The following is a 144,165-nucleotide window of genomic DNA, read 5'->3' as shown; positions in this document are numbered from 1 at the left end:
ATTATTGCTGTTTACAGTTGATCTCTATCTATAATAATATTCAAGATAATAACCAAAAACAGCAAAATTTCCTTAAAATTACCAATTCAGGGGCAGCAACCCAACAAAGGGTTGCCTAATTCGTATGGAAATTTCAGGGCAGATAGATCTTGATCTGATAAACAATTGTACCCCATGTCAAATTAGCTCTAAATGCTTTGATTTTTGAGTTATAAGCCAAAAATTGTATTTTACCCCTATGTTCTATTTTTGGCTGTGGCGGCCATTCTGGTTGGTGGACCGGGTCATCGGACACATTTTTAAAACTAGATACCCCAATAACAATTGTGGCCAAGTTTGATTGAATTTGGCCCAGTAGTTTCAGAGGAGAAGATTTTTGTAAAAGATTACTTTAATTTAAGAAAAATGGTTAAAAATTGACTATAAAGGACAATAACTCCTTAAGGGGTCAACTGACCATTTCGGTCATGATGACTTATTTGTAAATCTAACTTTGCTGAACATTATTGCTGTTTACAGTTTATCTCTATCTATAATAATATTCAAGATAATAACCAAAAACTGCAAAATTTCCACAAAATTACCAATTCAGGGGCAGCAACCCAACAACAGGTTGACCGATTCATCTGAAAATTTCAGGGCAGATAGATCTTGACCTGATAAACATTTTTACCCCATGTCAGATTTACTCTAAATGCTTTGGTTTTTGAGTTATAAGCCAAAAACTGCATTTTACCCCTATGTTCTATTTTTAGCCCTGGCGGCCATCTTGGTTAGTTGACCGGGTCACGCCACACATTTTTTAAACTAGATACCCCAATGATGATTGTGGCCAAGTTTGGTTCAATTTGGCCAAGTAGTTTCAGAGGAGAAGATTTTTGTAAAAGTTAACAACGACGACGGACGACGGACGACAGACGACGGACGACGACGGACGCCGGACGCAAAGTGATGGGAAAAGCTCACTTGGCCCTTTGGGCCAGGTGAGCTAAAAACTGGCCGCCTAAATTCCAATTATTCCTCATGTTCACTCCAAATGATTAATATGTTTGTATCTCCATCAAATAAATCTGAATTAAACTGTTTTGGCTGCTTCAGGTGCTTTGTATGGTCACGAATAATAACATTAAGGAAGAAAGCTTGCTATTGATATATAGTTTTTATTATTCTGCTTGTATTCGGTATTGAGTATTTTACTTCGCAAACTGTGCATCCTCCTTTGTTCTAAGTTTTACACATTAAGGTGGTATGACCGGGAGTCTAAAATAAAAATGATAGAATTTGTTCATACTTTGCCAAAATGTAGTATCTATTGATACATGTTCAAAAATATTATAAAAATGATAGGTCACCGCGCATTTTCTCAAGCCACAGGTTGTGACAAAATGACAAATTTTGTATGGATTATACAGGAAAAAAACAGCATTTTGTGAATAGAAACTCAACAAAATGATAGAATTGTAAAATAAATTAGGAAAAGATTGCTTTCAGACAATTCTTTTAGAATATCAAAAGAAAAGATAGGGTCACCGTACGTTTTTTCCGGCTAAAAGACAAAATAGGAAAATTTCATGTAGAGTCTTTCAGAAAATGAACTGTTTTAGAGTTACCTCCCCTTAAAATGCCAATTCGAAAATATTCAAAAACAACCAAAAATAATCTACACTTGTAAAAATATTAAAATTTCTAAGTTATATTCTTATAAATTGGTTCTTTTAAATGAAAATTCACATTAAATATCTGCACTCCTGCATCAAATTTTGCTAGTCCTATAACATATGACCTCGGGGGCTTTATTCACTATTTCCATTTGCTGTTCTAATAAATTTTTGTTACTATCAATGTGCCACCAAATAAAAAATGAAAATTTCAGAATGAAAACGTTAAATAGTGAATATATTATGCGAATGCATATATTATAGGACTACAAATTTTGATAACTTGATAGAAAGTATTGACCTTAGATTCTATGTTTTTTACAATCCAAGATGGCGTAAGACTTTGAGCGTAAGACACCCATACTACCTTAAATGAAATTCTGTACGCTACTTCATTAACTATAGTGATTATGTATTGGCATGGCCAAAACACTTTTTTTTATATCCTAACTATAAGAACCACCATTTGGTCGCCGTCAGGCAGTCAGTTCCCGATAGGACCGTTATTCCAAGTCAGTGATCAGATTCGTATCTCCTTGCGTTCATGAATATAAATTACAAATTATATCTATTTCAGAAATGAAGATCTCTATTAGTGTATATTTTCTGATGACTGTGACAGTGTGGACGATAAGCAGTAAAACAATTTTTGAGAAGATCAAACGAAGACAGCAGTTTTCTAAGAATATGGCATTTTTGAAATCTAATACTCATAAGAACAATTTATTAAAAAGTGGACCGGGCTCGGTTATTTTATCGAAGTCGTTAGCTCTCAAGAAAGAAGTGTGTAGGACTAAGAAATTCAAACAGATTATACGATACCCGGGATGTTTTAACATTGAATTGACAAATAAACTATGTTATGGTCGCTGCTACTCTTTTTACATTCCAGGCGGAACTGGATTTAGCACATGTGGACAATGTCGCCCAGATAAATTCAAATTTGTGCGAGTTAAATTATTTTGTCCGGGAAAGTCATATAAAGTAATAAGGAAAAAGGTACTGATAGTCAAATCATGTCACTGTGTGTCTCACTCCGTCTAAACCGAAAAAGCCATGCATTAACGAATTGTTTCCGGTATTTTGAAACGTATATCTGTGATAGAATATTCAAAAAGGAGTCTTTCGATTTCATATTAAACATTGGAATATTGAAGGAAATATGGACAGTTGTTACCCGTGTTCGATTTAAATGCTGCTGTTATCGTATTTCATTCATTTCATCATTAAGTGAGGGTAAATTATAATCAAATATACATTGATACAATATTGACTTGTGTTAAAACATGTTACATGATCAGAGACAGTCTTTAGCAGAAAACGTAAATTAAGTAAAATAAATCATGATTTGCCAAATAGTAATGCGGCAAAAGTGCTAAAACGATAGCTTGTTTTCACTCTATGTATGGAATATTTTGTCATGTAACACTTATCTGTACATTTTCTCTACTTACGAAGAGGAATAACCTGCATATAAGTAGCAGAAGAACGAAGTTCCCGTTTTTCGTTCATAGTCCGGAGTCTTACGGCAGAAACTATCGTTGATTAGGTTGCTTTACCGCGGAGACGATATTAAGAATTGAACGATAGACAGTCTGCGGACAGAATTCTTCTTACTATCTATACACTAGCAGTCCGATTACATTACGAGAATGAAAACGAGACAACTATCCACCACAGTTCAAATGAAATTGATTTATAAGCAAATATAATGTTACCGTATGGCCTTCAAAAATTAGCAAAACTAATACCGTTTAGTCGGTAATAAAAGGCCCGACATGACAAAATATGATGAAGAAAAAAGCGGCCAGATTTATCACATAAAACAACAAAAAACAAATATGACAGACAGCAACAAAAGACAACCACTGAATACTACCCCTAACTGTATAGGACGCGGTTAAACATGTGTGTTTGTTCTTCCAACATCTGTTGTGAGCCGATCAACCCACCCATATCTGATTAAAATTCGGATATATTGTATCTCGCTTACTCTTGTGAGGATAACGAAATCAGAAGTCAATATTTTACTAAGTTTTACTCTTCCCCAACTTCAACTATATTTGTTGCAAGTTTTTTTTAGCGAGGAGACAGCTTGACTGGGCACGCACCTTCCACATGGCGAAGGATTTTACATCCTCGTAAATTCTCGGAATGTCCATGTTTTATTAGTCTACACATGGATGACGGACATTTTTTTATAGACACACGTATATTTAGATAAAGGAAGATGTGGTGTGAGTGCCAATGAGACAACTCTCCATCAAAATAACAATTTAAAAAAGTAAACCATTACAGGTCAATGTACGGCCTACTTTACTATAGTTTTTACTTTCCTACTATAAGTTTTTATGGCCATTTTTTGTCCTATTGAAGCAAGCAATGCATATCTTTTTCTTCATATTTATGTCCTTTTTTATATTCTAACCCAGTCTGAATATTTAAAATCATTGATTATTCATTTAATCAATTTGTCTTTTATATAAGGATACATCCGTTTAATGGACAAAATGAATCTGACTTTAATTAAAAGATCATGATCAGTTACATGGAGAACACAAAAAAAAAACAAAAAACAAAATCGATGTACGTATACCAAGACGAAAATTTACTGCAAGCAAATATTTTTTTGGCATGCATCTTGGTTTGATTTCCAATTTCAGGCAATACAGGGGATGTGTACTGACGAATAAGTACAGATTAACACATGGTCCTTGTTTAAAACACTTTGAAGGTTGTTGCTCGGACTCCTGCGGTTAACCGTATCTTTGGTGGACTTTCGATTTGAACTATAATCTTATATTACTTTAAATGCAAGGTTAAACATAGTACTTAACTTTGGTTATCATTGAAATATCCACTGATCGGATTAATACTATTTTGGCCTTTAATAGTAAACAGAGAAGTTACCCATATCATAGTCGGAAGTACTAAATTGTCAATATACTAGTGCATGTAGTACTATGTTTATAAATAAACAATAAAACCAGAGACATATATACTATGTCTGATAAAACTGACAAAAAAACTTACAATATTTACTTAAAATATAGATTTTTACATTCACGAAAAACAATCATGTGATTGAAAAAAAAACCACATATCAAACCGACTGCACACAAAGAAGACGTTCATAGAACAAAAAACGACAATGTTCTTTTAAATTCGTCAAAAGAAGTTTGAGAGTGATCCATTCCATAGAAATCTATCTAGTGATTTCGTTTTTTGTATAATTTGTTGTTATGATAACACTTTACACAACTTCCATGCCAAAAAAGACAAAAACAAAAAAACAGGAGGAGAACAAGTCGCAAGGTGTTGAAAAGGGCATCATAAAGGCCAATAGTGTTATGAAATGATAAAAAATAAACGTTAACCAGTTGTGATATCTTAGACTAGAAACCCTCCTTAAATGTAGTCATAAAAAAACAAAGAAAAAATTTGCAGGTGAGCCATAAACTTTTAGAAACATTTAAAACAAGGTTTAACAGTAGTAACATATACTCAAGTGTGAGAAATTAACAAACTTGATTTATTTTCAATTTTCAAAATACAAAGTTTGCAGTGAATAAACAATAAACAGCAACCAAAAAAATTTATTAACTAATAATATGTTTACATAATTAATGCTATTATATTAAAATTAAGTTTCATCTTTTGCATTTTTAGTAAGGCGTAGAACACGTTTTTAGAATCTAGTATAAGGGGGGAGGTTGTGAGGAATAGGGGGTAAACAAGTAAGATCTAGGAAAAAGGGGTGGAGAGTTGGGAAAATGATTAAAAATCAGGACTTGGGAAATGAGTGCCCTGTGTCCCCTTCCCCTTTACTAAGTTTCAGCTTTATAGGTACTGACTTGATTACATTCATATGTTATTGTGTTGAATTGTGTGTTAGTCTTCGTCTTTATTGAAATATATTTAGTGTTCTATAGATTTATGTTAGTATAAGTTTTCCTCAACAAAGTTGCTCCAGTCTAAAACTCCATTAAGTCTGGTAGATTTTATTTCACTTTGATGCCAGGTTGTACTGTTGAAGAGTGTATTTTTGTCTTCTTTTTTGTTGTCTTGAAAAAGTTAGCTGATAAATTTTTGACAGCTCATTTTTTCAGTTTTTATAGTTGCTTCAGTACTCTTTTTATAAAACTAACAGTGGTTTATGATGAAAGATGTATATTCATTTGGATTTCTAGAGAATTAAAGGAGATGTGTGGTATACATCATTGATATACAGGGTCGGATCCAGCCATTTTAAAAAGAGGGGGGTTCCCAACCCAGTACAAAAGGGGGCGGGGGCTGGGTTCAAACTATATGTCCCCATTCAAATGCATTGATCAGCCGAAAAAAAGGGGGGTTCAACCCCCGAACCCCCCTGGATCCGCCAATGATATAGCAACACAAAGACATCCCAGTAAATGATCATTCATTTAGAAATAAATCGAATGAATAGAGCTGAATCACATGAAGCCAGGTGTAGATTCCGGATTCATGATTTGAGGTTAGAAGAGGCTTTGTCCTAAGAATGTTGCTGTAAAAAAAAAATTAAAAAAAATTTCGTTGATATTAATCTCTCCTATATAATGGGGTTTCACATACAGTGTGTTCCCCCTAGATCTGCCCATGGAAACTCAAATCAGAGTGAGACCTGGTCCCTCCTACATATGGTAAGAAATGACAATGATGTTCTTGGTAAAGACGTTTTTATATTGCAACTACCTGTGTTTTTTTCCTTAATATAGTAACATAGCTTTATTTTGTATAATGTCAATTACATCATGGAACACTTTTTCCACAGCCAGGGGTTCATTAAGGGATGAAAATAAGTTTGAAATTTGTGTTACAATTTAAATATTTATCAATTTATTTATCTTAGTTGAAGTACAAAACAATATTAGGTCAATTTCAGAAAAATATCAACTTTTTTGTACTCAGCGCAAAACTGGGGAAGGGCTCGGTAGAACCTCGCCCTCCCCAGTTTCTCAGCCTCGTACAAAAAAGTTGATATTTTTCTGAAATTGACCTTATATTGTATATATAACAGATAAGTTGCTAAGTGAGTACATCTCTGTTGAATCCCCACAACAAGAACATATCTAGGCTATTTGGAATTAAATGAGAAAGGAAATTCCTATAATGATGCTGTTAAACACTAGGTCTAAGTATGTATGGAAAAGATGTCACAGCAAATTATTATACTATATCATATGAAGAGATAAAGTAGACAGTTTGCAGCCTTACAACTTTGTTATAAAGGGTCTATACCAAGTCAGAAAAAAAAGCTACTGTGTGATGATATGTTGGTATATTATAATATTTTTTGAAGTTGCCTAGGATTGATGTTTTTGTTAATAACCAGTGGCCAATATTACATACATAATCTGGATATAAAATGAACAAATAATCTAAAAGGTTGATTGCCATTGTAAAATCAGCTTGTTGGGAGAAACCAGTTTTTATTACTGGAACAGGTCATCTATGGCTCTCTCAGCGAGCTGTTTGCAAGAGATATATAAACATGTTCATTCCCTGCACTCTTCTTGATGGATTTAATGTCCTATTCAGAACTAGGTAAATTACCTTGGAGTATAGCAATCCCATCATTTACAATGTTAGATAATTTATGTGTTTAAAATAAACAATAAAAAAGAAGAAAACACACAACTATAATGAAATGCTTTATTGCCTTTAGTAAAAAGTATCAATGCTTACTCTATAAAAAATATTTAAAAAATAACAAATCTCATTGAGAAACTGGTATATGGAATGATAATGTAAATTCAAATAACTTTCTGTATTAAAGGTTCTTGCATTCTAATCCAAAATTATCAAAGTATGCAGTGAAATCTTTAGAGATAAATAAATTGCTGGGCTGCAGGATATTGTTCACAAATATTCCTGTCATAAGTTCTTTGTAGTTTTATGATGTCAGAAAAATCTTAGATCTCATAAGACATGATGTCCTGTACTGATATAATGTGTTTAAAAATACCATTGAAAATTCATGAAACACATTACAGATTATGTTCTTTTTTCAATGCATACTAACAATCAAGATCAGCTGAGTTTCTTTGTAAATAATTTGCTGGCAGATGTATGAATAAGCTTGATTTCTTGGAACACAGATACCTATTCAATCACAATATGTTATATGACTGAAAACTCAATCTACGTGAACTGAACTCAATAGTTTCAAAGGTATTTTCAGATGCTGTTTAGAAGGACACACCTAACTAAACAAGCAATCAATAAATAAAAGATATAAATGCAATATACATGTACAAGTGTGTTCTTTAACAAGGTGTAACATATCAGCTAACAAATAATAACTCTACAAATTCAGGAAATAGTATTATAAAGTCTAGAACTACTTATTCTTTAAATCAAATTTTTTACTTGTGTGCCATTTTCACAATATGTACAACTGTTAAATTATCTTTAAGAACCAGCTTTATTTCATCTAAAAAATAAACCCTGAATGTATTAAACTGTAATAATCTTTGATACTGATCAAAATTCATTGACGAAAAAAAAAATCCTCTTCAAATTTTTATTTATTAGACAATAGTTTAATCATGTTCTACTAAAAACAGTAGTATTGCAGAATTCCCACCATTAACTCTGTATTTCTTTTTAATGATTGATTGGTGTTTAATGCTAATTTCAGCAGTAAAAGCTATTTCATGGCAGCCCTTTTTTGTTTATTTAGGAAGTCAGAGTGCCTTGGAAAATCAACGGACCAGTTGCAGAAAAACTTATACTAGTTGATAAGATTAGAGTCAAGAGCACCTGCCACATGGGGGAGGGTTTGAACTCATAACCTCATAACCTTTTGGCAACCCAAGTCACTCCTTCTTAATGATGATGATACATACATATTATAATATCAAGAATTCAAGATGTTAATCAGTTATCTCTATAGAAATTGCTGGGCTTTTTGACCCTGTCTGTTTAGAATGAACCCATAGCCTGTAAATTTAATAAAAAAAGCAAGAAAATGATAAAATATCAATCAGTTACCACTAATATACAAATATGAGGTGAAGATTAATTGTTATTCTGTCTCTCAAATCAAAAAAAGACAATCTAGCATATCTTCCGTAAATTACTAATGTGATATTTTTTAACGAAAAGGATGTATTATAACAAAAATGTAAAAATTAATGATTTCTATGCAGAGTTTACCATGTATCAACTACATTATTAATTAACATCATAAATCAATTTCTCTGTTTCCTCTAAAATAGGAATACTTAAAATTTATGCATAGTGTGAACATAGTTGAGAATAGAGAAAATTCTTAAGGGTTCCGCGGAACCCAGTGTCTCGCCTACTTATGCTGTTAATTGCAGGCTCAACAAAAGAGGAATAAAATCAATAAAAATATTCCTCTTGATACTATCTTATGATTCTAAGAAGCTTCTGTCCAAGTTTGGTAAAAATACAGTATGTTTTTAAAACTTTTTTAAAAAGTCCATTTATAAGTAAAATACAGATACTAGCTTTTGATCATAAACAAGCTTCTGTCCAAGTTTGGAACAGGTCCAAAATAGTATAAGAAAATTATTAAAATTTTAAAAACTTTAACCACAGAGTGAATGCGTTGTTTTCTGGCAGAAAATCTAAGTCCATTTAAAAGTAAAATGCACAAAAAATGGATTTATTTGTTAACAAAATTTACTTCTGGATACTATGTTATGATCATAAACAAGCTTCTGTCCAAGTTTGGTACAAACCCAGGATAGTTTAAGAAAGTTATTAAAATTTCAAATACTTTAACCACAGAGTGAATGTAATGTTTCCTGGCAGAAAAACTAAGTCTATTTTTAAGTAAAATATGGAAAAAATGGAATTTTATTTTTCCAAAATTTCCTTCTGGATACTATCTTATGATCATAAACAAGCTTCTGTATAAGTTTGGTATAAATACAGTATAGTTTAAGAAAGTTATTAAAATTTCAAAAACTTTAACCACAGAGTGAATGTAATGTTATGGCAGAAAAACTAAGTCCATTTATAAGTAAAATACGGAAAAAATAGAATTTTATTTTTACAAAATTTACTTCTGCATACTATCTTATGAACATAAACAAGCTACTGTCCAAGTTTGGTAGAAATCCAGTTTAGTTTAAGAAAGTTATTAAAATTTCAAAAACTTTAACCACAGAGTGAATATTTGTTGACGCCGCCGACGACGCTGATGCCGACGGAATGTAGGATCGCTATGTCTCGCTTTTTCGACTAAAGTCGAAGGCTCGACAAAAATGGAATGCATGACTTCAAGCCGGATGAAAAAATGGAATTTGATATTTTTAGCAATTGATTTCTTTGAAACCATGAAGCGAAAAATTCCATTTATAAATAACAGCGATATTTATTAGTCAACAAGGCACCTAATTGTTATGACTAGAACTAAACAATTCATATTAACATCTGGATTTCAAAAATAAACATATCACAAAATAAGCACACAACCTTTTAAGCAGTCCAAAATAAAACATGGAATGCAATGATTTAATATTATAACACACCAAAATGGCAACTGATGGAATAATTCTTAAAGAAAACATGGAATGCAATGATTAAATGTTGCAACACACCAAAAAAAACAGCAACAAAATGGAATGTAATAAACTGCTCAATAATGATCATCAATGAAAATTATTCACTTCTGTTTATTCAAAAATAATAAAGGGGTACTTATAAAGTGTTAAACATTGACTGATTATAGAATGTTTTATTCAATTCTCAATTTTCATTTCTAGATACAAAACAAATAAATGAGAATGAATAAATATAAAAAATATTGAGGGTTTTGTAATAACTTTATAAAAATCTTCTAAAATGATATTCATGATTGTAAATTAAACTTGACTGTGTAAATGATTGTTTAGAGATGAGGGGTCGAGAGGGTCAATAAATAAATGGGAAAACAATGTTCTTTTTAGGATGAAAATCTATATAAAATTACTGTGAAGTATTAAAACTGATGAAATGGAAAAAAAAAAGATTGCAAAGTTCTATAAAGGTAAAAATATCAAAATTGAGATTGCAAAAACTAGATAGGAACACATATATATCTAAGAGAAAATTAGAATTGACAAAAATACAGAGATTCTAATGATGGCAAGGTTTTAAATGATAAAAGTGGTTAACTTTCAGATTGTGTATGTAAGGTTGATGTCAATATGGGGAAAACAAAAATTTGTTTAAAAGGGAGATAAATCCAAGTTAAGGGACGTAACTCTTTTAAATTTTTAGTACATTTGTGTCAAACATTTTCATGTAGATAATATGAGTAACACTCTGTTTCACATGAATGCTTATAAGGCATTGATGAAACTGTCCATCACAAATACCGCATCAACTAATTAAGTCATCTACAACCCCCCTTTTTCTGTAAATATATTTGGAGTAAATTTGGTGTACTGATGATATTGAATGTAAAACACAATATGCCCAATATTTTGCAAAGATTGCCATTACTGTCATTTTTACATGACTACAAATCATCATGTAAGTCATGCATGATGATGTTTCAGATTGTAATATTGCAAGTAGCTTATAAAAACTTATTTCATAAACAATGATATAAAATGTGTTTGTATGGGTACAAAAATGTTTCTGAAATTAGTCATAGTATTGTAATGATGAAAATTACCCAGCATATAAAACATTTCGAAGAAATCCTATGTCCTGCATAGGAACCCTGTAGTTGTAAAAAAAAACCTCAATCATACCTCAATGGGGTTCAGGGATATTAACCTACATGTAAAACTAAAAAAAAAAATATTCAAGTGTAAATTGTAGGTCAAAGTGATGAGAATGTAACAGACCTATTTCTAATATTTGATTTATAGCATACTAAAACGTATATCCAACTTACAAATAGTCCAAAAGAAACAATTAACATTTGCATGAACCTGTTATAATGTATCAGCATATCATAAGTAATTTAACTTTAACTTCACCTAATTACCCAATACCGGTTACCAAAAAAAATCCACAAAGAATGCTAATAGTCATATAATCTGTTAATGCAATTTTTCTAGGTCTGTTTAGATTCATGATTTAGATCAAATATATATGTAAATCATCATAAACCAAAAAATTAATTTGTTGTTCTTAAACCTGATTTCTTTGAAACTTTACCTCTATATAGATAAATCACTAACCAGTAAGAGTCTGATCAAAGATGAAAAAGGTTCTTTCATATAAAAATGTCATGACAGTCAACAAAAAGAGTGTAACAAGAGAGAAGCAAAACTTCAATAAATATCACAATATTTTACATCACAAAACAATTAAAAAAAACAACAGCAAAAAACAATGCTATAAAAATAAATGCATAAAGTCACAACTATTTTAACAATCTTCTGTTTACATTTCAATAGATAATCTATCTATCGTAAAATTTAAAAATGTACACAACCTAATTAAAAGCAGTATTTAGATTTGTCTATAAACTAAACTTAATATCTTTATAAGAAATATAAGTAAGTCCTTCAGATTGATCTTATGGAGTTCTAGTGGAAAATATGAACCTCTTTAATTCTTCATATGTTATTTCATTGTATTAAGGTTTCTGTGAGCAAGATTGGTTGTCTTGGAAAGTACTTCCACCAATATCCCAACTTTTCAGCTTGAAGCTTGACAGAAAAGTTTGATTCTATCATTGATAAATTTTAACTATTTTTAGAATGGGGAACCTCCTATGTTTAAAGTCACATACTTGGGAAGTATGCCATTGTAGTTTTAAGGATTTAGACTGTACCATAACTACAAAACAGTTCTTTGACTACAACCCTTTATAGTGGTATAAAGTCTGGCAAGTTAGCTGCAGCAAAATAACAACTGTACCCTCCATTGTACAAGCAGTATCATTCAAATGGAATATGAGACAGAGTTGTGTCCCTTCCTGTGTTCTATCTTCACAACATATTCTTTCTGGCCAATTTGTCTTTCTGTAAAATAAAAAAGCCTCAGTCAAAATACAAGCTTTTAAATCATATAGGAAATTTAATCTCAAATACAAAAAAATTTTGCTGCATGTTTTTATTTTAAATTTATTGAAAATGCAGATGTATGTTTTTTTATTTGACAGTCCTCTTAAGTTTTCTCATCTCTTTGTAAAAATGTTGCACTTTCTCATCTGTCTTTTATTGTCATGAATAAGGACAAGTAAAAGAAGATTTTGAGTATATACAAATGAAACAGATACCCAACAATACAAATAAGGAAAACACATTTGCAGGGACGAAAATAGTGTTTAACAATAAACACGTGTCAATATAATATGCCAAGTTCAAGATCCCTCCAAATCGAAAAAATAATTGTGAAAAAATAAAAATAACAATATTATAAAAGATATGCCAGCAATACCTAATTCTTTAAATAACAACCATCGAAGACAGCCTTCATTTTTACCAGCATTCTGCTTCTATCTAAATTTAATATTATTCTGAACAATTTCTAACTTACCAAACTACCAGCTTTTCTTGTTCTTGTATTCAATAAGGCAGCCTTCTTGCCCTCCTGTAACTGCTTAAATCTTTTCTCTGCTTCTTGTATTCTGGTAAATTAAACAATCAATATATAAAGAATATGCAGTACTATACATAAATTTTAAATAGTGTAAACATTCAAACAAATGTATGTATTTAAATTTTCTTTTATTAAGTTCCAATCTATATAATTCCCAATGTAATTCTACTTTCATTTTACTGTCATTAGGGCAGAGGGATGTATTTTTCTCTCCTCTTTTCTTTTCTTATACCTAGAGATGAAAATTTCATCCCATTATAAACTGGTAATAACATCTAAAACCGATCCCATTGTAGATAATTCAAATTTCACAGATTATTCTTAGATTGACAGCAATGATATCATGAAAGCTTTAACATCTAACTATTAGACCAATCAATCATCTAGCAAGCAAATAGGGGCCTTGGTTGCTGTGTGGTCTAGGTAGTTACTACTGCAATCACTAGCCAGTTAACACTGAGGTTGTGAGTTCAAACCCTGTTTGTGCAGGTGCACTGGACTCCAATCTTAATTGACTAGGATTATCAGTTTTCCTATAAAGGTCGGTGGTTTTCTCCGGGGAACTCCACCTTCCTCCACCAATTAAAACTTGCCGCCACAAAATAGCCTAAATGCAGTGCTTAAAATGGTGTTGAAACGCCAAAAATCAAAATCAAATCTAGAAAGCAGAGTATGACTGAAAGGCAAGCTTACTTTATTTTGAGGACTTTTTGCTGTTCTTTCTTCCACATCTGTTTAAAGTCTCCACAGAACGATGACCATGATGAAAAGAAATAATCTGGAGTAACAAACTTATCTCCTGACTTTGGTTTTACACAAAAGTAGATCACAATTTCATCAAACCTGTAAATTAAAACATAGAAATGGATATTTTTTTCATCAAACACACAAAATTACTAGACATTTATATAAGATATAAGGCATCTATACCAAACTGTAAAAGAATTTCATTGGATTATTTTTTTTTATTTTTTAGGATATTTAATTTCTTTGTTTTGTTCAATTCCATATAAGCCTATAGAAATTTTTTACTTTGTTTTGTATGTCTTTTTTTCGACTTTTTTTGTAATTTCCACTTGTTATTTTCTTATTTTTCAGAACATTGTTGTTGGTTGCTTTACGCCGCATTAGCACAAAAAGGCTATATCGCGGCGAGGTTTTTTTCAGAACATATTTTATGCCAGAAGTTAATAAATTTTATTTCAGAAAAAAACACAATTTCAATTCACTTGAAACATGAACATATACATGAGAAATAACCAAAAGACTTTTTACTTACATCATTTTAGCTTCTTTGATAGAATCATCTTGTTCTTGTAAGTCATTTTTACCTGGAAAGGAAAGTTAAACATCTCATATTTGTGCATGTATAAAAAAAAATATGTGATTTTAAATTATACAAGAAGCAAATGTATGCAGATTTTTTTTTATCAATACTTTAAAATGATAGATACTGCATAATTATATTTGTATAATTATACACATACATTATGTATCATCTATTAGCATATGGTCAGTAAAACTGATAGTTACATACCCTTTTCAAAGAAATCCTCCATGACAGCTTTAAAAGGTTGAAGATCATCTTCATGAGCATGTTTAATTACTTTATTTGATCTTTTGAGAGCAGCTGAAAGATAAGGAAATACAAACTTTTCAATACAGTGAAACCAGATCTAATCTAACCATGAGTGAGCATCTCTTTTCTGTATTCTAAGGAAATTTTTCACATATTTTTTTTTCACTTTATGCTTCAATTATTGGCCATTTGTTATAGTTTAGCACCCATTGGCATACATTATTACTATTTTGTAAACCCCTTCCAGACCTTTTTGAGATTGATAATTTTTTTGTACCTGTAAATTTCAGCTTATACAATAAATATCATATTGGAATTTAACAAATTGACAAGTCTTACAAAAATAACACTTTCAGTATTGATGGGTAGGGTTTGTTCGTTGAATATACAACGAACAAACAGATCATGCTAAATAAGGCTACATACAATATAAGGCAATATTTTCATTTAAAAATTTTGTTAAATTAATCTGATTAAAAAATGCTATATCAAAATTTGAATTTACCATCAAATTCTTTCTTTATTTTCTTTAACTCTTTATCGATGTCATCAAAGTTAACCTGCATGCCTTGTGAGATGTCACTAGAATCTGGAAGTGGTAAAATGGCTTTCTCTGTCCCAGCGTTGTCATAATCAAACTTCTTTATATAAGTCATTACAACAAACTGTAGTAAACTGGATCTATTATCCTGGAAAATATCACAATCAAACTTTTTGATATAAGTCATTACAACAAACTGTAGTAAACTAGATGTATCGGTATTATCCTGGAAACAACAAAATATCTTTCATAGAATATTGTAATGAGGTTTATATGTCTATAGATTCTGCTTCTATTGTCAGTTTGGAAGGATATTCTCTACTGCAAGAGTTCAATTTTAGATTTTCAGAATATGTGCCTCAGGGAGTATGTTAAAATCCAAAATTCAAATACTAGTGTAAGCAGGAATAGTAATTATGTATATCATTACCACTTGTAGATTCTGTTACATAAATATTTTTCAGTCCTTCATTTATAACATCCAAATCATATTGTGAGCATCAAAAGACTGGAGGGTGAAAATGCAAAAAGGTACAGAATTTCTTTGAAAGATTCATTAAAATATATTCACTGGTTTAGGATCTGTCAATATATAATATAAAAAAGATATGGATAGAAAAACAGATGGATGCAGTGAAACAACCTTGACCTACCTTTGTTTTAACATCTTTTAATCTTGGCAGTATACTTATATCAAATCCATCAGCTTGACCTCTACTTCTATTTCCTAAAATTCAATTAACATAGATATTATACACAAGAAATATAGATTGAATATTAAAGATTTGTTTTTGGGGAAATGTAAAATTCTGTATATAGAGTTGTTTCTACTTTTCTAAGGAAATAATAAATTTTAAGAGCACCTATTAGCAAATTATTAGTGAACACAGAATATGGAAGAAAGTAAGCCATGTCAAAAGCCTTTCAAAACAAAAATTAAAAAAAATATTTAAATCTTAAATCTCACCATACAATTATGTTGACTAAATTTCTTAAAAGGTGGGTAATATAAAAAAAACAATTGTCGAGAGCATTTTTTCAACTGAATATATTTCATAACAAAACATAGAAAAATACAATTTAGATTGGCAAAAATGACGTAGGAATTGTCACAATAAAAAGATAAGTTGGTGAATCTATAAAGGTATAAGATAAAAGTCAGTGTTTTTAAATCTTTGCAGACATGTGTAAATTCATTTTACAATTACTAACCTCCATTCATATAATTTCCTACAGCTAATACTAATCCTAAAACATCTTTCACTCCCTTCCCATTCATCAATGTCTAAAATAACAAATATGTATAGTATCAAACACATGTGATATCATTTACATTTGCAATAAAAGGAATCATTTTAATTGAGACAAAACTCTTGTTGTTACAGTAGATATGCCTGAACTGATTAGAATTGAAACTTTTTACTTGTTGGTACCTCCTCACTAGCCTATACCATATGCTTTCTTACAAAAACAGATAAATTCTTATTTTCTAGGCCACTCATTTTTTTAGTCATCTAATATTCATATTATACATATCCATACTAACTAAATAACATTAACAAACTGAGCTGATTTACCATAATGCTATATATGCAAATCATTTTTTCTCTAAGTATGAACAAACATAAATAATAATATCTTACATCAGAAGTCATTTTTAAATTGTTGAGTTTATTCTCTATCACAGAAATGCTTTCTTGGAAATTTTCTTGAAACAAAAAACAAAACATCCTCTCTGCAAAATCTGGTATCACAGTCAAATCATACAGAAACCTGAAGAAGAAAATACATCATTACATTTCAAGCATCTACACTTAGTGTGTGCAAAATTATGGAAATTTAAAAATTAAAGATCAATGCTTTTCTTGCAGTTTAAAATATATGGCCAATGAATTGCATTATAGCAGACTTGTTCATATTAATCTTACCGTATTTACACATCTAGTTATTGTACATAACAATAACAAGAGTGCACACACTGAAATGCCTTCTTTACTAATCATTGTATTATGATGATAGTCAGATAGTCCTAAGTATAAAGCTTTATTACAACTGTCACATAAACTTAACATTAAACAAGATAGCTAAACAAAGACTAATGAACCATGAAAATGAGGTCAAGGTCAGATGAACCATGCCAAGCAGACATGTACAACTAACAATGCTTCCATACATAAAATATAGTTGACCTATAACTTATAGTTTAAGAAAAATAGACCGCCGCCGGATCACTATCCCCATGTCAACTTTCTGCAACAAAAGTTGCAGGCTCGACAATAACACAAAAAATGAGTAACAAGAATGTGTCCAAAGTACACGGATGCCCCACTGGCACTATCATTTTCCATGTTCCATGGACCGTGCAATTGGGGTCAAAAGTCTAATTTGGCTTTAAAATTAGAAATATCATATCATAAGCACCAAGTGTACTAAGTTTCAAGTTGATTGGACTTCAGCTTCATCAAAAACTACCTTGACCAAAAACTTTAACCTGAAAATCCCACTTTCATTTTATATGTTCGGTTGACCGTGAAATTGGAGTCAAAAGTCTAATTTGGCATTAAAATTAAAAATATCATATCATAAGCAACAAGTGTACTTAGTTTCAAGTTGATTGGACTTCATCTTCATCAAAAACTACCTTGACAAAAATCTTTAACCTGCGGACCAACGAACAGACGGACGAACAGACGAACGAACGAACGAACGGAGCCACAGACCAGAAAACTTAATGCCCCTCTACTATCATAGGTGGGGCATAAAAATAAGAGCTTTTATATAAGAACTAGCATCCATATATGTACAATACATATTTTGAATAAAAATATTTTTTGTCTAAGTATATATATGATAAACAAGAATGTGTGCCTAGTACACAGATGTCCCATCTGCACTTTCATTTTTTATGTTCAATGGACCTTGAAAATGGGGAAAAATTTCTAATTTGGCATTAAAATTAGAAAGAACATATCATAAGGAACATGTGTACTAAGTTTCAAGTTGATTGGACTTCCAATTCATCAACCAGATGCTCCGCAGGGCGCAGCTTTATACGACCGCAGAGGTTGAACCCTGAACGGTTGGGGCAAGTATGGACACAACATTCAAGCTGGATTCAGCTCTAAATTTGGATTGTGATTAAATAGTTGACACAGCATAGGTTTCTGACACAGAATGAATGTGGTCTAATGAACTTAAAATTTTTGTTTTGCCTTTGAGCAATTCACTATGCTGTTGAATATTAATCCTCTCAAAAAAATGTTTGAAGAAATTTTCTAATTGAGTTTGCAACAATAATTACTCATTTAAATACTTCATAAAATATTAAAATGTTAAAAAGTGCTTGTTATCACTGAATGGTAAAGATTGTTTTAATTTATCAGTTGGTAGTAAAAGTGAATATACATTGTATATTGAATAAAACAATGATTTAAGTTTATTCAACTACCTATTCTGGACAAAGAAAGATAACTCCAATTGAAAATATTGCTATTGCACAATATAGTGAAATTAGATATTTCTTGATATTGTGCAATACTGTGCATTTAAAAATACTTGCTATTGCACAATACTGTGTACTTGAAAATTTCTTGCTATTGCGCAATACTATGCAATTGAAAATCTCTTGCTATTGCACAATACTGTGCAATTGAAGATTTCTTGTTATTGCTAAGTACTGTGCAATTGAAAATTTCTTGCTATTGCACAATACTTAATATAATAATTTTAGATCCTGATTTGGACCAACTTGAAGACTGGGCCAATAATCAAAAATCTAAGTACATGTTTGGATTCAACATATCAAAGAACCCCAAGAATTCAATTTTTGTTAAAATCAAACAAAGTTTAATTTTGGACCCTTTGGACTTTAATGTAGACCAATTTGAAAACAGGACCAAAAATTAAGAATCTACATACAGTTAGATTTGGCATATCAAAGAACCCCTTTTATTCAATTTTTGATGAAATCAAACAAAGTTTAATTTTGGACCCCGATTTGGACCAACTTGAAAACTGGGCCAATAATAAAAAAATCTGAGTACATTTTTAGATTCAGCATATCAAAGAACCCCAAAGTTTAAATTTTTGTCAAAATCAAACTAGGTTTAATTTTGGACCCTTTGGACCTTAATGTAGACCAATTTGAAAACGGGACAAAAAATTAAGAATCTAAGTACACAGTTAGACTCGGCATATCAAAGAACCCCAATAATTCAATTTTTGATGAAATCAAACAAAGTTTAATTTTGGACCCTTTGGGCCCCTTATTCCAAAACTGTTGTTGGGACCAAACCTCCCAGAATCAATACCAACCTTCCTTTTGAGGTCATAAACCTTGTGTTTAAATTTCATAGATTTCTATTTACTTTTACTAAAGTTATGGTGCGAAAACCAAGAAAAAAGCTTATTTGAACCCCTTTTTGGCCCCTAATTCCTAGACTGTTAGAACCAAAACTCCCAAAATCAATCCCAACCTTCCTTTTGAGGTCATTAACCTTGTGTCAAAATTTCATAGATTTCTATTTACTTAAACTAAAGTTACAGTGCGAAAAACAAGAAAATGCTAATTTGGGCCCTTTTTGGCCCCTAATTCCTAAAATGTAGGAATTAAAACTCCCAAAATCAATCCCAGCCTTCCTTTTGTGGTCATAAACCTTGTGTTAAAATTTCATAGATTTCTATTCACTTTTACTAAAGTTAGAGTGCGAAAACTAAAAGTATTCGGACTACGACAACGAGGACAACGACGACGACGACACCAACGTGATAGCAATATACGACGAAAAAATTTTCAAATTTTGCGGTCGTGTAAAAACTACCTTGACCAATAACTTTAACCTGAAGTGGGACGTACAAACGGACAGATGAAGAACGGACCCACAGACAAGAAAACATAATGCCCATAATGGAGCATAAAAATTTCATGTCTATAGTTATCTAGTAAAGCAATTATGCGAGTTCTTATTATTGTGACAATCACTAAGTCACATTATTTGCATTCATAAAAACCACACAATAAATTCTGAATTTACAGTGTTCTGCACCCAAATTGTTGTTTACTTATATACAATATATCATACTTACTGATCAGGTTTATCAAGAGGCACATTGGGGTTTTGATCTATATGCTTCTTTATTTTTTTTATCTCTTCATCATCTGCCCTCTGAAATTATAAAATTGTATGAAAAAATAAAGAATATTGTTATCTTGCATGAATGAAAATATTTATATACAAGTAAATTTCATATCGATTAACATATAAAGCAAGAGAATAAAATTTCAAGCTGAACAGAGGACAGATCCTACCCTACTATGAACCAAAAACTTTGGCACAACTGCTTTTCCCCATGCAATCATACTTAAGTTTTTATCACAAGTGGCTGTTTCTGTTCTACACTGCAGTACAGGTACATGTTTTTCATTAAACAAATCTTAGTCAGAAAATTGTTGGTCAGGAAAAACATGCAAGATAAAGAACATAAAATTTTCAAAAAAATTGTTCTTATGCAAAACCTTATATAGTGGTATTAAATCAAAGCTTCAGGACTGGGGATCACTGAAAAATTCTTGTTTATATTTAATTTGAATAGTTAAAACATTCATTATATGAAATTGTAAAAGATCATATCTTGTCTGTTTCGAAACTTCTAAACTGTAATAAACCAGTGTGCTCTAAATGAAATTAAAGGTATGTTGATTTTTACAGCATCAGACATGATAAGGTTTTGTTTTGACAATAAATATTTATCATTTTTATATTCAAAATTAGGAGAAAATAGCTATGTATACTTTATATTCTGAGTTCAAAAACCTTAAGTTTGAGACAAAATGTTTTTTAAAATCTCAGGTATGTGCAAATACCTGTAAAATAGAAGCTTTCTAGCTTAAAGGCTGTAAAACACGCAATGTGATGGAAAATCAAAAGGCAAAATTTCACCAAAAATTTACTATGTTAAATATTAACTTTACTTTATTATTTTTTTGATTCATTAGAATTAAAATTCTGAGTAATATGAAATATGAATACCTTTGGTATATGTCATGTATGTATAATTCACTAAAATGAAAAGTTTTAGCTTAAAAATTGTCAGGAGAATAAGGTGGACAAAGCAGGTGCCAAACATGCAAAAATTTCAAAAAAGTTCAAGAACCAGTAATTTTGTGAATTTGAGACTAGAATCAAAATCCTCAAAAATGCATACCTTTGATATATGAACAGATATTCTGGAAAACAAAAAATGTTTAGCTTGATAACTGTAGATAGACAAATGATAGAGGTTTGCAGACAAACCATGTACATAAATGATTTATCATATGCCATGACAAGGCAACAATAATGTATTTTTAACATCAAAGACACAAAATTTTGTGTTCCAAACACCAGTAATATTTACCATATTTTTTTTATGATTTTTTTTAAATCACCAATATCAGTTCCATTGAAGTATCCAATAAACAAGTAGCTATTAATCGTTAATTGTACAATTTTTTTGTAATTTAAAAATACTAATACATAGATGTCCAAATTATCAATGTAGGTAACTGAAAAACATGACCCTGAGATGGCTTGGCTTCTTTATCATTGTTCATTTCATGTCATAAAGTTACTAGTACTTTAATTACCCCCCCCCCCCCCCCCCCCCCAAAAAAAAAAAAGACAAATCTTACAAATGATTGTGTATAACCTAAGTGAACATACGATTTAAATAATGCCTTATAAAACTAATTTGTAGTGTGGATATAATTCATTATATTAGTTTTCATTATTTCTCAATTGAAAAATGTTCTTACATTGTCATAAATAGCTTTCAACTTCTCCATTTCTAGTTGTGAGGTATCTAAATGCATTATGGCTGAAAAGAATAAAAGTTCAAATATTAATCCAATATCATGTAAAGTTTTTTTTTTTAAATTGGAATCAATACATACACAAACAGACTGTAATTTATACATACTGCCTTTTTAGAACTTATATCTTTGTGTTAAAAAAAGCAGACATGTTTCTGCATCCATCCTGATATCAAAAATAATTACAGCATGTACCCCTGATATGCTTATCTATAGGGATTAATTTTAATCACAAATGTAACAGAACATTTTTACAGAATTTTTGCTGAAGAAACTGAGCTTAATAACATTCCAGTGAAACAGTTGTATTTATCAACCTGAGTTTTGCCAAAGCAATATTTTTTTCAATAACTTCTTAAATTGACAACCAACAAGAATCTAGCTTCAACAACTTAGATATAATTTTGATTTTATCTGGATTTTGTGCTGTAAAGCTTATCTTTTTCCCATTGGTTGTCAGTGTTTTTTTTAACTTATTTTACCCTCGTTCTGTTAAGAACATATTCACACTCCTTTTAATCAACTTAAGTATAAAAATCATACATACCATTTTCAATAACAAAAAACTCTAACCGCAAACTCGATAGCAAAATACCAATTGCTTGGGAGCGTTTAGGTTCTATCACTTTGGCAAACTGAAAAAGATGATTAAATATTTATTAGCCACTTACTCTTGAAGGGAGTTATTTTTACTTACAGAATCTAGTCTGTCAGTATTTACACAGAAATCATACTTTGATTTCACACATTTAACTTCAGTTTTAGAAAAGTTGTCAATTAATAAAAATATTAAATAATTGGAGAATATCTCCATGAGGCACAGATGATACCCCAGAATGTATATAATGTTATAAGGGGACATAACTCAGGAATGGTAAAAGTGAAGCAACCAAAATTTAAACTTGTTCTGAGTTTTGTTTTAATAAGCATTGTGTATAAGTTTCATAGCAATTAAAGTTAGAGATTGGAAAACATGTATCAATGATTTTATGAGTGAGAAACTGTCCAAAACTCCTTATACAAAGACCTGCCTATGCAATAATTTGTTCTCTATATAAATAACAAAGAATACAGGCTTTATTTATTTTCTGCTTTTCACATTTGGTGATGTTAAAAAGTATAATTTTAATAAATCTTCTAAAGTACATTACAAACCTGTTTTGGCGGTGATTTACTTTTGGTGAGACGAGACTTTCTGGTATTATCTATTGGCACTTTAGAGAACAGTTCATCCACTTCATCAAAATTGATTCTAGCTTCATCTATTTCTTCCCATACAAGTCTGGCATTGGCATACCTGTAACATAGTTGTTTTTTCAATTGTTTACATTCAAACACAAAAAAAAAAAAAATATTGTGGAGACACTGTTTGGCAGCCTCCTGCACCTGGTACCTCCCCAAATCAATATCTGTTTTTTTATTTTAAAAAATACGGTTAAAAAGGGTTGATTCTGTGATGACATCTTTAATTTGTGTGCAAGGACGGATCCAGTTTTATAGGTTAGGAGGTTGCAAACTTAAATTGTTACTGAGGGGAGAGAGGCAACATTTTTTTTAGGTAAAATATTCGAAATAAAAATAATTCAAGCTGAGGACAACCCATGCTTTGTTAGAGGGCACACGCCCCGACTGAATCAGCCGCTGGTGTGTATAGTTATTTCGCCTTAGAGTTTGTGATGTAAATTTTACTTACTCTTTATGTTTGGGTGACTTTATTTCATTAACAACAATTCTGTTCCAGAACAGAGGTTTCATTGGAGACTTGGTACTGATCAAAGGCTTTAAAGAACCTGTAAAACAACATTGTTATATTTATAAGAATGATTATAAACAGTCCTAAAACAGTTCTAACAGATTTGGTTGCAGAAAAAAAATCCTGATACAAAAGTCTATGGTTGCTTCATAATCAACAGTTAAAATTGAGTACCTATGACTGGTAAACAGTCTTTGAAGAAACATATACCCAGCAAAAGATTAAATGAAAAATTTTCAAACAAAATTTGAACACTCTTAATACCATTATTTTAAAACTTTTTAAAAGGGTGTCTATAGAAAGTTATCATTCAACTTAATGTTTTACCCCAAAATTACTTCATTTCAGGTGGTACCCAACACTTTCACTAAAATTAATTTGGCTTGTTTAATTTTCATTTAATTTTGACAAAGTATTCACTTTGACCCTTTAATAAATATATAAAAATTTCACAAATTTTGAACCGACCATTTTATCCAAAAAATTACACTGGTTATAAAGCAATTTGACAAACACCAGTTTTGATCAATGAGAAGCTGAATTTTCCCTTTGCAACACAACGTAATTAAACGTTAAGCTGATTTAACCGAGTTATCTCCCTGCAGTGTTAGGTACCACCTTAATCTTGAAAATTTGTTTTTGTAATGTAATGCTCCTGTTTTCAAACTTATAAGTTTACTAGTAAAACATTCACATTTGTCATACATGTAATTCAATATGTTAGCTTACACAATACAATGTTAATGTACACTTCTAAAAATATTCCCTTGATAGGGAAGTGGGTTAAACATGTGAAATTCAGTGACAATAAATTTATATGAACAAAAAATAGTGTTGTTGAAATATATCATGTATATACACTAAAAACTTTGCAACACTGAGAAACATATAACTTGTCAAAGTGAATAAGAATTTGAACTTTTTCAAAAACTTTTTTTTCAGTAAAACTAGATTTGAGTAAATGTGCACGAGTGACTACTTTCTATTAACATTTTGTGTAGCAAATTTATTTACTACAAGTTGGAAATATCCATTTGCAGTTGGCAACTGTAGGGAGTAATAAAGGTTTCCTTAAGATGCCAATTATCCCTTCTTCCATCTCTCTATCTGTTACTGGGTTACATTCTAGAAACATATATGTATATTGAGGCATTCTTATAATTAAAAGTAGGGTACTCTTTAATTGATATATTGATTTGTATTACTTTCAGGCAACAAAAAGCTTTCAAGGCAGTAAACATGAAAGAATAGAGGATGTGAAAAGGGCTTTAAAATGCCACAGGAAAAACATGGAGAAATCTGTAGACTGGAAACATTTTAAGCCTAGTGCAATGAACCAAAAATGTAATCAATTAGGTTGGATAGATATATTGTGGCACAAAAATAGTAAAAAAAATCCCTGTCCTGAACAATTTTAATTTCAAATGAAAGAAGATCAATGAAATTTAATGATGCAAGTACTGCCTAATCCTCAAATTTAACATATCTTTATGTGAATGTACAAAAAAAAAACCACAACATTTTGGAATAAAACAAAACCCTATAAATTTAACTAAATATGTCTAAAAAATAATTTACATCAATTACAACAGTAAAATTATCTAAACTACCTCTTCTCTGAAGCATTCCTGGTGCTGGTGGAGCTCCAGGGGGTCCAGGTGGTGGTGGAGGTGCTCCTGGTATTGGTGGAGCTGGACACGGAGGAGGTGGAGGAGGAGGTATTCCTGGAGGTGGAGGTGGTGGTGGCACTGGTATTGTTGGTACTCCTATATGTTCAGGAGAGAATTTTAATTTCTCAACAGGCATATCCCCCTCCTCCCCATTTTCCTCATGTATTGTAGGCACTAATCCATAAATACATTCTGGTGTAACAGCAGCCAAAGTATGCTGCAAATGTGGTGTTCCTGTCACTGCTACACATAATTGTCCTTGGCTGTCATAGTAACCATTTGTCACATGACCCGCCTCTTTTTCAGCAGCATTTGCATCAGATAAAGCAGATTGTGAATGTTCCTCTATGCCTGCGAGTTTTTTATACCGTGCAACTTCCTGTTCAAGAAGGGCTATTTTTTCCACACAGTTTTGAAGTCTACTTTGATATTCATTCCTACAGTGGTCTAATACATTTTGGTGTCCTACCTGTAAAGTTTTATAAAATAATTAATTGATCCATTATATAAAAATTCTTAGTTAACAGCATAGATTTCATAAATTCTTGTGTCTATCTTGGTTTTTTTCTATGTGTCGACTATGCATTATGGGCTTTGTTAAATGTGACCTATAGTTGTTAATTTGTTCTCTTGTGAATAGTTGTCTCAATGGCAATCTCACTACACATTCTTAAATGTATATAGTATCCAAAAATCTCAGTTTAAAGTATAAAATAACACAAAGACAATGCAGATGGTTTCCCCCTTTTTTTTTAAGTGGAAAACAACAAAAACAAAACTAGATAATATGTGACAAGTTTCAATTCATACAAAGTTTATGTTTTCGGCTGATATTTCAGATATAAAATAAAATGCTTGAACTAAGTACTTGTAAACACGCCTCTGAATACAGAAGATTTCATACTTCATAATAAACAGTCATTAAAAAGTGGCAATGCTGTCATTTTTTTCATGCAATTGCAATAATAATCTCGCCTCTACCCATATCTTTTTTTTACTTAAATGGCTCTCCATTCTTTTAAAGATAAGCTGTTTAATACAAACCTCAACTTTATCCAGCTCTGTTTTATATTCATTTCTCACATGTACTAACATAGCTTGTTGGTCTATAAAATAAAGTAAAAGAGATAGCAGGTAAACCACTAAATTCAATGTTCAACACATGACAACTTTTCTATAGGCTTGTATGCAGACTGCAAAATCCATGCACATATAGGTTTACCTCAATCGATGAAAATTGGTACCAACGAAAATAAATGAATCCATGGTACTTTTACACCAGCATATCAGTGCTATTTGAAAACTCAAAACTTGATTTAATTTATTGAAACAGATGAAAATATAAAATCATGTTTGATAAAAAAAAAATGAAATAAAATGTTTCTATAAAAACTTTTTTTCTTCACTTTTTAGCCAAAGGAGCTCAAGAACAAAACCAGAGGACATTGCATTTTTCCTAAATCCTATAAAAGTCCACAAAACTTCGAACATCACACTGCATTAAATGATTTTTTAAAAGAATGATTGATAGATTGATGTTTTCTTTACACAGCATCAGAGCAAATAGTTATCAAGGTTACCAGATTATAATTTTGTACGCCAGACACATGTTTTGTCTACATAAGACTCATCAGTGACGCTCATATCAAAATAGTTAAAAAGCCAAATAAATACAAAGTTAAAGAGCATTGAGAATTCCAAATTCCAAAAAGTTGTGCCAAATACGGCTAAGGCAATCTATGCCTGGGATAAGAAAATCCTTAGTTTATCGAAAAATTCAAAGCCTTGCAAACAGGAAATTTATAAAAAATTACCTAATAATTGATATTCATGTCAACAACGAAGTTCTGACTACTGGATTCCCTCTAAGTCTAAAAAAAGTCTATATTGCTGAGATTTTTATAAAGAAGATTAACATAGAATTACTAAAGTAAATCTACTAACCTGCCTCTGTAAATTTTCGTCCTGCCTTTAGATCTTCTTCACTCAGATATTGTGGTGGGGGCCACGAGGGTGTAAGTTTACCAATCTCGACATTTTGTTGTTTTGTTACAGGTACTTCTGTATGGGTCCAGTAGTACATACAATCACCCTGAAATATACAAAAATTATAAACATAAATAAATTTTAATTCTATGTAAAAGAGCAAAATATATTATTCTCTAATCTTTATTTTAGTGCAACCCAATATTCTCGATTCTTTTAATATTTCATCACCCTTTGTTTTTATTCTTTTGGCCTAGATTTCTCTCTATTTTTAATATTGTTAACCCTTCTTCTGCTCAAAGATTTATATAGAATAGGGAAAAATGGCTTAAAAATTTAAAGAATACAGAATAGAAAGTACCGTACCCCTATATCAAGACCCTCCTATAGTCAACTAGTAATCTGATAGCCTTAGTATCAATACATTTACAAAAAATTTGAGTCTTTGACCAACTTATTTTTGTTTATACATGTAGTTTGTTACACCCCCTTGAGATGCATTCTATCAAAATGTTTACATAATAATAGGCCACTTATTGTATCATAGAGATAAATTTTGACATAAATTTTGTCTGGTACAATCGAGTCACTGTTTACTGTCACCAAATTCCATATTCATATCAAGAAGTGCTGAATAAAGAAACATGAAGTTAAGATGGGGTTCACAAATATGAACTTTTTTCTATAAAATAAAGAGGCGCTTGATACAGAATGTTATGAATTAACTAATTATAATGCAAGGTAGTACTTCCTTATGCATTGAATATGCTAACAGGAGTTATTGTTTGGATGAATGTAAAAAACATCTTAACCTGTCAATCAACTTGCTAATGACTTACTTTCACTTAACCTGGTCAAAACTGTCATGGAAGTATTATGGCTGTAATTTCTAACCTTTAACAAGTAAGATAAACGATTCCATGCCATACAAATGACATTAAAATTTTATCAAAATTCAATAACAGTCAGTGGAGAAAATGATACAAATGAAGCATGTTATGTAGATCACAGATTACTTTCACCTTGATTGGCTTGAAGCTGTTTAACTTAGAGTGAGCTACATTTGTCAATGGTAGTCTTTTGTCATATCTTATTTAGTCTAGCTGTTAATTCTATTCATCTACCAAGTATTGACAACTTTAACATCTCAAATGATATCTTGATGTACAAACACATTTCTATTTAACCTTAACCTCTAAATGTGTTCTGATTATTGAGGTTGCTGTCTTATATACCTAATATCTTTATTTTCTATACTGATATGTATCATAATCTTTATGTGGGTGTATGAAAATGAACTAAATTAAAGCTTTATCTAAATTTATGTTTAATATGGATATCAAAATGGCCGAACTTAAAAATGGAACAATACCTAATACATTTTAGATGCCATAACGTTTTGGGTTCAAGTACCAAAGATATATTCATATAAAAGAAGCATGAAATACAAGTTCTAGTTCAAGTTCGAATTATTGGATGTGATAATCTTAAATAAAGATTGTGAACAGATGATAACCTGGCATGGGCCAATACATTTTTTTAAATGGCTGTTAAAGGATGTTCCAGAAAAGGGCAGGATAAAGCTTAGTCACATAATTAACAAGAATGTGTCCCCGGTACACAGATGCCCCACTTGCACTATCATTTTCTATATTCAGTGGACCCTGAAATTGGGGTCAAAACTCTAATTTGGCCTTTAAAATTAGAAAGATCATATCATAAGGAACATATAAACTAAGTTTCAGGTTGATTGGACTTCAACTTCATTAAAAACTATCTCAACCAAAAACTTTAACCTAAAACTGGACAGACGAACGAATGAACTGACAGATGAACGGACATATAGACCAGAAAACATAATGCCCCTCTACTATTGTAGGTGGGGCATAAAAAGAAATCCAAAGAAAAGAGGGTTCTTAATCTAACACAAGCTTTCTATCTTTCAAATCTTAATCCATCAATGCTAACAAGCATTATTACTTGAAGCCTTGATCCTTATATGTATGACTTTTACTTCTTATCATAAAATATCTTTGGAAAGACTACCATTTACATGAAGTTTACTGAGTCTATAAATTAACCACTGATTTTATAGTCCTTTTAACATATTACAAGGTGTACTATATCAAAGGTGTTATTTACATCTAATGAGGTCAAAATGACTAAATATACATCGCTATCTTAATAATATGGATTCTAATTTCCTCCTAAGTCAAATCACATATCAAATTAACATAAAATATTCGGTAAATTAAAGCGACAAGGTCTATTAATCAAACTAACTACAACAAAGTGTGAAAAATAATACCTTATTAGTCAAATAAGACAGATTTCACTAGGAAAGGAATTTGACATTTTTATGAATGAAAATCTTAAAGTATGTGAAACCCTTAGATCAATGTAAACATAGTCTGAACGTTGTTTATTTTTTCCTTGGAGATAAATAAAGATAAATGCTATCTCCTTTCATCAACTACAAACTAAACACAGAATGACAGGTCATATTAAAACTCATTCAAGCTTGATAATTTTGTAATAGTTCAATAGCTGTATCAATTCATCTCAATATGCATCTGACAGATAAACAATAAATCAAGATGAATTTGATTATCAAATCAGTTATCTCTATATGTATAAGCAGCTCAAGGCCAATGTCGCCCTTTCCAAAGAATGTCATTCAAAATAAAATTTGATCTTTTTTCTAAGAAACCCCAGGCTCTGAATCTTTTGGTCACTAGAGAGAAGGATAAGACAGACTAATCTCTTGACTTTTGTTTAATTGAGTTTATGACCTTATAATGTCAATTTTTGTCATATAATTCTGGGTCTTTATAAATAATCATCAAGTAATTTATAGTATTGAGGTGTCTTCAACCTATGCCAACATTTGATAAAAATATATTCAACCTATGCCTACAAACAAAATACAATAGGTATTGATAACTAAATAAACATCTCTCATAGAAAATCAGACAAATTGAGTGTCATAAGTTCTTCCATTAACATTATAATGGTTATATATTCAAGTTACTTGGAAAAAGCTTTCAGATTTTCAGGCAATCATATACAAAGGTTGAAAACAATGATTTTGAAATTACGAAACAACAACAACAAACTTTCTAAGAATAGATACGTCTTTGCCACAAATCCCCTATGAGGACTAATTTGTTACTGAATTGGTTTTCTGGCCAGTCTGTCTCATAGGAAGAAATCATTAATATTGAATTTTATCATGTGAAGGGGTACAATAAAAAGAAGAGTATACAGCACTATTTTTCTCATTATTGAAGGCTGTATGGTGTCAGACCTGTAGTTGACACATCCTTTTCATTCGATGGAAATTTATAGGTGAAATCAATGTTTTCAAAATTTAGAAACAGACAACAAAATGTAATCTAATAGTTTTAAGTCTTTAACTTTGCCAAAGATCTTTTACAAAGACCTTGTTTCAGGATTTGTTTTGCTCCAGGTCGCTCATGATCATTTATCTGGGTTTTGACAGGAAAATCAACAGTGTTTGTAGATCAGTTATGATAAATGTGGATACAAGTGGGGGTAAACTGTGTAACAGTCATCTATATATATGTACATCTGTTAGACTGACCCAAATATAAATATATAAATAATTTTATCATGCTGTTGTGTACAAAGGGAATGCAACATGTCATATCAAAATCTGTATTTTATGACCATTTCTTTAGAATCAGAAATAAATCTTCTAACTTTAGGACCTGTAAATCATTCATAATTTGCATTTAAAACAAATTCTCTTAACAATGCGCATTGTATACAACAATTTGAACTTCTTGTGTAAGAATTATATTTATTTCTCAATGATAATTCTCAATACTGTTATGAAAATGTCATTCATAAAACAATACCCGCTACATGTACATACAATTTTTTATGCCCCCTCAAAAAAAAATATTGGATAAACAATTGGTCCTACTAAAACATTTACCAATTATGTTTAGATGAATCACGTAACAATCAATGCCCATCCTAATAAGTTACATTAAATATAATTGATTGATTAAATCATTTGAAAAATTTAAAATAACTTTAAAATTCAATCATCTATCTTCATAATCGCATATTTAAAATGACATTAACTTTGAATGATCATATGGAAAATATCTTAGGTATGTTGAAAGAAAACCTTGGTTTTTCCAGATCACCGACTTGATCTTTATCGGTAAAAAAAATATTTTCCTATCTTTATTATCAGTGTTTAAACAATTAAGGTATTGCCATCTTCCTGTGTATTGTGTCATTTCATAAATATTAAATTTAATAAAGAAACACACCTTTTAACTTTAAATCTTTGGTATGATTTTCATGATAAGCATAACATTTTCTTAATGAAAATAAAGGTACAAAGTTAGAAATGTTACAATTAAGTTTTAGCCTTCTTTTAATGTTATTAGTTCTAAAATGATATATTGCTTTTTGAAATTTAATATATTTAGCAGAAATCATGCATAATTCAATGTATCATTGTTTTCCAACACTGGAATAACAATGAACTTAGAATTTGTTTTAGATTTAAACTCTCTCTTTTTTGTAATAACACTTTCCGAGAGCTTGTTTATACCAAGTTATCAAAATAATATATTCAAAGATAGATTTATTGACTGAAATTAAACAAAATACAAAATACATACATATATATGTATGTATCTGTAAAATCCAGATTTAAAAAGGTGAACCTCATAAGTACAACATGAACAATTGTCAAGTCTTGAAATAGAAAATGCCAATACAGTACAAAATAAATCCTTACAATAAAAATGTAGAATATGCATACCTTTTCTCTGATAGTCTCCTTCATTAGAATATCATTCTAATAAAAAATCTGGTTTATGAGAATACACTATCGTTTTATTTCTTTCAATAAAAATATTTCCATTTACATAAATCTCTGTCCACTTTATATATATATTTTATGAATAATAATTCCTGATTTTTTTTCATGAGTATTATTTGAGGTTATATATCCAGCATCACACCTAATAGGAGAAAACCGTGATGACACACATTTCACATCATCATCAATGGATGACAATTGGATTACCTCCCCTTTAATGAACGTTTAGTTAAATGTCAATATACATCCACGATAGACAGATAATAATGTTTAATTTGATACCATAATAAAGTTAATACACAAAGTGTATTGTGGTCAGCCTAACGGAACATATTTTTATTGGTGACAATTCATCAATAGCCACAGGTCATGTGATAGTGGTCATTATCCACGACTAAAAGTCAAATTAAGAGGTACTAAAGGTTATTTAGGGTAATGATTTACTAGACTTTGTCAAATTATGTTATTTAGATTGAGGTAAATTAGGGACCAAAATTTACAAGAAAGGTTACTTCACAGAATTCTACCTTTTTAATATCATACACATGTTAAACAGAGATGGACGAATATAATGTATCATGTTTATTAAGGTGGGTTTAATTATCTTTTTTTAAAACTAAAAATATCCGTCTTTTTAAATATTGAATGCACTTATTTTACATCATAATTGTTGTTCAGTTATTTATTTCAAAACTGCACAATTAGGACAATAAAAAAAAATTTGCTTTACATTTTGACTTTTAATATTAAATACTGAAAACAATTTTTTTATTACATATTGAATAGACAGCTGCACCATGAGCATGATGAGCACATGATAAGCCCATCACATTTTTCACTGAATAAAGTTCAATAATTTCTCAATGTTTATATCAGAAAGGAGTAGGTCCGGTAAGACCCCTTTTTGGCCCCAAAATATGGCAGTTTTACAAAATTGTTAAAATGTATACTTTTAGTTATTTAATGGACAGTAGAATGCTTCTGCTACATAAATATGGGCTGTTTTTGACAATACGATGTACATATATCGAGTACTAGCACCATTAAGTCATGCTAAATTACTGAAATCTTCACAATTCTATCATTTTGGTTAAATTTTGGATGGTTTCCGTGTAAAACGAAAGTGGCCACATTCGTGTTCATCCAAAATATTTAAATGTAAGTTGTATTTGATGATAATACATAACATATATAAAGGTTGAGGATGAACACGGATGCGGCCACTTTCATTTTTGACAAAATCCATCTTAAAAGTGACATTTTTCAGCATATTTGGTAGATTTTTCAAATTTGAGCTTGAATCGGAGCGTTTTTAATGACTAAATTAGTTAAAATCTTTCACATATATTAATTGAATCAAATAAAATAGACATTTAAGTGTTTAAAAAGTGGTCAACATCTTTCGTCAGATGAATCTGAAATTTGAGGCCAAAATCGGTCCTTATCGGACCTACTCCTTTTATAGAAAAAATTAATGGGAGGTTATCTTAATAGGTATAATATAGTTTAATGAAAACTGCTCAAAGCACTTTAAGGATATCGACCAAAACTTGAAAATCCCCCCCTTTTTTCGAATAAAATCAGAACTCAGAAACATTAAATCTAAAATACATAAAAATTAAAAGAGAGATTACAACAATAGCTATAAACAATTAACTAAAGTTTCATGAAAACCGTTTTTTAGTTATTTTTCAAAAACTGATATATTCCCCCTTTTTATGAATAAAACACCCATAATTTGAAAACATATAATCCAAAATTTATAAGAATCAAAATGGAGCTCATGTCAATAGATTTAAACACTTCACCAAAGTTTCATTCAAATTGGTTAAAACCCAGCCGCCAGTTTTACTTATTGGTGGCTGAAGCAAGAGTAACTGGAGAGAAAAAATTGGGAGGAGAAAACCCTTATAAAATCTTAGTCATATAAGATCAAAATCACTGTGCCATGATTGGGTTCCTCCTCTCAACCTTAGTTTCGACAATTTTACTGGCACATACCACTTTTTAGGCAGGCCTCCATGATACTTTTGTTAGTATATTTGTTAGTCATGCAGCTTTCAGTAACTGTGACAAAGTGAGTACCCTTCTTTCATTGAGTGTGACTATTGTTTTTATGTTACTCCACTGTCACAGTAGGGACAAGGGTTTCCACTTTGCACCATTATTTATGTGCCTGTCCAAAGTCAGGAGCCTGTAGTCCAGTGGATGTGATTAGTTCATGTCTATCAAACTTGTTTCTCATAAATTATATTGTTATGAATTAGATCATTAGTTGTCTTGTTTGAATTGTTTCACATTTTTCATACCAAGGCCTGTTCTGGGTATTTCTAATTATTAATGAAGGTCATACATATGCCTATAATTGATAACATCAACTTCATTTGAACCCTTGTTGATAGTATTTTTTCTACATCACCTTATTTAAAAAAAAAAAATTATGTTTAGTATCTGAATATAAATATAAATAAAGGGGCATAACTCCAGAACGGTAAAAGGGAAGCCACCTAATGCTTCATCAGAGTTTTGTGGTAATAAGCATTATGTATAAGTTTCATTTGATTTTGGTAAATCTAAAAGTTGGAGAACGGAAACCTATTTCAAGGTGTATGTATAGACAGACATGGATAAACCATAATGCCCATTTGCTATGATCACTAGGCCATAAAAAGCTATATAACTCATGATAGCAAGGGGCCACTTTGAACAAATTAAGGATCAGGTAAAGAGACTGATGGATACATTAATTTCGACACCAGCAATTAAATTAGGATATGCTCTCTTTAATATATATAAATTTTGATGGGCATTTCATTAAATGATTAGGAACAAATTATATGACAGATAAAATCATTTCTTATAGCAAATAATATCTTTTTCAAATAAATCCTAGCAATTCATTTGGTTTTATTTTTTTTGGCACCCCAACTGTCATGACTGTAGCAGAACACATAAGACTTTTTTTGAGGAAATGAGATCACTTTGCTGTAAAGAAATTCAGTTATGGAAATATTAAATATGAGCTTAACCCTCAGTTTGTTACATTTGTGATTTAATGCCAAGATTTGCATTCATTCTAACCTTAACAAACAAAATAATTTGAAACTTTAATATTCAAATGCACAACAAACAGGTCAACTGTCAAAGACTTTGCCCACATAATATTTTTAGTGAGTGTCTATTGGTGTCTAACCGCGATACATTGAAACAAGAATGTGGCCCTAGTACATGGATGCCCCACTCACATTTTCATTTTCCATGGGGTTAAGTTTTTAATTGAGCATTAATATTCGAAAGATCATATCATAAGGAACATGTGTACTAAGTTTCAAGTTGATTCGACTTCAACTTCATCAAAAACTACCTTGACCAAAAACTTTAACCTGAAACAGCACAGACGGACCAACAAACGGACGAATGGACGCACAGACCAGAAAACAGAATGCCCGTCTACTATCGAAGGTATAAAAATATCATTTCATGACTTATCTAGGCTATTAGCACTGAGCTTTCAAGAAAATTCTACTGAATATTAAGCATATAACAATGGATCAAGATAATTTTGACCAGAATCTAAAGATGAGTCATGTACGGAGCTTAAGGTGTGACACAATCTATCATATATTGTAGGTGGGGCATAATAAAAAATTAAATTGATTTCATTTCTCACCTTAAACAGCCATTGTGAGTCCTTCCTGTTCACCTCTTTGATAACTCCAGCAGCAATCAGACAGGTACAATACTGTGAGCCTATAACTTGTAGGTCATGTCGGGTCAACATTAATCTGAGGTAATGGTTATCATCAATAGATGAAGACAGCCATGAAAGTAACATCTTCCCTAAAAAATATAAATAAACATTAGCTATGTATATCTGTATATATTAGTTTGAACCAGAATTGGGTTTATTTAAATTCTCTTATTATCATTTTTCAAAAATGCATTTTCATTTTAAATGCATTTTACTACAACATGTTCAATTAAAGTTTAAATTGCCTATACAATAATTAAAATGGTCAAATTGTGTTTTATGCTAAAAATGTGCTTTTTTAAACAATTTCAAAAATGTTAGTACTGTCTTTTAAAATGATATAGACAAAATTTTTTGAAACATTTAATAGCCCAATTACCTTCAAAAACTTCCATGCGACTGAAATCAAGAGTTCCAGGAACTGAAGCTGGCCATTTGACAGCGTCATCAAGGTTTTGATATGGACTGTATTCTTTAGCATTGGGTTTTACATCCTCATCTTCCTTGTTGATACTTTCGGTTATTAACTGTGCCACGGCACTGGTCACAGGTTTATATTCTGCCATAGGTAAGAATGGTTTAGGACTATTTAAAGCTTTCGTTTGATCTGTTAGTGGTTTCACACTACTAAAAGTCTTTGGCTGCTCACCAAATGGTTTTGGACTACTTGGTGATTTTATCTGATTTGTAAATGCCTTAGGACTGTCTATTGGCCTTATTTGTTCAGCAAACACTTTTGGACTTGACGGTGATGATAAACTATTATTTCGTAAACTTCCATCAACTGTTCTATTGAATCGACTATTTTGAATAGGAACATGATCTAAATCGGTTTCCATTACAGCCTCACTTTGGCATACAACTTTTGATGAATTATCTTCCTGTTTTTGTACATCATTTATTCCTGCTTCAGTATTTTTAAACAATTTTCGTAACTTTTCTTCATCTCTTTGTTTCATTGCTTGATCTAAATCAGTGACTGGCGTTCGTCTTAATGATGAGTTATTGAGAGCCAAGTCAGGTATGTCTAATGATTTACTTCCCTTTGGAGTCATTACTTGCTTGATTTCAGACGATTCACTTAAGGTCCTGCCTCCAGATGAATGTCTACTTCTCTGAGGAATTTTATCAGTGTTTGATATGTTTTGATCAGTTCTTGTTCCAGATGAATGTCTACTTCTTTGCGGAGATTCATCAAATAAGCTCTGCTCGGTTTTTGACTCAAATAAAAGTTTTTGTGGAGATTTGTCTGATATGTTTTGATCTGATACAGTTTGTGATATGTCATGGTGTGGATAAATGGAGGGATCAAGTTTGGATGATTTGTTTTCTGGCTGATGTATATCTGGATTTGTGGGTTTGTCCATAGTTTCATTAGATTTAAATATAAGAGTTGGATCTTTAGTCTCTATGTCATGTATGGGAGTTGTTCCATCTTGATTTTCTAATTTATTATTAATATTCTGAGATTCTATCTTATTAGGGTTCTGACCATTTGTAGGTACTCTCTCAGCTACAGGTTTTGAGGAAGACAATACATTTGGCACTGGCTCTGTTTGTTGCATATTTGTATTTCCATTTTTTGGCGAGGACTGAATTTCAGGACTATTTTGCACAGAATTACTTGATTCTTCACTTTTCGATGGAGTATCTGATCTTGTTCTCCGTGTTCTTAAAAGTTTATAAGTCGATTCAAGTTTGGCAATTAATGGATTACCAATAACAGGTGTTTGAGTGACTTGAGTTGTTGGTAGACTTAATTGTTTATCATCGCAACTTTTATTAATATTTGACAGGAAAGATGGCCTTTTCCCCCTTTCCAAACTCTGCACTCGTCTTAAACGTATACATTCAGCAGCACTTCTCCTAGACGTTGCTGGTTTTTCTGTGGTTTCAGTGTTTTCACCTGAAGCTTGGTTGTCAACAGAATTATTTGTTTGAGATGTCAAGTTAAGTGATTTAGAAGCATCCTGATTTGAATTTAACAGCCCAGATGATCTTACCCTAACAGTACGTTCAACAGACTTTGCTCGGATACCAGAATAGGCACTTTCGTTTAGTACACTTCTTCTCTGTCCAGTTCTCGTTCCTGGTTCTGCTGAATCAGAGGTCTGACTTGATTCAGGAGAACCTTTTGAGTCCTCATTTTGATTTAGTAGTCTTGTCCTACTCCTTGTTCTTACACGGGTAGTACTGGTTTCAGGAGACTCTGGTCCTGTTCTCTGAGTAAGATCAGAGGTCTGACTTGATTCAGGAGAACCTTTGGAGTCCTCATTTTGATTGAGTAATCTTGTCCTACTCCTTGTTCTTACACGGGTAGTACTGGTTTCAGGTGACTCTGACCCAGCTTTCTGAGCAAGCTCAGGACTCAAAGGTGTGGTTGATTCTTCTGGTTCCTTTTCTCTGGTGATAAACCTCCTCCGTCTTCTCTCTGGTGGTTTATCTGGAGAGGTGTTTGGTTGAGAAGTATTTGATACTGGAGGTTGTGTTTCTGCAGCATCTGATGACTGAACATTAGGATTAACTTCTGCAATCGGTAATGTTTCCTTACTTGCTTCTGAAATAGGTTGTGAAGAAGATTCTGTTAAAGAGTTTGTGTTATTTTGTGAATTGTCAGTCGTTGACCTGACAGCATTTGATGGATCACTTTTAGGGACAACATCAGGGACATGAGAATTTTGATTTTTACCAACATTTGAATTTTCAGATTTCTGATTTAATTTCCTTTGAATCCTTTGCTTTAAACTTCTAGATTTCCTTTCATTTGATGACTGACTGTCATCTGAGGAGTATTCTGATGATATAATATTAGCTGAGGCAGACGGTTCCGATGACTGAAATCTGTGTTGTGTTCTCTGGAATACATTTTGTCTGCTAGAATTAATTATGTTTGTGTCAGCTGTAGGACTGTCACCGATATGAAATGACTGTAGTGTAGACACAACATCGTCAACAAGATTTTCCTTATCTGCCTCTTCAGCCATTTTGTTTTTTTATCTATCAATGCACCAAATCTGCCATTCACTCAATTTGAAGATCAACTGCAGCATCTAAAATTACAATAATTTTTTTTTTATCAATAAGCGAATAAATTGAATGGACTAGTTTTCAACAAAAATAAAGAAATAGATGTATGTCCTTTAACTAATCTATTAATTATATGCTGAATTATCAAATTTTCTGCCTTTGATTACATATATGTTGAACAAACATTTGTACATGTAATGTATCTGTAAAAACTAGAGGGTGTAAAGAGCACATGTTGCACATGTATGCATCTTCAAAAATAACATCAATGATTGCTTTTTTTGTTAAAAATCAAGTTTATAGGGCCATAACTCAATTATGAGTCAGTATATTGACAATCTCAGTCAGGTTGACATATTTGTTAATCATGTCTTGCTGACCATTTGTGGATTTAAAGTGTCTACCGTTCATAGTTTTCATGATAATATGTAGTAAATTAAGTTATAAAGGAGCATAACTAGGATCTTTAAAAGTGAGGCTACGCAAATTTGAATTTGTTTTGTGGTAATATCAGTGTATACATGTAGGTTTCATAACATTTGGTTGAGGAAAACTTAAGTTGGTGAACAGAAACGAATTCAGCAATATTTCTATTTGTAAAGGGGCATAACTCTAAAATGGTTAAAATGACACTATATAAAAATCATCATTTAAAGGGCAATAATTCTTGTAAGGAGTTGACTGACCATTCTGACCATTTAGGCTATGTTGACTTATCTGTAGATTTTGTCTTGTTAAAGACAAAAAATAGATGTAATTCAAACAATAGTTAGTGATTCACCTGAGACAATAAGTAATATTCAAAGGAATTTGTCTTAGAAAAAAAACCTATATACCTTAAAATAACACAAGTTACATGTATTTGACTTGTATTTTTGAAAACTATCACCTGATTGCAAACTTCTGTTATATTAATATTTCCCAGTTTTCAACCCTACTAAAACTTGATAGGCTGTAATAATCTAAATAGATTTATCTACACAATGGTGTATAACATGTTGCACGCCTACCTTTGTTCTTTGAACCATTTGCAGCAGGGGCCAACAAGTATGTCTGATATTTCCTATCAGTTACATGTAGTTTAAGCATATTTATTTATAGTGGATTGGGAAACAAATTTAATATTGCAACTTATGTAAATCCCTTTTCACTTTGCGGATGGGAGTGCTGCCTTGTAGCAGCATTAGCCTGCTCTGTTTGGAAATCTACAAGGGTGTCTTTTAAGTGCAAGAGATATGAATTTGTCTTAAAATAGATCAGCCATTTATCATCCTCTTCCGACAGACTATCATCATTTCTCTTGGAAATCTACAAGGGTGTCTTTTAAGTGCAGTGAGATATGGCCCTCTCTTAAAACAGATCAGCAATTTATCATCCCCTTCCGACAAACTATCATTGTTTCTCAAGTCAAGACTCACAAATGATGTTAAGGGAAAGCCGAAAGTTCAGTTCCTGAAATTTTCTCCCCAGAGCAGGGATCAAACTTAAAGATAAATTTTTGTTCATATATAATTTTAATCATATACTCCCACAGCTCCAGATAAGAATTCACAAATTGGTGTTTTAAGCCACCATTTTTTTTATTTAATTGAATGAAATAGTTTTTCAATTAGATTATTGATTCCAATTCACCCCTCAAGCAAATAGCAAATTTGTGTCCGGTTTCAACACCAAGTTTTGAATTTTCCATAACTTATATTTACTTGTGGTAATAGGACAGTACCTCATTACCTTTCTAGAGCACATACAGTATGATCACCATTCAGTTTATTTGAGGGTAGGTGAGGTCATGGACTTCTAAGTATAGAAAAGTCCTGGTGTGGTTAATAATTTTTTTGATTTTGATGTAATATTTGTGAACATTAAGTGCTGCAAGATGGTGTTGTCAGTCCCTATCACCTGTTTCTGGAATCCGGGTCTGTTCGCGCCCATTCACGTTCACACCCGATTACGTTCGCCCCCATTCACTTTCGCACCCTACACGTTCGCGCCCAATTTTTATTGCTTTTGTGTTTAATAACTTTGTAATTAAGTTTTGGCAAGTGTATTCATATAAGTATATTTGTTGTCATTGTCTGAAATTAAAGTGAGACAACGTTGTTTTTTTGTGTTGAATATATATTATTCTTGTTTTGGTTTGTGTATTGCTAACTTTTATTTCATTGTTTCAAAATAAAGTAAGACTCTAACAATGTATTTTTTGTGATGAATAAATTTTAAGCATATTTTGGTTAGTGTATTGCTATAACTTTATGTTTCATTGTTTCAGATCAAAATGGCCAAGCTGTTAAAATCTTTTGTGTTTTTCATTTAAAATCTTCAATGTTTTACTCATACCAAGCTAAATACATGCAGTATTTACATCAAATCAATTACAAACAACAATCGTGATTTTCTCATAATAAATTATTCAACTGGAATTTGATTTTAAATTGGGTGCGAATGTGCGAGGTGCGAACGGGTAGGGTGCGAAAATGTATTAGGCGTGAACGGACCTGATACCCTGTTTGTCATACATTTATGTACCTACAAACAATGTACTTAAAAAAAAATAAGTAGCTCTCAGATTTAAGATATATACCTCTGTTGAAAACCTTAACCAGGTTTATAGGGTGGTTTAATGAATGAGTTTTGACAAATCATTGGGTTTTCCTTGGCATGAATTGAGTTTTAGAACGCTGCAATGGGTACTTGCATTGGGTTTTCATTTATTACGCAAATAAGCAACTTATCTGGAGCTTTGTATGCTGTGCATGCAACAGTTCATAATCTTCAATATAAATGAAGCTGTAACTGTATACCAGAAGGAGAAACTAGGAACCTCTATGTTAGTAGTCTGATGGATTAACCATAGTCCGAGATTACTCTGACATTCGACGGCTGTTTAGCCAGACCAGCTGGGGCCGTGGGACGTCAGAGCTTGTCCCATATCAAAAAGTGGATATTTGCCCACCCAAAATAGATGCGCTGCTTTCTCGCTTTTGGAGCAGACTGAGAGCCTTGAAATTATATAAATTGGGCATCGAGACTCAAATATGCAAATATTTATATTTTGTTACCTCCTTTATAGGAGATCGATGTTTAACATTCAGAAGCAACCACGTTTTTTTACCTCCTTTACAGGAGATTGTTAACTAGCATTAACCATTTAGTTCCGACCACGATAACAATCAGCAGCTCTCGGACATTAGGTAACTTGCAGCGTAAATGAACGAGGTGTTAGATTATGGTCATCTGCACTGTTTTCTCGTGGTCACGTGATAATCTTTGAAAATGAAAAGCAAAATGGAGAAATCATGGGTCTCTGTGAAAAATGTTAAAATTTAGGAAAATAAAGGTTTGGCAGGTAGGTGAAACTTACATAAATGAAGAGATAAATGAAAACTGAAGAGATTGATGCCCAATTTATATAATTTCAAGGCTCTCAGTCGGCTTCAGAAGCGAGGAAGCAGCACATCTATTTTGGGTGGGCAAATATCCACTTTTCGATATGGAACGAGCTCTGACGTCCCAAGGCCCCAGCTTGTCTGGCTAAACAGCCATCGGACGTCAGAGTAATCTTGAACTAGGTTAACCACTACACCACAGCTCTCGTATCAGTTGCACAGAGAAGAAAATCGTCGAGGAAAACGCACCAGAGAGGAAAACCGCACATTGGGACAATTCGTGCCAACAGGCCTTAAGATTGAGATTGTAGGTAAATGGTTGTCATACCTTGGGAGGCCTGCTATGAATGAAGGTAGACATGTTATACACCATTGTGTAGATAAATAAATTATGATTTGCAATGTAGCAAGTTAATAAGTGGTTGACATCCGTGAAATCGAAATATAATGGAAGTAAAATAACCGAATCTTGCAAAAAAAATCAAAACGACTCTCAGAATAATGCTTTCACATAATCAAAAACACCGATTTATAACCAATTTGATTGAAGTGAATTATTAAATACAATGAATATAAATGCTTTCATCCAGGGGACATACTATTTGTGTGTGTTACTCTAAATTATAACCTTTGTTTGTTTCACATTTTTCCCAAAATTGTCACGCAGCTGACTAAAGTTCTCGTCAATTTATTTCCCTGGGAAACAATTTCCCCGGGAAACAATGTAATTTTTAAAAAACCATACGCACAAAATAGTGCATCGTACTTCTATTATAGTAGACACTGTATAGCTGATTACATTACGTATTTTTTTTCTTTTCTTTATAAATACAATAACACAAATCACAGATAATTTATTAATAATATTTGAATTTAATCTTTTTTCTTTATAAATACAATAACACAGATCACAGATAATGTATTAATAATGTTTAAATTTAAAGAAAAGGGTCATATTCATGTTTCATAGATTGATTAATTATTATCTTAATGATTCTAGTAAACAAGTTTGCATTTTGTCCGACTATTCACTAGTGGTCACTAGTTTGTCAGACTGTCCGTCAGAACAATTTTTCAAACATTTTATTCTTATGTTGGAATATATTTATTAGATATTTGGTATATATACTATGGACATTTGATAATATTACCAGGGGGTCATTTTTTTGTGTTTCCAGGGGAAACATTTTTTGTTGGTGTTTCCAGGGGAAACTTTATTTTGTGTTTCCAGGGGAAACATTTTATTTTGTGTTTCCAGGGGAAACATTTTATTTTGTGTTTCCAGGGGAAACTTTTTTTTTTGTGTTTCCAGGGGAAACATTTTTTTTATGTTTCCAGGGGAAACTTTTTGTTTTGTTTCCAAGGGAAACATTTTATTTGTATCCAGCGTTGTTTAGTCATTATTTTTTAACAACATGTTAATTTAAAAAATCGTAGTAAAATTATGTTGATATTACTTTTATTATTATCAAAAAATCTTAGAAATTGCTAAAATACACAAGACAAAAGACAACCAAATAATTATTGACAACCGAAGTGCTATCCAAAAAGCAAACCAATCAACGGATAAAACACAAATGAGCTTCGGTTTAGTGTCGTTAGTTTAAAAATTCCCCTTGAAACTTTAAAATATGCTTCCCCTGCAAGCGAAACCAATACTTGGCGACAGAATTATAAATTAGCATGTAGTTGAACAATAATTGCTAAACAACGCTGGAGACAAATAAAATATTTCCCTTGGAAACACAAAAATAAGTTTCCCCTGGAAACAACAAAATAAAATGTTTCCCTTGGAAACACTAAAAATGCTTCTCCTGGAAGCACAAATAATAACAATTGAATGTGTCCCTTGGAAACATGAAATTAAATCTTTGCTAAGTAGTTAAAAAATTATTGCTGGACAAAAATGGAAACATAAAAAAATGTTTCCCCTGGAAACACAAAAAAAAGTTTTCCCTGGAAACACCAACAAAAAATGTTTCCCCTGGAAACACAAAAAAAATGTTTTCCCTGGAAACACAAAATAAAGTTTCCTCTAGAAACACCAACAAAAAATGTTTCTCCTGGAAACACAAAAAAGTAGTTTAAAAATAATTACTAGACAAAAATGGAAACATAAAAAAATGTTTCTCCTGGAAACACAAAAAAGTAGTTTAAAAATTATTACTAGACAAAAATGGAAACATAAAAAAATGTTTCCCCTGGAAACACATAAAAAAAGTTTCCCCTGGAAACACAAAATAAAGTTTCCCCTGGAAACACCAACAAAAAATGTTTCCCCTGGAAACACAAAATAAAGTTTCCCCTGGAAACACCAACAAAAAATGTTTCCCCTGGAAACACAAAAAAAAGTTTCCCCTGGAATAACAAAATAATGTTTCCCCTGGAAACACCAACAAAAAATGTTTCCCCTGGAAACACAAAAAAAATTACCTCCCCCCTGGTAATATTATCAAATTTTCATAGTATATATACCAAATATCTAAAAATATATTCAAACACAAGGATAAAATGTTTGGAAAATTGTTCTGACGGACAGTAAACCTAGTGACCACTAGTGAATGGTCGGACAAAATGCAAACTTGTTTGATATAAACAATGTTTCCTCTGCTATTTACTAGAATCATTAAGATAATAATTAATCAATCTATGGAAAATGAATATGACCCTTTTCTTAAAATTTAAACATTATTAATAAATCATCTGTGATCTGTGTTATTGTATTTATAAAGAAAAAAGACTACGTAATGTAATCAGTATACAGTGTCTGCTATAATAGAAGTAAGGGTGCACTATTTTGTGCGTATGTTTTTTTTTAAATTACATTGTTTCCCGGGGAAATTGTTTCCCAGGGAAATAAATTGACGAGAACTTTAGTCAGCTGCAATTGTCACCGGAAGTAAATATTTTCTGGGTGCCCCTAAAGTGTTAATATTCCGAGCTAGGTCCAGATCGATAGAAAAACGATGAATTCTTTTGTATTTCTCAATGAATTGATTTAATATTTCAAACATAGTAAGGCTTAATTAATTTTCAAATAATTATTTGAACAGAAATTGAAAAATTCATTTTCGAAGTTTAGAAAACTTGGCCTGACCAATACAGAGCTCTCTAATTGGGAGGTGTATTTGCTTAGTAAGCAGAAATCTTACAGACAGTTTAGAGTATCCTAACTGACAAGCTCAGCAGACAAGTTAGTCCTTATTTGACAAAATATCGTTGGTATGAATGGTTTGTAAAGCTGTCATTGCATCATTCAAAGTGTTGACATATCATCGTGTCATGGGTTTTCGTACTAATAACAATTTTCACTGCTTACGGTTTTCACTGTTGAGTTTTTATTCAGGTGTTTTACTCAAATTTAAAAAGCATGTCCTGTAGGTTGATTTTAGGTATCAAGTTTTTTTGTCAAGACTTACTACGATTTTTTACTGTTTCTGATTACTTTGCGATTTTTGTATGTCAAAAAAACGGCGTCATATGTTTTCGTATGAAATAAAAATTGGATCAGCACACAGACAGGACATGACTATAAAATCCGAAAATTAATATTTTTTAAACTCGTGGTTCTGGTGATAGTTTGTATCATAAAAAAAGTTGTTTAAAACTTTTCAGTACTAAAAATTACTAGAAAATAGTTTTAAGTTGGTGTTTCATGTGCTGAAATTGTTAGATTTTGATTAATTTCAGATTGGCACCGGGTTTGTACAAAATACATTATTTTTTCATAAAATATAATGCAGTTTTAAAAATTTAGGATTAAATATAAAAAGTTAAGACTGTTTTCATCTTCATATATCACGGATGTATAAAAAGAATTGTCAATAAAATATTGAATAATTAGATTTTGAACAACCATTTTATATAAGAACCCTGTTAATTTTAACTCGCTGGTTTGTAATTAAAACGGCCAAACAAACACATGACAGTCACATGTCTTGAAGATCCGGTGTCTGACAGGCAAAAAACATATCTGGACTTTATTTTAACCCTTCAGGATTTTTTTCCACACCTATTCTAGTGATGCATATTTTTGACATTAAATAAAAATGGCTAAATAGGTCAGTTTTATCAAATTTGTTCTAACCTCTTTAAAAAGCGATGTTGAATATGTTTTAAATATGTCAAGTTGTAGTGGTGTTGTTGTTCTAAATATAGAAACCAAAAAACATGCCACAATGTACGCGTCTGCAGACGAAACCGACGAAATGTGGTTGATACGAAAACATATGACATACGAAAACATATGACACGACGATATATCATTTATAAATGAAAACAATAAATTTCCATCATATGATATCATAATGAAAACTTATCAAAGATATTTGAGCAAGATTTCCAACTGCATCACAGAACAGGTTTATTACTTTAGTCTCAGATAATAATGAATAATAAATTCCCTTTATTAATTTTCTCCTTAGAACATGCAGAGACATGTCTCTGGAACATGATACCTCTTCTGTGTACCAAAACTGCACGCCAACATTCTAGGATTAGATGGGCTGAAGTGATAAAGCATAATCCCCATAAAGCATAAAAGATTTATTAAAGCCAGTTAACATTACAACATAAGCTCTGAAGATCTTTTATTGGTCGAGTATATATGCATGACCTCCTTATAAATATGCGTGGGTCTTGAAGTTAACCAATTTTGATCACTTATCCACTTGTAGGAGTCAATATTTGCAACTTTTTGATTCTGGTCAATTATTTCTTGTTTAACAATATTGGACTTATTCAAGTCGTATTTTGTCTTACATTAAAGGGAGACAAATCCTAAAACTTACAAATTTAGACCTCTATGAGTCAAAAGCAGATTCAGACTTATTTATGTCTGAGCTCTGACTGATAAACTAACTTTCATATAAAGCACAAAAAGTAATTCTAGCATTTAAAACCAATAAAAAGTTATGCATCAAAATATAAAAACCAGAGTAAACAAGCTCACTGATGCTGTACTGATGAGCTCCTGTCAATATTAAAAATTGGTGTGCATGGTTTATATACAAGTTACATGTATATTTTCTTCTTTTGGTACAGAAAACCATCAACATACTGATGTTTACTTTCCAGCATTTTGATTGTCTCAACCAATATATTATGCCATCATACTCTGAAACTATCAAATATGCGAAATATGCAGGAAATTCATATGCTTCTCTGGTATGTCTATGATCAGATACAAATATTCAGGAAATGGAATATATGGTTTGGGGAAAAATAAAAAAAGTGATTAAAGCTGATATTTATTTGGGTATATGTTCTGGTGGATAAATCATACTTTCTTGTCTATTTCATATCTTCCATACTCCAGTGTGTTTATTCTGATGAAAAGGTTCATCTATAGGGAAAAGTTGTCATGTAATTTTAAGACTTTTAAACTATTTCCAAAAGGACAGAATACAGTACACTGACAAGAAAGATTCATACTTTCAATATCAGGTTCAGATATATTGCTACACTTCCCCAACCACATTGGTAAAATTAATTCACAATTGCTTTATCTCTGACCTTGAAACTTACTAGTACAAAACATTTATTGTGTGACTTTTTTTCTTCTTTGCATTCATATGATATACATGTATAGACATTGATAGAATAAGATGTTTATTTTTTTATGAAAATGGACCTTTAAACATTGTACATCACATTATTTTACCCCAAAAAATGTATTACCTGTACATACATCTTTGATTTTTATAACAAGCTAGCATGTCCGAGTTTAACTTTGTACAAATATATAGAAGATATTTCAATTTACTTATTACATGTAATTGTCTTTTTTTGTCTGAGCAGGAGTCAATATTTTTAAAAATATTTTCTTGCAAAACGCAAACTTTTTTTTATATAGTCATATTTAGGACCACCCCTTGAACTTATATGGTTGTTCCTTTCTGCATGAGGTTTAAATTATAAAGATGAGGTATACATATTTTATCCCCTTGAATACAAATTCAGTTTTAACAGTGAGGTGACGACTTTTCATATTACAATATCAATTGCCTAATTCTTTCTGACTGCAACAGTTGAAAAATTTCAGTTCAGTATAATATTAAGGTTTAGTTAATTTAATTAAGACAATTTGATACAGATGCAGTGTGTTAAATTTATTCTCTGTGTAATTATTCAATTGATTTTTTTTGTCTTAAGAAAAACTGGGAGGATCTAGTGTAAATACTTTTAATAAATGATCAGATTAACAAAATTTAAAGAAAATTAATTGAAATGAACTTAATTACAGAAATCACTCAAATTTTACAACAGTTTAGTTTAAGTACAGCTTAATTTGAAATAATAATAAAAACTAAAGGTCACCATGCAATGAGTTAAAAAAGATATTTCAATTCTTATGCCAAAAAATGGCATTTTCGTACCAAAATTGGATAGTTTGGAGCGTTTTCAATGATATCTACATTTTAAAATTCATCTGGGACCAACATGATGAATTTTTGTAAGAAATTGTAAAAAATGCATACAATAATTTCTGAATTTACAATATCTAATTTCATACTTGGGCTAATCAGTTCTAACTTCATAGATATCAGATGTTGATGTATATATGTTACAGTGAATTTGTATAATCAGGGATTATGTAGAATCCCTGATTTTTCAGGGAATATGTAGAATCACTAAACTCATTAGTTATTATATATAATCCCTGAAAATGACCAGTGATTTTACATAATCACTGAACATTGTAATAATTATTCTACAAATTCCCTAATATGATTTCAGGGATTATGAATAATTTAATGGTCCTTTGTTTGATAAACAAAATTAATATAGACAAATGATATTTTTAGTTTCTTTCATTTTCCTTGCCAGATGAAATAATTTGCTTTTAAACACAGAGGATGATCTAAAACTTAAAACCAACACAAGGTTTCGAGATACAGTTGAAGACTTCAAAATTATTAAAATCAACATTCCCTTTTTATACGACTGCAAATTTTGAAAAAAATTTCGTCGTATATTGCTATCACGTTGGCGTCGTCGTTGTCGTCGTCGTCATCGTCGTCGTCCGAATACTTTTAGTTTTCGCACTCTACCTTAAGTAAAAGTGAATAGAAATCTATGAAATTTTAACACAAGGTTTATGACCATAAAAGGAAGATTGGTATTGATTTTGGGAGTTTTGGTCCCAACATTTTAGGAATTAGGGTCAAAAAGGGCCCAAATAAGCATTTTCTTGGTTTTCGCACTATAACTTTAGTTTAAGTTAATAGAAATCTATGAAATTTTGACACAAGGTTTATGACCACAAAAGAAAGGTTGGGATTGATTTTGGGAGTTTTGGTTTCAACAGTTTAGGAATTAGGGGCCAAAAAAGGGCCCAAATAAGCATTATTCTTGGTTTTCGCACAATAACTTTAGTTTAAGTGAATAGAAATCAATGAAATTTAAACACAATGTTTATGACCACATAAGGAAGATTGGTATTGAATTTGGGAGTTAAGGTCCAAACAGTTTAGGAATTAGGGGCCAAAAAGGGACCCCAATAAGCATTATTCTTGGTTTTCGCACAATAACTTTAGTTTAAGTAAATAGAAATCTATGAAATTTAAACACAAGGTTTATGACCATAAAAGGAAGGTTGGTATTGATTTTGGGAGTTTTGGTCCCAACAGTTTAGGAAAAAGGGGCCCAAAGGGTCCAAAATTAAACTTTGTTTGATTTCATCAAAATTGAATAATTGGGGTTCTTTGATATGCCGAATCTAACTGTGTTTGTAGATTCTTAACTTTCGGTCATGTTTTCAAATTGGTCTACATTAAGGTCCAAAGGGTCCCAAATTAAACTGAGTTTGATTTTGACAAAAAATGAATCGGTTGGGTTCTTTGATATGTTGAATCTAAAAATGTACTTAGATTCTTGATTATTGGCCCAGTTTTCAAGTTGGTCCAAATCTGGGTCCAAAATTAAACTTTATTTGATTTCATCAAAAATTGAATAAATGGGGTTCTTTGATATGCCAAATCTAACTGTGTATGTAGATTCTTCATTTTTGGTCCCGTTTTCAAATTGGCCTTCATTAAGGTCCAAAGGGTCCAAAATTAAACTAAGTTTGATTTTAACAAAAATTAAATTCTTGGGCCTCTTTGATATGCTGAATCTTAACATGTACTTAGATTTTTGATTATGGGCCCAGTTTTCAAGTTGGTCCAAATCAGGATCTAAAATTATTATATTAAGTATTGTGCAATAGCAAGTCTTTTCAATTGCACAGTATTGTGCAATGGCAAGAAATATTTAATTTCACAATATTGTGAAATAGCAAATTTTTTTTTAATTAGAGTTATCTTTCTTTGTCCAGAATAGTAAGCAAGAAATATCTTATTGCAAGTTTTTTTATGATTGGAGTTATATATCTTTCTTTGTCCAGAATCAACTTAAATCTTTGTTATATACAATATACAATGTATATTCACTTTTTACTTCCAACTGATAAATTTAAATAATCTTTACCATTCAGTGATAACAAGTAGTTTTTTTTACATCTTAATATTTTATGATGTATTTAAATGAGTAGTTATTGTTGCAAACTCCATTAGAATATTTTTAATTGAGATTAGTTTTGGAATAAGGGAAATGGGGATGTGATTAAAAAATTGGGTTCATTTTTTCTCATTTGAAATTTCATAAATAAAAAGAAAATTTCTTCAAACATTTTTTTGAGAGGATTAATATTCAACAGTATCCTCTCAAAAAAATGTTTGAAGAAATTTTCTTTTTATTTATGAAATTTCAAATGAGAAAAATTGAACCCAATTTTTTAATCACATCCCCATTTCCCTTATTCCAAAACTAATCTCAATTAAAATAGTGAATTGCTCTAAGAGGAAACAAAAATTTTAAGTTCATTAGAACACATTCATTCTGTGTCAGAAACCTATGCTGTGTCAACTATTTAATCACAATCCAAATTTAGAGCTGAATCCAGCTTGAATGTTGTGTCCATACTTGCCCCAACCGTTCAGGGTTCAACATCTGCGGTCGTATAAAGCTACGCCCTGCGGAGCATCTGGTTAACGATAGCTTTACATGTATTGTTTGTTTATTAAAAGCCAGCGTCAAATGGATATTCATGCTCTATTTGTAAATCCACAAGCATGTTATTTGTGATAAATGTAAAGCAAAGGGTGAAGTAGATTATGGAACAACTGTTTTGTGTGGGTTTTTTTGTTCAAAGAACAATTTGCAAGAAATTTAAACTGTGAGAACTTAGGCATCTAAATGTATAGAAAAACAGGCATATTACTTGGGATTGACAAATATACTGAGCCAAAAAAGTTTAGCAACACTTTTTTTTTATAAATTTTTTTTTGTTGTTTTTGGAAAAAAAAATGTAAACATCAATGATATTATCCTTAGTTTTACCTGTAATTTAAAACAGTTGTACTTTTTTCCTGCTGATTGATTTCGCGCCTTTTCAGCTTTACACGTGTAAATGATGTTTTACCTTCTGTACCTGTACTTTTAAAACGATATTAAAAATTTCTTTTTCACTAACGTTCAGAAACACACCATTGGTAAGAAAAACACAAACACCTTTGAAAAAATTGCATGGGGCGTCAACCAGGCCTTCCCGAAAATGACAGTCAGAAAGGTCTTGAAATGGTTGATGCCAGAATGAGGGTTGCTGACATCATGGATCGACTTAATGTGCAAAAGGCAACAGTTTAGAGACTAACAAACAGATATCGACAAATTACAACTGCACAGGATAGGTCGATATCTTGTAGACACAAAAAAACTATCGTCAAGGGAGGAGCGCTTCCTTCGCTTTAAATCAACACGTGACAAGTTTTTTCCGGCTAAAAAGTAGTGCATTGACTAAGGGAAGCTGTTGATGTGCCTGCCAATCCTTCCTTGGGGCACTTAGGGCATGGCGGAGAAATTGATTTTGAGAAACACTATACTCATTTACGCATTTTGACCCTTCCGTGCTCCATACAAAGAAAATCCTAATGAATGTGAGTGATTAACATTCATGTTACTTCTGACATATCATAATTCCATTTTTTTATTATTAAAATTATATGTTGTTATGATTTTGTAATAAAATAAAATTTCACATTTTTGTTGCTAAACTTTTTTGGCTCAGTATATAACAAACTTTGAGAGGAAGCTTGCATATTCTCATAGCAATTCAACAGGATAAAAAAGAAAAGGGAAACCCCATAAAACATAATGGCAATTGCTACAAAAAAAGTCTGAAGAAAGATATTTCCTGACCACAAATTAATGGTATTTTTTTGCTCGAACCAGTTCAAGGTTACAAATTCCCATATATATATTTTATTTTTTTTTTTGGGGGGGGAAGGATTTTTAAAATGCAGATTTTGTGGTAAAAACAGATGTGAAGCATATAATTTTAATATATTGTGTTTAACATTTTAATATAGTGTGCCTAACTACTTTAAAAAAAAATGGGTTTATCATTTTGATATATTGGGCTTAACATTTTACATTTTTTTTTTACTTTATTATGATGTTTATGTGATTTTATAGAATAAATTATTTTACTTTTATTCATTTTCTTTATAAATAAAAATATTTCTTCATTTCAGTAATTATGTAGAATCCCTGACGTTTTTTCTAGTGATTATACATAATCCCTGAAAATTTCAGGGATTCTACATTATCACTAAACTAGCCAGTGTTTCTACATAATCTCTGAAAATTTCAGAGATTCTACATAATCACTGATTATACAAATTCACTGTAACATATATCCGACATCTTCTTTTATTTATATTTTAAAATAGCAACAGCTGAAACCCTTTTTAGCTCACCTGGCCTAAAAGGCCATGTGAGCTTTTCTTATCACTTGGCGTCCGTCGTCGTCGTCATCTGTCGTCGTTAACAATTTTTCAAACATCTTCTCCTCTGAAACTACTGAATGGATTTGGATGAAACTTAATATGATTGTTCCTTAGAGTATCCTGCACAAAGTGTGTGCTTCGATTTTTGATCCGTCAAAAAACATGGCCGCCGTTACTTAAAATAGAACATAGGGGTCAAATGCAGTTTTTGGCTTATATCTCAAAAACCAAAGCATTTAGAGCAAATCTGACATGGGGTAAAATTGTTCATTAGCTCAAGAGCTATCAGCCCTGAAATTTTCAGATGAATCAAACAAACCATTGTTGGGTTGCTGCCACTTAATTGGTAATTTTAAGGAAATTTTGCAGTTTTTGGTCATTATCTTGAATATTATTATAGATAAAGATAAACTGTAAACAGCAAAAATGATCAGCAAAGTAAGATCTACAAATAAATTAATATGACCAAAATTGTCAACTGACCCCTTAAGGGGTTATTGTCCTTTAATGACAATTTTCACAATTTGTTCATCATATTTGCTAAATTTAAAAAATCTTCTCCTCTGAAACTACTGAATGGATTTGGATGAAACTTAGCATGATTGTTCCTTAAATTATCCTGCACAAAGTGTGTGCTTCAATTTTTGATCCATCAAAAAACATGGCCGCCTTTACTTAAAATAGAACATAGGGGTCAAATGCAGTTTTTGGCTTATATCTCAAAAATGAAAGCATTTAGAGCAAATCTGACATGGATAAAAATGTTCATTAGGTCAATATCTATCAGCCCTGAAATTTTCAGATGAATCAAACAACCAATTGTTAGGTTGCTGCCACTTAATTGGTAATTTTAAGGACATTTTGCAGTTTTTGGTCATTATCTTGAATATTATTATAGATACAGATAAACTGTTTATAGCAAAAATGTTAAGCAAAGTAAGATCTACAAATAAGTCAATTTGACCAAAATTGTCAATTGACCTCTTAAGGAGTTATTGCCCTTTAAAGACTTTTTTCACAATTTGTTCATCATGTTGACTTACTTTAAAAAATCTTCTCCTTTGAAACTGCTGTATCAATTTCAGCCAAACTTAGGCTAAATGACTTTCAGAGTTTCAGAGTATCTTGTATAAATTTTATATTTCATTTCCTTGTATGTCAAGAAACATAGCTCCTATGGCTAAAATAGAACATAGGAGAAAATGATTTTTTTTTGCTTTTGAAGAAAATAGGACAATTCAAAGAACATTTAAATAAATTGAAAAGCCAAAATAATCATTGATTAGAGATTAAACCAAAAAAAATCAGGTGAGCGATTCAGGCTCTTGAGAGCCTCTTGTTTTAAAATGCAATTCCAAATTTTAGATAGTGGTTGAGATTTTTAGCTGGAGGACTCAGAAGGTCTTCAAATCTAGAACCATCTTCCTCAGAAAGGAGTTTTACCTGCTTTTGTCTTATATTTCATATACATCTAACATTGAATGTTCCCTAATTTTAATTCATTAAAAATGTTGTTTTTAACAGAACTTTTAGACACAGAATTTCAAGTTCCCAATTTGGCAAATTAATTTGCATTGTGTGTTTGCTCTGAATTGTAGAGTCTTTGAAAATGGAAAGAACAGAAGATGGGCTTTTAAAGCGCAAGCAGAGACGATTATCTGACAATGGTTTTACAAGTAGTCATGAAATGTTAGAGGATGTAGAATCATTAGAAGGTACAGAAGAGTACGATGCAGATAATCTTTTCAGTCAGGAAACTCAGGCATATTCACAAGATGTTGGAGGTTTAGATGAAGTCCAAGCATACAATGAAACTGATGGAGACAAGCCTGTACCAAAAATGACTAAATTAAAATCTGTAATGATAGATGCCAACTTTATTGCTGACATTCTGAGTGATGTGGATGTATCTGAAATATATGATAAATTAAAAGATATAAGATCAAATGAACAAAGAATTGAAGTTGTGACTAATCAACTTTTAGAAAGACAATCAAAAACAAAAGCTCCGGCTAAACCATCAATGACAGGAGCAAACCTCATGAAGGATTTTGTGAAAATAATTGATTCAGCAACAATAAATATGCCTGCATTACCTGTGTCAGCAGAGGATATTGAGGAACTGTTGGTTGCGTCTCAGAACAGAAAGGACCGTGTGGACCATGTATTCTCTCAGATTCTTAATTTGTATTTTCTGAAACGTAAAGGTCAGGGTGATGTTATTAAAGACATGAAAACAATTATTGTCCAGTGTCCTGGCATTCCTTTTGATGAAATTTCAAAAATGATGTTAGAAAAGAAAACACAAACAAACAGAACACAGCAAGTTTTAGACTATTTTGTACCAAAGAGAACTGATTTACAGAAGTCTGATTCAGTTGTTAGTGTTTCTGCATTGGCGAATGACTTGTTATACAAAGATACACGTATCATTGCTAAAGTAATGCCAGACATTGATAGAAACGAGATATATGCTTATTTAGAAGCACATCATGATGAAAAGAACCGAATTCAAGTAGTCATTGAAGAATTGATGAAAATGAAACCAGGTGGAGAAAGTCTACCGTCCTTCGATGTTACAACTGATGGTACAATGACTTCTCCAAAACCAAGTAAAGGAATATTCAATATCCAAGATGAAGTAGATGAGCTCAGACAAATATTCCCTGATTGCGATCCTAATTATTTGTATGACGAGTTAGAAAAAAAAGCTGAAGACAAAGAAAGAATGAAAACTGTTGCCATGGCAATGTTTGAAGATAAAAATTATCCAAAACTAAAGGAAAGAGAAGAACAGGAAAATAAAATATCAACTCGTAACAGAATTAAAAATTTGAAATTTGACATGGAGGAATTCATGCAGAAATTTCCAGAGCCAGTTAAATTCTTTGAAGATGATAATAGGAAAATGAATGAGAATTATTCAAAACATGTAGATATTCAAATAAGAAATGACTTTCCTCAACTGAAAGGGAAATATATAAATAAAATACTGGATAAACATAATCATCATTACACAACAACAAGGAAGGATATACAAGCTGATGTAGCAGACGCACAGTGTATGTATTATTGTGGGACTTGACTAAAGTTGATTTGGCTCATTTAATTTTCATACAATTTTCACAAAATATATATACTTGTTCCATTGACAAAAAGTATCAAAAATTCAAAAACTTGGATATATATATAAACTGTTCAACAAATTCCTTAACAATAGAATGTGACATTTAGCCGATTGGACAGAGTTATCTCACTGTAGTGTTATGAACCACCTTTTTAAAATGGAAAAGAAGGTATATGGTATTAATTCATGACACATTATCTTTTCGCACTCTACACAACAACCAAAGGAATAATTGCTATTCTTCATCTGAAAGTCACAGGAAATTTTTAAACATATATATAGCAATTTTTAAACAATTTTTTAAAAAGTAAAAAAATCATCTTTAGATTTATCGTCACATATCAGTATCTAGGGTGATCAGTAGATTGATAAGGGTACATCACATTTTTTACAGGTTGACAGACAGGAACGTCAACTAGTCATTTTTGTAATGTTTGAATTTAACATGAACCGTCATGACAGTGATGAACAATGTTAATAGAAACACATTTTGACAAATTATATTACCTTATATTAATTGTAGCTATAAAAAAGGAATCAAAGTTTGTTGTGTAATACTATGATATTAAACTTATTTGCACCATCAGTTAATTGATTGCTTGTCTATATTTAGTGAGAAACCAAAGAAAGAAAATGAAATCCAAACCTAGAACTAAGACAGTTAACCTTCCAGAAGACCCAGATGAGTTCTTCTATTATGAAATTTTGTACTGTGAACATGAACCTCTAATCAAAGGTAAGATTAAGGAATAAGTTGTCAAGAACTGAATTTAATAAAAGAGTGAATATTACTGTAACCCAATTATAATTATTTAACCTAGATGCTCACTGTCCATACATAGATAAGATAAGATAAGATTTATTTTATTAAAGTGTCACCATCCATTACAATATCAATATATATATATATACACATAAAGTCATAAGAACCTAACATTTAAGTAAAAGGATGCCAGCCGAAAACGACTTATGAGACACTATCATTAAAACAAACATTAAAACATACAAGAAGACAGCATTTCATGTGTATTTTACACTGGAAGCTCTCGACTGATTAATCATTTAAAATTTGTTTCACTTTTTAATGTTGACATTCATTTCTTTTTAATAACTGTGCATACTTTATGTACTTAGCTCATGCAATAACAATCTCCAGCTAAGGGAAAAACTGAAGATCACATGAATATAGTTTCAAATGAGAAATTGACTTACAAGCCTAAAATACATAAGCAATGTTTTAAAGCCTATTTTAACAAATATTATTTCACATTTCATCTTTTGTAGATATTTGAAACAAACTAAAATAGTATGTTAATTTTTAAAGGCAGTGCTTTAAGGCCTGACTTTTAAGTCATGAGGTTCATCTTTTCATACGCAATCCATGCTGGGGGTCTTTTGGCCAGAAATAGATCCGGAAATGTTCGAATTTCTCCTCTTCTTTTTATGGTATGATATGGTTTTTGTTTCTTTCATTTACATTGGGGACTAAAGAAACGATCAGTGTGTATTGTTCGTTTTATAGAACTTGTTATAAGTGTGTATTTTGCATTATAAGCAGTCAACCTGACTACAAACTATCAATAGTTGTATATTCCGTGTGGAAAGAGGTCGGGTCAATTTCAAGTGTTATCTGACATCTAAAGATTCTTTAATTAGTTCAGACGTTGATATAACAATGAAAAGTCGACTGAACATGATTAATATTGCATCTTCTACAATTCAAAGCGGAATTCGGTTTATGAACGAGAAACCGTAAAGCGTTTTCAATTTCGATATTAGTTATGTATGTTATCTACATATTATCCTGGTTCCCGGTACTACGTTCCGGGTATTAGCTATTTGATATATTTGATGTGTAACATTACAATCGGGTACCAGCCAATCTACGTGTGTATGTGTACATGATTTACCGCCAAAATGACCGACTTAAAAAATAGTCCATAAACGTTCCGTATAATAATATGCAAATTCATAATTAATCGTAACTTTTTTTATCTTTGTATCATTAATATAACAAAATGGATTCCACAAAATTGAAAATAGCATTATTTTACGAGGATTTCTCATATTTTTTTCACTTCCGGGCGCGCGCAGTAATACGTATGTTTTGAAGAAGCTCGAAGAATTTGACAAAGTGAATTGAGAAGGAAACGGATAGATATACGTTCTTGCTATCAGGTAAAACAATTTAAATGTACAGAACAAACACATTTACTTCACACAAATAGTACAGGCTTAAGCTTTTTATTGTCTAGCTTATACACGACTGTAGTCAAGTGTTTAAACGACGGCGGCGACCTACAAGGTACGGGTCATACTGGGTCAAGTCTAAATATGTAAACACATATCCACGTGCTATTAGGTAGAACGCATCGTAATGCAATATCTACAATTTTTCCTCCTTTATACATCGTTAACCAGATATATTTCTCCTTTTTACATCGTTTAACCATATTTATTTCTCTTTCAAATACACTTAAACACGGGTTGTATGTACGTATCTTTTCTAGTGTTTTTCTTGTTGTTATTAAAGTTCATTTGTTGATGTTTAGAAATTTTTGAACGACTGAACACAGGAGTGAATGAATGCAACAATTATATATACTGAAGACTTGGGCTGTACAATGATATTGTACGTATATCATACTGATAATCATTCTAGCAGTAATTATGTTAATTTAGGATGTAATGTCTAATGACAGGAATTCATGAGCTATGCCTCAGGCTTTCTGAAAAAATATCAATGACAATGTAAACAAGAACAAAACATTGACACGAATGATGCTCTCTTCTATGTTATATAGTTATTTAGGTATATTTGTTGCACAAGTTTCAATTAAACTTAAGTTATAAAACTTTTTTTCAGGGCACAAACCCACTTTAAAGAGACTTGTCTACTGCCATACCCATCCTATTTTCATGCACCATTTGCAAGCAAGAGACTGAATGGTTTGCAAAATTAAAAATCAGGACGGTGTCCAATTAAAACAAAAGAACTAAACTGGATGAATATTGTAGGAGAAATCTAGACATGCTAGAGGAAAGTTTTGATTTGTGAAATTGGTTTTCCTGAAAAGTCATTCATTCTAGCCTGCAGAAAGGAACTATAACTGTCCACCACCAACTGACGAGCTAATGTTGAGCTTCACATATGGAATTACTCAAATACCATCAATGTCTATGTTTTCAGCACAAATTTATGACACAGCTGTGCTTTTTTTTATACCGTTAAAGATTTGTATACCAAATTTTATTTTTCTATCAATAAATATATATTATATTAATTGTGTCATCTAAGAACAAAGTCTTGTATTTTGCCAAAAGATGCATACTAGTGAATGAAAGTGGTGCAGTTCATTTTGCTTTGGTATATAGAATTGAATTACAATTGTTCATGTTATTGGAATGCATATAAAAATAAGGAGATGTGGTACAATGTATATGATATTTAGTGAGTTTATCAAGCAAAAGTGAATAAGAAATAGGTATAAGCAGTTACAGGTACTACTGTACAATCTCAAACAAGGAGAAAAACTCATACCGTAAAGAGAATTTCATATTTACAAGTAAGTTTAGTTTTTGCGTTGAATAATTTTCTTCTATTGTTTTAATTGCAAATATGGGAAGTGGTTAAAATGCTAATGAGACAGCTGTTATGGCCACAGAGCCTTAATTGAAAACTTCTTTTTCATTCATACCGGTAGATTTTGCCTGGAGTAAGAAACATATCTGCCAACTTTTCAAAATGCACATGGGGGTTTTACGTGAAAGATGGTTCATATAGTCATACAAAACCTTCAAGGGGGCCTTCAAATGGAAGCAGGAAAAGTCGCCCCACTGGCTAATCGGCCCACTTTTTAAAAAAACACCACAAACTGATTTATCAAATCACCCCACATGTGAAATTGGTTAAATCATGTTTAATATTACTCCTGCCAACTCGCCCCACATGTGAAATTGGTTAAATCATTTCAAATCAGGGTTCTCACTAAGGATTTTTGAAGGCGAGTCCAGGGACTCGTCATTTTTGGCCACGGTGAGTCATGGTAACTGTGTTCAGTTTATACAAAATATTTCAATATTGATGTATTTGTGGACTCACCAGTTTTGAAAATGGTGAGTCCAGACAGATTTTGTTGAGTCATGGACTCGCCTAAGCGAGAACCCTGTTTAATATTACTCCTGCCAACTCGCCCTACTTATAAAAAAACGGTAATTTTTAGATTAATATATATATATATATATAATTAAATATAAAAACTCGCACCACTTTAATAAAAACTAATCTACACAGAATACAAACAAACCGAAAATTAATTTAATTACTATTATTGATATATACTGAAGAATAAATGTAAGTTTTGAAGCTTAGTTATTTGCATAACAATTGAAAAGAAACCTGTTAATTGTATCATAATGCAATATAAGGAATTAAACTTATATTCAATGGGATAACATCTTTTTCCATACGTGGGGCGAGTTGGCATTACTAAATTCATCCTGGTTAATAATATATTTATCTAGATTTCACCGATTTCCATTAGGTGGGACCAGTTGGCAAGAGTTATATTAACAGAATTTAACTTATATACAATGGGATAACATCTTTTTACATAAGTGGGGCGAGTTGGCATTACTAAATTCTTCCTGGTTAATAATATATTTATCTAGATATTATCGTTTTCTATTAGGTGGGGCGAGTTGGCAGGAGTAATATTAACGCGATTTGGTAATCCAGGTTGGGGCAGGTTTTTTTTTAAAGTGGGGCGAGTTAGTGAAAAAGTGGGGCTATTTGCTAATGTGGCGATTGTCATGGATTCCCTTCAAATATATTCTAATGTGGTTTTTGGCTTCTTCTTGCATTAACAAGCTTATAGCCATTGTTGAATTAATTGTTTTCTTTAAATAGTCGACAAAATTGCTCTTACAAAATTTCCATTTGGGAGCCTCGAGCTCGATGGGGGAAATACTCTGCAAATACTGACAATTGGCAGGTATGGTCATCAAAAAAGTTGACATGTTACTATGTACATTTACCATTATGTTACTTGATGTTCTTGCTATACACACAGTACAGAGACTAGTCAATCTTTGTGAACTATTTTTTTATGGGAGTCATAGAATATGCGTATACAATCAATAATTAAAAATAGTCTATTTATATTGAAAAGGAAAAGTTCTTATATGTCTAAAGAAGAGGGACGAAAGACACTAAAGGGACAGTCAAACTCATAAATTTAAAGCAAACTGACAAGGTTATGGCTAAAAATGCATTTCATGGCGAGGCACAGAAAATATACTGTAAACAGTAGACCATAGATACATGTTTAGGTGAACTAAGGTACAAAAGAACTCTAAATCTTAAATTCTACAAACCACCTCTGTTCTATGGAAGATAATGATATAACTGGACTAGAAATACACACAACCTGTAATTAACTGCCTTTACAGCGCTTTCGCGCTTTGATTTGTCTAAGTTGTAGCTAATGCCCCTTTCATCAAGCCATACAGTGTGACAGTAATGCATTCAAAAATCTGCCTAAAAGGGGGAAAACTGACAAGAAATTTTTTAGAATTGATTTCTATGTGCATGAAATAAAAATTACAAAATCCAATATACAAACTACCGTATATTTTCGAATTTAAAGCGCATCGTTTTATAAGCCGCACGGCCGTTTTTAGGGGGGAAGATTGTTTTTGTCCTTACATAAAACGCACATTTAAATTTATGATTTGTAATCAAATATCTTCTATGTTTTTAGCTTATTGAGAATCCCCAAACAAACAAAAGAAATAGTGGTAAAAATAATCATGAATTAAATATAACATGAAAGAAGATATCTATAAACAATACTATCATTAAAATTTGATATTTGTTGATACTTTATATGCATGTTATTATATAAAAAAGAAGATGAGGTATGATTGTCAATGAGACAACACTCCACAAGAGACCAAATGACACAGAAATTAACAACTATAGGTCACCGTACAGCCTTCATCAATGAGCAAAGCCCATACTGCATATTCAGCTATATATAAAAGGCCCTGAAATGACAAATGTAAAACAATTCAAATGAGAAAAAACAAACTGCCTAAATTATGTACAAAAACTGAACGAAAAAAAAATAAAAAACACATCAACAAACGACAACCCCTGAATTACAGGCTCCTTACTTGTTTTCTCCTCAATGTATGAATCAATCAAAATGGATTTATTTTTGCTATTAGATAAATTGTTAATTGCACATTTAAACCTTGACATTGTAGATCACTTGGAAGAAAAGGAAAGATATTTACAGCTACAGAGGAAACAAGCCAAAGAAAATGGAGAACTATTTGAATGTGGATGTTGTTTTGATGATGAATGTATGTTTGAAGAAATGTCAGTCTGTGCTGATGGTCATTTATTCTGTAAAGAATGCATTCAAAGGTCATCTGAAGTGATCATAGGAGATGGTAAAACAAAGTTTCCATGTCTTCTGGACTCTTGTAAGGAGGAATTTCCTGTGTCAGTCCTGCAGCAAATATTACCTACAAATATGTTTTCTCTATTATTAAGGCGACTACAAGAGGAAGAGATAAAACAAGCTGGCATTCCTGACCTTGTTAGTTGTCCATTTTGTAGTTTTGCTACCATTATGTCTGATGAAGATAAGGTTTTCAAGTGTATGAATCCAGAATGTTTAAAAGAATCCTGCAGGTAAGACTTGGATGTGATGATCATGAACACAGTAAAGTTTGTGGGTATGTATGTGTATGTGGGTAGAAATGCCCTTTATCGTCAGGCGTCAAACGGATATTTTCTGCTGCCGTTAGCATCAAATTTGTTAAAATTACGGTGATTAGTCAAAAGATCATTATTGGGATTTGTCAGAGTTCTCAAATAATAATTGTTACTGATTTCATTGGAAAAAAATTAACTTGAATCGTCAAAATCGTCATGCACTCAAAATTACTGTTAACTATATATAACAAGAATTTTTACTGTTATTCGTCATTAAGGTAACCCCATTTCAATCCTCGTGTATAGTTCTTTCTTTTCACTAAAAGTTGGATTGTAGAGAAATGAACTTTGTTGAGTTTATGACAAAATTAATATTCGGTTGTATATATCATATTAAGTTATCTGTTATAAAGGAAACTACTCTTTTATTAAGCTCTTCTTCTGGCAACTGGTCAATTCAAATATTTTGGTATTGAAATGAATATTAATTCAGTAAAGCAGCTTGCATGTGATTACTTTACCTTATGTCGATCTAATTTTAAATAGAGCTCTTTCATCAAATTGTACAAACAGTTAAGTTTGTATAGATGTTGTTTTTGCTTAACATTTTGTGTTACTTATTTAAATATTTGTGTTGTGTCTGTCACTAATGCACCTGTTTATCCTGTGTCCAATATACAGTACTTGTGTTTATATATATGTACCTCTTTTGGGGGTTAGACAAGAGAACTTTACCCGTCTGTTATCATATAAGATTCTTCCATTTGAACTAGTTCATGTATTACACCAACATTTTTCCACAAATGACCTCATTTTTGGCAAGATTGACCTAATGGGATTTGAAAAATAAACAAATGCTAATGGTCTACGAAGTAAATAATTTTCTGTTAAAAGGAAAAATGTAAGATAACTTGTGATTATATGTAAGTATGATTTAAGGAAACTTAATTATTTGAAAATCATTCAATTTCAAGATAATGATCATTTTTTTTTAAGATTATGTAAGGAACCTAATCATGTTCCCTACCATTGTGATGAAGTTGAGAAGCAAGGTGAAACAAGTATGAGGACTTTTATCGAGAACAAGCTCACGGAAGCCATGTTACGAACATGTCATAAATGTGGCAAAAGATTCATGAAAGAAGTTGGGTGTAACATGATGACATGTGTTTGTGGTGCACATATGTGTTATGTGTGTAGGGAGCCAGGCATTGGATATGATCATTTTAGCGGTAATAAGTGAGTAAACGTCTACGTTCTTGTCTCAGCTGAGATTAATGCCACAGAATGCACATTGTTTTCTATTTCTTCTCACCAATTTTCTGCACTACATCCAACCAGTATTTATACCATGCAGTATACTTCTATATTAGTGGAATATTAATACTCAATGTAAATTGAATTTCGATACACGCTCTTGAAGTGTTTTCCAGAAAGTACTATAGTCATAACTTCATCAAAGCTTCAGCCTGTGTCAAAACAATGGATTATTGATGTTAACTTGTGTTTTTCTTGCTAAATTGGAATGAAACTTAAACACTTTTGCAAATTGAAGATACACTGTAGGTGCAGGACCCTTTTGGTTTTGGAGTCATTTGGTCAAAGTTGAAGGTCACTGTTACTAAGAAAAAAATGAAGTTCAAGGTTACAGCTGCTAAAAACAATCATATGTGTTTCTTTTTTAGTTGTAATGAAGACAGTATGAAGAAATTACATTTAAAGGAAATGAAAGAGGCAGCCTTAGCTGCTAAAGAGAAATATCTACAAGATCATCCTGAATGTGCAGAAATTGACCTTAAGTTTGATCCTATTAAACTTGTGGAAGAATGTGAGTATGAAAATGATTGAGGAATCTTATTTTAGTAGTCACTTGTGGCATTGGTCTGTAAAGCTTACAAAGTTCTATGCAAATATTTTCAAGCAGAAAAAAGTCTGTTCTTTGTTAGTTTACATATCACATTGTACTTTAAATATGTATTTATAAGCAAATTTCTGTAACAATTTTGCATGCTAAAAATGTATTTAATTATTTATCATTATCTAGATTTAACCTGTGAAAACTTTGGAGATTTTAGCCCACAATATAATTGGCTACAAAGTTTGTTTGATGAAAACATTGTTTTCTCTTTTCACTTTAAATAAGTCATGGCATGTTTCTCTACATAAATGCCAATAGTCCAGTCAAATTGCATAAATTTGATCCTAACCTTGAAGTTATTGCATCAAAAGATTTTAAAGTTTTAATCCTTAGCATTATACCCAAAATATACACTGAAAAAAGTCCTGTAAAATCTAACTTTTGGAAAACTAAAAAATCACGATTTTAAAATTCCTTATACTGCAGTCTCACTAGGCCACGATCACACTACGATCTGTGAAAAAACACAAATTTTGACAATAAGAGTGTGATCTACATGTAGTGCAATCATGTAGATCGTAGTAAGGTTTATCATGGTTGTGGTGAGGTCTTTAAGATCATGATGAACATGTTCAAAACAATAGTGGTGCAGTCATGGAGTAATTAGTTCGTAGTAGAAGCGTAGTGAGAGTGCACAAAGGTCGCTGTAACATTGTAGCGAACGCTCTTCTTACGACCTGACTATGTTCATACTAAGACCATCATTCTCCTTGTCATTTTCACATAAAATATATTAAATATCTCCAGGTTTTGTTTGTCTGTATAAAATTAGGACTTCTAATCCATTTTCTCTAACGGCTCAACCATGCTTGACACATCTGTGTCATCTCTGCTATCGTTCACTAAAATATCATCATTTGAGTTTGATGCACCAACAATAGGTTGTAATTTAGGTTGGATTGGTTGGTCTTACATCCCTCCTGGATCAGGATTTGTTACTATCAGAGCTCCCTCTGCCTCTACCTCTACCCCTACCACCAAATCCAAGTGTTTTGGTAGATTTTGGTGGCATGACTGTGTTGTTTCCGAGATATCTATGATGTATTAATTAGAAATAGAAGGAATGGAACCGTATAGAAATGGACCATGATGTTGACGTTATTGCTGAGAACGTAGTAAAATCCCAGTATGAGTGTAGTATAATCCTGGTAAAAACGTGCTATGATTGCAGTAGAAGGGTGGTAAGATCGTGTTGCAATCAGATAACTCATGGTATAGTTGTAGGGAGAACCTGATGAGTGTAGTAAGATCATGATAATCGTAGATAAAGCGTGGTGAGAACATGGTATAATCGGAGCGGGATTGTTGTAGAAGCGTAATGAGGACGTAGCATCTTGAAAGCAACGAAAATTAACATATTCATGCCGCTCATATGGGACCTCACCACAATCTGAATTAGTTTTAGATCATGATGAGCGTGGTGCAATTGTGGTCTAGTGGGACTGGGGCTTAAGGAGATTTGCATTGATATGGGAGATAACTCTGCAAAAAAGGCAGAAATATCAATAAAAATTGATACAAAATTATAACTGTACCGCTTCACATCAACAGAATGTATTGGTTCTTGATGTAATAGCCGTCTTAAGAGTATAACAAACAACTCTGAAAGTGTTTTATCTTTTTTCAAGCTACAACCTAGATTTCATAATACATTAGTTGACCATTTATTTAATTTTTTTGGCATGTCAAGGTAAATAATCTCAAATTGAATAAATCTGATAAAGCTTTTATTCTTCTTTTTGTGATTTAAAGTGTCTTTAAACAAGGTAGATGCTGAAAAAAAAGAATTTACAGACAATAACAAATATTCTCATTGTTTTTTTCAAAATAGTCACAAAGCCATAAATTTGCAATTTCTTTAATGAAAAATGTGCAAAAAAAATAAAAAAATACCCATAACAGTTTGGTTTTATAAATTTCATGAGCAGAAGAAGATAATATAATAGAGTCAAATATGAACTTATAAACTCATCAAAGTATCACACTTTACATGAAATTTAAGAAAAATCAACCGAAAACTAACAATAAAAAGACTCACTTTTGCAGAGTTATCCCCCTTTCCAATGTTAATTTCCATAAGAAATTAAAAATGCTGATTTTGTGTCTTCTTCAAGTTAGATTTTATGGGACTTTTTTCTGTGTAAATTTGGGGCTCAATGCTATAGAACTAAAACATTTTCTGTAGTAATTAGTTTGAGTTTCAAACTTAGTTTGACTGGACTACAACTGCTGGTACTGTGTACCTATATATATTCTGGAACTGTGGTCTTTTTATTCCCAATTTATGGGCATTATATTTTTATACGACCGCAAAATTTGAAAAAAATTTCATCGTATATTGCTATCACGTTGGCGTCGTCGTCAGCGTCGTCATCGTCGTCGTCCGAATACTTTTAGTTTTCGCACTCTAACTTTAGTAAAAGTGAATAGAAATCTATGAAATTTTAACACAAGGTTTATGACCACAAAAGAAAGGTTGGTATTGATTTTGGGAGTTTTGGTCCCAACATTTTAGGAATTAGGGGCCAAAAAGGGCCCAAATAAGCATTTTCTTGGTTTTCGCACTATAACTGTAATTTAAGTTAATAGAAATCTATGAAATTTTGACACAAGGTTTATGACAACAAAAGAAAGGTTGGGATCGATTTTGGGAGTTTTGGTTTCAATATTTTCGGAATTAGGGGCCAAAAAAGGGCCCAAATAAGCATTATTCTTGGTTTTCGCACAATAACTTTAGTTTAAGTTAATAGAAATCAATGAAATTAAAACACAATGTTTATGACCACAAAAGGAAGGTTGGTATTGATTTTGGGAGTGTAGGTCCCAACAGTTTAAGAATTAGGGGCCAAAAAGGGACCCAAAAAAGCATTTTTCTTGGTTTTCGCACCATTACGTTGATATAAGTAAATAGAAATCTATGAAATTTAAACACAAGGTTTAGGACAATAAAAGGAAGGTTGGTATTGATTTTCGGAGTTTTGGTCCCAACAGTTTAGGAATAAGGGGCCCAAAGGGTCCAAAATTAAACTTTGTTTGATTTCATCAAAATTGAATAATTGTGGTTCTTTGATATGCCGAATCTAACTGTATGTAGATTCTTAACTTTTGGTCCCGTTTTCAAATTGGTCTACATTAAGGTCCAAAGGGTCCAAAATTAAACTTAGTTTGATTTTGACAAAAAATGAATCAGTTGGGTTCTTTGATATGCTGAATCTAAAAATGTACTTAGATTCTTGATTATTGGCCCAGTTTTCAAGTTGGTCCAAATTGGGGTCCAAAATTAAACTTTGTTTGATTTCATCAAAAATTGAATAAATGGGGTTCTTTGATATGCCAAATCTAACTGTGTATGTAGATTCTTCATTTTTGGTCTTATTTTCAAATTGGTCTACATTAAAGTCCAAAGGGTCCAAAATAAAACTTAGTTTGATTTTAACAAAAATTGAAATCTTGGGGTTCTTTGATATGCTGAATCCAAACATGTACTTAGATTTTTGATTATGGGCCCAGTTTTCAAGTTGGTCCAAATCAGGATCTAAAATTATTATATTAAGTATTGTGCAATAGCAAGTCTTTTCAATTGCACAGTATTGCGCAATGGCAAGAAATATCTAATTACACACTATTGTGAAATAGCAAATTTTTTTAAATTAGAGTTATCTTTCTTTGTCCAGAATAGTAAGCAAGAAATATCTAAGTGCCCAATATTTTGCAATTGCAAGAATTTTTTTAATTGGAGTAATCTTTCTTTGTCCAAAATCAACTTAAATCTTTGTTATATACAATATACAATGTATATTCACTTTTTACTACCAACTGATAAATTAAAATAATCTTTACCATTCAGTGATAACAAGCAGTTTTCTAACATCTTAATATTTTATGATGTATTTAAATGAGTAGTTATTGTTGCAAACTCCATTAGAAATTTTAATTGAGATTAGTTTTGGAATAAGGGAAAGGGGGTTGTGATTAAAAAAATTGGGTTCAATTTTCTCATTTGAAATTTCATAAATAAAAAGAAAATTTCTTCAAACATTTTTTTGAGAGGATTAATATTCAACAGCATAGTGAATTGCTGTAAGAGAAAAAAAAAAAAAATTAAGTTCATTAGAACACATTCATTCTGTGTCAGAAACCTATGCTGTGTCAACTATTTAATCACAATCCAAATTTAGAGCTGAATCCAGCTTGAATGTTGTGTCCATACTTGCCCCAACCGTTCAGGGTTCAACCTCTACGGTCGTATAAAGCTACGCCCTGCGGAGCATCTGGTTCAATCTGTGTGCACGTTCATCCTTCTGCAGTCCGTCTGATCCCACATGTCAGCAATATGTGTCTTCCCCAAACATAAAAGGGTTACATAGTAACATTTTTTTAATAATAATTGTATCACCATTAGATTGATTGAGGTAAAATTTTAGCTCACATGGTCAAACTTTTCTTTAAATTCAAAAATTATTTTAAAAATCAAATTTTGTCTTTGTAAACATCTTCTTAATGATCACAACACCATTAAGGATTAGGATCAAATCAAAAGCTTAAAAAAAAAATGGCAGGACAAAGTAACACACTCTGTATCTTCTGACCTATAAAAACAAATGAATAGATAATAGGTGGGGGTATTCTAGAGAGTATTTTTTTTTAATTTATTGTAATCTGAAAAGTTCTTATTCCTTATTTATAGATCTTTTTTTAAATACTTGAGGGTCTGGGTCTTTATTTCTGTTTTTAGGACATTTTCTCTATTCCTGTTATGCCCCACCTACAATAGTAGAAGGGCATTATGTTTTCTGGTCTGTGCCTCCATTCGTCTGTCTGTGTGTCCATTTGTCCCTCTGTGCGTCCGTTCGCTTCCGGTTAAAGTTTTTGGTCAAGGTAGTTTTTGAAGAAGTTGAAGTCTAATCAACTTGAAACTTAGTACACATGTTCCCTATGATATGATCTTTCTAATTTTAAATCCAAATTAAAGTTTTGATCCCAATTTCACGGTCCACTGAACATAGAAAATGATAGTGCGAGTGGGGCATCCGTGTACTTGGGACACATTCTTTTTATCCTCTGTATTTAGTACCTCTTTATTCTCTATTCTGTGAACCTGACCCTTATTATAGTTTATACAGACTTAATTTTTTTTGCTATTGTAGTTGCTGCTGCTCAAGAGGAAGATGAGGATGAAGAATATAACGAAGATGATGATGAGGATGATGAAGATGATTATGAAAGATAGATATCAGAAATAATATAATTGAGTTTTTATTTCAATAATATATGTTTTATACTTTGAGTCCCCTCACTCAGCTTTTCTCATCACTAGGCTTCTGTCCTCTGTTGTCTGTCGTTAACGTTTACAAAAATCTTCTCCTCTGAAACTACTGGGACATATTTAACCTAACTTGACCACAGTCATCATTGAGGTATCTTGTTTAAAAAATGTGTTTGATGACCTAGCCAAACAACCAAGATGGCTGTCATGGCTAAAAATATAGGGATAAAATGCAGATGTTGGCTTATATCTCTGAAACCTAAGCATTTACAGCAAATCTGACATGGGGTAATTGGTTTATCAGGTCAAGATCTATCTGCCCTCAAATTTTCAGACAAATGGGACAATATATTTTTGGGTTGCTGCCCCTGAATTGGTTATTTTAAGGAAATTTTGCTGTATTTGGTTATTATGTGGAATATTATTATAGAAAGAGATAAACTGTAAACAGCAATAATGTTCAACAAAGTACGATCTACTTATAAGTCAACATGACCAAATTGGTCTATTGACCCCATAAGCAGTTATTGCCCTTTAAAGTCATTTTTTTTTTACAATTGTTTCGTAAATTTTTGTTATCTTTTACAAAAGTCTTCTCCTCCTAAACAACTGAGACAAATTCAACCAAACTTGGCCACAATCATCATAAGGGTATTTAGTTTAAAAATGTGTCCAATGACCTTGCCTGCCAACCAACATAGCAGACATGGCTTAAAGTAGAACATAGGGGTGAAATGCAGTTTTTGACTTATATCTCTTAAACTAAAGCAAAAGTATAATGTTTGCATTATTTCATGCATCAATTGTAAATAAAAGTATCAGGTGAGCGACACTGGCTCCTCTTCCAAATCTACCAATATTGCCCCCTCCCCCTTCCTTTTTCCAATGAGGAACATCAGAACTAAAAATGCTTATTACTGAAATATAATCCTATGTCAACTTTTTGCTTATAAGGATCTGTCTATAAAGATACATTCTACTTTCTGTTTTAAAGACTTTTGAGATCCTCTGGGTTTTCCCTTCATTATACTCACCTTTAAAAATTAGATGACAATTTCATTGACTGATATAACAGAACAGAAAGTAGAATGTTGTCACTTTCTTGTCAGCAAAATTTGAACACATGGTTTATAATTTTATCAATAAAATTGAGAATGGAAATGGGGAATGTGTCAAATAAGCAACAAATTGACCAAAGAGCAGATAACAGCCAAAAGCCACTAATGGGTCTTCAATACAGCAAGAAAATTCCACACCCAGGGGTGTGCTTCAGCTGGCCCCTAAAAAAAAAATGTGTACTAGTTCAGTGATAATAGACGTCATACTTAACTCCAAAATATATAATTTAACTAAAATTAAAAATCAAACAAGATTATCAAACTTGTTTTCAACATAATGCCTTATAAAAAGATGGTGTTAGTTAGATATCCTTCTGAAAAACAAGCAAAGTTCAAAGGTCAAAACTTTTTTTACAAAACAAGCTGTTTGTATTTAATAATAATCAAATTTATAATTTATGTGCTGTTAAAAGTGTGCCATGACCTTTACTAGTATAAATATTTAAAAATAATATACATGATATGATTGGAATAGATATTCTTAAAACAAAAAAAAGTAATGTGCTTTATAAAAAACCTTTATGTTGTTTTTGATGACATTGTTAGAGAGAAAGATTTGTTTTTATACAAATTGTGATATTAATATGGCAGCTATTTTTTTTCATATTATGTTTTTTGATGATTTTTGATTCATATATTAGAATATTGGAAATGTATTTTCTTTACTTTGATGTTAGATTTTTTATATAAATAATAGTATAAGTACTGGTTAGTTTATTAGAAAATGAAATCCTTATTTTAGTTTTATCCATCTTTTGACTTCAAGTTCAAGTATATATTTGCAGATGGTTGTTAAAAATTGTGTGTTCACTCGTCAATAAAGGATGTCCACAGATTTATTATTGCGATTTCAGGAAATAATATAACCATTATATATCCCAATTGCAACTCTCCCATTTATATGGGGTTACATTTATAGAATAAAAACTAATAATGAGGGTAATGTTTATAAATAAAGAGCTTATTATTATGAAACTATATCTACATGCATAAACTAACAGCTAATTTTGAGGCTATATTTGTCAATTAATGGCTAATTATGAGGTTATAATAATTATGGTTAACTTTGAGGTTATATTTATGCAATACAGGTTAATTATGAGGTATATGTATGGAATAAATAACAGTTATCAGTTTATATATAATATCTGGAAAAAATACTTATTATGAGGTTATATTTTAATTTATTTTATTGAATAATGGCTGTTTTGTTTATAACTCTTCTGTGACTGTGATATTGGAATAAGTTTAAATGAGTAAAAATTAACCTATGTATTTGGTAAGACTTGCAAATTTGTGTGATGGAAAGTATAGTAATAGTTTATTCAATTAAGTTTTTTATTGTAATTGAAGACTAGCAAATTTCTGTGGTAGAAAGTACAGCAATTATTTATTAAATACATTATCTGATGTATTTGTAAGAGTTGTTTCTTTAATAGGAAGTTTTGAAAAAATACTTACTTACTGCCCTGCATGGCATTTGTGTAGAGCAGTAACAATATATTTTACTTTTGTTGATTGTTGGCAGTTTCCTTAATGTGCTCTGTGTCTGTTGATGTTGACTAGCCTCTACCTTTACATGTCGCCTTCATGTCATTCTAGGTTTTTGGTTGCCGATTTAGCAGACATAGATAGTTGGATTGATTGTTTTTTATTTAGTAAAACTGGCCCTTTGTTGTTTACATTTAGTGTAATGATTTCAGTATTCCGGATGATAATTTTCAGCCCCAATTTATCCTGAATATTTTTGTCGATTTGTGGTCTTGTCTTCAATAAATTCGTATATAAGACATTAATGTTTGGTCTTCAGCAACATCTGGGTCTTCCAAAAAAGTGAAGGTTCCCCATTTTATGCATCTTGGGGTTCCAGCATTTGTTATTATCCAGTCTATTGCTGTGATGAAAAGTGTCGATGACATGACATATCATTGTCTTATTCCTATTTTAACTTGGAAGTATATATCACTGTACAAAACCTTGCACCGGAAACTGTTGTATGATGCTTTTATGAGTGTTTTAAGATGGAGTAGAATGCATACCTCCCAAAGACTATCCCCATGGATGCTGTCAGACGCTTTCTCAAAACCAACAAAATTTAAATACAGTTTCCATAGAAATTTTGCAAATAATTTTTGTATATTTTAATGTAAATATTTAGTCAATGCAAGCAATCGAATGGACTAAAACTAGATAGTTTTTAACGTCGGAAGTCATCAATTGAGTCTGCAATTCGTTTGATAAGTGCATGCTCTAAATTAGAATTGAAAGAAGTGTGTTGGTGTGCCAGTTGTTACAATCATTTAGTGCTCCTCTGTTTGTATTTTTATCCGATAAAGCAATTACGTCAGTTTTTTGTTATCTGAACTTTCTTCCAGATGTATTAAAGATGTTTTAGGGCTGTGTGTTTGATAAGTTATTGTTTATTTTAAAGAGTTCTGCGTTCAGATTGTCATTTCCAGGTGATTTTCCATTTTTAAACCTACAAATTTCAGCTATTAACTCATGCTTTCAGGCTAGTTTATTGGGATTCTCTGTTAAATTAGATGGAGTTGAATACATTTCTCATAAAGAATATTCACATGGATGCTGTCAAACATTTTCTCAAAGTCGAAAAAATTTAAACACAGTTTCCGTAATATTGTTCGATTTGTTTTTATATTTTGTTTATGTAAAGATTAAGATGGGCGAACACTAGCCAGTTATTAACGTCGGAATTTATCAATTGAGTCTGCAATTCGTCTGATAATTGTACGCTCTAATTAAGAATTGAAAAAGTGTGTTGCTGCGCGCCAGTTGTTACTATCATTTAGTGCTCCCCTTTTGGTATTTTTATCATAAAGTCATTACTTCAGTTTTATGTTATCTGCTCTTTCTTCCAGATATTTTACAGATGATATAGAGCTGTGTGTTTTACAAATCTGTGTTTATTTTATAGAGTTCGGCGTTTGTCATTTGTCATTTCCAGGTCATTTTCCATTTTTAAACCTACAAATTTCAGCTATTAACTCATGCTTTTCAGGCTCGTTTATTGGGATTCTCTGTTAAAAAGGGGACGTTCTGTAGGAGATGGGCAGTTGAAAAGCTAGATGGAGTGGAATACATTTTTTCCAAAGAATATTCACGTGGATGCTGGCAAACACTTTCTCAAAGTCAACAAAATTCAAAAACAGTTTCCGAAGCAATTCTGCGATAAGTTCTTAATTTTTTTTTAACGATTTGGCCAATGCAACCTCTCGAATGGACAAAAGCTAGCTATTTCTTAACTTCGGAATTCATCAATTGAGTCTGCAATTCGTCTGATAAGTGCAAGCAGCTTGATCCATCTCAGAATTGAAAGAAGTGTGTTGCTGCGCCAGTTGTTACACTCATTTATTGCTCCCCTTTTGGTATAATTATCGCTAAGTAAGTGTTTCAGTTGTATGTTATCTGTTCTTTCTTCCAAATGTTTTAAAGATGTTATAGAGCTGTGTGATTAATAAATTCGGCGTTCAAATTGTCATTTCAAGTTCATTTTTTTATTTTTAAAACTTTTAATTTTAGCTATTTACTCATGTTTTCCAGGTGATTCTTTGCTTAAAGAGGAATTTCTGTAAGAGTTTGGCTATCTAGTAGCTAAATGAAATGTTAGGTCTATCTCGTTAACCCTTTCGATGTTAAAAAGTTCCCTAGCTTGGCTATTAAAGGAAAATGTGATGATGATGCCACAGAAAATTTTATTGATTTTACAGAGATTGCCTTGTTCACCTTTGCTAGCTGCTTCTTCTCAAGCAACACTACCAATGTATGCATTTTTTTTGTCGTTACGTACCATTCTATTGATATGTCTGTGTAGTTGGTTGTATTCGTGTTTTTATTTTTGTTTCAAACTGTGTTTTTGCCTCATTAATTTCTACTTTGTTATTTTTCTAATAGTAATATCTCACATTCAAGGTGAGATTCAATCTTTTTTTTTAATGTTTTGGATTAAATCCAATAATTTCTTCTAAACTTTGAGTGAATACTTCATCCGAGATCTCCCCAATTTATCATCAAACCTACAGTTATTCAGTGTCTTTTCATCGTATAGATTTCCAAAATCAAAGCTATTTCAAGGTTGTATGATAATCCTTTTGAACTTTCCTTTGTCAAACTGTTTCAAAGTTCTTTCATTAGACCCGAGTTTGAGTTAAAATCATCTGTTACCAAGTGATATCATGATCACTTCCAACATCAGCTCCTCTCTTGATTTTAACAACCAACTAGCGTTCATATCTTCCGTGATAATTTCGATGTCATGTTTTGGTGTTTTGTCTATTGACTGTAAGAGATTTTATAAAATGCATCTTTGGTCTCCTCGCTGGAATCGTTTGATGACACGTTGCATTGTAGTACAGTCATGTTGACTTGTGTCCATTTTAGCCTTGCCATAGTAAGCCAGTCATTTACTGGATTTCATTCCAATCGATTACCTGTCCCTTCGTGTTGTTGCCTATCGTCTATTCAAAGTACTAGTAGATCATTGTAGTTTCTCTAGTTTATGGTTATTATTTTTCTGGAGTCCGTACATCTGCTTTCGCAACTTAAAACATATGAATAGAAATGATCTGCTGGAATTACTATTTGATGCGCAATGTGGTGTGTTGTGGTATCTAAGCTTGTCACAATACTTTGAATGTCTTCATGTTGGTATTTGTCTCATTTATCCATCAGATAATCTATTTTTCATCAAATTTGAGCTGAGTACCGTGATTTATTTTTTAATGCCACTTTCATCGACCTAGGTTATGGCGGACAATTTAAGTTGATAGAGGAACCGAAACACCCAATGGCAAACCTTTGAAAGGAAATCTGACAACCTGAGTCGAACGCACCACATACAAGTTGACACTCAAGTGATAATTGTACATGCCTTATTAAGACCACTCAGCCTCCGAGTCCCTCAAACAGAATGTAATTTGGCTGTGCAAAACATACAGCATGTCATACCGACAAATGTTTATTGTTCTTTATTTATATTGTACACTTATTTGATCTTCTTTTTTCTTTGCATTTGAGGTTATATGTCTTTTCAACTTTTCTTATCTTTTCCAGTAAATGCAAATACATTTTAAAGATACCTTAGATTGGTGCAATCCTATTCTATTGTTATAACTATAGTCATTAAAACTCCTATATTTTCTCTCTCATCAAACTTGCAAATTATACCAAACAAGTAAATTGAATTTAGCATTGACAATATTGCATTCATATGAATAATTTCAAATAATAAATGAAAACAAACATTCTTAAATTTATCGCGTTTGAAGAGGGGCGAATCATACCAGAGGGACATTCAAAATTATCAATAGAAAATAAACTGGCAAAGCCATGTCTAAAATATATAAGGACAAACAGACAAAGAAAAGTACACAAAACACAACATAGAAAAATAAAGATTAAGCAACACCAATCCCACAAAAAACAGGTCGTGATGCTCATGTTAGTACAAACCCGCTAATAAGTCGAGTTTGGTAGGTCACATTTGTGAAAAAGAGAACGGGATTGTATTTTCGTCATAAGGAACATATCCGATATCATCTGTGAAACGGATAATTCATAGCGATCAACTAACACGCAATGGCGTCCGTAAAATTTACGAAGGGATAATTTCAACTTCACCATTTGGAACTTTCCCTACTGAGCCAGTTAGAAACATTGTTTCGAAATTATGCAACGTGGAATTTTAGAAAGCGAACGCATGTTTCATATCAGGAAGAAATACATTCTACGCAAATCTTTAAAGACCCAAATGTTGCAAAACACCTATCCGACCTCCATGACAAATATGTTGTTGTCCCCGCAGATAAAGCCCCAAATAACATCGTTTTTGTGTGTAAAAGTCATTACATTAATTGCTTGATAAAAACGAATTAGGTATTGACAATTCACTTGGAAACTCAACATATACCCTCACGACACTTACCAAAGAGGAAATCCTGGATAATCATAGGTCTGTTCTATGTTCCTTTGGAATTTCAACCAAAGATGAAGAACTGGATCTTCCACCACTGTATTGGATACCTAAACTACATGAGTGTCCTTACAAACAACGGTATATTGCTGGGTCTTCCAAGTGCTCCACGAAATCTCTTTCTAAATTATTAACATCTATTTTATCAGCAATCAAAGACGGGCTTCAAAGTTATTGTGAAACTGCCTATTCTAGAGGTGGCGTTAATCAGATGTGGATACTTTAAAATTCAAAAGATCTTTTAGAGTACATACAATCTAACTCTCTTTCATCTTGTAACAGTATTTAAACATTTGCCTTTACCACTCTTTACACAAGTATTCCACATTCCAAACTAAAAGACAAATTGAAAGAGTTGGTATTGCTTTGCTTCATAAAAAAGAATGGCCAACGTAGCTACAAGTATCTTGTCTTAAGGAGGGATAAATCCTACTTTGTAAAGGATCACTCTGATTCAAACAAAAAATTCTCTGAAACTGATATTACCAAGATGCTTGATTTCTTGATTGACAACATATTTGTTACGTTCGGAGGACGTGTTTTTCAACAGACTGTCGGCATTCCAATGGGAACAAATTGTGCACCTCTACTTGCCGACTTGTTTCTTTATTATTATGAGACTGACTTCATGCAGGAACTTCTTAGGAAGAAAGATAAGAAGTTAGCAATATCCTTTAACTCTACTTTCTGCCATATAGATGATGTTCTTTCACTAAATAATTCAAAATTTGGTGACTATGTGGAACGCATCTATCCCATCGAACTAGAGATAAAGGATACTACAGATACAGTTAAGTCGGCTTCATATCTTGACTTACATCTAGAAATTGATAATGATGGTCGGTTAAAAACAAAACTTTACGACAAAAGAGATGATTTCATCTTTCCAATTGTGAAATTTCCATTTCTAAGTAGCAATATTCCAGCAGCACCTGCATACAGGGTATATATCTCCCAATTGATACAATATTCCCGTGCTTGCATTTCCTATCATGACTTTCTTGATAGACGGTTGCTGCTCACAAGGAAGCTATTAAAACAAGAGTTCCACATGGTGAAGTTGAAATCATCCCTTCGTAAATTTTACGGACGCCACCACGAGTTGGTTGACCGTTATGGAATAACCGTTTCACAATGATATCGGATATGTTCCTTACGTCGTTACTACAATCCCCTTCCCTTTCATGAACGTGACCTACCGAATTAGATTATCCACAGGATTTGTTATCACATAAGCAACACGTGGTGCCACAAGTGGAGCAGGATCAGCTTACCCTTCCGGAGAACCTGAGATCACCCCTAGTTTTTGGTGGGGTTCGTGTTGTTTATTCTTTAGTTTTCTATGTTGTGTCATGTGTACTATTGTTTGCCTGATTGTCTTTTTCAATTTAGCCATAGCGTTGTCAGTTTGTTTAAGATTTATGAGTTTGACTGTCCCTTTGGTATCTTTCGTCCCTCTTTTAGGGGTTTCCTCGAGACGAACAGTACACCAGTAGAGGTATATTCTAAGTGTTACGGTAAATTGGTATAACGCTTTTGTGTGCAATATTCTTCAGTTCTGCAACTTGCAAAGTCCCATTGGATAGTATTACAACTTTTGGAATAGTTCTAAGAACCATGAATAGTTTTGAAATGTCCATGATAGTATTATTATGCGGGAATAAGAGGTACATAATAAGTATAACAAAAATACCAAACTTCAAGGTTTATAAAAATGGGGATGTCCAGACATTATCAACCAACGGAACGAGTGGAAAGTAATTGTTAAATTCCTGACTCTGTAAGAGACCGTATATGCTGACAGGAACAAAGAGGATGAGTGAGTGAGTGACTCTGTAAAGAAATTTTCTTGGATTTTTGGGTGGGCTAAATTGGTCTTATAGCTAGCTAAACCTCCTACGTGTATGACAGTTGTTCACAGTTCTAGTATATTGACAAAATGGGATGAGCAATCGAATCAGACATGCTTGGTATTTGTGACAATAATTGGGATTCAGCATCAAAAACAGGGTAAGTATTCATCATAAACATTCAATATGATTGCAGTGAGGGTCTACTATGGGTTTCCGGGCAACATTTTAGGTTCTTCAATTCTGTAACTTCTTCCTTTACCCTTGTATATAAAGCCGATCTGGTCTTCTAATACTTTAATTACGCTTAACAAATGGTACTTGGCAAAGCCTTCAATTCTATTAAATTGTTGTCTTTCAAAGAAAAGAATACCAAGTTGCAATCAATATCTAAAAATTCATTGTCATCATTTACATTCCATGGCAAACATTTCAAGCTTTGATTTTGTTTTGTGGGTAACCTCTATGATATAAATCGTTTACACCTAAATTAATTTTGTTTTTTTCACAAACAAGGCTTCATCACGCAATTTTTTCATAAGAGGAAAAAGTTGAATCACAAAAATAATTAACTTCGAGGAAAATTCAATTTGATAAGTCCGAAGTCCCTTATCAAATGGCAAAACCAAAGGCACAAACATATCAAGCGAATGGACAATAACTGTCATATTCCTGAATTGGTTCAGGCAATTTCTGATGAATGAAATTGTGAATTTAACCTGGTTATATAACGTCTCACTTGTATGACAGTCATATCAAATTCCAGGAAGCAATCCCTTCCTATGGTTCTGGATTTCAGTGCGTAGTTGTTCTGATCGTCAAAATCGAAACCCTTCAGACTTTTTGGGGAGAGAACGACTACACGATGACCATGCATAACACTGGAACTTTGATATTATAGGTCTGATCTTAAGACTTTCCTTATGTTGTCATGTCGAACTTAACACAAAACTACTTATGATTTGTCAGATTTTTGTGTAAAACTGTCATTTTAAAAGTTTCATTGTGACGTATGCATTCATATGTTTTGTATGTTACATCCATATGTGTCTGAGGTTTGATAATTGTATGGTCTATTTCTAGAAAACATCAGTTGAATTAACTTTTGAATTTATTGTTGTGTTATCAGAAATCTCATTTTTTAACTTTGTAGTGTTGGAAAATCATATTTATGAAATGAAATTAATAACTTGTTAATTAGTCTGACTTTATTGTATGCAGTAATTTTCTGAAACATTTTTCAAAATGGCATTTCAGCCATATGAAGCACAGGCAGTAGCTCCCTATACGCCAACACGCAGTTGCGTGCAAATCAATTCGGCATGCCAAAAAGCCGAATTCTGACAAAATAAAAATTTATAAATGAAATGTTTAAAGGAAACACATATATGTTGTCGCTATTTTTAATGATATAATGTAATGAAATAGCGGCATTTGGTTTCAAAATTAAAGTTTTATTGGCGATGACAAAAACAGACAGTAACTTGCATCTTTCACAAGATTTGAATTTGTTATTCTCATGTAGTTTCAGAGCACATTTTAAAGAGTACGGTTTATCTGTTTAGAATGCGATGTACCAATTCATCAGAACCCTTCGGTGTCGTTGAAAATATGCCGAGGCGATGTTTTCGACGGAATACCAAAGCCAATTCCCCTGCAAACACGCCAAAACAGTACTGCAGAGTCTCATTATATGTTGCGTTCATAGACCACATGAAAATGTAACTGGGGTCGCGTCTGATATCATCAGAAAATTGCTTCTCTGCGCAGTATCTGCTTCCACATGTTGTCGGAAATACAACAAACGAACAAATCGCTACATTGTTTGAGACATACGAAACTGACCTGGCATATAATTTGTCAAATCCAATCGGGAGGTCGCTGGATTAACACATAGCGAGTGAGCACCGCGGAGAGATCGTTCAGTGTTCTAAGTCTGTTGAAAACATGTACGAATATAACCATAAACAACTACGGCTAGGTTATTATCGCTAGCATTACTGCATATTCATCGGGATTTCTGAATAGTTTTGTATTCATGAATTGTTTATAAGTCCTATGTACATGTAGCTCCTCTGCACACCGAGGACCGAGACCGAGAACCGAAAAAAACCATCTGCATAAAAGGGTCCTTAAAAAATTCAAAACGCCTAAAGCGAACTCGAGTAGTTGTACGATTTCTATAGCAAAGAGTGAAGATCAGTCGTAGTAATACTGCCATTCTTTTTAGTGCAACTTTTCAGTATATAAATTCTTAATTAAGTTCTCTTTAATTTTACCATTGTAACGAAAAAAATGTAATAAACAATTCAACAACTTAAATGTAATATTAAAAACAGGAACATGTTTTATAAAAGGTATATCTTTCTAAACAGAGAAACCGCGCCCCACCGGTCATTAACAGAGAAACCACGCCCCAACAGTCATTATCAAACGGAAACCACGCCCCACCGGTCCATATCATGTAAGAGTTCAATAACGACCGGTTTTCTGGTCCATATTGTTCTGTTAATGACCGATGGAATTTATTACTGAAGATTAATGAATGTCATGTGACCCCTTTTTATCCAATAAGAGAATCTTATTCTCAACCGATATGAAATAAATACTATTATACCTGGTAATCATTCATCGGAACGAAATATATGATGAAACGTTTTTAAGGACATAAGACACAGTAAACCAGTGACTTTGAAGGCGTTCTTTCAGTATTTAAAAACATAGTCAAGTGATGTATGACATTTGGGTCTATAGTGTTTGCTTATTTGCCAATTAACTACTAGCATATACAATTTACAAGATCTTATTACGCCATCACATTAAATACAGTTTGTAAAACGAAACATCGGAATTTTGCATTGAATATATTATCGATCAGGAAAATAGGGATGTTTACATAATTTTCAATCAAAGATTGTTTCTAGTTGTTTTGTTCCGGATTTGGCTATACAAAATTTATACTTTAAACCAACAAATGATCTGTAATTTGTTTACCGATGGATAATGGAAAACCTGTATCAAAAGACTTTAACTTTTAGACCACGTAATAATACAACACCTTACTAGCTTGCAAATAAGCATTTTTGACACATTTGTCAAATGTAAATTTAAAAACTCAAGAAAATTAAATACACACACATATTCCTGTAAAGAAACTTTAATTACTTAATACATGATTTTTTGTCAAGCCTGCAACTTTTGTTGCAGAAAGCTCGACATAGGGATAGTGATCCGCCGGCGGCGTTAGCTTACTTTTTAAAAGCTTTATATTTTAAAAGGTGGAAGACTTGGATGCTTCATACTTTGTATAGATGCCTCATGTTACGAAGTTTCCGTCAGTCGCATGTCAAATGTCCTTGACATCATTTTCATGGTTCTGTGACCACTTGAAAAAAAAGTTCAGATTTTTTGTAATGTTAAATTCTCTCTTATTATAAGTAATCTGATAATTATATTTGGTATGTGCGTACCTTACAAGGTCCTCATGCCCGTCAGACAGTTTTCACTTGACCTCGACCTCTTTTCATGGATCAGTGAACAAGGTTAAGTTTTGGTGGTCAAGTCCATATGTCATACTATAAGCAATAGGGCTAGTATATTCGGTGTATGGAAGGACTGTAAAGTGTATATGCCCAACTGGCAGGTGTCATCTGACCGTGACCTCATTTTCATGGTTCAGTGGTTATAGTTAAGTGTTTGTGTTTTAGTCTGTTTTTTTCATACTTTATGCAATAGATCTACTATATTTGTTGTATGGAATGATTGTAAGGTGTGCATGTCTAGTGTCATCTGACCTTGACCTCATTTTAATGGTTGAGTAGTCAAAGTTAAGTTTTTGAGTTTTGGTCTTTTTATCTTATACTATATGCCATAGGTCAACTATATTTGGTGTATGGAAATATTTTATGATCTATATGTCAGTCGCGCAGGTTTTATTTTCCTTCGACCTCATTTTCACGGTTCATTGCTCAGAGTTAAGTTTTTGTGTTTTTGTTCTATTTTTCTTAAACTATAAGTAATAGGTCAACTATACTTGTTGTATGGAAGTATTGTTAGCTGTACATGTCTGCCTGGCATGGTTCATCTGACCTTGACCTCATTTTCATGGTTCATTGGTCTTTGTTTAGTTATCTTGGTTAATGACAAGTTTATGTTACAGTTTTTAATAAAGCTTTATACTTAGGACTATCAACATAATATCAATGATTAGTAAAGAAGGCGAGACATTTCAGCGTGTGCACTCTTGTTTTATTAGGTTTAAAATGAATTTCAATTTTTTTTATGATTTTAAAAGTTACTTTTATTATAGACCCAATATATTACAAATGTATTTTATTAGCTTCATATAAATTCTTTTAATTTTTTTTTATGATTTTTAAAGTTACTTATATTATAGACCCAATGTATGACAAATGTATTTTATTGTATTTGTATTTTGTTAAGCTTTTAAGCACATGTCACTACAAAAAAACCCACATATTATTCTTATTAAATATTGATAGCATTAAAGACATTCTTTGACACTATACATTGATAATAAATATTATATATAATAATGCACAAACAAGAAAAAAATATATTTGTTTACTCACAAATATATAAATATGATAATAATTATGCACAAACAAGAAAAATATATAACTTTTAGTTTTAAAGGGACCTGTATAACACAAAACAATACCAGATTTAAAAAATGCATTTACAAAGGTTATTCGTTGTGTCGAAATATTTGTCAATTCGATACTTTCAAATTTCATCTTGTTAGGCTTTTTTATAGTCTGTATTCATAGTTGAAAATGCTGATCGCCCGAATAAGAGAACAACCGTCCAGCGGCAGGCTGAAAAGTAGCCTGGGGTCCTGGCTACTGATTAGCTCCGCTTATCGACGCAGTATGATTGGGCCAGGTTTTCCAGGCTAGCTGAAAAGTAGCAATCACGGCGGCCAATTAGGATTGGAACGCACCCGTGGGACAGGCTGTGTCCAACCTGTGTTGACAGTCTAATGCATACAGTGAATTATTTACTATGACCACTATAGTCATCGAGACCCCTTCATGACGGTTGTTTGTCTTCTTATGTGCATATTATCTTTGATGAGTATCGATGCATAAATCTTTAAATTTAAACCGTAGTGGTTCGTGTACAATTACTTTTTATCATCTTAATTTATAACCTAAAACATTGAAACCGAAGCAAAAGTTACCCCCCCCCCCCTTTTTACAAAAAAAAAAGAAAAGAAAAGACAGTGATAGACTTATAAACTAAACAACATAGACATTAATTCTGAACTATTCTTTTTGTCGAGCCTTCGACTTTAGTCGAAAAAGCGAGATTAAGCGATCCTACATTCCGTCGTCGTCGGTGTTGTCGTCATCGGCGGCGTCCACAAATATTCACTCTGTGGTTAAAGTTTTTGAAATTTTAATAACTTTCTTAAACTACAGTGGATTTCTACCAAACTTTGACAGAAGCTTGTTTACGATCATAAGATAGTATCCAGAAGAAAATTTTGTAAAAATAAAATTCCATTTTTTCCGTATTTTTCTTATAAATGGACTTAGTTTTTTCTGCGGGGAAACATTACATTCACTCTGTGGTTAAAGATTTTAGAATTTTAATAACTTTCTTTAACTATCCTTGGTTTGTACCAATCTTGGACAGAAGCTTGTTTATGATTAGAAGATAGTATCCAGAAGTACATTTTGCAAAAAAACAACTCCATTTTTCCGTATTTTACTTTTAAATGGACTTGGTTTTTCTGCGGGGAAACATTACATTCACTCTGTGGTTAAAGTTTTTAAAATTTATATAACTTTCTTAAGCTATCATGGGTTTGTACCAAACTTGGACAGAAGCTTATTTATGATCATAAGTCGTGAAGATAGTATCCAGAAGTGAATTTTGTAACAAGATAACTCCATTTTTTCTGTATTTTACTTTTAAATGGACTTGAGTTTCTTAGATTTTCTTCCAGTTAACATTACATGCAGTTAAAGTTTTCAAAACATTTATTAGATACATTAACTATCCTAGAGTTTTACCAAACTTGGACAGAAGCTTCTTACAATCATAAGATAGTATCAAGAGGAATATTTTTATTGAATTTTTTTTCTCATTTTTGTTGAGCCTTCGATTTACAGCAAAAGTAGGCGAGACACTGGGTCAATGTTTCAAGTTTAAGACGAATTCAATATTTTTGGTAAAAAATTATCGAAGACTACACAATAATTAGATATAGGAAGACATCTCTCCATCCAAAATAACAATTTATAAAAGTAAATCGTTATAAGTCAATGTACGGCCTTGTTTAGGGCTTAATAATACATGTACATCTCATACCAATTACACATAATAAACAGTCCCATAAAGGTGTGTTGATCTACGAAAATAAATATATATTTACACAATACCGTTAACCAAATTACAATAAAGAAAATAAAGATGTTTCTGTTTCTTTTCTTAACCCTAAACTTTAATTTTACGAGGCAGTCAACCGTAACCAGTACAACAAAACCTCTACTTTTAACGTAATATGACAATTCATGTCTGACACCTGGAATAAAGATGTCGCAGGTTAGTAATATACATTTATTTATATTAAAAGGGAGCAAATGTGTTAATTGAAAATAAGAAAAAGGGGGAAAAGAAAACAATTAGTAAGATTTGAATTCAGGTACATTTATCTAAAAGTAAAATTTGTATTTCAGCCGGTTACGGTAGACTGTCAGTCCTGAAGGTAACGTCCGCCCTTTTCTAATGCATATTGTTTCATTATACCTTATACGGGATAATTTTACAACATATTTGCATTTGGTCGTACGAAACGAATTTCAGTCCAAAATTTTAGGCATCAGATCCAGTTGTTCATTTAAAAAATTGGCCTATGATGTACGAACTATTTGTTTTATAAATTGTGGCATATCGATAAGACGTGACTGAACAAACACTAATTATATAAAAAAAAAACCACCAGAAACCCAACACTAAAACCTATGAGTATTTTTTCAAATGTCAACTTGAACATAATTTTTGATAATTTTCTTCTTAGTTTACCTGCAGACAGGATTAATTTACATGTTAAATTGAAAAATTTACAGGTATTTTTATTTAAGATTATGTCACTAGAAAGTATTATCGTTTATTAAAGTATCCATTATTATACATGCACATGTTCTTCGGTGTTGTAAAACATTTCAATAAGTTTGTATTTTGTGTACAATAAAATATAAAGATATTAAATGCACCGCGAAATAACAAAGATAAGGATTGGGCATTGGAAATTATTCCTTGTGGTCGACGCCCGTACTCTGAGCATGAATCCTTTAGTTTATAAGTAAACCACGTCTTGGTAAATAAAGAGGTTTGGCCAATCTTCTGTATTTTATTGACTCATAGGGTGCAATCTTAAAATTGACAAATTCTACTGGGCTGGAATTAGAAAAAACTTCATCAATTTCTAACAAATTTAATAAATGTTACCATAAAGTCCAAATGCCATGTAGCGGAACCTTTCCATGTTGCTGTTGCAGGCAATTGATACAAAATTGCCAAATTTTACATATTTCTGCTAAACTTTACATCGATGGAGCTGTGCTACTGTGAATTAATTGCAGATTTATGAAATGTTTGAAAAAAAACCTTTAGAGTGACACCAATTCCGGGAAAAAATAGTTTCTTCTATCATAGAAAGAATTCTAAAAGATATCCGTAGACAAAATTAAAAAAAAAGTTGGTCTCTAGATTGAATGAGGCGGGTTCTCTTCATTTTTTCATTAACTATTCTTTAAAAATAATGGCTATTCGGAAATCACTTGATTACTGAATTCCGGACATTCTTCTTTTGGTGCAATCAGTTTATTTTAGCACCCCCATCCTATATATTTTGGTCCATATTTCTCTATTCTTTATTTTTTTGTCAGTATTTTTTATTATGTAAACCCCATTCTCATCCTCTTTCGTGTGTGAGATGCTGTCTAATTGACTTATACCAAATATGTTTTCATTTATTATTTTAATTTCCTCGGGGAATGGTTACGCCAAGAATTTTTGGAAGAGTGACAAAATTATTCCTAATACATGTATGTAACCGTTACCTGAAGACAAGCCCCCTAAAAGTCGTTGCTTAGGTTATTTTATACGCTTACTGTGGTATTCTCCTTATACGCATCCTTAAATTTACACCGGCATATACAAACCAATCTGCTCATTGTTGAAGGCCGTACGGTGACCTATAGTTGTTAATGTCTGTGTCATTTTGGTCTTTTGTGGATAGTTGTCTCATTGGCAATCATACCATATCTTCTTTTTTATATATTGGTTGAATATTTATAAATCACGAATTAACAAACGGAATCTTTTATTATCATAGGACATTGTTGTTATGTTATAATCTAACGGACATCTTGATGTAGATTTTGAAACAAATGACTTATTTCCAATTTTATAAATGCTATTGATTTATTAATGAAACAATATTAACGACTTTTTTATTTTTTTCATTCTGGCTAGACTTCTACATGAAGTGATATTTAAAAGGAAGTCTTTCGTAATATAACCGTAACCGACTGTGTTAGTCTCTCAGAAGAAGTAAAGGTCGTTTAACACCTTAATAGCAGAACACATACACTTGTCTCTGAGACAAGAGCCTGTGTAGTAAAATAATAAAACCTAATATGTCTATAAAATTACTTTAAAGTTAAGGAATTAAAATCATTCGTTCGTTTTATTGGACACTAAGCCATCACGGGATACAAAAAAGCCGTAAAAATTCACAATATTTATAATTTAGTCGTTAAAAAATCAGACCGAATCAATGCAAGGTGGGAAACACCTTTCGGCTGGACCGCCGTTTAAGGATGCCAAGACAAAGCTTTCAAAATAATAATGACCACTTATTTCTTTTGTGTACTTCAGGTGTTAAATAAACATGAACTTAATTGTAGACTTGTATTGAAAACGAATGTCCATTAAAACATAGCCCAAGGATTTGAATTGTTATATTTACAATATAAGCTATGTTCACTTGTGAAGCGGGTAATGTCCTTTTTGATCAAATCTATGCTATGTACAGAAATATACCAGAACAACATTTGTGATAACATGTGCTACTGTTTATCCAAAGCCTTTAAGGAAAATGGATTAAAGCACCTTTATTATAGGAAACTTGGAAAAAAAATATAATATAAGTAGTAAGAATTAAAGTACGAAGTTGAAGAGCATTGAGGGCCTAAAATTCCTAAAGGTTTTGGCAACTACAGCTTAGGCTATTTACCAAAAATTACTTATTCACATTAGTTTTTTGAGTTTATATACGCACGACATATCAGAAAACGGGAACGATGAGAGATCGGGTTTTAATTAGATTGGACGAGAGGTGACAATATTTCTATACCCAATCAATCCAGTCGATCCTCGAGGATCATACGCGACTTTGAACTACTGTTCTTAATAAACCAGTACTTAACCATTAAAACACTACACCGTTTTACTTTGGTGACAGCATCGTTGTTCGTATTTTTTTATATGCATAAAGCTCTGAATAGACCGGACAAAGGTGTGTTCATCTTACATTCAGCAGGTGATCGAGAGTCCCTTTTCATCGTTTTTATTTACCTTCATAGGGATTTATATCTTAGTCGCGAGAGTCTAATCATACCAATTGTTTATATTACTGTTGATTATGGCAATTACTAGTAGTAAGAATACACCTTGATATAGTCTTAATTTTATAAATTCAAACGCAATTTAAATAATCCATGCTTAGGCATACCTACATCTCACCTTCATTACTATATTGGTGAATAAAATAAAATTTTCATACGACTGCCTTAAACACAACAAATTTTCCAAAGGACCAAAGCATTCAAAACTACTGATGAAGATCATGAATGGAACAATCTTCTGGGTAAATGAAATATAAACCCAGCTGTTTAAAATTTCGCGAAACTGAACCGCTTTATTGATCGACCTTCATCGGGAATGCTCAAACTTAAAGAGTTGAAATCAATAGATGTTTAAAGTATTACGTGTGAAGTTATATAACTAATATAAAGGAGACACAAACAGAATACCCCCTGACTAAAGGTCAAATCTAAAAAGAAAAAGAGGTTTAAAAAGACCTTTGTGTCATGTGAGTTAAACAATTAAGATTAACAGACAAACCACAGTTTACAAAACTAAAGACTGTCTGAACAACACAAACACCAGAAATCGAGGACAGTATCGTGGCTACGAAAAATATTTCTCAAATTAGGGTTTTTAAATAATCCCAACCTTTACTTGATTAGAAGCTGTTTTCTTTTCGTCTTAAAAAAAAGCAAACTTAATGTTGAAGGCCGTACGGTGACCTATAGTTGTTAAATTCTGTGTCATTCTGTCTCTTGTGAAGAGTTGTCTGTCTCATTGGCAATCATACCACATCTACTTTTTATATTGACAAAACCTAATAACATTACTTAATATGTTTTTTTACTTGATCTTATTTTGACCGGATTACCTCAAGATGTTTGCCAGCTGAAGCAACAACAAGGGATAAATGGGTTGAACAATATTTCATTTCAAAATGTTGATTTAAAAAAACCAAATTGTACATGAAATTTATATAACTTGATTATGCATTGTTACAAAAGGTTGAGATTGAAGGAGTAGCATTATTTTCAGGCTTCACTGATGTAAACAATCGTGAATTTATCTATACAATACTTACACTCAGTAAAGGAGTGCCTGTTATTTACTTTAAAGAATATAACTATAAACTAGTTGAACTTTTGTTAGGATTTAGTTACTTTACACATTCAAAACATCAGGAAATTCAACACTTTTGAATTTTATATTGATTCACACGTTTAAGAAAATATACTACGCCCTATTTCTTCCATCATATCTTGTTAAAATATGTATCTGCTAACTGTTCATAAACCCCCCCAAACATGGCAGCACATATATGAAAATATAATGAAATAAACGTCCTTATCCTCTTTCACTACAATCCTGTTACTTTTCACAAATGTGACCTACCGAAAATGACAATTTACCGGGTTAGTGGTAATATGAGCGACACGACGGGTGCCACATGTGGAGCAGGATCTGCTTTCCATTCCGGAGCAGTTGAGATCAACCCCAGTTTTTGGAGGGGTTCGTGTTGATTAGTATAGTTTTCTATGTTTTGTCTCGTGTAGTTTTATTTGTCTGTTTGTCTTTTCCCTTATTAGTCATGGCGTTGTCACTTTATTTTCGAATTACGAATGTCCCTCTGGTATCTTTCGCCCCTCTTTTTAAAAAAAGTAGGCATTTACACATGTCAACCCTCGGAAAAGACTGCAGTTTTTTCTTAAACATTTATATACTGAACTTAAAAATAAGGAGAAGTGACATATATGCCAATAAGACAACTATCCATTAAAGTTTAAATAAAATGGATATAATCAATTACAGGCAGCCTTCAACAATGAGAAAAAAAAACCGATGCCGTATGTAATGTTCGTACATTTGTTCTCACGCTAAAGGCGTGATATACTACATTGTTCTTACACAACAGGCGTTATGTACTCTCTGTTTTCACATCAGGGACGATATACGTCAATTGGATGTATTTTTCGATGGTTTGAAGATTTTTATACATACTGACCTTTCATGATTATAGTTTATGATGAGTTTTTGAAACTAATAAGGACTGTTGTCTCTTTTAACCCCTTGAGTCACATCATTTCCCCATAAATAAACTCGTCATAGACACCAGGATAAAATTATGTATTTCGGCACCTCTGCTAGTATTCTGTCGTAAATAGCACATATCAATAGTGTTCAAAACTATGTTTGTTTAGGTAAGTAGTCATTTTGCAGGAAGCTACACTTCATTTTTTTTTTGGATAAAGGATAAATGTAGGCAAAAAAGTTGCAATGGCTTGTCAGTTACGAGCTTGAAAATGTGTTTATTTAACCTCACCACATTTTGTGTCTCAACCAAGTCGAGCTATCTTTTGTACCGTCCATTTTTTTAGCATTGTTTTACCATAGCTATAAAAGCTTAAGGTTTGGCTAGCCATAAAACCATTTCAACCCACCATTTTTTTCTAAAAATATCCTATACCAAGTCAGGAATTAGGCATTTGTTATTTAAAAGTTATTAGTTCTATGTATGTTGCATTGGCGTTTTTTGTTGTTGCACTTAAGTGTTTCTGTTGTTCCGTTGTTTTCCTCTTATAGTTGAAGTGTTTATCCCGAGTTTTAGTTTGTAGTTAGTCCTAAATATGTGTAAAATATTTGTCCATTGGCTAACATGGTGATCGATGATTGGTCCAACTGGAAATAACTAAAGAGTATGAAATATTTGAGAGATATTTGAAATCATCTGTCCACTTTTAAAGAGTTGTTACACGGATTTCTTAACGTGCAGCGAGCGCTTTACTCCTCTTACACGATGTTCTGGTGTGAACGTGTCTGCGTATTTATACATCACACAAAACCGAATGCAAATATAACCTCCATCCATCCCTATTTATCATTCAGATGCCAATTCCCAAAATCAAATTATTAGGCGGACGTTATTCAACCTGATTAACTGGCACTGACCCAGGAAAAGTATTTCTAATTCTGATATCAAAAATATGTTAAATAAACCTGAATTTGCATCAATGCAATATACAGATTTCTAATTGCTAATTAAAATACTTCATTAAATCAAAATTTTTATATATTTTATTTTACAGAACGGTGTAAAAGCTCACGACAACGCAGCATTCACAACGTCTACTGATGATGTTAACGTCATAGTTACAAAGGATAGCGTAAGTCCATACTTTTTATTATCGTCCTTCCCTACGCATATATCACCCTGCTCTGTCACTCAGTAATTCTCGTATCATGACTTCAAAACGAGACCAGGCATTATCAGCGACGTCACCATGTTAGAGGAGAAGTTATCAGCGACGTCACAATGCGAGAGGAGACGTTATCAAGCTTGCTTTCGTCAAGCGTAAAACTGTCTTAGGGAGAGGAAAAAAGACCTTTAATACAACGATAAATAGATAATCGGGTTTTCTACGTTTAGATATCGTAAAATATCAGCCGCTCCACACAATATGAAACTTTTTAGCTCGTTCGCCAAAAAGGTTCACATTGTGGCTCGCTGCTGATATTTTACGATATCAATGTGTAGAAAACCCGATATTCTATACTAACACGCTACGCAGAGATAACTAGAACTATGTTTAGTCTTCTGTATGGTCTTTAATTTAAGTTCGCCAATTTGCTTGATATCTCAAATTCACATCTCATTAATAATTTGCGAACAAAATTCAGTCCCACATTAAATAACTTTTGTTTGCAGGTAGTTCAATGAAACTCTAAAGAAAAACATAACATCTTCCTAGCTAAAGTACTTGAAAGGCTTTCTTTTGTGGTATTTAAAGGAGAACAATTCCGTTATACTTGGCAAAACATTTGTCATAAGAAATTTTATGTTTAACATGAAAAAAACCCAGATCTTTTCTTGATTTTTTAACATTTTCCTCTATCAAATTTCACTCGAATGCTTATATGATTAGTATACACTGTTTATAGCATCATTTCTGTCTTTTTTTATTTTATGACTGATCAATAGTTGACGCGAACTCATAGGAATATTTTCATATTATGTTCGTAACTATACTTTATGTTTAAGTTATATATTATGACCTCGTTAATTCATTGGTTCAATTTTAGCTGCCTCCAAAAAGTGACATTTCAACAGGAGAATCAAGATGGGGATGCTGTTCGTTCAGACCAAGGTATGTTTTTGAAAACACTGCATGTTCTACCATAACTTCCTTTGTCATCGTTGACTTTTTTGTCGACATGTACAGTAGCTGTGGTTTACATGTATGTATTCTTTCTGCATATTTAGTCCTTTTTAGTCGATGCTTATTGTAATTTTGTGGCTGTAGCACATAACTGTTGTGCTTTTAACAATGGCGTTGTCTGTTTATTTTCAATCTAAGAGTTTGACTGTCAATCTGGTATATTTTGTCCCTCGTTTGTGATGAGACTCGAATGCTTTTTAGTTTTCTTATAGGAATTAAAAAAGCGTTCATCGTGGGCACATGTTTAGTATGAAGCGCCTCTGTGCTTCGGTCAACGCTTTTACACACCAATAAAATTACAAAAATAAAAGCATTCAATTCTAAATAACTTACCTTGCTTAAATTTGCCCTCTTATCTTTATTAGAATACTTAGAATAGCTTGCTTTGTCGAGTTATTACATAAATAAATAAATAAAAATGCCATAACAAGTGCTTTTCTAATGTGTGTAGATCATATGATTGTAAAGGTTAAAGTCCGGGTAAAAATGGTTTATTTATTAGTTGTAATTGGCTTTGATCTAGCTTTCAGGAACTGCGGATACTCTTAGATTTGTATCTTTTTCTTGTGCTTTGTACCTATCAGGAGGGTCATGACCCTTTTAAAAGAGGGACGAAAGATACCAGAGGGACAGCCAAACTCATAAATCATAAAAGATTTTTGAGTTTGATCTTATGTCGGGCTGTTACATCACTGTACCGGGATTTGGTTGAACGCGCAAAAACATACTTATCCCCACTATTTTATTTATTTGGCTGTCTGAAGTCAGGAGCATACAATTCAGTGGTTGTGTCTGCAATTTTTGTTTTCTGTTTAGCATAGATCGAATGCTAAAATTGTTGACTGCGACAGATCTCATGGACCTTCTATACATGCATCACTGGCAATGTGAATCAAGCGTAACATTCCGTCATTATGACACAATCGGTAAATTACAGATCTGAACAACATCAACAAACCATACGACTAAGATTGAGTGAAAGTCATGAACAATTCGGTATACTTTCTATCAGTCGTAAGTTAGTTTGTGAAACCGACTCTAAACGACTTTTCAAGTATCTAAAATCTGAGACCGATGCGCTCTGGATTTAATTTTACCAAGAACACTGAATCCTTATATTTGAACGCCAAGGCTGTACAAAAACAGGAGCAGCTGATGATAATTCTCGTGGATTGATAGTCCACCAACAGATGTATTGACCTAGTGCTGAAAAAAATTAATACAACACATTATAAATTTCATGCGTCCGAAACGCTTATCAGGATATGGTGACACAAGATGATAACTTTCAAAATTAAAAAAAAATATATTTAAAAAAGAAATATTGTACTCAGTAAAGGCAAAAGCAGTCATCCTTACAATACAAAAGTAAGGTTATTATTATATGGGTGATTTTGGACTATTTAAAATTTCATTTGAAGATAACGTTTTAATTGACATCATATAATTTTCATGTTCTACTTTAATCGACCATCATGGATTGGTTTATACACGTGTCGTTTCTGTTGTAACGGCAAAGAAAATATTCTTATATAAATATTTATGAGCTCCTGGTGTATTAAGTTTAAATTTAAATCAATTTATGGTACACGAAGGTAACCTATATTTTTTGCAAAAAAATTTGATCTTAATAAACATTTAAACATTTTAACTGTAAATAAAAGTCTAATGTTACTGGTTTGACACACATAAATGACATGGCTGTATTTGATGTCACAGTAGTACATATACTACGAACCAAGTCAGAAGCATCGTCAGTGGCTGTCTTTGTTGTATTTTAATGTGTGTTTTTGAATTTAGGAAATGTTGTGTTAATGAAAGATTCTTTTTTTTTGTAATGGATTATGTGCTTGCATAATTCTTTCCACGCAGTTTGGTGAATCTATTAACAAGCTGAAAAAAATAATCTCTTTTTCTGAAACCTAATGTCTTAGGGATCTAAATGCATCTTTTGACTGTTTTTCAGGATTTAAACTGATTTAACTTGTAAACGAATACATGAACCCTTCTTTTTTAAAATGGCATTTGGTTTGAATGCGTATTTATTTGTATCGTATGTCCTTTTGTAAAAGTCTAATTTTCTGCCTCATCAAATATTACTAAGTCATCTGAGTCATAGGGTTCTTTATTTATCAATTGTACATCACATGCATTCATCTTACAATTACATACACTAACCCTGGAATAACAAATAAACAATGGTAAAGATATTAAAATAAACGATACAATTCAATAGCTTAAAGTACTAGTCTATTACAGTTCTATTATCATTTCAGTTTACATGTACTTATAGTTAGAACATCCTATATTTTAACATTCGAACTCTAATCCGCTTCTCATATATAGAAGTGTTTAACGACCTTGACTGGCTTTTCAGCCCTCGCACGGTCGGTAATCCGCTTCTCCAATCGATCCGACTGAATACATACAAACATCATATATTTTATACAAACGGTATACGGTTTGAAAATATCAAAATGTAAATTTACAAACAATAAACAATAACTTGTCTTCATGCAAATTATCATTACAGATAATTTGAGCTTCGTATATAATGTCTTTGTAATATAATATAAATCACAGTGTAGATACTATTCTGTACGCTATCCGGAAGTCGCGATTTTCGAAGCGAGAACTTTTTGGATCACATTTTAAATTTGTTGGATATACTATATTAAACGGTAAGATGTTCATCTGTACATTGCTTAATGATTAATTCAGCTGACATCGATATTCATAAATGGTTTATAATTAAATTTAGCACATTCAGTATTCGTATCTTTGCCTTAATCAAGAGATTTTCAAGTGCATCACTAAGGAAAATCAGTCGGTGAACCTAAAAACAATCTTTTTGCACCCTTACTGTACAAATTAACGTAAAAACCAGACTTAATTTACTAAATAAAGTATGATAGTTTAAGTGGTGGTAAAAGTTTCAGCCAGATCTTTTGAAGCCAGAAATAAGAAAATTACACTTGTTTGAATTTCTCACTGTACGATCAATCTCGATTGTATATTTTGAAACTGTATGATCAGTCTTTATTTCACTGTATTCTAGTGGTGATTTCAAAGTTATTTACGATACATTAAAAGATGGCATTTTCTAAATAACACAAATATATTTTAATAAATTCACATCCTGAAAACTTATCAAACATGTTTTAGCTTGATAGGGTGTACTCGACTTTCTACATTAAGTATAAGGATGTTTGAATGTGGCTAAACTAAGAGGGGTTTGTTTGTTTATATAAGTTTTAGAAATGTCCTCGTTATACTTAAAATTGTACAAACACACATATTTAATTGTTATATAAAAATGCATGTATTTACAAACATTCGAGGCCGTATTTTAGCCTATAATTGATCACAGTTCCTTCACTTTGTTTTGGATGTAGATCTGTCTCTTTCACACTCAATTGTACACCACTTTGTAAAGCGGTGGTTTATAGTGATAATGAAGTCCGTCTTTCCGTTCGTCCGTTGGACCCGGCGGTACAACATGTTTCGACGGTTTTGTATGCGCATCTCCACATAAACCACTTAATTTACATTGGGGTTTCCAGACATTTTTAAATGGAGAAGGGGTCCAATCCAGGAGAAAAGAGGATTCCAAATATATGTTCCCATACAAATGCATTGAAATTTAAAAAAGAGTTTTAAACCGCCGGATCCCAATTTTCTTGAATCCGTCACTGGTGTAACTATTAATTATTTTTTTCTCGGATTCCGTATCATATAAATGATAATATAGAAAAGAAGATGCGGTATGATTGCCAACGAGACAACCGTCCACAAGAGATGAAAATGACACAGACATTAACAAATATAGGTCACCGTATGGCCTTCAACAATGAGCAAAACCAATACCACAACGTCAGCTATAAAAGGCCCCGAAATGACAATGTAAAACAATTCAAACGAGAAAATTAACGGCCTTATTTATATAAAAAAAGGAATCTATTTCGAATTTTATTAAAAATCTTTTATGGGGCTTCTTTATTTAAGATACAGACTTGAACATTGCATTATATGGGGCACCCATCAGGTGTTTCCAACCGTGCCGACCTCCAAAACCAATTGTTAAAATTTTCTAAAATTGCTCCATTTTTAATCAATTAATGTACTATGGACCTCTATTTCGAATTATTTGGTAAAAATATTTTTGATGTTTCTATATCTAAAAAACGGACTTTGTCATAACCTTATATTGGGCGTACCTATTTCATATCCACAACTTCCTTCGTCATAACTTAATGAAACTTTTTCAGATTCCTTATCATTTAATTCAATTATGCACCTCTTATTTTGGTTTTTCGAAAATTCATCAGTTTTTCATTTCCATGATAAGGACTTTTCCACTACCTTATTGGGTGGTACCCGTTTACTATACGCAACTTTCAAAAACTTACCATATATTTATAAAACTTCCTCCCCTGTGCACCTATAATTTAGTTTTTCTGGTGGTTTATTTTTTTTCAAAAACATGGACTATAGAAGTGGTGGGGTATAATTTCGTTAATTCTTTCCTCAATACCTAAAATTTTTAAACAAAGCTTTCTCTATCTATTTTTTTGTCATTTTAAAAGAGACAGGCTTGATGTACATAAATGTTATCGCCAATTGGTCAACGGCAGACGGTGTAAATAGTCTTTTAAAATGTAATAGTTAAACAGATAACTGCAACGACACACTAATACAAAATCCACAAGCAAATCATGTATTGCTTTTTAGGCATTTGATTTTAAGTAAGACTGACGGAACAAAAATATAATTATTTTGCCGTCTACAAAAATCATCAGAAATATGTTTGTATTGTCTGATGAAAGAAATTACACGTTATAGTTCCATGGACACAATTATAATATCACATAGGCACGTATATACCTTCAAATTGCCGTTGTTTTTCAGTCAAGGTCGTTAAAAACTTCCATTTGTTGTTGGTTTTTTTTCTTCAAAATCACGACTGGTCATACAGACACAAAAATCTGAAATCGCTTCTAGAATACAGTCAGTTTGAGACTGATCGTACAGTAATTGTTTTTGGGATCCTAAAGGAAAGCATAATTTTTATTTGAAATACGAACATTTTACTTAAACAAGGTAGGAATATTGAAACAGTATATATTTAACTGTAAACTGATGCAAATATTTGCAATAAAAGATTATTTGCTATGTACTACGAGACCAAAATTGTCAATCGATTTCACTTTTTTCTATGAAGTTGGTGTGATGCACACGTATATTTTATATTCTACTGCATGTTTTTATCACAGTTACTCATATTTATTATGCTATACATACATTTAAGATGTGCAAAGCACTTTATAGATATAGGAGTAAGGTAGCACTCCACAGTTAGGAGTGTAGTTTCGCATTTTGGCCCCTGTGGATTTTTAAAATATGAGAGCTAGTGTGAAATAAAATTAATTTTTGGATAGCTGAGTACTAAAATAGCCTTCGTATTGGGTTTATATTAACATCAAGATTATGTAATGCATGTAATATAGGCTGTTTTCTGTATGGCAGTCCGTATTTGCATGCCCATACCATACATTGGTCCGGCAATTATTGTAATGCTTTTTTCCAACTTTTTATGGCACGAACTTTATGATTAGATTTTATGATAAAAATGAGGCGAAAGACACCCATTTTTTATTTGATCATTAGGAAGATCTATGCAAACAGTTTCTAAAAAGGTATCCCTCAAAGGCATTGAAATTCTAGTTTGATCCAAATTTTGGGGGGATATGTGACATGTTTACCCCCCTTTTTGCAATATTTTATTGTAAATAAATTCAGAATGTTGCCATGGATACACATAAAAGGAATTATTTTTCACCCTTTTAACTTTGAAAAATCAATTCTATGGAAGATATTGATTACATACATATGCACATGTACAACACAAACAGTAAGGTTAATGTATTAGAAATCCAGGAATAGGAGATGATAAAACATTTTGTGGCTCATTTTTAATTTTATTTTCTAACTGTGGAGTGCTACCTTATGGCACATCAGAAAGCACAGAAATGCACTTTTTAAGATAAATTTCACCACAAGTCTTAAGTCTTTTATGTTCTTGTTTTAGTTCTGAAGCCAAAAACTCTGCTAGGATTGCAATTTATGATTATTTTATTGTTTACTGTCCTTAGCAACCAAATATACACATTTTGACGCTTAGACATGTTGCGGTCTTAAATTTGTACTCAATTAGCTTCGCTCTTGTAACCAAATATTGCGCTTTAAATGATAAGCTCAGAATGTATCGCTTTAAATTTTTGAATGCGAATAAGTCAAATAAACATTTTGAGCAAGATTTTATATTATAATTTGGCATTAATTAAATTTAATGATGCCAGTACTTTTAGAAATTTATACCCTGCTTGAGAGCTTTTAAAACAAGGTTAGGTATGCTATTTACAGCAAAATTGAAATATAAGTGCATTCAAATACCTAAAAGTTGTATAATTTTTCCTCTTTTAATGTAGTTTTATGATTTTAAACAGAAAAAAGGGAAAAGTTTTTTAATTTTACCCCAAAAATGAGAGACAGACTTGAAGTTTTTCACTATGATCCAGCATTTATTTTTAAATCACTTTTTGTCGCGTTTCAACATCAACTGCTAACCTTCATAAAATCTTTATTACTGAACCAATTTTAAAAACTAAGGTACCATTTTAGTCGTAACAGCTAGTAGAACATAGAAAATATACTAAAAATTGAGGCAGGAGGGGAAAAATTTCACCTTAAGGTAGCACTCCACAGTTAGGAGTGTAGTTTCGCATTTTGGCCCCTGTGGATTTTTAAAATATGAGAGCTAGTGTGAAATAAAATTAATTTTTGGATAGCTGAGTACTAAAATAGCCTTCGTATTGGGTTTATATTAACATCAAGATTATGTAATGCATGTAATATAGGCTGTTTTCTGTATGGCAGTCCGTATTTGCATGCCCATACCATACATTGGTCCGGCAATTATTGTAATGCTTTTTTCCAACTTTTTATGGCACGAACTTTATGATTAGATTTTATGATAAAAATGAGGCGAAAGACACCCATTTTTTATTTGATCATTAGGAAGATCTATGCAAACAGTTTCTAAAAAGGTATCACTCAAAGGCATTGAAATTCTAGTTTGATCCAAATTTTGGGGGGATATGTGACATGTTTACCCCCCTTTTTGCAATATTTTATTGTAAATAAATTCAGAATGTTGCCATGGATACACATAAAAGGAATTATTTTTCACCCTTTTAACTTTGAAAAATCAATTCTATGGAAGATATTGATTACATACATATGCACATGTACAACACAAACAGTAAGGTTAATGTATTAGAAATCCAGGAATAGGAGATGATAAAACATTTTGTGGCTCATTTTTAATTTTATTTTCTAACTGTGGAGTGCTACCTTATGGCACATCAGAAAGCACAGAAATGCACTTTTTAAGATAAATTTCACCACAAGTCTTAAGTCTTTTATGTTCTTGTTTTAGTTCTGAAGCCAAAAACTCTGCTAGGATTGCAATTTATGATTATTTTATTGTTTACTGTCCTTAGCAACCAAATATACACATTTTGACGCTTAGACATGTTGCGGTCTTAAATTTGTACTCAATTAGCTTCGCTCTTGTAACCAAATATTGCGCTTTAAATGATAAGCTCAGAATGTATCGCTTTAAATTTTTGAATGCGAATAAGTCAAATAAACATTTTGAGCAAGATTTTATATTATAATTTGGCATTAATTAAATTTAATGATGCCAGTACTTTTAGAAATTTATACCCTGCTTGAGAGCTTTTAAAACAAGGTTAGGTATGCTATTTACAGCAAAATTGAAATATAAGTGCATTCAAATACCTAAAAGTTGTATAATTTTTCCTCTTTTAATGTAGTTTTATGATTTTAAACAGAAAAAAGGGAAAAGTTTTTTAATTTTACCCCAAAAATGAGAGACAGACTTGAAGTTTTTCACTATGATCCAGCATTTATTTTTAAATCACTTTTTGTCGCGTTTCAACATCAACTGCTAACCTTCATAAAATCTTTATTACTGAACCAATTTTAAAAACTAAGGTACCATTTTAGTCGTAACAGCTAGTAGAACATAGAAAATATACTAAAAATTGAGGCAGGAGGGGAAAAATTTCACCTTAAGGTAGCACTCCACAGTTAGGAGTGTAGTTTCGCATTTTGGCCCCTGTGGATTTTTAAAATATGAGAGCTAGTGTGAAATAAAATTAATTTTTGGATAGCTGAGTACTAAAATAGCCTTCGTATTGGGTTTATATTAACATCAAGATTATGTAATGCATGTAATATAGGCTGTTTTCTGTATGGCAGTCCGTATTTGCATGCCCATACCATACATTGGTCCGGCAATTATTGTAATGCTTTTTTCCAACTTTTTATGGCACGAACTTTATGATTAGATTTTATGATAAAAATGAGGCGAAAGACACCCATTTTTTATTTGATCATTAGGAAGATCTATGCAAACAGTTTCTAAAAAGGTATCACTCAAAGGCATTGAAATTCTAGTTTGATCCAAATTTTGGGGGGATATGTGACATGTTTACCCCCCTTTTTGCAATATTTTATTGTAAATAAATTCAGAATGTTGCCATGGATACACATAAAAGGAATTATTTTTCACCCTTTTAACTTTGAAAAATCAATTCTATGGAAGATATTGATTACATACATATGCACATGTACAACACAAACAGTAAGGTTAATGTATTAGAAATCCAGGAATAGGAGATGATAAAACATTTTGTGGCTCATTTTTAATTTTATTTTCTAACTGTGGAGTGCTACCTTATGGCACATCAGAAAGCACAGAAATGCACTTTTTAAGATAAATTTCACCACAAGTCTTAAGTCTTTTATGTTCTTGTTTTAGTTCTGAAGCCAAAAACTCTGCTAGGATTGCAATTTATGATTATTTTATTGTTTACTGTCCTTAGCAACCAAATATACACATTTTGACGCTTAGACATGTTGCGGTCTTAAATTTGTACTCAATTAGCTTCGCTCTTGTAACCAAATATTGCGCTTTAAATGATAAGCTCAGAATGTATCGCTTTAAATTTTTGAATGCGAATAAGTCAAATAAACATTTTGAGCAAGATTTTATATTATAATTTGGCATTAATTAAATTTAATGATGCCAGTACTTTTAGAAATTTATACCCTGCTTGAGAGCTTTTAAAACAAGGTTAGGTATGCTATTTACAGCAAAATTGAAATATAAGTGCATTCAAATACCTAAAAGTTGTATAATTTTTCCTCTTTTAATGTAGTTTTATGATTTTAAACAGAAAAAAGGGAAAAGTTTTTTAATTTTACCCCAAAAATGAGAGACAGACTTGAAGTTTTTCACTATGATCCAGCATTTATTTTTAAATCACTTTTTGTCGCGTTTCAACATCAACTGCTAACCTTCATAAAATCTTTATTACTGAACCAATTTTAAAAACTAAGGTACCATTTTAGTCGTAACAGCTAGTAGAACATAGAAAATATACTAAAAATTGAGGCAGGAGGGGAAAAATTTCACCTTAAGGTAGCACTCCACAGTTAGGAGTGTAGTTTCGCATTTTGGCCCCTGTGGATTTTTAAAATATGAGAGCTAGTGTGAAATAAAATTAATTTTTGGATAGCTGAGTACTAAAATAGCCTTCGTATTGGGTTTATATTAACATCAAGATTATGTAATGCATGTAATATAGGCTGTTTTCTGTATGGCAGTCCGTATTTGCATGCCCATACCATACATTGGTCCGGCAATTATTGTAATGCTTTTTTCCAACTTTTTATGGCACGAACTTTATGATTAGATTTTATGATAAAAATGAGGCGAAAGACACCCATTTTTTATTTGATCATTAGGAAGATCTATGCAAACAGTTTCTAAAAAGGTATCACTCAAAGGCATTGAAATTCTAGTTTGATCCAAATTTTGGGGGGATATGTGACATGTTTACCCCCCTTTTTGCAATATTTTATTGTAAATAAATTCAGAATGTTGCCATGGATACACATAAAAGGAATTATTTTTCACCCTTTTAACTTTGAAAAATCAATTCTATGGAAGATATTGATTACATACATATGCACATGTACAACACAAACAGTAAGGTTAATGTATTAGAAATCCAGGAATAGGAGATGATAAAACATTTTGTGGCTCATTTTTAATTTTATTTTCTAACTGTGGAGTGCTACCTTATGGCACATCAGAAAGCACAGAAATGCACTTTTTAAGATAAATTTCACCACAAGTCTTAAGTCTTTTATGTTCTTGTTTTAGTTCTGAAGCCAAAAACTCTGCTAGGATTGCAATTTATGATTATTTTATTGTTTACTGTCCTTAGCAACCAAATATACACATTTTGACGCTTAGACATGTTGCGGTCTTAAATTTGTACTCAATTAGCTTCGCTCTTGTAACCAAATATTGCGCTTTAAATGATAAGCTCAGAATGTATCGCTTTAAATTTTTGAATGCGAATAAGTCAAATAAACATTTTGAGCAAGATTTTATATTATAATTTGGCATTAATTAAATTTAATGATGCCAGTACTTTTAGAAATTTATACCCTGCTTGAGAGCTTTTAAAACAAGGTTAGGTATGCTATTTACAGCAAAATTGAAATATAAGTGCATTCAAATACCTAAAAGTTGTATAATTTTTCCTCTTTTAATGTAGTTTTATGATTTTAAACAGAAAAAAGGGAAAAGTTTTTTAATTTTACCCCAAAAATGAGAGACAGACTTGAAGTTTTTCACTATGATCCAGCATTTATTTTTAAATCACTTTTTGTCGCGTTTCAACATCAACTGCTAACCTTCATAAAATCTTTATTACTGAACCAATTTTAAAAACTAAGGTACCATTTTAGTCGTAACAGCTAGTAGAACATAGAAAATATACTAAAAATTGAGGCAGGAGGGGAAAAATTTCACCTTAAGGTAGCACTCCACAGTTAGGAGTGTAGTTTCGCATTTTGGCCCCTGTGGATTTTTAAAATATGAGAGCTAGTGTGAAATAAAATTAATTTTTGGATAGCTGAGTACTAAAATAGCCTTCGTATTGGGTTTATATTAACATCAAGATTATGTAATGCATGTAATATAGGCTGTTTTCTGTATGGCAGTCCGTATTTGCATGCCCATACCATACATTGGTCCGGCAATTATTGTAATGCTTTTTTCCAACTTTTTGTGGCACGAACTTTATGATTAGATTTTATGAAAAAATGAGGCGAAAGACACCCATTTTTTATTTGATCATTAGGAAGATCTATGCAAACAGTTTCTAAAAAGGTATCACTCAAAGGCATTGAAATTCTAGTTTGATCCAAATTTTGGGGGGATATGTGACATGTTTACCCCCCTTTTTGCAATATTTTATTGTAAATAAATTCAGAATGTTGCCATGGATACACATAAAAGGAATTATTTTTCACCCTTTTAACTTTGAAAAATCAATTCTATGGAAGATATTGATTACATACATATGCACATGTACAACACAAACAGTAAGGTTAATGTATTAGAAATCCAGGAATAGGAGATGATAAAACATTTTGTGGCTCATTTTTAATTTTATTTTCTAACTGTGGAGTGCTACCTTATGGCACATCAGAAAGCACAGAAATGCACTTTTTAAGATAAATTTCACCACAAGTCTTAAGTCTTTTATGTTCTTGTTTTAGTTCTGAAGCCAAAAACTCTGCTAGGATTGCAATTTATGATTATTTTATTGTTTACTGTCCTTAGCAACCAAATATACACATTTTGACGCTTAGACATGTTGCGGTCTTAAATTTGTACTCAATTAGCTTCGCTCTTGTAACCAAATATTGCGCTTTAAATGATAAGCTCAGAATGTATCGCTTTAAATTTTTGAATGCGAATAAGTCAAATAAACATTTTGAGCAAGATTTTATATTATAATTTGGCATTAATTAAATTTAATGATGCCAGTACTTTTAGAAATTTATACCCTGCTTGAGAGCTTTTAAAACAAGGTTAGGTATGCTATTTACAGCAAAATTGAAATATAAGTGCATTCAAATACCTAAAAGTTGTATAATTTTTCCTCTTTTAATGTAGTTTTATGATTTTAAACAGAAAAAAGGGAAAAGTTTTTTAATTTTACCCCAAAAATGAGAGACAGACTTGAAGTTTTTCACTATGATCCAGCATTTATTTTTAAATCACTTTTTGTCGCGTTTCAACATCAACTGCTAACCTTCATAAAATCTTTATTACTGAACCAATTTTAAAAACTAAGGTACCATTTTAGTCGTAACAGCTAGTAGAACATAGAAAATATACTAAAAATTGAGGCAGGAGGGGAAAAATTTCACCTTAAGGTAGCACTCCACAGTTAGGAGTGTAGTTTCGCATTTTGGCCCCTGTGGATTTTTAAAATATGAGAGCTAGTGTGAAATAAAATTAATTTTTGGATAGCTGAGTACTAAAATAGCCTTCGTATTGGGTTTATATTAACATCAAGATTATGTAATGCATGTAATATAGGCTGTTTTCTGTATGGCAGTCCGTATTTGCATGCCCATACCATACATTGGTCCGGCAATTATTGTAATGCTTTTTTCCAACTTTTTATGGCACGAACTTTATGATTAGATTTTATGATAAAAATGAGGCGAAAGACACCCATTTTTTATTTGATCATTAGGAAGATCTATGCAAACAGTTTCTAAAAAGGTATCACTCAAAGGCATTGAAATTCTAGTTTGATCCAAATTTTGGGGGGATATGTGACATGTTTACCCCCCTTTTTGCAATATTTTATTGTAAATAAATTCAGAATGTTGCCATGGATACACATAAAAGGAATTATTTTTCACCCTTTTAACTTTGAAAAATCAATTCTATGGAAGATATTGATTACATACATATGCACATGTACAACACAAACAGTAAGGTTAATGTATTAGAAATCCAGGAATAGGAGATGATAAAACATTTTGTGGCTCATTTTTAATTTTATTTTCTAACTGTGGAGTGCTACCTTATGGCACATCAGAAAGCACAGAAATGCACTTTTTAAGATAAATTTCACCACAAGTCTTAAGTCTTTTATGTTCTTGTTTTAGTTCTGAAGCCAAAAACTCTGCTAGGATTGCAATTTATGATTATTTTATTGTTTACTGTCCTTAGCAACCAAATATACACATTTTGACGCTTAGACATGTTGCGGTCTTAAATTTGTACTCAATTAGCTTCGCTCTTGTAACCAAATATTGCGCTTTAAATGATAAGCTCAGAATGTATCGCTTTAAATTTTTGAATGCGAATAAGTCAAATAAACATTTTGAGCAAGATTTTATATTATAATTTGGCATTAATTAAATTTAATGATGCCAGTACTTTTAGAAATTTATACCCTGCTTGAGAGCTTTTAAAACAAGGTTAGGTATGCTATTTACAGCAAAATTGAAATATAAGTGCATTCAAATACCTAAAAGTTGTATAATTTTTCCTCTTTTAATGTAGTTTTATGATTTTAAACAGAAAAAAGGGAAAAGTTTTTTAATTTTACCCCAAAAATGAGAGACAGACTTGAAGTTTTTCACTATGATCCAGCATTTATTTTTAAATCACTTTTTGTCGCGTTTCAACATCAACTGCTAACCTTCATAAAATCTTTATTACTGAACCAATTTTAAAAACTAAGGTACCATTTTAGTCGTAACAGCTAGTAGAACATAGAAAATATACTAAAAATTGAGGCAGGAGGGGAAAAATTTCACCTTAAGGTAGCACTCCACAGTTAGGAGTGTAGTTTCGCATTTTGGCCCCTGTGGATTTTTAAAATATGAGAGCTAGTGTGAAATAAAATTAATTTTTGGATAGCTGAGTACTAAAATAGCCTTCGTATTGGGTTTATATTAACATCAAGATTATGTAATGCATGTAATATAGGCTGTTTTCTGTATGGCAGTCCGTATTTGCATGCCCATACCATACATTGGTCCGGCAATTATTGTAATGCTTTTTTCCAACTTTTTATGGCACGAACTTTATGATTAGATTTTATGATAAAAATGAGGCGAAAGACACCCATTTTTTATTTGATCATTAGGAAGATCTATGCAAACAGTTTCTAAAAAGGTATCACTCAAAGGCATTGAAATTCTAGTTTGATCCAAATTTTGGGGGGATATGTGACATGTTTACCCCCCTTTTTGCAATATTTTATTGTAAATAAATTCAGAATGTTGCCATGGATACACATAAAAGGAATTATTTTTCACCCTTTTAACTTTGAAAAATCAATTCTATGGAAGATATTGATTACATACATATGCACATGTACAACACAAACAGTAAGGTTAATGTATTAGAAATCCAGGAATAGGAGATGATAAAACATTTTGTGGCTCATTTTTAATTTTATTTTCTAACTGTGGAGTGCTACCTTATGGCACATCAGAAAGCACAGAAATGCACTTTTTAAGATAAATTTCACCACAAGTCTTAAGTCTTTTATGTTCTTGTTTTAGTTCTGAAGCCAAAAACTCTGCTAGGATTGCAATTTATGATTATTTTATTGTTTACTGTCCTTAGCAACCAAATATACACATTTTGACGCTTAGACATGTTGCGGTCTTAAATTTGTACTCAATTAGCTTCGCTCTTGTAACCAAATATTGCGCTTTAAATGATAAGCTCAGAATGTATCGCTTTAAATTTTTGAATGCGAATAAGTCAAATAAACATTTTGAGCAAGATTTTATATTATAATTTGGCATTAATTAAATTTAATGATGCCAGTACTTTTAGAAATTTATACCCTGCTTGAGAGCTTTTAAAACAAGGTTAGGTATGCTATTTACAGCAAAATTGAAATATAAGTGCATTCAAATACCTAAAAGTTGTATAATTTTTCCTCTTTTAATGTAGTTTTATGATTTTAAACAGAAAAAAGGGAAAAGTTTTTTAATTTTACCCCAAAAATGAGAGACAGACTTGAAGTTTTTCACTATGATCCAGCATTTATTTTTAAATCACTTTTTGTCGCGTTTCAACATCAACTGCTAACCTTCATAAAATCTTTATTACTGAACCAATTTTAAAAACTAAGGTACCATTTTAGTCGTAACAGCTAGTAGAACATAGAAAATATACTAAAAATTGAGGCAGGAGGGGAAAAATTTCACCTTAAGGTAGCACTCCACAGTTAGGAGTGTAGTTTCGCATTTTGGCCCCTGTGGATTTTTAAAATATGAGAGCTAGTGTGAAATAAAATTAATTTTTGGATAGCTGAGTACTAAAATAGCCTTCGTATTGGGTTTATATTAACATCAAGATTATGTAATGCATGTAATATAGGCTGTTTTCTGTATGGCAGTCCGTATTTGCATGCCCATACCATACATTGGTCCGGCAATTATTGTAATGCTTTTTTCCAACTTTTTATGGCACGAACTTTATGATTAGATTTTATGATAAAAATGAGGCGAAAGACACCCATTTTTTATTTGATCATTAGGAAGATCTATGCAAACAGTTTCTAAAAAGGTATCACTCAAAGGCATTGAAATTCTAGTTTGATCCAAATTTTGGGGGGATATGTGACATGTTTACCCCCCTTTTTGCAATATTTTATTGTAAATAAATTCAGAATGTTGCCATGGATACACATAAAAGGAATTATTTTTCACCCTTTTAACTTTGAAAAATCAATTCTATGGAAGATATTGATTACATACATATGCACATGTACAACACAAACAGTAAGGTTAATGTATTAGAAATCCAGGAATAGGAGATGATAAAACATTTTGTGGCTCATTTTTAATTTTATTTTCTAACTGTGGAGTGCTACCTTATGGCACATCAGAAAGCACAGAAATGCACTTTTTAAGATAAATTTCACCACAAGTCTTAAGTCTTTTATGTTCTTGTTTTAGTTCTGAAGCCAAAAACTCTGCTAGGATTGCAATTTATGATTATTTTATTGTTTACTGTCCTTAGCAACCAAATATACACATTTTGACGCTTAGACATGTTGCGGTCTTAAATTTGTACTCAATTAGCTTCGCTCTTGTAACCAAATATTGCGCTTTAAATGATAAGCTCAGAATGTATCGCTTTAAATTTTTGAATGCGAATAAGTCAAATAAACATTTTGAGCAAGATTTTATATTATAATTTGGCATTAATTAAATTTAATGATGCCAGTACTTTTAGAAATTTATACCCTGCTTGAGAGCTTTTAAAACAAGGTTAGGTATGCTATTTACAGCAAAATTGAAATATAAGTGCATTCAAATACCTAAAAGTTGTATAATTTTTCCTCTTTTAATGTAGTTTTATGATTTTAAACAGAAAAAAGGGAAAAGTTTTTTAATTTTACCCCAAAAATGAGAGACAGACTTGAAGTTTTTCACTATGATCCAGCATTTATTTTTAAATCACTTTTTGTCGCGTTTCAACATCAACTGCTAACCTTCATAAAATCTTTATTACTGAACCAATTTTAAAAACTAAGGTACCATTTTAGTCGTAACAGCTAGTAGAACATAGAAAATATACTAAAAATTGAGGCAGGAGGGGAAAAATTTCACCTTAAGGTAGCACTCCACAGTTAGGAGTGTAGTTTCGCATTTTGGCCCCTGTGGATTTTTAAAATATGAGAGCTAGTGTGAAATAAAATTAATTTTTGGATAGCTGAGTACTAAAATAGCCTTCGTATTGGGTTTATATTAACATCAAGATTATGTAATGCATGTAATATAGGCTGTTTTCTGTATGGCAGTCCGTATTTGCATGCCCATACCATACATTGGTCCGGCAATTATTGTAATGCTTTTTTCCAACTTTTTGTGGCACGAACTTTATGATTAGATTTTATGAAAAAATGAGGCGAAAGACACCCATTTTTTATTTGATCATTAGGAAGATCTATGCAAACAGTTTCTAAAAAGGTATCACTCAAAGGCATTGAAATTCTAGTTTGATCCAAATTTTGGGGGGATATGTGACATGTTTACCCCCCTTTTTGCAATATTTTATTGTAAATAAATTCAGAATGTTGCCATGGATACACATAAAAGGAATTATTTTTCACCCTTTTAACTTTGAAAAATCAATTCTATGGAAGATATTGATTACATACATATGCACATGTACAACACAAACAGTAAGGTTAATGTATTAGAAATCCAGGAATAGGAGATGATAAAACATTTTGTGGCTCATTTTTAATTTTATTTTCTAACTGTGGAGTGCTACCTTATGGCACATCAGAAAGCACAGAAATGCACTTTTTAAGATAAATTTCACCACAAGTCTTAAGTCTTTTATGTTCTTGTTTTAGTTCTGAAGCCAAAAACTCTGCTAGGATTGCAATTTATGATTATTTTATTGTTTACTGTCCTTAGCAACCAAATATACACATTTTGACGCTTAGACATGTTGCGGTCTTAAATTTGTACTCAATTAGCTTCGCTCTTGTAACCAAATATTGCGCTTTAAATGATAAGCTCAGAATGTATCGCTTTAAATTTTTGAATGCGAATAAGTCAAATAAACATTTTGAGCAAGATTTTATATTATAATTTGGCATTAATTAAATTTAATGATGCCAGTACTTTTAGAAATTTATACCCTGCTTGAGAGCTTTTAAAACAAGGTTAGGTATGCTATTTACAGCAAAATTGAAATATAAGTGCATTCAAATACCTAAAAGTTGTATAATTTTTCCTCTTTTAATGTAGTTTTATGATTTTAAACAGAAAAAAGGGAAAAGTTTTTTAATTTTACCCCAAAAATGAGAGACAGACTTGAAGTTTTTCACTATGATCCAGCATTTATTTTTAAATCACTTTTTGTCGCGTTTCAACATCAACTGCTAACCTTCATAAAATCTTTATTACTGAACCAATTTTAAAAACTAAGGTACCATTTTAGTCGTAACAGCTAGTAGAACATAGAAAATATACTAAAAATTGAGGCAGGAGGGGAAAAATTTCACCTTAAGGTAGCACTCCACAGTTAGGAGTGTAGTTTCGCATTTTGGCCCCTGTGGATTTTTAAAATATGAGAGCTAGTGTGAAATAAAATTAATTTTTGGATAGCTGAGTACTAAAATAGCCTTCGTATTGGGTTTATATTAACATCAAGATTATGTAATGCATGTAATATAGGCTGTTTTCTGTATGGCAGTCCGTATTTGCATGCCCATACCATACATTGGTCCGGCAATTATTGTAATGCTTTTTTCCAACTTTTTGTGGCACGAACTTTATGATTAGATTTTATGAAAAAATGAGGCGAAAGACACCCATTTTTTATTTGATCATTAGGAAGATCTATGCAAACAGTTTCTAAAAAGGTATCACTCAAAGGCATTGAAATTCTAGTTTGATCCAAATTTTGGGGGGATATGTGACATGTTTACCCCCCTTTTTGCAATATTTTATTGTAAATAAATTCAGAATGTTGCCATGGATACACATAAAAGGAATTATTTTTCACCCTTTTAACTTTGAAAAATCAATTCTATGGAAGATACTGATTACATACATATGCACATGTACAACACAAACAGTAAGGTTAATGTATTAGAAATCCAGGAATAGGAGATGATAAAACATTTTGTGGCTCATTTTTAATTTTATTTTCTAACTGTGGAGTGCTACCTAAACAAATGATGAGAAAAAGCACCAAAACAAAACCGTTCTGTTGGCCAGTTTGGAATCCTCGCTTCGAAAATCGCGACTTCCGGATAGCGTACAGAATAGTATCTACACTGTGTAAATGAATAATCATTTATCATCAATACAAATATAGATATTTAACTTCATGTGAATCTAGCTTGAATGTTCATAATCAGGGAAGATAATCCCAGTGTAATATTTCCAAAGTGACAATGAAATATCTGTCATAGTCAAATTATACAGGTAAACATAAATAAAATACAAATGCAATCAATTTACACAGTTAAGTAAACTCACCAATTTGTGGAACTGAGTTTGTACAATAAATAACATCAACAGCTACACTATTAAACTTCTATCCTAGTGTCCTTATACAGATCAATATATCATGGATCTATGGTCAATACATAATATCATTATCTGAAATCAATAATATAATTATAAGTACAGGATTCTATTAAACAAATTAATCTTTACAAAAAGGTACTTTCAATTATAAACAAACATAATATCATTTGACTTGTTTACATTTAAATGTCTACGTCATTATTGACAATACCATACCATAACATAGGTCAAGGTCACTGTTAAAATAAATCAAACTCACCCGTACAGCAAATACACAAAAGCTCTCAAAACAATCAAATCACATAACCATCTCTCAAACTAAAATCTCACACTCACTTGGACATTGGGGAAACTTACTTTTACCTTGCATGTTAATGAAATAACATAATCAGGATTCATACTTCATCCATCTGTCAGACCAAAGGGTCTCAATGTAAATACATGTAACTTACCAAAATATGCTTTATTTGTGGTTCCTGACTGAATATAAATGTATCCAAGATCACTGAATGATTCAATCCTTCTATGAAAAGTAACTACAAAGTCTGGATACTAAAGGATTAATAATTTAAACTTTTGTAAACAAAGACCAAAATTGACCAGCCATTTAATTTGAATTCCCTTTATAATAATATCACAAGACCACCAATGACCAATAAAAGAAGACCTAATCACAATTAGATTGCAAACGAATCACCTACTTCAATAAATCATCTGCAAGAGATATTTAGAATTAGTACATATAATATAATCAATGCATCCAGGGTAAATGGCAGAAAATCCACTCTACCACACTTTAGCTTTGAACCTCATCCATTCTCTTTGGTGTATTTTCAGATGTCTTCAAGGTTTAAACAGAATGTCACTGTTTACATTATTTGTATGTATTATGTGTTTCCTAGAAGGTTTCGCAGTAAACGGTGTCGCCAATGCTGCAATCCCAGCCATAGAAAGACAGTTCAAACTACCATCCACAAAGTCTGCACTGATTCCAAGTTCACAAGATATTGGAGCTTTAGTTGTAGTGCTGTTTGTCAGTTTTATTGGTGGTCGATATAATAAAGCATCATGGGTAGCTTCTGGATCACTCATTATGGCTGTTGGATCCTTTTTATTTATGGTTCCTCACTTTTTAGAAAAATATGTTTACCCAGGTATGTATAAATGAAGGCAACAGTAGTATACCGCTGTTCGAAATATACGTTTGAAAAACTGATATTGAGTGCATGTCAAGCGTTTCATCTTCTAGATGAAAAGTGTTTTTTACAGCTTATTTTGTTCTGTAATACTGAGTGGAATAAAACTTTATTCTTGCAAAGTACTAGTATTTTTTTTTAAACGAAAATACATTCTGCCCAATTTCACGGTTTGAAAAAAATCAAATTTATCAGACTTGAAAGTAGAAATCAGGTGGTATTGTCTGTTCCTATTTTCATGTAGTGAAAAATGACTGTTTGATTTAATTTACAAATCATTTGTTTGGACTTATAGATAACTGTTTTGTTTATATACATTAATCATTTCCAGAGTCCACAACACAGTCATCCTATAACTGTACAATAAGCAACCCTCCTTCAGGCGATTGTGACGTAGGAGGAGAACAGTATCTTATCGTGTTTATAGCAGCACAGATCGTACACGGAGTTGGTTTTACTCCAATGTTCACCCTCGGGACAGCTTATATAGACGAGAATGAAGAGCATTCCTTAGCAGCAGTATATATAGGTGAGTTAAAAATGAAACATGCAATTTCAAGAGTTTTTTAAGTAAGAAAAGGGACGAAACACGAGTTAATCAAACTTGAAATAATGTATAGTCTTCCTTCATTTCTTGCTTTAACCTAAAACGGAAGTTGCGAACTTATCGTTTAAGTGAGTAAAAGAAAATAGTTTCATTCGTTTTTTTTTAATCGAAGCGATTTAAACTGATATTTAATACAGGAAACTATTTCCTTCCAAGAAAGTTAAACATGTTTCTACAAATTTTGAGAAATCAAAAACATTTTTTGATTCAAGCGGTACTGATGAGTCTTTTGTAGACGAAACGCGCGTCTGGCGTTAATTTCAATCCTGTTTTTTTAAAATTTCAATCCTGGTTTCTTTGAATTCCATCGGTAAATATGATTCCAAGGACCATCTTTTTACCTTTATAAACGTAAAGTCGAACTTTTGAATGTGTCATATCTTATGGAATTTACATTTGAGTTCATATTCTTTGTTAAGACATATTTTACCTCCTATATAGGGCAACCTGAACACTTTTTTTACGTTCAGAATCTCGTACCTGTTTAAAGAAAATCACTCAGCTCATTACATAAACATGATTTAGCAGGAACTTTGAGACTTTTAACAATAGAACATGTCTTATTGTTATGCGAAATCCATACAACCATACTTAGAGTTGTTTTATTGGCACTCATACCACATCTGCTAATATCTATTTATACCTTTCAGCAAATCTAAGGGTAAATTTGCTTTTGTCAAGTTAAAATCATAAATTACTTTGTGGTTTAAGATCTTCTTTTTTCGCTCTCATTTCTGGCTTGACCTATGCATTTTCGATCTCATTTCAGGTTTGACCTATGCACTGACAGCCATTGGTGTAGCTGCAGGATTTTTCGTCGGTGGGGAATTGGGTCAGAATTATTTTGTGGATTTTGACAGGGTAGATCAAGACAGGTAATATATTATATTTCACATCGGAATTGTCAATTTGAAAGCACATTTGACGAACACTACCAAATAAAATAATTTGCTTAGTAGATTTCTTGAAGACTGAAAACTATGAGCAAAAAATACGGTTTACTGTCACAAGGTCTTTGATAAAGGCAAATAACCAGTATGTTGCAGATATTTTCATAGTTATTTTAAATTCATGATTAGACCCTAATCACCCAAGTTTACACACATATAACCTATGGTCTTTTATGTTAAGTTTGTGAGTAAGAGCCACGGCTTACACGTAAATAACCTCTAGAAAAAATGTGTTTAATCCTATATAACTTTTTGTCTGATATCTTTCGATGTCTTGGCACAAGCTAAACTCTAGTGATCGTGTTGTCGAAGCGTTCTAATTATGACTTAGAAGTCAAGGCCCTCCTTTGATACATTCCTTTATCGGAAGAACAGTGTATGAAAAAAAACCAAACATTTCGCATATTAAATGCAATTGAAACCTTTTTGCCATACCGTGCTGGCGTACACTTTTATTTGAATTTATGGAGTAAATTGGTATTATATATCCTGTATCAGTGTTAACTTTAAAGTCGCATCTGGTAATATGTTTTACAATCAGATATGGGCGATTTAGAGTTATCCATAACTTTGGGTTTCTCACTTGTCAATTGCTCATTGCGTCCACTTGATGTATTTTTTTTTTATCCCAATTGATACCAGAGATGGGGTAATTGTAATTGTAATCGTTCATCAGCTGTAATTGATTACAATTTTTCAAGTAATCATTGTAATCATTAATCAGCCAAAAATCTGATTACATGTAATTTTATTTAATCAATTACTTTTCAAAAAACCCTGTAATCCGGATTACTTTCTGATTACATTCTGATTACATTGAAAAAAAATCTTAAACTGTGTTTATGTTCAATAAAGGAAAATTTTTGTTATTCTTATAGAACATGTGAAAGATAGTTTAGTTTACTTTTTTTTGAGCATGTTGATAAATTTGTATACTTCAGTAAAAAATAAACTGTTACAGTATTGAAAAGTCATCAATAGCCTAAAAAGAGACATCTAATACAATTATTTGTTTCTAGCCTCAGTAAAAGATATTGTACATATATTTACAATTTAAAGATGTACATATATATTTGATAATAAATGTTATATTCAAGTAATACTTTTCTTAAATGTATATGGATAACAATATTTTCAAGTCTATACTAAAACAGAATTTGACTGACCAATTTATTCAAAATTGGTTCTCGCAAATTAATAAGTCATCTCGGGGGGAATTTTATGGACTTTTTAAACATGAATTTAAACTGGAACCATATTTACTTAGATTGATTGTAGCTGATAGATTATATATGTGTAAGCTAAGATGCTCAAATTTAAAATTTCCTATAGCGACAGGAAGATGGGCAAAGATCCCTAAACAAAATAGAATTTGTCATTTATGTAACTTTAATATTGGTAACGAATATCATTATATGTTTACTTGTACATATCCACAAATTGTGGACCTACGCAAAAAATTTATCCCACATTATTACAATACAAATCCATCAGAGATCAAAATGATTGGAATGCTGTCATATTGCAATGTAAAATTATATCGTAATATTTGTAGATTCTTAAAAAACATTATCAAATATCTATAATTATTCACTTTTGAATACATATGTAAAAACTTACATAATCATGACATTGTGTTAAATCCAAATGATAGAGACTGACTGTATATACACATGAATGTGTCACGAGAATCACGTGCATGATTGTTTATTGTGTGTTAGCTCCTGTTGTCATATATTATATATACATGCTTATCATAATTGTATTGTAATTACTGTATAGATATATCGTCTATTTATGTATGAATGTATATTGACCTCTTGTACACTGTTGTGTCTGAGGATAATAAAACTTTGAATCTTGAATCTCTTTTAACCCTTAATTATAATCTTTTGTTAATGTTGTGATTTTTGTCAACTTTGAATTGACAGGTAGGAAACCAATTAAGGTTTGTTATTATTGCAATTACCAACTAAGTATAGCTGTAGGACAATATGTATGGGAAAAGATAAATCAGACTTGTGATCATTTACTAATTAGCACAAAATTTAATAAAAGTTGGACAAATATCTTGTTTAAAATAAGCAAATTTTTGTATGTATTTAGACTGGACATGTAAAATGCAATGATTTTTAGCACTTGTATATTGTTTACTATTTGATTAAACTGGTAACTTTATTTCATCCATTTTTTAACTCCCATAAACCACCTCGAAACAAATATAAATTACAGTTTAGAATATGACAAACAGCAAACGCTCTTTAGAAAGCTATACTCAATTGAAGTCAAAATAATTCAGGGATTAATGATGATAAAGTTCAATGGGTCGACTTAACCAGTGACACAATGTTCATGTATGTATGAAGTGAACTTTTGAGGTTTATTAAGGTTTATGTACCCTTCTGTAGCCATTTTTGTACGAATTTTTCAAACCTCAATAGTATCAAAACTAAAGATAAAATAAATAATAGAGATAGGCCATTTAGTACATGTTCCTAGGGGAAACTTGATGCAAAGCATTAGTTTTTACTGTTTCATTGCATTTGATAGAAAAAGAGGACTTTGTGGCAAATAAATCAAAATTTTTATAGAAAATCCACAGCCTTTAATACAGAGATTTTTGTTATAAAATTTGAAACATAAATTACTCACTTGATTGTCTATGATGTGCTAGTGTTTATTTTTTACAAAAAGTTCTAAGTAACCGGTAAATTCCAAAACACCTCGTGCTGAGTCACTTAAGTCGAGCGCACCCTAAAAGGTGTACTTGATTTTGGCCATATTTATACTTGTCTTAACCAATAACTACATTTATAAACTTGTTTTAAAGAAATCAATGCTAGCACTGCATGCAATAATCCTATATCTATCAGCCATCAAATTGCCAAATATGAGAGTACAAGGATAAAGGCTGTGGATTTTCTATAAAATTCTTGATTTATTTGCCACAAAGTCCTCTTTTTCTAATAAATGCAATGGAACAGTCAAAAATAATGCTTTGCATCAAGTTTCCCCTTGGAATATGTACAAAATGGCCTACCTCTATTATTCATTATATCTGTAGTTTTGATACAATTGAAGTTTGAAAAGTTCGTACAAAAATGGCTACAGAAGGGTACATAAACCTTAAATAGATGAAGTTTGAAGTTACTATTTTATATTTATAGCAAACACAATACTTTCAGTTATATATTAAAGGTTTATTCATTCACATCATGTAAAATGTTTTTATTTTAAATCATTGTAATCAGATGTAATCATGATTACTTTGCCAATGTAATCATTAATTTAATCAGACACTTTCAGAAATGATGTAATCATTAATTTAATTAAATCGTACAAATGACAAAGTAATTGTAATTTAATCAATTACATTGAAAGTAATCGGACCCATCTCTGATTGATACGGTATTCCCGTGCTTGCATTTCCTATCATGATTTTCTTGATAGAGGGTTGCTGCTCACAAGGAAGCTATTAAACCAAGAGCTTCAAATGGTGAAGTTGAAATTCCTTCGTAAATTTTACGGACGCCATCACGAGTTGGTTGACCGTTATGGAATAAACGTTTCACACATGATTTCGGATATGTTCCTTACGTCATAACTACAATCCCCTTCCCTTTCAGTTATCTGACCTACCGAATTACCGGATTTGAAATCACATAAGCAACACGACGGGTGCCACATGTGGAGCAGGATCTGCTTACCCTTCCGGAGCACCTGAGATCACCCCTAGTTTTTGGTGGGGTTCGTGTTGTTTGTTCTTTGGATTTCAATGTTGTATCATGTGTACTTTCGTTTGTCTGTTTTCATTGCTAGCCAAGGCGTTGTCAGTTTGTTTTAGATTTATGAGTTTGACTGTCCCTTTGGTATCTTTCGTCCCTCTTTTACAGTAAATTTGTATGCTCAACCAAGGGACAATTTGCTTTTTGGTATGAGTGTACGTTCGTCAGTCCTAATTCAGGTTTTTGGTAAAGGTAGCTTTTTGTGATTGAGTGTCAAATTAGAGAGTTTACCCCACGATTTACTGAAGATAAAAAAATATGGTGCGAGTGGGGCATCTGTGTACTTTTGGCACATTCGTGTTTTTACATGTTTTATTTACCATTGCAGTATCAGCACTATGTGTTCATCCACGTTGTTTTTAATATGCATGGAATAATAGTTTCATGTATTTTTTAGTCTAGGTTTTGATGCTACAGACAGTAGGTGGATCGGAGCATGGTGGCTTGGATTTGTTATAGCCATATTAGGATTCATTGTTATAGCCATTCCAATTTTTGGATATCCGAAATATCTACCAGGTAAATAAGACGAATGCTATATTACTGTGAAGATCGTTATTTGGGGTGAATATTATATGAATGTTGTTTTTTAGATGAGCAACAAGTAGTGAATATATACTGATACTGATACATATAAAGCAATTTGATATCAATGGTTTAACTAATAAAGCTCAACTTGAATGATAACAATTACTTCTACATGGAAGTATTACCGGTATATTGATATTGCTTCCAGTTACAAATGCTTTATTCACATTCAGGAAGAGAACGAAATGCAAAAAAAATAATAATAGTGAGAGGTCCTAATTCTACCGTACGTTGCTGCGTATTTATACATTCCGCTATGGTAAACGGACCCCTCTTTGACCCATGCGTGTTCCACAATTATACATCGATCAACCCATTATATTTTGCAAAACGTAACATAACAAATGTACCAATTGTCAAGGAAATAATAAACGGAAAGTCTCTCATCAAATGGCAAAATCAAAAGCTGAAACAAATGGAAAACATTTGTCGTATCCCCGACTTCAGTCTTGGTTCAAAAAAGAGGGACGAAAGATACCAGAGGGACAGTCAAACTCATAAATTGACAACGTCATGGCAAAATATGAAAGACAAGCATTTTGTTTTGTATAAAAACTATGGATGAAACCTAGCCTGGTTTGATAGCTATTTAAAACTCTCATATGTAGGACAATCTTTTAGAATTCCGTTATAATGACAAAAATATTTTAGCCAAACAAAGACATAATAGATTAAAAATGTCAAAAATGGGGAACAGCAATCAACATTGTGTTATAATTTCAATAACTTTAACAACTAATTATTTCAACAAGACATTTGCGTATAGACAACTATATACAAATAATGAAAGTAATACTAAAAATGATCAGTTCACTGTCCCGGGTTCCAACATACAACATGTGAATCACAAACGTTCGCTGGCAATTACTAGTTGATGCCAAATAGTAATAACAATATTCATGCTAATCTTTGGACAAATTTAAACAGACAAGAGGCTCTCAAGAGCCTGAATCGCTCACCCTGATTTTTTGGCATTTATCTTTCGTTTAAGAGTTTAATGTCCAATTTCATCGTAGTTTGTGTTTTTGGTTTAATGTATATTAATAAGTGTTTGAAAATGCAGTTTTTGTAATACTTTCTTTAAAACCAAAAACTGCAAAAGTTTCCTTAAAATGACCAATTGATTGGCAGCAACCTAACGATGGGTTGTTAAATACATCTGAAAATTTCAGTGCTGATAGAATTCTACCTTATGAAAAACATTTATCCTACGCCAGATTTGCTCTAAATGCTTTGGTTTTCAAGATATAAGCCAAAAAACTGCATTTTACCCTATGTTCCATTTTAACCCAAGGTGGCTATGTTTTTTTTTTTAAAGAAACAGAAAATAAAACACAAACTTTATTCTAGATACCCTTAGGATCATTCAGCTTGAATTTGGTTGGAATTGGTTCAGTAGTTTTAGAGGAGAAGATGTTTGAAATAGATTTATACACCAGACGGACGACGACGGACGCCAAGTAAAGCTCTTTCTAGCTTAAACAAATCTTTACTACATTTTATATTTAATATGAAAAATGTGTTCTTCATTGTTTTGTCAAACATTTCGATATCAATTTGAAACCGGTTTTGATAATATTCACTATAAATGCATGCCAACTGTATACATTATAGGAAAAGAAAAATCCACAGAACTAGAACCAAAACAGGAGAAACCACCAACAGAAAACATGTTTAAACAGTTCTTTGTTTCATTTATAGACCTGGTATGTAACTGCATATTCATTTATGCAATATAAATCATAGATCGTCCCAATATTTTGAAACCTGATACATAAGAACCCTTAAGATGCGACAGTTGCCTTTGAAATTTGTTGAATCTACCCGTAGAATCGATTAGTTTTAATCGAAATGATAAAGAAAACTATAAAAAACACAACATAGAAAAATATGGCCAGAGCTACACGAACCCCACTTAAAACCGGGGTTGATCTCAGATGTTCTTAAACAGAAAGCACACTCCGTACCATGATGTGTTGATAACTGAAAAAAGACTTAAAATAGACTTACGCAGTTATAAAGTCAACTGCTAGTGCTTTTCTCTTCTCTCACGATTTAAGTGAGAATGACTACTTTGTTTATTTTGTATTTATTCAATCGTAGAAACATGGATTTTTTACTTATTTAATCAATTCATTTTATTTAATAAATGCCCAGTCGCAGAAATTTATGCAATCATGACCATAGCATGCTATTTATTCATAGTTGATGTGTTCCCCTCAGTTTTTTAGTTTGTAACACAGTTTTGTCAAACGTTTGAACAGCGATATAATACTGTTGCCTTTATTAATTAATATATGTATTAATCAGGCTCGGTAATAAGGCAACTCCCAAGTTGAAATACCACAACTTTGACACGTTATTTTAACTCAATTCGAAGTATGTCGGCTCTAAATCTTTAAAATGATACGTGATTTGGATCAGTATAAAATAAACTTGTCTTTTTCAGATAAAGAATCCCACCTTTATGATGCTAACATTTGCAGGAAGTACGAACACACTAATCATTTCTGGCGTTGGAGCATTTTCTTTTAAATTATTAATGGAACAGTATAACATGCAGTTTGATGATGTAGGTTTTTTAATTGGTAAGTGTGGATTTGTCAAAATAACGGATATATATAAAAAATAGTAAAATTACAACAACAAAAAAAAATGAATCACGAGGAAAATTCCAATCAAAAAGTCCGTAATGAAATGACAAACTCAAGACCTCAAACGAATGGACAACAACTGTCATATTTTTGCCTTGGTACAAACATTTTCTTATGTGAAACAATGGTGAATTGAACCTGGTTTTATAGCTAGCTATAAACTTAAGTTTAAAAAAAACCCGCATATTCCAAATCAGGGACAATATAGATGTTCTTCATTTGTCCCGTTGGTTGAACAAGTCGAATGTTTTACTTTTACCACAGGCCATCAATAGAAAACCAAAGTTGCTGTTTCTTGAACATATTGAATGATAAATTACAGAAAGCATAGTTTTTCGGGTTGTTTTGATCATTTCTCGTATTTTGCTATGGTATTGTCAGATAGTTTTCGACTTGTGAAGTTGATCTACCGTCTGGTATCGAAACGTTCGACACCTTATATTTAGCAAACGATTAATCAAGAAACTATAGTCTGTTATTTTTTTTTTAGAAAAAAAACACCTTTCGGCTTTGTGTCTAATATCAGCAAGTTATCCGTACATTTTATTCGCTGATGCTAAACTCTCTTTGTCGTGCTGTGACATATATGGTATTCTCTTCAGAACTGACAAAGGGCTAGCATTCAGTTGTTCAGCTGTATACATAAATAACCACGTTTGGTTAAATTAAATTTGAAACTTCAACATTATCCACAAAAATATGATATATGCTTGGGATATATAAGTACGCAGTCACAACCTATTCGATAAGAAGAGTTCAATTTAATTTTAAATGCCTTAACAATGTCTTGACTTAAACGGCCAACCACCAACTGTTCCAAAGGTAATCGTTTATGTAAACTTCCCCGAACACGGTTAAGATAACCTCAGAGAAAACCCTTAGACTGAATATAAAGATGCATGCTTTTATAAAACTGTTACCTTGTGAGCTTAAGCAGTTTACTAAGTAAAAAGCAAAGTTCATGCAATGTATGCATATCAAGTGAACATGTAATTGCCCTTATTAAAGTTTAAAGATGTTTACTGGACGTTGAACATCAATAAAATAAACCCTAATACTTTTAACCATTTTTCTCAGGAGGATTGATATTAGTCGGATCTGTTGGAATGTTTGGAGGTGGTTTATTAATCAAAATGTGTGGACTCGGTATCAAGGGAATGCTGAACATGTGTTTCATCGCGTCATTTATATCTGGGGTTCTTGGAATAGCTTTTATCGCAGGATGTCCAGAAGTAAAGCTTGCAGGGTTAGAGGTTCCATATCCGAATAAAATAAAGTAAGTATCAAAACACAACCAAAGAACATATAAATAGGGGCAACATTAGTATACTGCTGTTCGAAACTCATAAATCGATAGAGAAAAAAAAACCAATTCCAGGTTACAAACTAAAACTGAGGGAAACGCATCAAATGTAAGAAGAGAAAAAAGACACAACAGAAACACAACATTAAAATCTTACACACATAGAAACAAACTATGATATAACAATGGCCATTGTCCCTACTTGGTACAGGACATTTAAGGGGGGAAATGGTTGGTTGAACCTTGTTTTGTGGCATGCCAAACCTGCATTTATGGCAATTTTAAATATAACATAATACAATACAAATATATGGGAGATCATATAGGACAGAGAAAAACACGAAAAATAGCTAACAAAAGGTTCCAGGTTTAAAAATAAATACGCCAGACGACGTGCGTTTCGTCTACACAAGACTGACCAGTGACGCGCAGATGAAAAAAGTTATAACAATAACAATTTAACGTATTTTTGAAACGTACAACTGAAGCTTGGTATAATGCATAATAAAAACCTCTTTAAGTGTATAGGAAAATACAATATAATACAATTACCGGTACCAATTTTCCTGCACCAGATGCGCATTTCGACAATGCATGTCTCTTCAGTGATACTCGTGGCCAAAATATTTGAAATCCAAAGCTTATATTAAAGATGAAGAGCTATAATCCAAAAGGTCCAAAAAGTACAGCCAAATCCGTGAAAGGAACCAGAGCTTTGCATGAGGGAGATACATTCCTTAATTTATAATAATTTCTAATATATTGTAACAGCAAATTTTAATAACACAAACAAACCGTATTTTCATGCCACTACCGAAGTACTGGCTACTGGGATGGTGATACTCTCGGGGACTAATAGTCCAATATCAGAGGCATCGACCCAGTGGTAGTAATACAATTAACGGTACCAATTTTCCTGCACCAGATGCGCATTTCGACAATACATGTCTCTTCAGTGATGCTCGTGGCCAAAATATTTGAAATCCAAAGCTTATATTAAAGATGAAGAGCTATAATCCAAAAGGTCCAAAAAGTACAGCCAAATCAGTGAAAGGAATCAGAGCTTTGCATGAGGGAGATACATTCCTTAATTTATAATAATTTCTAATATATTGTAACAGCAAATTGTAATAACACAAACAAACCGTATTTTCATGCCACTGCCGAAGTACTGGCTACTGGGATGGTGATACCCTCGGGGACTAATAGTCCAATAGCAGAGGCATCGACCCAGTGGTAGTGATACAATTAACGGTTCCAATTTTCCTGCACCAGATGCGCATTTCGACAATACATGTCTCTTCAGTGATGCTCGAGGCCAAAATATTTGAAATCCAAAGCTTATATTAAAGATGAAGAGCTATAATAATCCAAAAGGTCCAAAAAGTACAGCCAAATCCGTGAAAGGAATCAGAGCTTTGCATGAGGGAGATACATTCCTTAATTTATAATAATTTCTAATATATTGTAACAGCAAATTTTAATAACACAAACAAACCGTATTTTCATGCCACTACCGAAGTACTGGCTACTGGGATGGTGATACCATTAAAATTAATTATATAACCTTATGTAACCTCAATGCGACTAAGTTGCTTGAAAATGGTCACCTTCAGTGTCCTCCGTTCGACAGTTAAACCCTGCTAAAGAAGGGATTACGTTTGACAGTGCAGGATGTACAACTACGTTGCCACGTCTTGATTACATTTTAAATTTTGAATCCGATGCCTTGTGTAGTGTCACGCTCTCTGTTCGTTCAAGACGGATACCATCACCAGTGTTAGTGTTTTGAACGTGTAGATAATAAAAGAGAGTAAGGGCTACACATAAAGGCAACAGTAGTATACCGATGTTCAAAACTCAAATCGATAGACAAAAACAAATCCACTCAAAGGCGTCTTCAATATTTGGTTCCTTTACTTGGAATCAATCATATACATAGAGACGTCAGCCAGTGACGACGTGGATGGCCAATTGTTACGTAAATTGACACTAAAACGTTAACCAAATGAAAGAGTATAAAATAGACTGAACTGAAATTATAACTAATTGACAACATTCTGGGGACCGCAAAATGCATTATTTGTTCATATGAGGTTTTAAAAAGGGTATTGAAAAACACTTCAACCAATAACAGTTCAAATTTCCAATGGCACCAGTTTTACAAGTTGTCTCGTTGTAATCAGTCCATTTGTTGTACGAAGTTTGACTGCTCTCACTACTCCATCATTTCCAATGATCACATCTTCTATAAATAGTTTCCACATTGTTCATAATAAGTACAACATAACCGATTTTCACATGTGTATCCGTTTTTCTTGTCGCATGGCATAACTCTCTAAGTCCGGGGAGATATTTAGTTGTACTAGTTTTTTAGCTTTTTGCGTTATCTTATTGTCTTCTGTGTTTATATAGTTCTCCGTCGATATTCTCCTACCTTGTAATAAATGTGACGGTGTCAACAGTTGTTGATCTCTGATATCTTGCGAAATGTGTCATTAATAACGCTTTCAATATCGTTAACAACTGTTTATAACATATCCGCATTTACTTGGGATCTTCCCATAACTATTTTCAATGTTGTCTTTTATTGTTCTGACCAGTCTCGCCCCCATCAATCAAGTTTTGAACGTGTAGATAATTAAGGCGAGTAATGGCTATATACTCAAAGGCGTTTTCAATGTTTCGTATGCTAAACACTTGGAATAAATCATATACACGTCGACGTCGGAAAGTGACGACGTTGCGGGCCTATTGTTGAGTAAAATGGTGGTACTTTTTTTTAACTTGTAAATAATGCATTCTAAACCATGTTAAAATTATAGGAAAATATAACCTTGTTGAACCAAAATGCGACAAGAGTATAGAAATATTGTCACCCTAAATTTCTTTCGATCGACAGTCAAACCCTTGCTAAAGATGATTTGAATCAGAGGTTTCGTGTAGAGTGTCGCACTCACTGCTTATAATTGAACAATTATACCATCTGTGTGTGGTCTTTAGATGCCCCTTTGCTATGTTTACTTTACTGTTAACCAGAGACAGGTAAAACCAGCTCTTCACCAAACTTGGTAAAACCTACCTATTGTATTGTTGGTTACTTATCGTATAGGACAAGTTTTAGTTAACAGTTAATACAACATGTAGATTCTGCAATGCAAGTCGATTGAGATGCAGGTGGTAGGAAATAAACATAACTTTCCGACCCCCTCAAAAAGTAATTGCAATGATCCTTTAAACCTACAGAGAGCATGAAAATCATCCTATACGAGCCATCGGACTAATTACTACCCTACTTAGCTACATATTTATCCACTGAGCATCACCGAAAGAACGCCACAGACGGTTTCAGTACAATGGAAAACTATTTTTTATACCCAAGTCAACCTTGAGGTTGATCAGTATGTACTAATTAACACTTGTAAAATCAATTGAGATATTGTTATATTTCAGTACATTAGCTGGATATAATGACGTTTGTCAAGGATCTTGTCAGTGCCAGTATGAAGGTCTGTCATTAGTCTGTGGAAAAGATAATATTGTATATCATTCACCATGTCATGCAGGATGCGCAACTCAATCAGGAAAGGTAAACCACACATTAAGCTTAATAATAATCTTACGAAATGTTTTCGTCGTGAGAACTTTGCAGATTTAAATGAAAAAAATACAAAAACAGGTAAAATCTAAAAAAAAATACTGGACTGAGGAGAATTCAAAATGGAGAGTCCCTCATTAAATGGCAAAATTAAAACCTCACACACGTCAAACGAATGGATAACAACTGTCAGATTCATAATTTGGTACAGGCATTTTTTTCTTATGTCGAAAATGGTGGATTGAACCTGGTTTTATAGCTAGTTAAAACTCTCACTTGGATCTTGTACAAAAGTCGCACCAAAGTCCATTATATTCACAACGATGCGTGAACATAACCAACGGACATAATAGGTAAAAATGTCAAAAATACATTAGTCAACACTGTACTATAATCCTAATCTAAAAAAAATCCCATACAAACATGTAACAAAGAAGCACAAAATGGCATACAAACTAAGCATTCAAGTAAAAATTAAAGACAAGAATACACACATTTACCATTTAACAATAACATAATCATAAAATGTATAAGTATAGAGCCACGTCATATATGAAATGAAGACACATAAAAAGGCATATAGACAAAGCAATTGAAGTGTCTTCAGACTAATTCTAATTACAAATTTGGTGAGTGTTCAACTTTGTATTTGTTTGGCTTTTTTAACTATTTTGATCTGAGCGTCACTGATGAGTCTTATGTAGACGAAACGCGCGTCTGGCGTATAAAATTATAATCCTGGTATTTTTGATAACTATTCAACGCATTCAAGCCATCGAACTGGAATAAAAGGAAACAAAAGATAGTTAAGTCCGCCTCAAATCTTGATTTTCATCCATAAATTGACCGGCCGGTTGCTTCATCTTCCAAATTTACACTTTTCATTTTTATGTATCAATACTCGAGCAGCGCCTGAAGATGGAGTATATATATATATATTTCCCAGTTGAGTTTTAATAAACATAACAATCAACTTGGGTTATCTCGCTTGGAAATGTCCAATATTCTTGAACATGATGCTTGTTCATCATTCAATGATATTTAATTTAAGTTTATGTGACTTTTTGACAGATGACGTATCATAACTGCAGTTGTGTAGCCGCTAGTTTAAATATTCCAACAGATCACGCTAACGCTATGGTGAGCGCCGGACGATGTGAAGATGGATGTGACAAGTTATACATAGTAGCGCCATTAATGTTTATATCTATGATATGTGTACTTACCACTGTGACTCCTAATTCCATGGCTCTGATGCGGTAACTATATTAGCTTTTTGCATTCCAGCTGGAAAATATTTTAAGATAATAACAGTTTTCAAATATTTCAGTCAATAGCTTAACACTTTGACATAAATGCATAGACAAACAAAATTAGAGAAAACAAACAAATAATGTTTTAGTCTATAATTCCGACTTTGAACCTGCGAAAATGCCCATTTAACATTAGTTAGGTCCTAAAAAGAGGATTTGTATACTAGTATCCTTTTAAAGAATACCCTTCCATTTGTTAGCCTATCTGTAATTATAGTAATTTATTTTATTTCTTTAAGATACAAGGAGAGCTTGTTATGTAAGGAAAGATGTATATTTTCTATTTTTCTAAGTATCACTTGTAATGTTAGAAGATATTATTCTAATTTGATAAAAGTTGTTGTGTATAAATTCAATATTAGTATATTTAGAAGGGGGAGGCCCCTAGATAAAACACATAAATGTATATTTACACAAAAAAAAAAACCCAACTCACCCGCCGGTACATCTTACTGCAGACATTTACTAAAGTAAAAAGATAAAACTCTTATTAACCTAATCGTTGCTGTTGTTGTCATGTTAGTCGAAAGTATTGCAACATTTGTGCACATCATAGTTTGAATATTTTATATTTAGGGTGGTCAAAGATGAACAACGACCATTTGCTTTAGGAGTACAGTGGGTGTTTATTCGTTTGTTAGGTAAGATAACCTTAGCCGTATTCGGTACAACTTTTTGGTATATGGGTCCTCATTACTCTTCAACTTTGTTCTTGTTCGGCTTTATTATAAATATTTTGATATGAACGTCACTGATGAGTCTTATGTTGACGAAACGCGAGTCTGGCGTACTAAATCATAATCCTGGTACCTATTGTAAAGTTTTTATTGAATAACAAATGCTTTAATTTGGATTTATTTGGATATTATGTCACAACCACCTAAAAAGAAGTCAAAACATGTTTATAGTATGAACACGTCTGGGTGAAAGTAAATTTATGCATATAAAGGACAATCAGATACTCTACATTAAAGAATGTCTTAAAACAAGGTCCAATTACTACAATGGATTACCAGAAACGTCAAACTGCCACTCCAAATAAAGCAAATATTGGAAAGTAGTGGAAATTGGTCTTAATTAAATTGCATAAATTAATAAAACAAATATAATATTTCGTACTAATTTTTATAAGTTGATCGCAATAGTATCTTAAGTATCATTATATTTCATTGTATACACATTAATATTGTTAATAACCAAATTATTAAATTTATGTTACAATAATAACTTGAATCCTCATATCATTTCAGGGTCGATACCAGGGCCTTTTCTAGTAGGATGGGCTATTGACAATGCATGCTTAATATTTCTAGAAGGATCATGCGGTAACCAAGGAAACTGTTTGTTATACAGTCACGATTCGATGGCGTTAGGTGTTATGGTGTGGTGGCTTGTTGTTTGTCTACTTTCGGCACTGTTTTACTTGCTAGCTATATTCTTTCAGTGTTGTAGAGGAGAAAAAGGCTCTTTTGATTTGACTAAAAAGTAATGAACATCTGGTTAATGTATTTTAGTGATGACATTTTTTATTCGGGCATTATCATTCACGCTAATTTTTTATACAAACGTACACGAATTAGTGTGGAGTAAATTTTGTTATATTTTTATTGTTGACTAGTAGACCACTTTCGAGTTTGTCCGTCACCGAAAAAAACTCGTCAACTATGCGCGCCTTTGAAACGTCATTTACCAGATCGAGGGGATTGCCCGTATCCCTGCACTGTAAAGTTCATCAAGCATCGTATAGCGATCGTCATTTTACAGGATAAACTAGAAATAATATTTGTTCTGTAGGTACTTTATCACGATTCCCTAATTACAGCAGTGATGAGAGACAATTATAAGTATTTGATTTGCCGAATAATTCGTGCATATGGTTTTATAGTTTTCCAACCACTCGCTCAACATTGGAACGGAAGTGACGACGCCCCCCCCCTAAACGGATGAATGCTGGTCACTTAAACCAAAGTTTTTGACGGAAATGCACCGAACTCGAGAGTTGTTTATTGAATTGTTAATTTGTTTTTTTAATTTTGATATAGATCCCGAATTGTATTTTATTGTATTCCATTATGTTTTATTCATTATTTTTCATTCAAACTCTATTTGATGAAGGTAAATCATATTAATCATTTTCTTTTTTGACATATAATTTAATACAGAAAACTGATGTGTTCTTACCAAAGATAATAATTAAACTTTGACACCAATAAATAAATAAATAAATATATTATCATAAAATGTTTGAAACCACTTCATTATAGACAGGTTGGTATAGTTTCTTTTTTTATGGATTCAATACTGATATTCAGACTGATCTGATACCGTACTGATTCAGTGTTTACTCTCAGAGCTAACCTAGTCTTTATCGATATCTAGCACTTTCAGTTGTAGTTTGTGTATGACTTTTTAAAAGATATAAGTTTAACAGTTTATTCCATAATAATTCAGATCAATTCAATTCAAAGTTGTATTATCATATGCATCGGCTTATAATGATTTATGACTTATGAACTTTACCATGGACGTACATATTTTAACAACACTTTGGTTAATTTCTCACTTTTTTATAAATTTATATTCTATGTATTGGATTAATTTTTCTAAATCTGGTTTATTATATATTTTTTTTTAGTGGGATCTTGAATTAGAACCATACCAAGATTTCAAGATTTATTGATAACGCTCAGACACATAAATGTGTAACATGAGGTCAAAGTATAATACATAAACAATTGAATGACGAAATGAGCATGCAGTACTATCTAAACACATAGAAATACAATAATAATGGTAAATATTTTAGAATAAACAAGCAATTTTCTTAATAAAAAATGACAATCGTTTGTAGACCTCTATATTACATATGGACAATAATCCTTCCATTTTAATATATTGAGGACTAATAGTATAATATTTAGGTAAGTATTTGTTTCTATAATTAACAATAGAATCATGTTGACATACAAATAAAACATGAAATTCATCACCAATAAATTTATGACATAAAGTACACATTCTCTCTGGTCTAGGTATATTTTGCCAACGGCCTGTCTCAATTGGAATACGTAAGTTCGATGTCGTTATCCACCCTCTATTCTGTTCAGATAGTCTGATCAGATATTTTTTTAGTCCAAAGTCCTTTTTAAATGACCCATAAAATTGTCCCCGGGATGAATTTTCTATATCGCCAAACCATGAGGTAATAAACTGATCACTCAATATACGATCGAGATAAGTTTTATCTCAAAAGCCAATTTGGTTCATGAAAATATATCCTAGACCAGTGTTGTTAAGTATTGATTCGACAGAATCAATCCATTTGAAAACATAATGGCCATGATTCTTCAATGATAACATCAGCCTGTACAAAGAACTACTGAGTTTACTGCTATTGTTTACAACTTTCCACCAATACGAAATCATTCTACATTTAACTCGAATTTGCAGAGGGAATCTTCCCAATTCTCCAAACACCATAAAATTGGGTGTAGTATTTCTAACTTTTATAATTCTTTTGCAAAATTTCAAATGCATCTGTTCAATAATTTTCAAATTCTCAAAACCCCAAACTTCAGAACCATATAAAAGAATGGGTTCTATCGTGGAATCAAATAATTTCAGTTGTAAATCTATAGGAATGTTTTCGTTTTTAACAATTCTATGTATAAAATGCATCGATTTATGTGCTTGATCAATTAGTTTCTTTTTGGTATCTAAAAAAGTACCGTTATATTTAAAGATAACACCTAAATAAGAAAATTTTTCGACAATCTCAAGTTCTTTGTCTTGTAATAAAAATTTAAATTTCTTCTTACTTTTTCTCTTTCTAAAAATCATCACCTTTGTTTTATTTAAATTGACTTCTAATTTCCATTTTTCACAGTATGATTGAAAAATATTTAATGATCTCTGCATACCTTCTTCTGTTTCAGATACAATTACAGTATCATCGGCATATAATATAACAAATAATTCAAAAAATATGTGCAATTCACTTTGTAACTTCTCTTTAACAGTTTCTAGTGGAATCCCATCTAGATTCTTAAAGTATTCTTCTAAGTCATTAAGAAAAATTGAAAACAAAAACGGCGATAAATTCTCCCCCCGTCTTACACCTGCTAAACAGGGAAAAAAATCTGACCGACATCCATTACATTTTACACATGATTTGATTCCTTGGTACATATTAAAAATAACTTTAAAGCACTTCCCTTTAATATTACTCAATTGAAGTTTTTCCCATAAACCAGATCTTGATACAGTATCGAATGCTTTCCGAAAGTCTACAAAAGTACAAAAAAGTTTTTTTCCAAATGAGAAATACAGCTCTATGAGTGCATGAAGCACAACAATATTGTCTACAGTTGAATACCCCTTTCTAAAGCCAGCCTGATTTCCATGTATAAGTGAAATTTCATTTGCAAAAAAATTCAATCGAGTATTGATAATGGAAGTAAATAATTTCCCTATACAGCTAATTAATGTTATAGCTCTATAGTTATCTGGATCCTTTGGACTACCCTTATTTTTAAAAACTGGTATAATTATTCCTGCTGTCCAAGTTTCAGGAATTATACCTGTATCCAATATCACATTAAATAGTTGAGTGTAAATACAAATAAAAAATGGTGGCGAGTTTTTCAAAAACTCATTCAGTATCTTGTCAGTACCAGATGCTTTACCATGTTTCAAGTTCTTAACGGCATCCACAACCTCTTGTTCTGTAATGACTCCATTTAAAATTTCATTATAAATGGGGTCACTACACAACGCATTGATGTCGATGCCGTCAAGATCTTCTTCGTCATTTGCATTCATGTTTTTAAAATATTCATGAAATGCATCAATACTGATAGAGGGGTTGTCTTTTTTGTAGCCAGAATATTTTTTAAGTGTCTTCCAAAATCCCTTAGAGTCATTTTTTGAGAGTGCCCTCAGTTCATCCGAACATTTTTCTTTATACTGCTGATAGTTAATGTTAAGTGTCTTGCGGTATTCCTTGGCCTTGCTATTCATTGCCAGTTAATTACCACCTGATTTCGCTCTGTTATATAAGTTTCTAGCCTTGTGGAACTCATTACGTTTGTCTTGGCAATTTTTATCAAACCATGGTTTATTTTTGCGGGATAAACCGGTCTTTTTTTAGTCTTGCCTAGAACTCCTTCTGCTGTATCTAACAGTACATTGCCAAGGTCATCAACTAGACCGTTTATTTTTTCAGGTGTTAAATTATTTGTGTCAATACTACTCAAAACGTGATCAATGTGTTGTAAATTACCTGAGACACTGTCACTGGATAACGCTTGAAAATATTCGTCTGCTTTTCTACAGTCCCATTTAATGTGAGTGTCTGTGTTACCTGTATTTTTTTCTGTGTTTACCTTGTCAGTGTTGTTACTATCAGTATTGAATGACAATGTAAAAAATATACTGTCATGGACATCTGAAAACATGGGATTAAACTCATCTACTCTAAATTCAGAGATATAATCAAACATGTGAGGAGATACAATTAAATAATCTACTACGCTAGAGTCTTTACATGTAGTATGACCTATAAATTTGTCTGAGAAAATACGACCATTGCATATAAAAATTCCACATCTTTTACATAGTTCTAAAAGAAGAGTACCATATTTGTTCACTCTACCTTGATCATAACTGTATCTTTGTAGAGGAATATTTTTACTTTCTAACAAAAGATAAGAAAAAATATCTTTATTTATAACATCGTCTTCTACCTGTAAAATTTCTAGTAAACTTTCATCAGGTATAACATGATCACTATCAATAGAGGTTCTAGAATTAAAATCACCAATCAGTGCTACTTCTTTTGAAGTATTTGAAAATCGAATAAGTTCATCTTCAATCTCTGAAAAAGATTCATCAGATGAATATTTGGAGAATTCTGGAGGTATATAAACACACCCAAGTAAGATATCTTTACCCGTATCAAAATTTCCATGTAAAATTTCTACCCACTGAACGAACTCAGATTCTGAGTTAATAAATTTAAGAATATGTGACAGTTTCTTTTTATAAATGATAATAATACCTCCTGATTTCTTTTTGAATTTTTGTCTATTCTTAGTAAATAGAGTATAATCTTTTGGTAATTTAATTTCGTCATAATCATCAGTTTTTGTTTCTACAAACACCAGAATATCATGTTTTTTAATAAAATTATCAAAGTCAGGGTTCAACAATTTTGATTTTAAACCACAAACATTAAGGTAAGCGATATTGAGTTTATTCACATTGTTATTTAACGATCTACGACTGTCTGATGCGTTATCCTAACGGTGTCCCGTCTGATTACTGTGTATTGGGTTGAGAGGCTCTTCACGGGCTGGTTCAAACGGTTGACCGTCTACAAAAATCTGATCATAAACTAATGATGCCCGGATATTACGCCTATGGAGTTCCTTTAGCTTTGGTAACAGTTTTTGACGACGGTTGCTAATCTCAGTGGGATATTGCTGGTTAACTGTAAATTTTGGTTTTAGTTTAAGTTTCTGCGGAACGACTTTTTTCACTCTTTCATGGTCTTTATAGTGAGTAAATCGAGCAATAATATTACGCGGTTTTCCGTCCCGTCGTGGTCGTAATCTATGGACGTTTTGGAAATCTATTTCATCCGCTTCAGGAATATCAAGTTCTGTTTTAATAAAGTTTTTGAGTACAGTTTCAGTATTTTCCTCCTCATCAGTTTGTACTATACCGCCGAATATAAGGTTGTATTTCATCGAGTGACTTTGTAGTTTTAAATACTCCTCTTTCAGTTGATTTTTTTCTGTATCAATGTCTCGGGTGTAATTTGGTACCAAATTCATTCTGTCGGCAATTTCAAAATGGTGCTTTTCTTCATTTTCCAAAATTTGTGCATGTTCATTTTGAGTTTTCTTTACAGAGTCGATTTCTTGGTGTAAGTTTGAAATTTTCGTATCAATGTTGTTGAATCTTTCATCAAGTTTTTTGTCCAGTTTAAAGAGTTTATCACCCACTTCAAAGTCTATTCGTTCTAATCTTTGGTTCATTATGTTAATTGTTGAGAACAACATTTCCATGGTTATATTTGAACGAGCCCCATCAGTTTGTGATAATGGGAATGAAGGTAATGGTGGAGGTTGATAGCCGGGGTAAGAAGTTGGACCAGCATTAGGAGAAAAACGAGATGACTGTTGGATCTGTGGGTTCGGGCATTCAAAGGTCTGGTTCATATGATTCGTAGGATTGTGATAATTTTGTTGAAATGTTCCCGATATTGGCGTTGTGTGAGAGTTCATTGGTGTACTAGTATATAACGTGTCGTGAGCTTGACTCAGTACATTAGATAAACTTTGTTGTTGTTGATGACAGGGTGACGCCATATTGATTTGTGTTTTGTTTGGTGGGGTCAAACCTGTCTTGTTGTTATTACTGTTCCTCCTTTTCCCCATTTAGATCTCGTAATGTCACAAATGTCACAAATGTTCATATCTGGTTCAAATCACAAAAAAATTAGTTGGAATATAACCAAAACACATCCTTATTGATCAATATGAGTAGACCTTCACTCATACCGTCATGCTCAATCCGCCATCTTTTTTGTAATCATACCCACAGCTTTACTTGTCTTGCTCAGTGTAACCTAATTAGTTATCAAAAGTACCAGGATTATAATTTTATACGCCAGACGCACGTTTCGTCTACATAAGACTCATCAGTGACGCTCAGATCAAAATAGTTAAAAAGCCAAATAAATAAAGTTGAAGAGCATTGAGGATCCAAAATTCCAAAAAGTTGTGCCAAATACGGCTACGGTTATCTACTCCTGGTGTAAGAAAAACCTTAGTTTTTCGAAAAATTCAAAGTTTTGTAAACAGAAAATTTATAAAAAGGACCATATAATTGATATTCATGTCAAAACCGAAGTGCTGACTACTGGGCTGGTGATACCCTCGGGGACGAAACGTCCACCAGCAGTGGCATCGACCCAGTGGTGTAAATAGTTATCAAAAGTACCAGGATTATAATTTTATACGCCAGACGCGCGTTTCGTCTACATAAGACTCATCAGTGACGCTCAGATCAAAATAGTTAAAAAGCCAAATAAATAAAGTTGAAGAGCATTGAGGATCCAAAATTCCAAAAAGTTGTGCCAAATACGGCTACGGTTATCTACTCCTGGTGTAAGAAAAACCTTAGTTTTTCGAAAAATTCAAAGTTTTGTAAACAGAAAATTTATAAAAAGGACCATATAATTGATATTCATGTCAACACCGAAGTGCTGACTACTGGGCTGGTGATACCCTCGGGGACGAAACGTCCACCAGCAGTGGCATCGACCCAGTGGTGTAAATAGTTATCAAAAGTACCAGGATTATAATTTTATACGCCAGACGCGCGTTTCGTCTACATAAGACTCATCAGTGACGCTCAGATCAAAATAGTTAAAAAGCCAAATAAATACAAAGTTGAAGAGCATTGAGGATCCAAAATTCCAAAAAGTTGTGCCAAATACGGCTACGGTTATCTACTCCTGGGGTAGGAAAAACCTTAGTTTTTCGAAAAATTCAAAGTTTTGTAAACAGAAAATTTATAAAAAGGACCATATAATTGATATTCATGTCAACACCGAAGTGCTGACTACTGGGCTGGTGATACCCTCGGGGATGAAACGTCCACCAGCAGTGGCATCGACCCAGTGGTGTAAATAGTTATCAACAGTACCAGGATTATAATTTTATACGCCAGACGCGCGTTTCGTCTACATAAGACTCATCAGTGACGCTCAGATCAAAATAGTTAAAAAGCCAAATAAATACAAAGTTGAAAAGCATTGAGGATCCAAAATTCCAAAAAGTTGTGCCAAATACGGCTACGGTTATCTACTCCTGGTGTAAGAAAAACCTTAGTTTTTCGAAAAATTCAAAGTTTTGTAAACAGAAAATTTATAAAAAGGACCATATAATTGATATTCATGTCAACACCGAAGTGCTGACTACTGGGCTGGTGATACCCTCGGGGACGAAACGTCCACCAGCAGTGGCATCGACCCAGTGGTGTAAATAGTTATCAAAAGTACCAGGATTATAATTTTTTACGCCAGACGCGCGTTTCGTCTACATAAGACCAATCAGTGACGCTCAGATCAAAATAGTTAAAAAGCCAAATAAATACAAAGTTGAAAAGCATTGAGGATCCAAAATTCCAAAAAGTTGTGCCAAATACGGCTACGGTTATCTACTCCTGGTGTAAGAAAAACCTTAGTTTTTCGAAAAATTCAAAGTTTTGTAAACAGAAAATTTATAAAAAGGACCATATAATTGATATTCATGTCAACACCGAAGTGCTGACTACTGGGCTGGTGATACCCTTGGGGACGAAACGTCCACCAGCAGTGGCATCGACCCAGTGGTGTAAATAGTTATCAAAAGTACCAGGATTATAATTTTATACGCCAGACGCGCGTTTCGTCTACATAAGACTCATCAGTGACGCTAAGACACCAATTAATAAATAAATATATGGTCATAAAATGTTTGAAACCACTTCATTATTTGTTTTCTGATGGATTATCTTAAGTATATACTATATTTTATTCATGCCCCTTAGAAAAAAATATGTAATTATAAATCATTGGATGTATTTCTTTGATAAATATATTCATGATGTACATTTTAAAACATGTAAATGATAAATGTTTAGATGATTTATTCTAAGTATTCAATCATCTAAAGAAAGCATGCACGAAAATACCCAAAGGATAACTTTAAATCATCTGTAATCATTAATTGTCAATTTCAATGTTGTAAATTATTCCAGTAAATGATTTTAAACGCTGATTTATGCAAGCATTATGTAACATCTTGATTATCCCCAAAATAATGTAACAGTTTCTAAATTTGCTTGTTTAAAGATCTGCAAGAAAAGATTTGTGTTGATTTTATGCGGAAATAAATTTTATACTATAATATATATAATTGAATAGTTGAGCACCAGTTGTAGCTGTTTGTTTATATATCAAATTAAATTCAGGCAAATGAATGCATTTAGAATCTAAGTATGTTTGTTTATTTTCTCGAGTTTATATTTTATAATGACTTTTTAAAATTATTCGTCAGCATCGCATTTTTTTTATATACTTGCATATGCATATATTTGTAAATATTGTCTTTCTGTGTATGTCTTGATAATATAAATATCAAATATTTGAATTTTATACCAATAAATGACATCAATATATCTTGAAATCGTTATTGTATTTTAGAACTGTGATTTCAAAGTTTTAAACTTCAAACAACAATATGTGAGAAAATATTACCAGACATGAGGGGTAAAATTGTAACAAATTGGAGTATAACAGTCAGCATTAAATCATATTCTTAATCACTATAAATGATCCGGTTCGAACATTGCGTCTGGTCACCAGCACTGAATCCGATCAAAATTTTGAACGGATTTTATATTTCGTTTACTCTCGGGTGTCTTCCTTTAGCGTTTGAAATGCCGTCCTTTTTTGTTTTCGTGTTCTCTCTCATGTCTAGGTATGTAATAAGCACCTGTCAAATGACGTCACATAACGTTAAAGCAGGGAATGAAAAAAATCTGTCAAATAACGTCACATAACGTTAAAGCAGGGAATGAAAACAAATCTGTCAAATATATTCAAGTTATATACAGATAATGATAAATCTGAAGGATACCATATACAAATATTGATGAATCTGAAGGATACCTGTGTGTTATATGCCACAGAAAATCTTTTAAAGAATTACGTATGTAAAGCTACTCATTCACATTTAAATTCACAGGTTTCATTGTCATTTTTTGTTTGTCAAATTATAAGATTAAGGTTGTTCTAGCACTTGACTTTACTGTCATTAGATCATACCAAGCAGTTCCTTCTACTTCTGAAACTTCATCTAAAATTAAAAACTAGTACTACAATTGACCATGGCACAATTAAAAAACACAACCCAAACCTCAAGCTGAGCATGGCTATTGTCAAGAAAAGCCTTTTAACAGTATTAGACAAAAGTCATCAAATACAATACCTCAAGAGTTCTTCTTTACCAATTAAAGCAAACCATGACCATAGTTACCACTCCGGTGTCATTGCCGACAAGTCATGCTTTAATATACACATATCTACAACATCATATTTCAACGAATCACATCAAGCTGACCAAATTGGCATTATCAACATCAGAATGATCAACGCTAGTTAAAAATCTCAGTACTGGGAATCTTACAGGTATATACCAAAATTCACCAACTCAGTTTTTAAATAATACTGTTCGTTTTTTTTCTCTAGAAGATGAAAACGGTAATCCATTAGCTGAGCGAACTAATGATGCCTTACGCATGCAGAGATGTGATTGTTGAGATGAAATTTGCAGGATTGTCCTTTTGAGACAGTATTGTAAAATTTCGGAGAAGATTGATTTCTGTTTATTATGAACCATATCCATTCTGCAAAGACACATCCGAGTCCTATCGGGACATGCTTAGAACTGTAGTTGTCACTTATATATATAGAGAGAGACGCATTTCAAAAATCAAGAAACAAGAGCGTAGAGACTTTACATGCTATCTGTATGTACCTGTGGTCGATCAAGCAACAAACACTATACATTATGCAAGAGGTGATCATAACCATATTTTGAAGCGAATAGCAACATCCACTAGAGTGTAAACATGTGTCACTTGACCCTAAAGCCTTTGACAAAGCAATGATGAACAAAAACACAGGCCGAACTCATGCAGGCCTTACTGGTCAAATACAAAAAAAGAAGATGTGGTATGATTGCCAATGAGACAACTATCCACAAGAGACCAAAATGAAACAGAAATTAACAACTGTAGGTCACATTACAGCCTTCAACAATGAGCAAAGTCCATACCCCATAGTCAGCTATAACAGGCCCCGAAATGACAATGTAAAACAATTCAAACGAGAAAACTAACGGCCTTATTTATGTAATCCGCAGTCTGTTAAAGAAGCAGAACAAATATTGAAGTATCAAGTTGCTGTAAGCATGGAACAAAACAACTTTAACGTAGAAGCAGAATACGTATGAACTTTTGCTGGATGGCACGGGTCATGAGCTGGAAGTGGCTTAAGTCAGTGGCAAAGATCAAAGTTTAATTAGCAGATGCTAAACTACATCATAGATGACGTCTAGCCATGGCACTGAGATAATTTTAAATTCATGTATATAGATATCAACAGGTACTTGTATATTAAAAATTAATAATGAATAGTGTGTTAAACATGAAACCTTGTGAAGAAAGAAGCAACTATTTGAGTGAGAAAAGGAGCATTTCGGCAACATTCAGAATGATATTGCAGAATATGTAAATGAACAAGTACTAGTAATCGATACGTATTCAGAAGCATATTGAAGATAAATTGTCATCAGTGTAAACCGTCAATAGTATTTTCAAGGGCAAACAACACAAAGATGAAGACAAAGGCTTTGGAATCTGGGATATTTATATCAAAATTTCTCATAAGTTTAAGAAACACAGTCATACATGTAGATACTTTTATGTCATACATATTTCACTTCATTTCGTTATTGCATGAACACAGTGGAAGTAATAAAAGAAACAATTATTTACGTCTCCATTTTATAATGATGTTTTAATTCCTTCTTTTGAATCAAAATTAATACTTATTTAAAAGAAACTCATTGACATGTCTTTAACAGCAACAAGTAAGTGAAAACCTGGCTTAACCAAACGACGTGAGCTTAGCTAACCGGGTAGTGAATGCCATTAAATGTAATTACAGGATGTTCTAATATTTTTGCCATTTACTCTATGATATTTATTATTTGTTTCCAGCAATGATACATACTGGTATAGGACCGAACACGTTGGATATGAGTTCTCAACCATGAATGTTCTTCAATAACTGTAAATAGTTATCAAAGATACCAGGATTATAATTTAGTACGCCAGACGCGCGTTTCGTCTACATAAGACTCATCAGTGACGCTCATATCAAAATATTTATAAAGCCAAACACTTACAAAGTTGAAAAGCACTAAAAAAACAAGAGCGAGAAATAGGATCGACGATAAAGAAAAGGACTGATGACACATGTTAAAAAAGAATCGATGAGGAAAAATAAATAACCAAGCAATTATTCACTAAACTAGTACACAATGTTGATTTAGGGACCAGCTAAACACCGCCTGCGGATGCCAGATTTACTCTCCGTGTTGAAGACCTAGTTGCCTACGGCTGTTTGTCTGGGAGTTTAAGATGTCCTGGGATCATATAACCTGCACTTCACTTTTGATATACACAGATTTGAGGAAAAGACTGTTATTAAACCTGACGGCCCATCAACATACCCAAATTCATGAGACAAATACTGCAATAATAAGATTAAAAACAAAATTCAAAGTCAGGAAACACACGAACTATTTCAAAGAGGATGCCGTAACCTAGAAAAAGAAGATTCTTCATGATCAAACGAGATGATGATAGAAGTCATACACGAGGATCACATTGAACAAGAAATTACGAACTCTGATGAGTAAAAGTTTAATTAAGACAGTAAACTGAGACAAATTCGAAAGCTTACACAAACAATCAAATCTCTAAACAATACTTCTGATTTAAAATGCCCTAGAAGAACTCCATGACTGGACTACTAGTATGAGATAAACTTAAATTGCGATCAGTTAAGGTTAAGTAACTGAAGTATTGAGACGGACATTAATTTTAATTTTCGTGTATCTATATCGTGAACTAAAACATTTCATTTTATTGATTACGTACTTCACTTTTGGCGGCCAAAAGAACTTGCATTGAGCAATGGTAACATTGTAACCATAACACTATAGTGAATAAACTCACTATAGATACCAGGAATCAATTTTGTATAAACGTCAGAGAGTGACGTTATTTGTATATTTTTGCAAACACGACGATTAAACGTTTAAAGTAAATACAACGCATTTATTGACCGAGTTAAAATCAACTTTGGATACGGGAAATTGACACATTGAAAGTACCTATCTATTGTCATGGACGCAATGGATCCAGCAAAGACTATGATTCCACATTTCACAGTAACACCCAGGTTTGCAGACAGCATGTGGAAGATAAAAACACATCTTCTTGGTGGGGTTAATTTAACTGTTTCAACCCTTTTGAACATTCTGTTTACGATGAAGGATTCATTACCAGAAGTACTATACCTTCAGATGGATAACTGTGGGAGGGAGAATAAAAACTGGTATGAAATTTCGCCACCATCTAGTTCAGACGTACCTCATTCATAGAAATGAAGTGATTTTCTAATAATTAGATAATTGATGAATGGATTCCAGGATTGTTTTAATCCAAAACCAACAAGTATCCAAACAAGCCAAGTGTTCAACTATTCGGAATGGATTACTTCCTATCCTGCACCCATGAGTGGCCAATCCAGGCACAACGTTTATAAATTCAATTAGAAAATGGCAAGACAAAAATGGTCTGTAAAGAATGGATAATTACAAAGGCAGTACAATGTTAATACACTAGATCCTGGAATATATACTTTAAACTGTTTTAAATAGATAAGAAGATGTAAACATGTATACAAGGCATTTAAATTTTTTGTCTCTTATTTTGTGTTAAGCACAAATTCAGTTCATATTTGAGAGAATTTGGTATTTCTTTTTTTTGTTTAATGACTCTTTATCTATTTTAATTTCAAATGAATTTCTAAGGTGGAAACTTTTAATTGGTCATACATAACGTTAATTGAAAAATTAAGATGTGGTCTATAAATCACCATTAGAAGAATAAAAATTACAATTTAACGTTTTTTTGTGATTCGTTTTACCGTAAACTAATTGAACTATTAAATATATTTGACTGGCATTATATTTATCAGCTTTTCATTTATTAATCTTCAGGCTTGGAGAGAATGTGAGGGCAGTGATACATATCCCTTAATTAAGGCTTCCCACTACTAAACCTAAATTTTTACGACCAAATTTCCAAGATTTGGACAAAGTGGAAAACTCAATCTTGGGAGCAAGAAAATATATAAATGAAGTAGACATGATATTGTGGAAGAGATTTTTCCAGGAAAAACGTAATGAAGGTAAAATAAATAGGCCTGGTATTTCAGAGTTATTATTATTTATGCACAAATTACTTGTTTATTTTTTTCATATCAAAGAAGGAGAAAAACACTCATACCTTAAGTAGTAATTATATGCCTAATTTTGCTGCGTCAAATTTAAACTAGTTATGTGAAATATATTTCAAATATTTAATGTTTGCAGAACTGGAACATCAAGATGACCACTACAGTTTTCAGCTTTTGGACAACAATTTATGTGCCGGAGATAGTAGTGAACAGAGATGTCATGCCACTTGTAAGTTGAGGTTCCGGTAAGTTGAGGTTTTCATAAGTTCCGCAACATAGCTATAGTCTGCAATAAACGAAAATCAAATATATGAATATTATGACACTTTCTTTTACTTTGATGTTGGTACATCAATTTGTAATACATATACAAAAGGAGTAGTTTCGATAAGGCCCTTAAATGGCTCTCTTTTTAGAAGTAAATTTCAAATTAGGATTTATTGACCAATATCACAATGAATCATTGCTAATTTAGTGACTATGTAGGAAAATCTTTTTGTGGAAAATTGAAGTTCTTGCGTTCTACTGGTGACGCCATTAACAGTTCTCATTTTTATTCTCCATGAAAACTAGTAATAAAATCAACGGTACCAATTTTGTTGCACCAGATGCGCATTTCGACAATACATATCTCTTCAGTGATGCTCGTGGCCAAAATATTTGAAATCCAAAGCATATATAAAAGATGAAGAGCTATAA

At 32.1% G+C, this 144,165-nt stretch overlaps 3 protein-coding genes across 3 annotated transcripts; 2 read left to right on the top strand and 1 right to left on the bottom strand.

Annotated features, from left to right (window-relative positions):
• Positions 1 to 9,516: 9,516 nt before the first annotated feature.
• On the bottom strand, positions 9,517 to 43,269 carry LOC134711271 (uncharacterized). Its single transcript, XM_063571795.1, has 20 exons — positions 43,235 to 43,269; positions 36,573 to 39,243; positions 36,113 to 36,282; positions 27,534 to 27,681; positions 26,634 to 26,695; positions 25,530 to 26,058; positions 23,860 to 23,956; positions 23,322 to 23,463; positions 22,714 to 22,801; positions 22,110 to 22,171; positions 20,402 to 20,481; positions 16,960 to 17,089; positions 16,529 to 16,601; positions 15,970 to 16,043; positions 15,281 to 15,464; positions 14,734 to 14,826; positions 14,476 to 14,527; positions 13,890 to 14,039; positions 13,134 to 13,224; positions 9,517 to 12,616 (listed from the first exon to the last, which is right to left on the bottom strand). Exons 2-20 carry the CDS (start codon positions 39,175 to 39,177, stop codon positions 12,584 to 12,586), a joined length of 4,863 nt encoding a protein of 1,620 aa, XP_063427865.1. The 5' UTR covers positions 39,178 to 39,243; positions 43,235 to 43,269; the 3' UTR covers positions 9,517 to 12,583.
• Positions 43,270 to 55,039: 11,770 nt separating this feature from the next.
• LOC134711280 (E3 ubiquitin-protein ligase RNF216-like) lies at positions 55,040 to 71,942 on the top strand. Its single transcript, XM_063571806.1, has 6 exons — positions 55,040 to 56,497; positions 57,176 to 57,298; positions 62,833 to 63,265; positions 64,286 to 64,528; positions 64,975 to 65,117; positions 70,355 to 71,942. The coding sequence occupies exons 1-6, from the start codon at positions 55,045 to 55,047 to the stop codon at positions 70,435 to 70,437; spliced, it is 2,478 nt and encodes an 825-aa protein (XP_063427876.1). The 5' UTR covers positions 55,040 to 55,044; the 3' UTR covers positions 70,438 to 71,942.
• A 13,928-nt stretch (positions 71,943 to 85,870) lies between these two features.
• Positions 85,871 to 130,972, top strand: LOC134711270 (solute carrier organic anion transporter family member 4A1-like). The gene is made up of 14 exons (XM_063571794.1): positions 85,871 to 86,003; positions 92,138 to 92,215; positions 93,132 to 93,196; positions 113,162 to 113,478; positions 113,852 to 114,049; positions 114,897 to 115,002; positions 119,260 to 119,381; positions 121,065 to 121,156; positions 121,900 to 122,038; positions 123,182 to 123,380; positions 126,861 to 126,996; positions 128,077 to 128,264; positions 128,895 to 128,959; positions 129,569 to 130,972. Exons 1-14 carry the CDS (start codon positions 85,995 to 85,997, stop codon positions 129,805 to 129,807), a joined length of 1,953 nt encoding a protein of 650 aa, XP_063427864.1. The 5' UTR covers positions 85,871 to 85,994; the 3' UTR covers positions 129,808 to 130,972.
• The last annotated feature ends 13,193 nt before the right edge of the window (positions 130,973 to 144,165 follow it).

The sequence above is a fragment of the Mytilus trossulus genome, chromosome 3 (assembly GCF_036588685.1).
Source record: "Mytilus trossulus isolate FHL-02 chromosome 3, PNRI_Mtr1.1.1.hap1, whole genome shotgun sequence".
Lineage (NCBI taxonomy): Eukaryota > Metazoa > Mollusca > Bivalvia > Mytilida > Mytilidae > Mytilus > Mytilus trossulus.
The sequence above is the reverse complement of the archived record's forward strand: the minus strand, read 5'-3'. Positions and strand labels throughout refer to the sequence as shown.

What these genes read in the sequence shown, in the direction of transcription:
- LOC134711271 (XM_063571795.1), bottom strand. Translation starts at nt 39,177, where the DNA reads ATGGCTGAAGAGGCAGATAAGGAAAATCTTGTTGACGATGTTGTGTCT. An exon ending in ACGAAAATTTACAGAGGCAG is followed by an intron (nt 26,696 to 27,533) that starts GTTAGTAGATTT and finishes TTTATTTTATAG; the next exon opens with ACCAACAAGCTATGTTAGTA. An exon ending in CAAGAAAAGCTGGTAGTTTG is followed by an intron (nt 12,617 to 13,133) that starts GTAAGTTAGAAA and finishes TTTATTTTACAG; the next exon opens with AAAGACAAATTGGCCAGAAA.
- LOC134711280 (XM_063571806.1), top strand. Translation starts at nt 55,045, where the DNA reads ATGGAAAGAACAGAAGATGGGCTTTTAAAGCGCAAGCAGAGACGATTA. An exon ending in GATCATTTTAGCGGTAATAA is followed by an intron (nt 64,529 to 64,974) that starts GTGAGTAAACGT and finishes TTTCTTTTTTAG; the next exon opens with TTGTAATGAAGACAGTATGA. An exon ending in TATTAAACTTGTGGAAGAAT is followed by an intron (nt 65,118 to 70,354) that starts GTGAGTATGAAA and finishes TTGCTATTGTAG; the next exon opens with TTGCTGCTGCTCAAGAGGAA.
- LOC134711270 (XM_063571794.1), top strand. An exon ending in GACAGGGTAGATCAAGACAG is followed by an intron (nt 115,003 to 119,259) that starts GTAATATATTAT and finishes TGTATTTTTTAG; the next exon opens with TCTAGGTTTTGATGCTACAG. An exon ending in ATATCCGAAATATCTACCAG is followed by an intron (nt 119,382 to 121,064) that starts GTAAATAAGACG and finishes TATACATTATAG; the next exon opens with GAAAAGAAAAATCCACAGAA.